General features: G+C 43.5%; 2 protein-coding genes and 1 long non-coding RNA gene across 4 annotated transcripts in view; 1 reads left to right on the forward strand and 2 right to left on the reverse strand.

The window, feature by feature from the left end:
* Nucleotides 1-1,985: 1,985 nt before the first annotated feature.
* On the reverse strand, nucleotides 1,986-120,080 carry nos1apa (nitric oxide synthase 1 (neuronal) adaptor protein a). Of its 2 annotated transcripts, XM_062395498.1 has the most exons (13): nucleotides 119,656-120,080; nucleotides 118,642-118,713; nucleotides 69,473-69,565; nucleotides 66,581-66,639; nucleotides 49,089-49,197; nucleotides 42,899-43,040; nucleotides 38,338-38,507; nucleotides 28,112-28,279; nucleotides 19,776-19,941; nucleotides 18,821-18,994; nucleotides 7,104-7,300; nucleotides 6,645-6,769; nucleotides 1,986-6,007 (listed from the first exon to the last, which is right to left on the reverse strand). In XM_062395498.1, exons 1-13 carry the CDS (start codon nucleotides 119,758-119,760, stop codon nucleotides 5,407-5,409), a joined length of 2,181 nt encoding a protein of 726 aa, XP_062251482.1. In that variant the 5' UTR covers nucleotides 119,761-120,080; the 3' UTR covers nucleotides 1,986-5,406. The 2 variants fall into 2 exon arrangements, with proteins under 2 accessions (XP_062251482.1, XP_062251483.1); XM_062395499.1 differs by lacking the exons at nucleotides 1,986-6,007; nucleotides 6,645-6,769; nucleotides 7,104-7,300 and having other exon boundaries at nucleotides 17,103-18,994.
* Nucleotides 120,081-125,438: 5,358 nt separating this feature from the next.
* Nucleotides 125,439-134,825, reverse strand: fetub (fetuin B). The gene is made up of 14 exons (XM_062395620.1): nucleotides 134,554-134,825; nucleotides 133,783-133,896; nucleotides 133,620-133,707; nucleotides 133,331-133,497; nucleotides 132,946-133,053; nucleotides 132,260-132,346; nucleotides 131,129-132,003; nucleotides 128,819-129,026; nucleotides 128,484-128,594; nucleotides 127,932-128,010; nucleotides 127,662-127,828; nucleotides 126,517-126,630; nucleotides 126,198-126,323; nucleotides 125,439-125,869 (listed from the first exon to the last, which is right to left on the reverse strand). The coding sequence occupies exons 1-14, from the start codon at nucleotides 134,761-134,763 to the stop codon at nucleotides 125,606-125,608; spliced, it is 2,718 nt and encodes a 905-aa protein (XP_062251604.1). The 5' UTR covers nucleotides 134,764-134,825; the 3' UTR covers nucleotides 125,439-125,605.
* An 8,713-nt stretch (nucleotides 134,826-143,538) lies between these two features.
* Nucleotides 143,539-144,179, forward strand: part of LOC133961018 (uncharacterized) — a 2,302-nt gene continuing 1,661 nt past the window's right edge. The window contains exons 1-2 of the long non-coding RNA XR_009921958.1: nucleotides 143,539-143,580; nucleotides 143,718-144,179. The exon at nucleotides 143,718-144,179 is cut by the window's right edge and continues 1,053 nt beyond it. This is a non-coding gene — a long non-coding RNA (uncharacterized LOC133961018). The remainder of the gene's footprint in view (nucleotides 143,581-143,717) is intronic.

The following is a 144,179-nucleotide window of genomic DNA, read 5'->3' on the forward strand; positions in this document are numbered from 1 at the left end:
ATTGGTTGATTGATTGATTGGTTGATTGATTGATTGATTGATTGACCCGGTTCCACAGAATTACGACAGATACAAATAAACTGAATCTTTAGGCCTGTATCTTTCTGGATGGAGCAGCCATGGGTGAGATTTAGTCGGAGGATCTTTCTCCATCAGTGCCTCCATCCATCTCTGCACAACGTGTTGTGTTGCTGTTGTCGTCAGCAGCAGCAGCAGCTTTGATTATTAGTTTTTCTTTGTGTGCATGAAGCTGATTTGAGGCTGATTGCTTCAACACTTTCCTCTCAGGTCGTCTTTCTCTGCCTCTCACACACAAACAGAGTCGTAATCTTTCCCCCATGCAGATCGATAAACCTGATTAGAGCTGCTTCCCTCCAGCTGGCACTGACGGATGCTCCGGCCGAGCCCGGCCTCCTCCTGAGAGAGGAACACAAACCACGCACAGTGTGTGTGTGTGGAGTGCAAATCACCACTTCCCCACCCCCCCCATAATAGTTCATTAATCTCTAGCATGTGAATTACTGAACAACAACAGTGACACACACCTTGAGGAGCCGGTTGAATGTTTCCTTTGAGACTCGATGAGAAAGAAGAAGAAAGAAAGAAGAAAGAAGAAAGAGAGACGTGAGGAGAAGAAGCTTCAGAGTCCGAAGCCGTCAGTCATCAACGTTTCATAAAACCTGCATCAGCACCGTCTGAGGCTCAGGTGACTTCACATCACCAGAGAAACTAATGTAAACTTCACTTTTAACCATTCGTTTTCCTGTTGTGCTGAACTTTGTACTTTATATTATTGTTAAAAACAACACAATCAAATGTTAAATGTACAATTTATAGATATCACATCGTCAGACTCATGGGGTCACAAATAAGATCTTGTTTTTTATTGTGACGCCTCATTGAAAAGCTCCTTTGCAGCAGCTCTGTGTGATCGTGGGCTCATTCCCCTCCCAGATAGAAACACTGGGACGTGAACAACATGCACCAGTCCAACTCCAGAGGAAAACATCTGCTGCTCTGACCTCTGGGTTGAAACCAGCGTCTGTGGAACTATAAATACAAATGAAGCCAAAACATCCTGGACGTCTGTAGCAGTCGGGGGGATGTAATAAATAAAGATTAATAAAGATAAATACAATACTGAACAAGGGGTCGATGACCTATGCTGCAGCCGGCCACCAGGGGGCCATCCAGATGATTTGGCTTCACTTGTCAGAGTCTTGATGTCGTCCATCTTTATTTACACATTCATTTACTTTGGAAACATTTGGTTTTTGAACACCAGTTGCATTATGGGAAACGTAGGATCCCGTTTGTCTCCACTGCTGCTTGATTAAACTTTCAAACGACTCTAATGATGTTTCTAATTCTGCAGGAAACTTATTTCCGCAGATGAGAAGATGCTCTGAAGCCATTTGTTTGTTTGCGTTGGGGCTGAATCAGCGTCCCGCTCGATTCATTATGCACGACGGCCTGATTCCTCTGAGGACGATGAATAAATGCATCACGTCTGAATTATTGAGCAGCGACAGGACCTGTGTGTGTCTGAGCCGACCGGCTGTCTACACCCCCGACAGAGGAGGTCGGTTCAAATCTGTCTCGTGTCTCCCAGCCTCTGATTCTTCCTCTGTTGGTTCCCCGTAGCTTTTCCACTCACGGGGCCGGTGGACACACAGAGACGACGAGAGGACGACCGGGATCCCCCCCCTCCCCCCCGAATTAGGACAAACACATCATGAATTAAACATCATAGAAGAACTCTGGCAAACAGACCATCTACCAGAGGCAGGACAGACAAGGGCCCGTCTGTGCTGACACCGATTCACAGGGAGAACAACTGACATCAGCTCCATCGAAACAGGAAGTTTGCTAAGATGGAGACATAAACACAGGATATGACCAAGAGGGGCTCCCCCCCCCGGAGACACACAAACAAAAAGACACATCAACACACAAGACAAATCAAGAAGCTCACGACTAAAAGGTCTATTTCCAGTTTTTGTTTTTTAAGGATTACAGAAGTGATTCCATCCCCACCTTTAAAAAAAACAAACAGATACATTAAAGAAAATAAAAGTCACAATCATAGATTCATTTTTTGATTTCTGTAGCATATTTTCAATACATGTAAAAAATCTGATATTCCAATTAATGTGCAGCAGTGAAAAGATAGAAAATTGATAATAAAAAAGAAAATCCCAGGTTTGTTTCTTTTCCGTTTGTGCAGCTTCCTTCATTCGTGGTAAAGTAATGACATCACAAAACAAATACAAAACAAAGCTAAACTTGATCTGATTCTGAGATTCTACACTTTTACAACAACTAGATTCTACGACTGAATATTAAAATATCAAAATAAATCACTTTCCTTCATTTGTTAGAGTGAGAAATCAATTTGCATATTCAAAGGTTGACGTAAAAAAAAGGACGACGATATATATTTCTATAAAATGTACAAACGCTTGATTCGTTCATTGAAAAAGAGAAATCTGGTGTAGTGGTTTGTTTGTGAAGCAGAATTAAAAAGCTCCTTGTCGCTCTTGATTGTGCGTCTGTGTTTGGTCTTGTTCAGTCAGGTTAAAACTGACTGGACTCAACACAACCTCAGATATGTCAACAAAATCAAAGTTCAACACAAAAGGTCACAAAACACTTTTTCTCTAAATAAGCTTCTCAAAGTTCTGTCGACTGTTCTCACAGGTTTAAAATGAGCTGACATGTACAAAGTTTGTCGTTTTCTTTTAGGCATCAATCAGAATTCAACACAACACTGCAGGACTGTCAATCCCAGGCTCCGACTCGAGCCTTTGAGCCTTAAACTCTCAATAAAACACACTTTTGATTTATAGAATATATAAACTCATATATGGAGAAACACCGAAAGATGTTTTTGCAGGTCAGTGGTTATTAGGTTGTTAAACATTTGTAGCATCATAAATATCAAAAAGATCTTGTGACTGAAGTTATGGTTTGAACTTTGTGATTTCTCAGGATAATTTGAATATAAAATCCAAATCTTTAATTTTTGGTTTCATTAGCACATTCGTTTTCATTTTAAAGTGAAGTTATGAGAAAAGACAAATTGGGAAACGAACTGACTGATGTCCCAGTTCTTCTTCAGGTTATTTGCAGCTCTATATAAAAGGGGATCTTTCAGACACTCGCAGTGAGAGGGACAAGGCTTCTCTTCTCCCAGAGTCCGGCTCCACATTCCTCTCATTCCTCCGGGCTTGGACCTGAACCGCAGCTGCAGCCGTCCCAGTGTCCGTCCCAGTCTCTACTGGGAACGTCTCTCTGTCTTTGTGCTGTGTTTTTTCCCCGATGTCAGGAAATCCCACTCTTCATTTCTAGAGGACACTGGTCACTTTCAGATCCGGGATCATGATCCCCGTCTCTAAAGTCAACTTGAATCCAGACATCAGCATTATAAAAAAACAGATTCCACTTTGATAGAGCTGGAACATCTGGATCCTGACGCTGAAGAACATCTGGAGATTCAGGAGCAGGTTGTTAAAAAACAAGGATGTGACCTCACGTTAGAACATTAGATGCTCTGACTTTGGTGAAAAGAGGAATAAAGACTCTTCTGTTTGAATTATTGCTTCTTCACGCTCAGAGAAGCTCTTTAAGAAAAAACCAGGCGTCTGAGTGAGCTGATGGTTTGAGGCTTTGGTCCTTCACTAGAAGATCTGCTTGAGTAAACTTCTCTCTCTGACGACAGCTAATTATCCTGTCTCGCTCTTTTTCACTCAAAAACAACTTTTCCTACCTCCCGTCCCCCTGTCCTCTCATCCTCCCGTCCCCTCATCCTCTCATCCTCACGCCCTGTCAGGTTCGGGGGGGTAAAGAAACATCCACTTTCACTTCAGCCAGTTCAAAAGGATTCACCAGATGGACACACTTCATTTGTACTTTGCTGATTGAAGGGTAAAACAAACAAACGTATTAAAAATAAAAAGTTATATAATGAACTGACTTTTTGTCCTTGTGCTTTAAGACTCTGTGTTTCGGTCAAAACACAATATCCAACAGTTTATGGTTCAGAGAAGAGTTTGTTCTTAAAGGTGGTTTCTGTTAAGTTTTGTTTTTAGTTATTTGAATTTATAAAAAATAGGGTGAGACGTCCTGATTGACAGCCGAGTCTCACCAAGGGCTCAAGATGGCCGCCGCACTATTCTGGATATTTTGGCTTCATCTCTACACAGGGGGGGAAGTCGGCCATCTTTGTTTACAGTCGTTGGCTGAAACTGATCCACAGGAGAGAGTTGTGGTTTATTAATAATCATGAGCAAACATAATTAGCTTTCTTAGCAGGATAGAAAACTAAAAAACCATCACACTAGTTTACAGCTGTGTTATTTTATCTCACTCTGTGTCACACGTCTGCTTCAGCTCCGACTGGACCAGAAGGACTATTTAATACAGAACATGAATTTAATATGATGTCGAGGGTCAAAGGTCAACGAGGCTTCCGGACCTGATGTCACTCTGAACTGACTGGACTGAAGTTCTCCCCCGAACCTGCTCCTCCTCCAACACATCCACCATCGTTCAGCTCCTCCCACTCCTCTCCTTCTTCTTCTCCTTCTTCTTCTACTCCAGAGTCTGGTCTCATCTCACCAGTTGCACTTTCTAACTGGTTCCATAGCAGCTTCCGTTTATAAATGAATTTACGACTAACACGTAATGAAATGTCCCTTTAAATTGATACAAAATGATTTACAATGAATCAATATAAAAAAATATATAGAAAACTGTTTTACATTTTCAGTTCATTTTCAATATATATGATATATGAGGCTTTTCATTTAAAATGTTCCATTTAAAGGGACATTTCATGACATTTATTACATTCATCATTATATCATCTGCTTGTTTTAAAGCAGACGTGACATTAACATGTCGTAAGAGATAAAACTTGATAAAAAACACTGAGGACATTTTATTATTTTACAGCTTTGATGTTTTTCTTAGTTTAAATCGGAGCCTTCACTGAATTAAACGTATGAGGAAGGATTAGGGCGACTGCAGCTTGATTCTCCTAATATTATGATTTTCTTCTCAAAACTGAGAAAATATTGAAAACTAATAAAGTTAAACTCTAGTAGCATTTCTCCTGTTATCCCTCGTCCAGTCTTTCAGTCTCAGCCTTGTTTTCATTCGTTAAGAAGACGCTCGTAGTGTTTCTCTGACAGATTCTGATTTCATCACCCGACCTCAGAACTCATCCGCTCGTATAAAAAACTGCTAAAAAGTTGAAAAGCATCCGACCCTTCGTCCTGGATCCTGTAAGAACGTTTAACCTTTTCCCAAAGCGAAGCCGGACACATGTGAAGAGTGGTCATGAGTATTAGATCCAGTCTGTTTGAATTCATGCTTCACACTGAAAACACGTGTCTGTGCTCGTCACTCGAACGACAGCAGGTCTGGATGCGGCTCCGTGTCTTCAGTGCCTTTCCCACAGGGGGCGCCGTTCCCCAGCAGGGCCTCCTCGCCCAGGCTGATGCGGCAGGCGGTTTTCCCCGAGCGGGGGGTGGAGGCGAGCCGGACGTCCGGCCCTGACGCCTTCTGCCAGACGTCGCAGGGCGGGGGGGGGTCTTTGTGGATGAGGTCCGGGACAGAGAGCTGCAGCTGAGGCCGACGTTCCTCCACGTCTCCATCGGCTCTCCGGCCTTCTTCCTCCTCTCCTCCTCCACCCGTCACTCCATCCACCTTGCTGCTGCTCCCTGTCGACTCTGAACGAGACAACACTTTCTTCTCTGCAGCAGCCGGGGGCTCTCCCCCCTCCTCGTCCTCACCGAGCCCCGGCTCCTCCTGGGCGAGGAGCGGCGTCTTACCGGGGGACGAGAGGAACGAAGAGGAGTCTCCAGCGTCTGGAGAGGACACCACGGGGTCAGAGGAGATCATCATGTCCTGGGTGGTCTTCAGCGCTCGAGGGAGGCGCTTCTTCCCCGACGGCGGGGGTGGGTCCAGGCGAGGGAAGGAGTCGAAGGAGGAGGAAATGTGACTGGAAGAGGAAAGAGGAGAGGAGGCAAAAACTTAAAAAAACGAATGCTGCAGAAACCACAGAGACAGAAAAACAACCTTAAAGGTACGAGTCCGAGGATTTAACCAAGTAATTAATACAAAAATAATTTCTCTTCTCACTGTTTAAGAAATAGAAAAGTTCAGTGATCCAGCTCCTCTGATGTGTCATCACTAATTTAAAACCAAGTGACAGAAAAAAACATTCAATTATTCAGTTTTTCTGAGCCGATGTTTAATTTAAACTTCTTCCCACAAAGGTCATTTAATATTTGTGCCAATGATGAAAATAAAGTCCTTCACTGCTTTTATCATAAAATTGAAAAATGGAACCTCAGAAGTCACCGATCCATTTAAAAAAACAGAAATGAAGAAATGGACAAAAAAAGAGACGATTAAAAGAGAATTAATAATTACGTTAGATTCAGGATTACAGTTAAAATTTGGATCAAGCTTCGAGAGGATATTGTTTAACTGAGTTTTTCTATGTGCACACACACACACACACACACACACACCCCCACCCACCCACCCACACACACACACACCCACACACACACACACACACCCACACCCACACACCCACACACACACACACACACACACACACACACACACACCTGTTAGCAGTAGTTGTGTTGAGTTGGTCCATGCGGCCCCACACAGCACCAACGTTTTTGTTGACCTCGGTTACCCCGATATCTCCGATGTGGCTGGACTCCTTCCTCCTCAACAAGTCGTTCACCTGGAAGGAAGCAAGGAAGGAAGGAAGGAAGGAAGGAAGGAAGGAGGAAAGGAATGAGGACAAGTGAAGCTTTACCTGCAGTTGTCACACAAGCAAACACGAGTGAACACAACCCACAAACATTCACCTGATCTCCTCCAAAAAAAAACTGGAACGAGTGAAGCGAATAGAGAAAGAATTCATCAGCTCAACTAACTCAGATTAACATCCTGACACTTGAATCTAGTTCTGTTTTCAAAAGAGGCTTTTCTATAAAAGCCCTGATCAGAGGTGACAGGATTTCAGAATCCACGCTCATCAGGATCTTCTGTTTCTGTGCATGTGTCAAACTGACCTTTGCCCCGACAGCCTTTCCCAGGTTGATGGCGTTCTTCAGCCTCTGCTGGCCTCCGGAGGACGGGGACTCAGCGGGGATGGAGCCCAGGTTGGGGTTAGACGATGCTGGGGTGCGTCGGGCCGAGGGCTGGCCGGGCCTGGAGATCTGGGGACTCTGCTGCTGTGCGGTGGAGTTCTCAAACATGCTCTGATCAACTGGAGGAGAGAAGAAGAGGACACGTGTTAAACACACAGCAGGATTCAACACACGTGATCTGTGGTGGCAAAGCTGCAGATGCTTCAAGGAGCGGACGACATGAATGAGATGTTTGCTCTGGAGTCTGCAGCACGTTCCACAGTTTTCTGTTTTGTCATTTGTTAAATCTCTGAAACTCTGCAGGAAACACTTCATCTGAACATGTGTTAGAACGTCTGGGAGGTGCAGCACACCGAAGGGATTTCTTCTCCTCGTTGTCACTTCATGTTTTAATCTGAATCCAATGCAACAGCTGTGAATTCAGGCGTCTGCTCTCAACTTCCACGAAACTCTTCACCCAAACTCTCCAGCCTAAAGGGGGAGGAGAGTTTCTGCATGGTTGTTTTTTTGGGGGGGGAGAGAAATCCTTTAAGTGACCAACGATAGTGTTGTTGCTTCTGTGATGAATTCATGCATGAATGAACTGAGGCACCTCGGCTCGAGTCCTGCAGCTTTGCACCAAACACACTTGTGTTGCATCAGAGACAAAAAGGGATTTCACCAGAGGACAAACAACATGCAGGGGTCCAGATGGCAGAAGAGGTAACACTGCACATCTCACAATAATACACAAAGCAACTGCAGTGACACATGCACACGAATCACAACAACAAAAATGAGGAAGAGACGGATGAAGACACAAAGTCCGGAGACGGCAGAACAGAAATGGGAACTCGTCAGTCCACGTGAGACGGACGTTTCTTACCTCTTGGAGAGGAAGGTTTCTCGGAAGGCATTTAATGAGACATAGAGGAATCACATTTCAGATCATTTTACGTTCAAAGAAGCAGATTATTGATCCGATTGTAACGTGAGAGCCTGAGACCGGACACGGATCTGAGAGGAAATATCACCTTTTGGAATCTGGTGCCCAGAGAATCTACTTCCTGTACAAAACTGAAGCCGAAATATCTCAAATATTGATCCATATTGCACGAATGCAAAGAAATAATCGCTGCTGCACGTTGTTTGTGTTAAAAATCTTTCCATGAAGGACGATCGAGGCGAAGTCGATAAAAACCTGAGTCTCCTGCAAAGTGTTTTGACTGAGGAGTGAATGAAGATTGGTTCTATTCCCGTTGCAGACGTGAGCAGATGTTTGTGGGTGTAAATGGGTTTTTGAGCAGTAATTTGGTCCGTGTCCCATCTGCTGACATGGAGGAGGCAGGATTTATGATCTAGATGGTTTGGGAAGCTGTCATGTCGTCCATCTTTATACTCCAAATCTATATATATATATATATATATATACAAAAATACTTTATCAAGAGGAGATAAGATTCAATGTTGAGGCACTTCACGGAAAAAGCAACAAGCTCGTAACAGTCATCAAACCTCAGATCAATTACTGCAGCAGACAAGTGAAACCACATCTAGATTCAGAATAAATGTAATTACAGAAGAGAGATCTGTGTGTGTGTGCGTGTGTGTGTGTGTGTGTGTGTGTGTGTGTGTGTGTGTGCAGCTGCAGGTACTGGAGCCACATTGCTCTGTGTTTGAGTGCATATGAGATTATGTTGTGTAATAGATAATTATAATGTAAATGTGCGCAGTGCAGGTTGAGTCCTGGTCGTGCTGCTGCAGCATCTGAACGTGAAACACAGTCCTTACTGCTTTTTACTCTCCTTACACTTTCTAGTATAACTCGTAACTTGCTCATATTAAATCTTATGAAAACAAAAACTTGAGTCATGGTGACCTCCAGTCCAAACCCTTGACCAGTCAGAACTGTGATTAAAGACTGACACACTTAATTTACATGCTTCATGCCTGTAACGCTCCACCAAGGTCAAACACGTGTTATGAGTGAACATCAAGGTCAAACTCAGATCTCAGGATCGATGGAGTTGCATCACACAGACGATCAAATGGAGGATAGAATCGCCTGGAAAGTGCAAATCTCACTGACTCTAAATAAAAACACGTGTATACCGTGTGTGTAGAAGTCGTGACTCTTATCAGGAGCAAAGCACCTGAACTGCTCCTCCGGGCCACCTCACACCGTGGGTTTGATTCCCCTGCACCGTCAGACCCCCTGTCTGAAAACCTCTGGAGCTGGAGTGTAAAGACGGACGGTAAGATTTCAGAACCTCTGATGTGAGTCAATGGAAGCTGGAGATGGTTTAACTGAAGAACTCCTGCAGCAGGTTTGTGTGTTTAATGACGACTGTTCTACTGGCTGATTAGTGTGTGTGTGTTAATTACCAACAAGCCTGGAGGATCTGTAATAATTATTGTTCATTAAAACTGAATTGAGGATTTCTTTCCTTCTTTCTTTCTTTCTTTCTTTCTTCAGGAGCTCGACAGCTTTGGTCAAACAGCAGCTGAATCGCAGAGGCTCTTCTCAGTGTTTAATAAATCATGTAACGGCTGCCCCCCCCCCCCCCCTCCAGACCTGCTGGTGAGTCGTGGTTAAATCTCAATAAGCTCACCACATGTCATCAGTCACTTCCCGAGCAGCGAGACGAGAGACGTAAAAACAGACGTTTATTGGGCTTAAAATAAAATCATCACAACTAAAGCAGATCGTCTCTCTCTCTCTATCTCTCTCTCTCTCTCTCTCTCTCATGCACAGTGTGCAGCGGGCGAGCGGCCCACGGTGAATCAACTGAAATGATAATGCAATCCTCTGCAACATGAACCACATTAGAAAGATCTGCCCTGAGAGGAGGAGCTGGAGTTAGTCCTACAGTGTGATTATAGTTTAGTGTGTGTGTTCAGGTGATGACTGCAGAGAACAACAGAACAGTGAACACAGCAGAATTAGAGAATTAATCACTGAAACACGAATTTAAAGAAAACGTAACAATCCTACAAAGTAAACTTGATAAAACTTTAAATTGAATCTATTTGAATTGGTTGTATTATCCTCGGTTGTTTCGTTCAGAAAGAGCTGACAGCAGATCAGTAAACTCTGAACCCTGCAGACGACTGATGCTTCATCAACAAAGCCGACTTCTCGTCCTCCTTCGTCCCAGCTGACCTTCCCTCCTCTTCTCAAACAGGTCCCGACTAAACGTAAACAGAGAAAACTTTAAATTCCTTCCCCAGGAACATCACTCAGGATCTGTCTTGCAGCGACAGACTTGAGCCTCCTGCCCTGACCCTCAGTCTCCAAGGAAAACAGAAGCCTCATTAACAAACCCGACCTTCCTCCTCCTCCTCCTCCTCCTGCTCCTCCTGCTCCTCCTGCTCCTCCTGCTCCTCCTGCTCCTCCTCCTCCACCCTCTGTAACTTCCTCACAGAGTACGTCCCTGGTTTTCCCTGCAGAATTGTTTTATTGGCAGCGATGGCGTTTACGCTGCACAACAACAAAACTGTCAAGTGAAACCAGCACTAATGACACTTCCAGACAAGCTTCTGATTTGTGCAGAGCTACAACTCTTCATCTCGAGCTACAACTCTTCATCACAACCTACAACTCTTCATCACAAGCCCACAAGCTCCTTCTCTCCAACCCCAGAACCCGGCAATGAATAAATTCCACATAATCTCCACGAATACAAAACTGATTACATTTCTGTAAATAAGGTGGGTGCTCGAGATGGGGTGAGGCAACCTGCTCCGACTGCTTGATAGAAGAGCGATTACTGCAGCACACAGACACACACACACACACACACACACACACACACACACACAGAGGAGCTGCAGGGTAACAAATCATTTTGGTTTCTTCAGTATGTCTTTGTGTTGAAAGTGCCACACAGAGTCGTAAAGGAATAATTAACAGGAGCCACCGTCAGGACGAATACAAAGGTCAAGGAGAAGCTCCACAATCTCTTCTGGGTACTAATGTTAAGCATTTCATTTGCTCTCCATTCAAAAATAAATAATGTTGCTTTAGCTGAACATGCTGTTAGATCAGAGGGGGGGGAACGGTTTGGCAGCCGGCCACAAGGGGGCAATGGCTTCACTTTTGAGAGCCGTCATGTCTTCTTTCTTCTTCATTTGCAGAAACCTCTTTTGATTTTCTCTCTCTCTTCTCCAAAAGCAGCAGCTGATGGACGGATGAACGCAGAACAATATCTGGCCACCAGGGGAAGTAGTCGGATGTTTGTACTGAATCCATCCTGTAGTTGTTTACAAGGAAAACATGAGCCTCGCTGAAATGTATTGAGAAGGTTTTCACTTTCATTTAATTTCACACCAGCTTATCCAGTGTTTTCATTTTCCTGACATGCAGAGTGAAATATTTTAGAAACAATGACGCGCACAGAGGGAAACTCATCCGTCATCTAAGATCCTGAGGCTTTTCACTGACTTCTCTTTGTGCTGCAGCCGCAAAACCACACAGCACATGTTTCTGATCACAGGGAGCAGGATGCTTCCCAGCTGGGGGAACGTCATACCATGTTTACCGTCTCCACATGTACGTACAAAGCTCAGTCGCGGTGCGTTTACTGCCACGTGCTCCTATACTGTACATTCTGGGAAACTACTCTGCAAACCAGACGTAGCAAAGGATGCGAATACAAAACCAAATCTCAACTGTGATTCCTGACGACAGGAAACACTGGGCAGAAACATGTGAGGCTTAAAGCCTCACTCTCCTCTGTATCAAAGACTTCAGATCAATTATTCATTCAGACAGTTGCCACATCACCGTCTGTCTGACCCCGACGGCTCCATGGAGGGAGAGCGTCTGAGCCACCAGCAGCGAGAGAGGAAGAGGAGCTGGAAACAGTCAAAGAGACAAGCAGCGAGAGAGGAAGAGGAGCGGGAACCAGTCAAAGAGACAAGCAGCGAAAGAGGAAGAGGAGAGGGAACCAGTCAAAGACACGAGCAGCGAGAGAGGAAGACGAAGAGGAGCAGGAACCAGTCAAAGACACGAGCAGCGAGAGAGGAAGAGGAGCGGGAACCAGTCAAAGACACAATCAGCTACAGAGGAAGAGGAAGAGGAGCAGGAACCAGTCAAAGACACGAGCAGCTACAGAGGAAGAGGAGCGGGAACCAGTCAAAGACACAATCAGCTACAGAGGAAGAGGAGCAGGAACCAGTCAAAGACACAAGCAGCGAGAGAGGAAGAGGAGCGGGAACCAGTCAAAGACACAATCAGCTACAGAGGAAGAGGAAGAGGAGCAGGAACCAGTCAAAGACACGAGCAGCTACAGAGGAAGAGGAGCGGGAACCAGTCAAAGACACAATCAGCTACAGAGGAAGAGGAAGAGGAGCAGGAACCAGTCAAAGACACGAGCAGCGAGAGAGGAAGAGGAGTGGGAACCAGTCAAAGACAGGAGCAGCTATAGAGGAAGAGGAGCGGGAACCAGTCAAAGAGACAAGCAGGGAGAGAGGAAGAGGAAGAGGAGCAGGAACAGGTCAAAGACACGAGCAGCGAGAGAGGAAGAGGAGCGGGAACCAGTCAAAGAGACAAGCAGGGAGAGAGGAAGAGGAAGAGGAGCAGGAACCAGTCAAAGACACGAGCAGCGAGAGAGAAAGAGGAAGAGGAGCAGGAACCAGTCAAAGACACGAGCAGCGAGAGAGGAAGAGGAAGAGGAGCAGGAACCAGTCAAAGACACGAGCAGCGAGAGAGGAAGAGGAGCGGGAACCATTCAAAGACACAAGCAGCTACAGAGGAAGAGGAGTGGGAACCAGTCAAAGACACAAGCAGCTACAGAGGAAGAGGAGTGGGAACCAGTCAAAGAAACAGGCAGCTACAGAGGAAGAGGAGTGGGAACCAGTCAAAGAAACAGGCAGCTAGAGAGGAAGAGGAGAGGGAACCAGTCAAAGACAGGAGCAGCTATAGAGGAAGAGGAGTGGGAACCAGTCAAAGACACAATCAGCTACAGAGGAAGAGGAAGAGGAGCAGGAACCAGTCAAAGAAACAGGCAGCTAGAGAGGAAGAGGAGCAGGAACCAGTCAAAGACAGGCGCAGCTACAGAGGAAGAGGAGAGGGAACCAGTCAAAGACACAAGCAGCTATAGAGGAAGAGGAGCGGGAACCAGTCAAAGACAGGAGCAGCTACAGAGGAAGAGGAGAGGGAACCAGTCAAAGACACAAGCAGCTGGAGAGGAAGAGGAGCGGGAACCAGTCAAAGAGACAGGAGCAGCAAGAGAGGAAGAGGAGTGGGAACCAGTCAAAGACACGATCAGCTACAGAGGAAGAGGAGCTGGTGGTGACACAGCAGATTTTGGGATTAGAAGCTGGATTTAGTTGAGAAGGAAGTTAAGTTTCTGTTAAGTTCTATTTCAAGGAGGAAGTAAAACACATGGCCAAAAGTATACCCACGCCTGAACATCACACCCATCTGGTCAATTTTATACAAACTTGAGATACAGTATCCTGCCCGAGAGGACCAGAGGATCCGGGGATCGAACCACCGACCTTCTCTACCTCCTGAGCCTATTTGAGATGCAAACCCCAGGAGCAGGACTAAATATCATATCAGACACTCACAGTAAACACTGGAGCTCAACGTGTCTCATTTCAAGTCCTAATGTGACACATCAAACACAACATAGGTTTAAATCTGAGTGAACAAAAGCTACGAATCAATCAAAGCTCTTTTCTCTTCCCTTCAGTCCCTCCTTCCCTCAGCGGGGGCTCTTTCACCTCTGGTTTGAATTCAGCGTGTGAGCGTGTCACATTCGTCAGCTTTCTTCTGTCTGTCAGTACGTGGAGAATCTCAGAGGAAGCTACAGAATGAAAAGGTGGTGGGGGGGGGGGAGAACCTGGCAGGCAGATGTGTCTGAGGCCGCCTCTCAGCTTGTGCTCTTTTAGCCCCTTTTACATCAGGAGCTCCACATGTTCCAGATTAAGGTGATTGACTCCCACTGCCAGTAGAGGATTTCCATCATGTTCAATGTCACAAACACAACGTTCAGGTCTCAGCTTCAGTGCTGATGGGAACCGCGGCCGAGTAAAACAGTTATTAGCAGGTGATTTAAGGCTTTAGTTAGAAAAGTAAACATGTTGAGGGATGAGGTATGAGACAGGGACATTACATTTTTGATCAGGGTAGATATGGATATTTTTTTGGGGGGATGGGATGTTTTTACAGACTGATATTTATGTGTGTGTGAAATTTGGGGCAGTTTGATTATATTTAAGGGACCGTTGGGCAATATGAGCTCTTTGAGTTCCCTTCCAGATTCTATTATAGATTCTTTTGTTGGTAATTTATTAGTTTATAAAACAGCAGAAAAGGAGAAACACCTGCCAGGCTGTCTAAGAGTCCGAGGCGAGGCCATCAAACATCTTTAAAGATTCACACGGACACAAACCAGAGACAATAATCTCCGGTGTTGAGAGCAGATAGGTTTGTAATCCTGTTGTGGTGAATCCCGGTGGAGACCTGCCTGGCTCTGCTCGTTAACGTGGAGGTCGGGAGGATTAATTGCTCGGCTTTTTAAAGTCTTTTTATTCCCTCTGCCCTTCTGGTGCGGATGTGGTCGTTAACTTCAGAGCCGTGAGGGTTCGTCTTGAGTGTTTGTTTGTACGTGACCTGTTAGCTCCACACGTCTCTGTCTTAACAAAACAGCCTCAGCCGATTCCTCACAGGGAAGCAGCTCTTTGTGCGTGTGTGTGTGTGTGTGTGTGTGTGTGAGATGCATCAACAAAGACCCTGAACGTAATAAAAGAACTGACCATGACAAAAAGGTAACACACTTAATATATTCAGGTTTTACAGCCTCGTTCAGCGGGGAAAGCTATTTTATTTTAACTGTATTGCTTCCAATTGCTAGAATGAAATATAAACTTGCAAGGATTTGTGATCACTGTTACTTACATGTAACCTTAGCTCAACCTCCGATGTATAATACAACTACTTTAAACTAAAGAGGCCAAAGTATTTAAATTACTTTAAATTGAGAAATCAGGAAGAGAGTTGACGACCTTGTAACGAGTCCACGAACAGTTTGGAAAAGAACAAAGCTAACGGCCTCTCTCACCAACATATCCACCGTGGGTCAGAAATAATCCTGCTGGAAAACAAAAGGATTTCTTATAATATCCATAAATTATTCACTGGGATATTGATTAAAAATGTCCCCGGTTCTTCTCCTCAAACACTCAACAGTTCACATCAAAGCCAAACAGCAGAACTCCTTCAGAGAGCATAAGAGTGTGAAAGTCTGATCCAGGTCTAGCTGTGTCCCTACACAATGAACCTGTAGATACTGGTATCGATCTGCGCTGCTCCCCCCCCCCCCGTGCTCCCAGTCTCAGTCATTAACTTCACCTTTGAAACTATATGTGCCTGTGACGGGAAATTGATACGAGTCAAATACCACTCAGCTTGTTGGGAAGTGGCCCTCAGGCGTCACCGGGGCCTCAACGAGCAAATAATTGATAGTGACGGGAGGGAGGAAATCAAACTAGACTCAACAGTTCAGGTCATTCGGAGACTGATAAACTGTGGAAACAGTTGTGATCTGAGACACGAGCACCGGATTAGGTTTAAGTCTTCTTTTTAAGACAAGTCGCGCAAACATTAAAAAAGTTATAAATCTCTTATCGACGTTTATGGGACGTTTGATCCATTTTTCCTGCCGTGTTTTCTCACCACTTCCAGTGAGATGATAACTCAAGACAAATGGCCCCGACTTTCTCCCGGACTTATCACATCTGAAGGTTTAGGTCACGAGAGGGAGGACGTTAAGTCGCTAAAAACACAATAAGTTACCAATGCCTGTTCTCCTCTCGGGCCCTTGTCCCCGGGTGCTCAGGGGACCTCGCTCCACACGAGTCAGAAACACGACTGAGCTCGATGCTGAAGTAAGTTTGTCTGGAAACGTATTAAATTGATGATTAATCGTGGATTTATTTTTCTACCTGACACCAAGGGCAGTTTCATTATTCTCTAAACCATCACATTATCTGAAGCTGAATGCATCTACGACTGAAACAAGATTTAGAAAACGGTTCCAGTCCCAGTCAGAGAGGAGCCATGAACTCTTGAAAGAAGTCTTGTGTGTTTTATGTCAGAGGAGGAGAAACAGGAGAAAGAGACAAGAGGACGAGGAGGACGAGGCGTCAGAGAGGACGGCCTTCACTTCCTTCTGTCGTCTTTCTCAAACACTTTGAAAGAAAAGCGTCGCTTCAAGGAAACAGAGAAACATCACAGAGAGAAAAGAAAGTTCAGAGTCTAAATGTCTGTGTGTCCTCAAGGTAATTCTCTGGCCCTTGTTTATTTGAGTTTCAATTCAATTTAATTCCCAGCGAGCAAGTGGGCGATGCTGGTGACGATGAGCTGCAGATCTAAAACAACATGAGATTTTAAAAGTCTTGTCCTGCCTCGTGATTTCAAATCAGGTCAGACTCTCCCCAGGGCTCCTTTCTTCAGACTAGGGCTCTTATTTTGAAAATGGATTTTCTCACCTATGGTTCATGCAGGTTAGTGAAAAAGGTCTCATGTTGATCTGTCTCCTGTCTGAGTGGTATTGATAAATGTCGGCCTGTAAACACACACACACACACACACACACACACACACACACACACACTCTCTCTGGATACACACATGTGAGACTGACTGGGCACCGATGTCCAAGCGAACTTTCAGAGAAGAGAACTCTGCGATGGAATCTCTGATATGGTTTTTGATCCATCAGCTTCAGAAGGTCAGCGGCTGACTGGGAGTTTGTTCTCCGGACTTCTCACTGGATTAGTTCGATCCTATCAGGACAAAGCTCTTTGCAACAGATAGTGAGAATTGGCCCCGATTCCCTTTTAAAAATCTCCGCAGAATCGACTTCAGCCGAACACCGGAGTGCCCGCACTGATCTGACCCGGAGAAAGAAAACTCTGTGGCATCTCCTGGTGAAACAAAATGAACACTTTAATACTGCACTGTGCCCGGAGGCCATACACAGAGCCGGGCTTTAACCAAACAACACCACTCTTGGCCGTCATGAGCCGCTGTTCTGGCACGAGGGGAGGGTTTTTGTTCAGGGGATGAATGAAAGAAACAAACGTGTTCCTCGAGGTCCGACTGATCCCGGCTTTACATAAATTAAAAGGCGAGGAAATGCGCGGACAAGTGAAAAGAGTGCAAACATGCTCCGACTAACAAGTCAACAAACTGCGAGGAGACAGAAGGAGGGTGGACGGCAGAAAGTCAAGGACGGAGCAGTTCCACGTTTCAGTGGGACGACGTAGAAAACAAAGCTTTTACAGTAGAGATACAGATTTTATTCTAAAAATAGTCTTTGATTGGTTGTGAACAGATCGAGAGAAGACGTTTCCCTCTCCAGATGCAGAGACTGGAGCAAAGTTCCTCTCCAGTTCATCTCTCCTCGTCAGAGAAGAGTCACCAAGTCCAAACCCGGTCGTCTTGTTCCTGCCAGCGGGACGGACAGCTGCTCTCCCACGGCCCTGGACTAACCTACGGTTGATTTAGTGTATGTACAGATTCAATTACACCAGAGGAGCTCGTTCATGTTGTGTCCTGACGTCCGATTGATGAAGACGAGCAAACAAACAGACTGAAACAACTTTCAATCTGTTGCAGGGGAGAACGACTCCTCAGGGTTTCAGGTCAACTCCCTGATATCTGTAATACAGCTCCGGAATCCCAATGAGGAATTCAGCAACAGGGAGCTGGTGGTTGTGTGTGTGTGTGTCTGAGTGTGTGTGTGTGTGTGACACATGGACAAAAGAGGGTGAAAGAGAAATAAAGAAAGAAAAGAAAGAAGGAGGATTTACAGAATCGGAGTGAAAGCATGGTTGTGCATTTAGATGAGAGATTAGATTCACACAGTCTGTGGAGACTTGTTCTACAGATGTGAACCACAGAGGTGAGTTAGGACGAGTTCAGGTTGAACATGAAGAGAATCATCGTCTAAGTTTATTCACACGAATCTGACTGAAAATAAATCTGATGCGTTCAAAGCTCACGGCACAAATCTGGTTAAAATTGAGATTATGCTCAAACTGAAAACACCTTAACTCTGATGTCCCCCACATCTAGAAAAATGTGTAAATCAGAGGTGAACTGGTTGTGATCTGATATTCATCTGGTGTTCTGATATGTTGGTTGAAGCCTTCTCTGAATCACTGTGTGTGTGTGTGACGATCTGCTACATGCTTTTTCCTTCAGTTCTGACGCGAGTGAAGAAAACAGCTGTTTGTGTTACACCTCCGTTCTTCAGCGGAGGAGCGTTAAACTGCGATCTCATCCCCCAGACAGTCGGACGTCCCCTGTCTGTTGAGGACATTGAGCAGCCTCAGCGTCTCCTCATCCGTCCCCCAGCCAAAGATCTCCATCCCCCCCTCCTCCCCCTCCCCGTCCTCCCCCTCGTCCTCATTGTCGTCGCTGTCGTCCGTGTTCGACTCGTACTCTGAGGCGATGCCCGACTCGCGAAACCTGGCAAAGTCCAGGCAGTCCAGAGACTTGACCTCCGACCCCACGGGGCTTTTGAGCTCCAGCCGGTTCGGCTTGAGCGGCGGGGGAGGCGAGGGGAGTCGAGGGGGAGGCGGCCCCGGGGGTCCGGGGAGGAAACGGAAACAATCCAGTTTGAGAAGACACTGGTCCCTACCTAGGGGGCTTCCGAGCGTCCCGTTGGAGGACGAGAAGGCGTTGATGGTCCCGTCCCCCGTCAGCGCAGGCAGGTTGACGGCCGACAGCTCGGGTCGAGGAGTCGTGGCGTCGCAGATCACCGGAGGTATCGTCGACCGGAAGGTGATCTCCAACAAACTGTCCTGGGAGCCCACTGGAGAGGGAAGGAGAGGCCAGGCATTAAAGATGGAGAAGAAGGTGACAGGAGATGAATGAGCAGATCAGACGGATCAAATATTTATGTCAAATTCACAAGTTCCACTCTGGCTTAATTTAAATTCCTCCTCCATCACTCACAGCAGAATAATGTGTGTGATGCAGATATCTGGGATTTACGATGAAAAGGAAATTAATCACTCCGCTATGAAATAAATTATTTTTGTATTGAGGATGAAAAAAAAAGGAAAAACATGTTTATAAGCGTTTCATCATCATCAGGACGGCAGAGTCAGATGTTCTGCATCCGTCTTGTGGACACGGGGAAACCGACCTGGAGCTGAACCTCTGACAGAAGCATTAAGAGAACTGTTCATCTTCGTCTGTCTCAAACTCCTCCAGCAGAAATGAGATGTGGAGGAAAAGCAGCAGATTCAAAAATCTCTGACAACTTCTGTTAATAAAGTCACGAAACCGGTCAAACCTGAGTAAAATTAAATCTGATTCTTCTCTTCTCCTCGTCTCACTTTTAACATCTGAGGGAAACTTGCATGTTAACATAAAAGCAAACTATCCAATCAGGGTCGCTTCCAACCATCTGCTGTGTTAATGTCACAGCATTTAACTCCTCGAGATGTGATTAATATTATATCATATTAACTCAACTGTGAGTTTCTACCTCATAAATATGTTATTATATTTATGTAAAAACAGTTATTTCAATACTCCAGCTTGCAGGATGTGAGAGTGACAGTCCCTGGTGCATGTGATCCACTCACTTGAGTTGGGTCCAGACATCTTTATCTCCAGCTCCTGGATCTGTTTCACCAGCAGGGAGATGTGCTGCAGCAGGTCTTTGTTCTGCAGCAGCAGCTGATGGACCCGGGCCTGAGCCTCCAGTCGGGCTGTGGCCTCGGCACTCAGCTGGTCCTTAAGGAGATGGACCTGTGCAGGAGGAGGAAGAGGAGGAGGAGGAGGAGGAGGAGGAGAAAATTGTCTGCATCAGCACCAACACTTTATTCTTTACTCTTCCCTGACAGAACTTCAACACCACAGCTGTTGACGAGTAAAGGAATGAAGTTTTATGTTGAACTCGGTGTCTCTTCTAGATTCGGTACAAACAGCTGGTTGTGTTAACGTGTCTTGAAACAGACTTTGGCCTCGTGCTGCACTAATGTGCTAAAGTGCTGCTGTGCACCATGAAACACCAGATATCTAATGAGAGCTGTTATTATCTAAACCATCTCCTGGTGTCGGAGCTGGTGAGGAGAGGAGAGGCGTCAGGATGAAGCTGACTCAGCTCAGCAGGAGGCAGTGATGGATCCGTCACACTGGATTTTCACTGTGTCATAATTAATCAAAGCAAGAAACAAAAAAACACAACACAGGAAGCGAATAAATCCATCAGTGACACTCGGGTGGAGACGTGTTCAGAAAAACTTTGAAACAAACAGCCGCACTGCTTGTTCCACACGGATCCAACACACGTTTGATAATTAACATCTGGACGAGAGGATTGAACAACTGACTGAACACATGTTGATGCAAACTCAAAGAGCAGTCGTGTCACTTTGTTCTCCGGGTAAATCGTGAGATGAGAATTTAATCAAAAAAGAATCACCACATCCGCCAACTAGTGCAGTTTCAGTCGACTTGCATTTGTTTCCATAATCATATAAGATCATAATAACATTTGACCATTGAAATCTATTCTGCTCTCGACTCGTCCTGGTAAAAAATACACGCCAACATCTGGCTTCTTTCTGAATCAGATTTCTATCGGCTCTGATTGGCACAGATGGAAACGTGACGACTGGGTGAACACGCTAATTTGCCCAGACAGGGAGGAGTGCTATGCGTTTGGCAAAGGGAAAAGAGTCTATTGCTCATATTTCATGCTCATTTTGGTGTAAAATGGATTCAAGAGAAAGTTAGTTCCAAATTGGAAAACATTTTCAGACAGGCAGCTTTGAGGAGTCAAGTTTAAGACCACCTTGGCCTTTGACCACAGAAATCAAATCAGTTCATTCCTGAGTCCAACTGAGCATTTGTGCCTAATTTAAAACGATTTGTGAGGAGCGTTGTTAAAATAACACGTTCACAAGGTAAAGAAAGAGTTTAGTGAAGTCACAACAACTTTCACCTTTCGACACAAATGTAAAGCTCTGAATCCGTGAATTCAAGTGAACGTTCAGACCAAATTTGAAAGGATTCCCTTGAACTGTTCCTGAGATTTTTAAATATTATATCAAATCAAAGTAACCTTTGACCAAATATGAAGAAATTCCCTCAAACGGTTCTTGTGATATCTCTAAGAGAGTTCTGCTCCCTGCCATAATGTCTCTAGAGGTATAAAAATCCAGATAATAATCGATTTTGACTCATTTCATCTTATTTTTCAGATATTTAATCCGACTCCATTGTTTCAAATTAAACACAGAGAGACTGGAGTCACAGAGAAATCATCAGTGATGGATGTCTGGTCTTTGTAATCACTTTTATAACCTCCGGTTACACTTTTATTGCCGGACCCGCTCGGCTCCGGCTGCAGCTCTGATCCTCATGTAGCCTTAATGCCCCAGCCGGCTGTGGTCTGTAAGATTAAAGCACAAACTCCAGCCTCATTTAAAACAGAGAGAATAAAACTTGTATGACACTTTAAATCTTTGATATAAAAGAGGAGGAAAGGGAGAAAAAGACGCTGCACATACATATTCACACACACACACACACACACACACACACACACACACACACACACACACACACACACACACACACACACACACACACACACACACACACACACACACACACACACACACACACACACACACACACACACACACACACACACACACAGTGTAAGTGGCAGCAATGATTCCCCATTTTTACTTCAAAGTACTTCTCCAGATTAAATATTAGCTGCACCACCTCCCACCCTATTTGGTCTCCTCCCATCCGGCTGCTCCTGATGGTGTTCATTGATTTCAACAGGAGGAACAACATGAAGGTTTTGTGTTTGAAAAGGACGACCTGGGCTTTTTTGTGTGTTCCTTACATCCTAACAACGTCCTCTGACCTGCTGCAGTTTAAACGTATAATAACTCCTCTCAGTGTCCATACGCTGACTTGTTCGTGGCCGTGATATCAACACTGAGCACCACATGATGATTTCTATTCTCATAAATAGGTAAATTATGATTAACTAGTGGAGGATTCATTCACGCACACAGAACAGTTGACACTGATTCTTCCAGCCCCTCAATTTGTATCTCGGATCAGTTTACTGATGATTAAAGCCGATTTGTCTCAGATCTGGGATTTTTGTCGGCAAAGTCCAGAATTTGTTGGCGAGTAGAACATTGTGCTGAACATCCTATCGTGTGAAACGGGCTGTGGAGGTGCATCTCGTAGGAAGAATGTTAATACCAGGTGTGAATGGGGCCACGATGTGTTAATGTGAACCCCCCCCCCCCCCCTGTGACCCTTTGGGATAAACAGCCAAACTCTCACGACCATCACCAGTCTGACGGAGATTAAACCTCGGAGAACAGAAGAGTGTGAAACCTGCTTTGATCAGGTGACTCTCCAAACACTGTGATGTGAGAAGAGTGAAGCGCCGCTCGCTGCTGTCAGCCAACCTCTTCACATTCTGCTCTGTTCATATAAATAGTCTAATCAATACTAAAGTGTGTCTGAACATTTGCCCATAAAACCTGCAGGCGGAAGCAGCAGGGTCTGAATTACTGGGCCCTGACGTGGAGGCACAAGTCATTCAAACTCACAACGAGTCCCTGGCTTCTCATTGAGCCTGATGTGGTGTCACACAACTCGTTACTGTGGAGCCACCGAGGCCCCTGACGTCAGAGGGGACACATAAACCCTGATTGGAACCGGAACAACGCACAGGACACCTCAGCAGGAAGGTGCAGGATGTCCTTTAGTTTCACGTTTAGTCTGAAACTTATTAAAAATGGTGAAAGTGTAACATCTGTCCAGGTGCACGGCTTTTACAGCAAAATGCATTAATGTGTGAGGTCTGAAATAAATCGATAAATAAAGTGGAAGGACGTTCAGAGAGGTCGTTCCTCCGTCAAGGCCAACGCCTCGTCTCAGAAAACAAACTCCTGGAGCTGCACGTTTATCCAGATCTGACAAACTGTTTACTACCTCATCGGCGGAGGTTATAAAAAGACAAAAAGTGGAATTATTACTTCAGTCTGACTTCTCGTCTTGATCTCTTGTAGGTCACACTTCAGTTCTAACAGATATGATTTAACTGCCATAACAAACAGCCAGTCCCACAGTGAGTTAGTGTCTCTTCAGCTGATTATAGAGCTTTTCCAGAGCAGCTGTGGGTGAGAACCCAAATGTACGTTTCTTGCTGCGTTATTCATATGTGAAAGTAACTCTGGAAAATGTCCAGACCCAATTTCTACAGACATTTTCCAGAGTTCATGTCTGAAAAAAACTTTAGCAAAACAGACAAACTGTGAATCTACAACACGAGGGGTCCATCTGGTTTAAAATCCCTCCTTCACAACTCTAAACTGCTTCTGCCTGAGACATCTGGGTCTCCAGAGCCGTCCTCCAGCAGCTCACATCACAACTGTAATAAGGAGCCAGTGAAGCAAAGAGAACCAAGATGGGAGTCAGAATTCACAGGCTCTCTCCCAAGGCCTCCACACCTCCTCCTCCTCCTCTTCTATCACATTCCACTCCCCCCGAAGGAGACACGAATGTTGATGAGGTCTGTCATCTCCTCCCATTATCTGTGCACTTAGCGACAAACAGAGGTGAATCCAGATTGTGTTTTTAAAGAGCGACACCCTGATGAAGACTCTGCTGCTGTAATTTACTGCCGACAGGACCCCGTCTTGATCTATGGACGAGTGGAGCTTCAACTCCAACACACGCTGCCCTGCTGACATCTCTAACAGCACAGCGGACACTCCCCCGTGCTTTATGCCCGGGCCTTGGTGGCGAGTGTCACATTTGTCCAGCTGTCTCTCTGAGCTCAGCTGCACAGGCTGGTAGAAGGACACACACAGGGTCGTTTTTGTTCAGACAAAGAAGCAAAACACACAAAACAAGCTGGGATGAAAACAACTTTTCTTTTTAGAAGTCAGACGTCTGGATATCTGATGAAATAACCACAGTCTCGCTTTGACGCAGCCACACAAGGTTAAATTTAGTTTTATTCAACAAACGAGCGGAACTGATATCTGAGGAAACAGAGTCTGGTCCCGCAGATAAAATAAAAACAAAGGAGAGAGAAACCGATAAGACGAGAGATGACAGAGAGTAAATCATTTCACCTGGATCTGGACCGTTTGGCCGAGGATTCTTTGAGTTTGTATCGTCTGGAAACTTGAATAAATCAGACGTGTGTGTTGCTGCTGTTTGTTGGGATTGATTTTTCTTTTTTTCTGTATCTGTGGGAAAACTTGTACCACAGACTGTACCTCAACATTTATAATCAATCTTGGTTTCTGGGGGTTTTCTGGGACAGGTTGAGACGCTTTGGCTTCTGGGAAGTCGTCCATCTACCTACAGTCTCAGGGTCTACACATTACATGATAGTATTTATGAGCCTTTACTCATGAGGAAAACATGCGCATTGATTTATAACACAACAGCGTGAGTGAGTCTGAGAGATAAACAGCGTGACCAGGAAACAGAAGCGTGTCTGGGTTCCAGATATTGCTGCCCTGGTAATCATGTATTCAAACTGTATATCAAACTGCCCCGACTTATTACTGCCTCCCTTATTTCTCACAATTTCTATGGCAATTGTTCATTTGTGTGTGGAAATGTGAAGCTGTTTGTTATTAGAGCTCTCGTTTGTCCTCCACGTGCTTTTCATTTTCTACGTGTGTGTGTGTGTGTGTGTGTGTAGGCTGGTGATGCAACGGACGGGTAACAAGACAAACCTAATTTCATTCCTCTTCATTACTGCAGACCTCAATTCACAATGTAATCAGGCGGTGAAGATTACAGGATGGATAAAGAATTGGATTAATCACGGTGAAACTACAAAAGCTCTCTCTCTCTCTCTCTCTCTCTCTCTCTCAAAAACACATTTAGGAATTACAGTGCGCACAATCGAAGTCTGTCTGTCTGTCTGTATTCCTAAAAACTTAAAGAGTGAGATTTAAAGCCTCTAATTGAAAGTAGAAGTCAGACAAAGACCCAATTAAAAGGTGCTCCTCTGGTGTTGGTCCCTCGATGGTAAACCTGCGGCTGCCCAGCGTTTTCCTCCCTCTTATCGGGCTCGTGAAATTGAAGGAGCTTGAAGTGACTGAAACGGGTCCTTTAAGCTCTAATTGGCAGCAGCAGAATCTCTCTGCCTCTTTTATTCCGTCCTTTGTTCAAAACTGTTCCCCAGAACCAAACAATATTCATCTTTACGAGTCCGTCTCCACCTGCTCTCCTTCCATCTCTGCGTCTGTACAGTGGGAAAACCATCTGTGATCTGAGAGTCTATTTGGAAATAACTGATAACTTCAGATATGTAGAATCACTTACAAGCAGAAATGTTTCCATGCTGTTGAAAGAGTAAATGCATGAGCTTCCATCTGAGAGTGTTGGTTAGGTGTGTAGTTGATGCATTTCATTATTGTACAAGAAGTGAAACCTTTTCCTCTTAACACCATTTCTTATTACTTTTATTCTGACTGACCCTAATAAATATTCTGGAAAGTTTTTTGCTGTCATGCATCACATTTTTTTTTTAAATCTAAGTTTGTTTGTAGAAAGTTCGAGACGCAGGCAGTTAGAACGAGCAGTGAAATTCAACAAGGTCGATGAAATGAGAACTTTGACAGAAAATCCAATAAAACGTTGAAACACTGATGATCTGTCATCGCTGGTAAATAGAAAAACCTCTGCCCCACAGCCGGAGACAAAATAAGATAATTTAGATAAAGCAGAGTCACCACTTGGGAGTTTCAGTAAACAAAGCCCCCGACTCGTCCATTATGACCAGAGAAGTGTTTTGAAAAGAAACATGATGTCACGAATTGAAACCAAACACTCGAACATTCACCAGTGCGATAAAAACTAAAATGACAGAAACCATCTTTGTACTTGTCCCATTCGCTAATATCAAGGAGACAGGGTTTATGAGCTATACTGCCGCTGTCCACCAGGGGGCAATCAAGACACTCTAGCTTCATTCTTCGGGAGCTGTCTTGTTGTTCACTCTTTATGTATTTATTCATGGTGCGAGTTTATTTTGGTGCCAAACTTGAAGGAGGTTCTTCAAGAATCTCACTTTGACCGGAACATTCTAATGACTTCAACCTGGAGTCAGAGGGAAGGTTTATCTTGTATTAATGCCGTTTGAGCCGACACTGACACGCTGTGATTCTCCTCTCCATGCAGAGTGTGTGTGTGTGTGTGTGTGTGTGTGTGTGTGTGTGTGTGTGTGTGTCTGTGTGTGTGTAGCTGGTTTCTGAGGATGTACTCTTCACACAGGATTATCATTAGTGCATTTCCTTCCCACGCCAGGTCCCTTTGATGTGCGAGTGTTGGAACAGCCTCCGACACCGTTTGTCTCGGTTGCCATCTCCGTTTCGGGGGGGGGGGGGGGGGGGGACTGAAGGACAGACAATCATTTTAGCTGGAGCAGTGATAAGGACACGATTACCCTCGTTATGTGTCCAAGACGGCGAGCGAGCGACTTGATGAAGTGAGAGAAAATCAAATGATGTATAGTAACAGAGAGAGGTGGAGGGACGGGGGGTGTGTGGGGGGGGGGAGAGGGGGCCTGATAACTCACTGTAGGAGGGACGGGAGAGTAGTGAGGAAGACAGAGGACAGAAACAAGAGGTAAATAAAGACAGACAATTGTGAGAGGAATGGAAACGAGCAGGTGGTGGAATGAATTAACAAAGGATGTGAGGGAGGTGGGAGGTCCAGCGGTTTCAGCGGAGTGGGTTTCCTCTTGAAACTGAGTCGATGGACTCCTGACTTCATTAAACACCTCCTCTCCCACTCGTCCCTAAGTGAGCTGGGATTAGCGCTGGCCAGTTCGCTCTTTTCCCTCCATTAACTGGGACCTTTGCTCTGGTTCAGCTCCCAGCACAGTTTCCCAGTTGCCTGGTGGGACGACGACCAGCAGAAGTGAAAACAGTCAGGACGTCATAAATATGTGGTGATATAGATACCGACAGGATATGTCTTTGTAACTGTGAGTCTGTGTCTTGGTTAATGTGTAATTCTTTCACTTTTTAAATTCAGGAAGCAGAAACGCAACATCTGTTAAAGCAGCTCAGAAAACTAAAAGACAGAGGTCGGACACAAACACCTTTTTATGATTCATCCCACGAACGGTAAAAATCCTTCGTTCCTGTGCTAAAGAACTTCTGACTAATGTTTTTAAAAACCGACACCAGCCGCATCCTGGCCAGCGGACACTGACCTCTGGCTCCATCTGGGTTTGATTAATGGCGTTCATGTCTGGGCACGATCCCTGTGAGCGTGGAGCCGTCAGCTGGAGCAGCCGTCTGTTCAACATCGCCCGGGTTCGAGACGGAGAAACAGCTCGGCTGAACCACGAGCCCGGCATCGAACCACCAGACTTCCCTGTTTGACTGTCTGAGACACTTCTGGGTCAGACGTGTGTGTGTGTGGGGAACATGCTGACGCTGTGTGTGTGTGTGTTTGTAATAAGTCAACACAAAATTTGTCCCTTTGTTTTAAAAAGTAAAAATGTTGACACAACCTTTGTTTTGTTGTTGTTTCTGACACATGCACATTACACAAAGCAACAATGGGAAAGTAAACTGTGGCGTTCACTCAGAAAAAGGCGTTTCTGAAAACAATCAAATCGGAAGGTGTTTGTCAAGATCTTTGTTTGAGTCAAACACTCAAACACAAAGGGAAAAGTTTGTCGAGCAAAATATTGCAAAATAGTGTGAACAGGGGCTGAGACTGCTTTTTGTGTAACTTTGGCTCACTTGGTATATTTTTCCTAATTCATTGGCCAAAACCTCCTTAATTAAAAGCTTCATGAGATCTTCCTGAGAGAACTGATTCAGATTCTTCATGCAGCTGCCTCACCTACAGTGAGTACAGGTTGTGTCTGTGTGTGTGTGTGGAGACTCACCTGTGCTACAGCCACATGTGTCTGCTGCTGCTGCTGCTGCAGCTGCTGCCCGAGCAGCTGAATCTGGTGGTGGGTCGACAGGGGGGCGGCCGGCGGCAGGGTGGCCGCTGCAGGGAGCAGCATCCTGGGGCTGGACACCAGCAGAGAGACCTCCTCTGAAGCTAGAGGCTGGGGACAGACAGAGACAGAGAGAGAGATTAGTTTAGAGGTTTAGAGTCCTACAACGAGAAAGACATCTTTATTAATTCATTAGATACGAAAGAACCATATATATATAGAAAACATCTGGATCGCCCGCTGGAGGCAGTAGAATAGGTAATAGGCCCCTCCTCCTCCATGTTGGCAAATAGGACATGGACCAAACAAAGAATATTAAAACATGTTTGAGAGAAGGTTTGTTTCATTTTAGGTCATTTTTCTGACACTGATCAGTTATTTGATGCTATAAAAACAAGTTCAAACGTCCACTAGTGGCTCCGTCTGAGTGGGAGACGTGTCGTCCATTCTCATTCACAGCCTCTGTTTCCAAACAGTTACCACCATGAGGCAGAGAGAAAAACAAGAGAAATGGAATCACTGATGAGTAACAGAAAAATAATCAGGACAAGCGATCGCATCAACAGCAAAATGCCCCCGGAGAACGAGCCGTCATCAAAACAAGAATCTGAAGTGCGGAGGTGCTGATTAGTTGCAGCAGCGTGGAACGAGCGGAGCTGAGGAGGCAGATCAGCAGCACTGAAACAATAATGAGACTGAGTTCTCCTTCATCTGACGCCATCAAACATCCTAATTGACCCAAGGCTCCGGCAACCGATGATACTTTCTGCTCTTTACATTACTCTACACTTGAAAATCATCATATTATTTATATATTAGCTTCAACACAGTCGATCCAAACTTTCAAGATGCAGGTCAAACGTCCTCTACTTCCTGTCATTGTTCAGTTTCTCCTCATTTGCACAGGAAATAATATTTGATTCGTCTTCCTGGATTTATTCCACGACATTACGTGCAAACAGAGATTCGGAGTATTAAATAGAAATGTGTGTCTTTGCATTGTTGATGTACTTAAACTTTTTTAGCCCCAATTCTTCTGCTGTAACAACACCAGCAACAACAAAGCTCGTGAAGTGCCCAGAAGGAATCACATGAAGTGAAATAAACAAAACAAAAGATTTGCCTGAAGAGTAAATTGGTTTTTATTCCTCAATCCCTCAAAATGCTAAACGAGGAAATTGGTTCCCAGTAAATCAGCGAGTTGAGTACCAGACAGAAACCAAACCAGTTTGTTTGTTGGAAAAAAACAGATTGTTTTTTTACTTTAATGTTTAATATGATTTAACATTGTTCAGTAGCTTTTCAATAATGCAGAACTGATGTTGACGAGTACACACACTTTGCCAATGAACACCAATTGGTCACACAATTCCAACTTTGCTTCTTTCTGTTGCCGTCTCCTCTACTGGTCTGTTCCCCTCCAGTTTGGACCAGTAACAGCAGAACCACAGGAAACCATCAGTTGGATATCGATCATTTTCACGGCTGCCAAATCTGCACGGACACTTTTCCTAACTGAATCCAAACTGTAGTGTCACATCACTAACGGGAGACGCAAGGTTCTTCAAAGTGACAGAGCTGTGAGGCAGGCGGGGGGGAGCGGGGGGGGGGCAACAAGTTGACACCTGATTAAATTGAACATGAGGCCTTTAAAAGGAGTGGACGCCAAAGCGCTTCACCATCTGTCTCCCTCCAAACGCCTTCTGGAGACACAGAGACAATGAGACACACACCGCACGAGAGGGACGTGTGATGGATGACACGTCTACGCCGGACTCTCAGGTTAATGGGAGGAAATCACATATTAAATGGGGGGGGGCCTCCAAGCCTGTTACTGGTTCGAGGGGGGGGGAATGAGGGGCAAGGGCGAAAGTATTTGGATGAAGTTTCAGCTTTTAAAACGCAGAATTCTGACAGAGGGGATGTTCATGCTTTTCGCTGAGGAGCTGAATCCTCTTTCATTTGTGAGGAACCAGACAAACTGAAACAGACCCAGTGTCAGTTTGTATAGAAGAACCTGGCAGCACTGATCACTGGTATTGAAATGAGAAACACTGAAGGACACCGCTAGAAATGTCCTTGATTCATTCTCTAAACCTGTGAGGAAACAAGAGACACATCTGTCTGACACGAGGGAGAATCACTGTCTCGAACTAACGGAGCTACCTGACGTTGTGTTTCACTTTATTCCTTTGTGTCGCTGAGCAGTTTGGACGAGTGGGTGTTTGTTTCAAACATCTGGGACCAGGCAGGTAAAAAAAACTAGAAAAACATCTGGTCCCTCGCCTCCAGATTCTAGATATTCACATGAAGAATCCGTTTATGGAGGAAGATTTGTTCCCCTGGTGAATAAAAACCAGTTTGCTCACATGTTGACAACCTAATGGTCTTTGAACAAAGTCCATCAAGACTGTATCTCTGTGTCTGTGCCCCCCCCCCCAGGTGATCACATATCCCATCATGCACCTTTCACAGCACATTTCAGTAAAGTGGCCCAAAACATAAAAAGATGAGGTGAGACAAGTCGGCTGTGAAGGTTGTTCTCCTCCAGGGCAAAGCAGAAATCTTCTGTCACCTTCTCCTGAACTGTTGTTACAGTTTCCCCCTCGAGCCAATTACTACAATTTGCAAACAGCACAAACAGCTCCAGAGAAGATTTCCAATCCAATCGTTTTTAACTGACGTCTGGAGTGAGTCTTCGGAAATGGCTGATTGAGCCGGGGGGAGGGGGGGGTACATCAAGTGAGAAAAATGTCATAAAATATCATAAAAGATGTTTAAATGGGCAAGAAAAATGTGGGTTTCGGGAGAGTTTGTATGAAGGACGGACAAAAAGAGTAATTTGTGTGAGCCTTATTGTGTGAAAAAAATCAATTCATGGAAAGAGGGAAGTGAACAGATTAATCAAAGCTTTAATGAGGGATTCATGAATAAATTAATGAACTCAAATGGGACAGATTAATTGCCGGATTGATTGGATGATCCACATTCAATCCGAACTGATCCACACTTTCATATTGAGACACAAACTTTCACACAACTATTTCTACGAACTCACACAAAGCAGTCATCCTGACTCAAGCAAATCCCTCAAAGGCTATTTCAAGGCTAAAACATCTTTATATTTTAAAATGACCTTTTTAACTTAAAACTATTTTTAGTTCTATGTAACAAGAGGAATCAGAGAAGGCTCAGTCCTAGATGATGGTAACTATGAGTAAAACGTTAATGTCTGCATCATAGACTTCACTGGATGATGGACAAGATGACAGCTGCAGTGTCTCCTCCAGGTTAGTGAATGGGACATGGACCAAACTAAAAACGTACAGGTTAAACTATCCTCAAAGATGGTTTCCGTCATTTTAGGTAGTTCTTTATCACACACGTGTTGGTTGAAATGTTCATGTTCCTGAAGAGTTTTGATTGCCACGCCTCCAACCTCCGATCGCTACCGATGCACAAGATGGCTGCGTTCGTATCCGGGATATTTTGGCTAATTTCTGGGTCGTGAAAGTCTTCTATCTTTATAAAGAGTCGATGATCCTGCGTCATCAGCTCCAAAAGTTCTCAGTTTCTGCTCCTCCGGACTAGAACAGAACCCTCAAACTAAAACTCAAAGACTTTACGGGCTTGAAAAGTCTGGAGTGGTGTGTGACGAGTTTTCAAACTAAAATGTTTCGTGAGTGGAAGTCGAGTCGATGCCCAATGAGCGGCTGCATAATCAGACTCTGTTTGATCCTCCCTGTGCCGTGTTTACTGCGCAGGATGGGAAACAACAATCCACCTCTGTCGACAGAATCCTAAACGTGTTTACCAGAGTCAACGCCAATTTCACCAGACAGTGGAGGGGAATACACAAACTGAGAGGGGGGGGGGGGGGGGGTACATCAAGTGAGAAATTTCATAAAATATCATAAAAGATGTTTAAATGGGCAAGAAAATTGTGGGTTTCAGGAGAGTTTGTATGAAGGACGGACAAAAAGAGTAATTTGTGTGAATATTATTGTGTGAAAAAAATCAATTCATGGAAAGAGGGAAGTGAACAGATTAATCAAAGCTTTAATGAGGGATTCATGAATAAATTAATGAACTCAAATGGGGGACAGATTAATTGCCGGATTAATGGATGGAACTGATCCACACTTTCATATTGAGACACAAACCAGTTTCTGCTCCTCCGGACTAGAACAGAAGCCTCAAACTAAAACTCAAAGACTTTAAGGGCTTGAAAAGTCTGGAGTGGTGTGTGACGAGTTTTCAAACTAGAATGTTTCGTGAGTGGAAGTCGAGTCGACGTCAAATGAGCGGCTGCATAATCAGACTCTGTTTGATCCTCCCTGTGCCGTGTTTACTGCGCAGGATGGGAAACAACAATCCACCTCTGTGGACAGAATCCTAAACGTGTTTACCAGAGTCAACGCCAATTTCACCAGACAGTGGAGGGGAATACACAAACTGAGAGGGGGGGGGGGGGAGGAGGAGAAAGGAGAAGAAACAGCGTGCTGCAGAAACTCCTCATGATAACAGCTCAAAGTCTGGCCGGCTAGAGGGAAGCTGAGCTCTTACCATCTGATTCACACACACACACACACACACGCTAATGCAGGTTGTTAGCAGGCAGCTGGAGTCCGTCTTTATCTTTTAGCCTCTTGTTTGACTCAATGAGCGCCTGGGGGGGGGGACCGGGGAGAGAGAGAGGGTCTGAGAACGAGACGGAAAGGAGAGACAGACGAGAAGGGATTCAGGAAGTTTGTATTCCTCTTCCTCCAGATGTGATAACACTAGTTTCTCTCTGTCTATCAAACACTGTACCCTCCCACACTCACACACACAGAGACACACACACATAGAGACACACACAAAGGCCATAAATCACTGAAAGGTTAGCCAGGCTCTGGCTTCGTTCACCACTAACAGCCTCAGCTCCAGATTTACAGCCTCATCCAGGGCTCTTGAGAAAGATCCTGGGAGATCCTCTTCTCTGTGGTTTCGCCTGTGATTTCACGTCACAGCATCAAATCAAATTACAGTTATTACAAAGTAGAGGTTTTACACCGAGGGATTCTGCTAAACGTGTTGTCATTGAGCCGCAAAAGACTGAATTTCCCTTCCACCACGTTTGACTTACTAATAGAAACTAACTCTATATGTATTTAACTTGTATTGCAGCCAAATAACGACCTCAGTCTCTCATCCAGCTGAGTCATTCAGCAGGTGCCACCAGAATAAGTTTAATTATCATCCAAAAGTATTTTCTATGCCGAACATGACCCTGAGCTTTGGGAAACACTGAGATCTTCTACTGCAGGAAAATCTGAAGAGCTGTGCCCTTTAAAACTCTGAACGTCTCGTGGCTGCAATGCATTCTGGTCTCTCTGGGATATTAGTCGCGGTAATCCAGACGTCGGTTTATTGCCTCGCTGTCGCTTCTGCAAATGTCCCGGTGTGATCTGTGGTCTTTTGATCCAAAGTTATTCGGTGGAATAAGGAAAAGAAAAAATCGTTCCCACAACTCCTGCAGACTCACACAGGTTGTTTTTTTTAAAGCTTAGAGGAAAAACCTTAAATTGATAAAATAAATGTTGACAGTAAATATCCTTGGGTTGAAAATCTCATTCTTCTGTAAGATTCTTCACTTTTTCTCCCATTTTCCAGAGAGTTTGACATTTCGTTGAATCTTCAAGGCCGAACATGAGTCACAGCAAACAGCTGAACACACTCAGTGAGTTTAATACTTTCATAACTCTGCGACGCGACCGTCTGAATCGTCTTTGGGCGACTTCGGCGCTAAATGCTCGATCCCCGCTACAAACACGGCGCCGGTTTGAAGAGGGGATTATGAACGTCAGCACAAATTGGAAGTTAATGGAGTGGAAAGTGATAGAGGCACAAAGACAGAGAGAGAGGCAGACGCAGGAGGGAAACGAAGTCCATGAGCAGAAGTGAGTGAGTGAGATCATTCGAGTCGGTGGAACCTGAAGACGACTTCACGTACATGGCTTTAAAGGTCACAGATTCAATCTAACTTAGTGGGAGGATGTGATATTCTAGAGATCCAGGATTTTATTTTTTTGCACGCTGCAGACTAGTTGACATTTTTCTCCAATTTCCAAGGGAATAATTAATTATTTAATAAATTCAGGCACATTTATTGGACTGGTATCTTATGACTCTCTGTAATTTGCCAGTATGTGTTTTAAATGCCAGTGGTATATAAGGTTTAAATTATATAGATACTTGATTATTAAGTCTGATGGGACGTAGGAGAGAGAGCCGACCTCCACCAAGGCCCAACAGCTCTCTAATGAATCCACGAGGTTTCTTCCTTGGCCCATGACCCCTCCTTCTAAGTTTTGTGAAAGTCTGTGGATCAGTTTTTTTGTGACAAACAAACAAAACAACAATTAGAATTTGGCGGAAACATCATCAACAATCAGGACATCCCTACTTTTAACCAGACTCTGTGACTTTCCAACCAACAAACAGTCACCACAAAGAGGCTCTGGACCGGGGGGGGGGGGGGGGCTGTGCCAATTAAACCCCTTCATTAATCCACCCATGTGAGAGTGTGTTAGTAATTTCAGGTCTGGCGGTACGAGAGAGAGGGGGGGGGGGGGGCTGCCTGTAGCGCTACACTCAGAGATCAGAGTGTTTACATCTGCCTCACAGCTTCTGAAAGTGGGCCACACACACACACACAAAGGCAAACGCACACACACACACACTGAGAGATAACAACAGCTCTGACTATTGAACTGATATTTCTCCGAACAGGAACTCATAAACACGAGATTGATGCAACACAGAGACGCTTTGTTTTCAGGCTTTGAAATCATCATGACATTTGGTTTCAGGCAGTTATGCACCACGCTCGCCTTTTATTGGAACCATCGATTACCATCAGTCTCCTGCCACAATGCTGTTATCTCCAAACTGCGACTGTTGTCTTCTCACTTTCTCTCCCTGATCACGGGGGCGAAGCCGTGGATGTGAAAAGACAGAGGTGTGGTTGATATGTGGATCCCTGTGTCCTCTGGGAGGGTTTGGACACTGAGGGACACGTCAGTCTGGGAGCTGACGGCAGGAGGATGAACTTGAACACTCACAGGCTGCTTTCCCCTTCATGAGCTTCCAGAGGAACACTGGAGTGGATCACATCCCGCCGCTCGGGAAAACACAAGCACGGCTCTGTGATGAAAAATCCTCACACATGGAGGCTAACGTCCTAAAGACCAGTAGACACATCACACGTGCTCCTTATACGATGCTGCCCTCCCCCCCACGTGTCCATGCATATTCCCATTTAATCTGTCAAGGGGACAAGAACTAAAGACAGAGGGGGGGGGGGGGGCTTGTCGTACACGTATGCTCAAACACATCTACGCACATTTTTTCCAATGACCTGAGGATAGCGGTCATCGCGGGGAGCTCGTTGTTTCAGTGATTTCACGCCGCGTTGCTTTCAATCAGAGACTGTAATGAAAAGACTCATAACTCTAACGTTTATGGAGCCGAGGACTGGACGTCTGAGTCTCGCCGGGTTTTGTAACTCAGACCCAGAAGACGTCCTCAGTGTCTCTAACTCCTGCTCTTCTTCACGGGTTGGTCTCGGTGAACCCGGAGCTGCTGAAGGGACGTAACGTCGTTGTCTGGCTCTTGATGAAAAGCTTAAATAACTCCAGCCCTGGATTGCTGCCTAACAGCTTGTCCGTTTAATTATTAACAGTTAATTGAAGCAGTCTGAGGAACAACTTAATCACCCGGAGTTTACTTCAGATATGGGCTTTTTCCTGAGATTTAGTCGAAACCTTTTAGCTGAAAGGTGAGACACAGGAACGTTCCTTTGAATTAATATTCATCCACGTTACCACCAGTTTTCATAAATAAATAACGTGACCTGGGAACTGGCTAAGACGTGGAAAGAAAGAGATTTTCAGGACATGGCTCGGACCAAAGGACTGGATCAAACTGCCTCATGGCTCGGTTCGGTTCTTGGTTAATCCAGCTGGAACACGTTCTAAGTGGTGCCTGGTAGATTTGCCCTCTGAGATAATTGTTTAGCTAAAAGGAAAGTTTGGCAAATGCTGCAACTTGGCTCCACAAGCTGGAAACAGCTTCTCTCTCAGAAGTGATGGATGTTGAGGCATTGATTTGTATTCTCCAAGTAAGAAGCAGCCGCTCTGTTGTAGGATATGGTTGATTTAGTTCATTATTGTTGTTGTTAGGTTTAATGGTTAATTAACCTTCACACAAACTGGGTTGTCAAAAATGTTGTAAATGCATAAATAACACCTGTTCCCCTTGAACAGGATAAAATGAAGAGGAGATAAACAGAGAAGCTCAGATCCACCTGACTAACTGTGTGTGTTGTTGTATTTTCTATTCAGGAGGCGGACCCACTCTCCCAGAAGGCTTCTCACACACTGTTAGCACTTTGTCTTAGTAGCTCAAAAGGTCTCAGTGAGCTTTAAACAATCTATTAAGGTTAAAGAAAGACTCTCTAGGTTTGTCTGCCAGAGGAAAGTGGCTCTGTGCTGCACTTTAACGGAGGTGGAGATGGTCAACCGGACGTACAGAGGCCAAACGGACCACAGAGGCCTGAGGCGGCACGAGAAAGTTAAATTAGCTCTTAGTAATCTGTCACTGCATTTAAATAAAAACACGTTAATCGTATCTGCTCTTCCAGGAGGAGCTATAGGTGGAAAACTAATAAAATCCAGATTTGAGCTCCTTGTGCATTCAATCTTTTTCCTGTGACATTTTGAGAAACGAGGTCGACTCTCGAAACCAAAAGCAAATTACTTCTGCTCGTTGTTTTTAGACCAATCAACGCAGAGGAGGTGAAAACATGTTGCAGCACAAGGATCCAGAGCAGCAGCAGCAGACAGAGGGAAGTGATGATACAATCAAAACAGAATAAATTGAATATGAGACAGTTTCCGACTGGCTGCAGAGCCGGTGGTTTCAGGCTGAGGAGTAAAGTCGTAACAACAACCCCCCCCCCCCCTGCCCCTTCTCTGTGCCCTCATCATGTAGCGGCGTCCTCCCACTGCCGCCTCCATCAGAAAAACAATCACCCCCCTGCACACGGCGGCAAATCCCAGCGACCGAGCGGCTCGGCCAGCTGAGTCAGGCTGCCACGCTCTCTGGTTAAACATAGACGGCGGCGGCTGGTGGTGGTGGTGAGTTTCCACAGACCTCAGAGCAGCCGGCCTGACGGAGCCGTGTCAAAGCTGTAACACAAACAAACACGTGGAGGACGAGCGCGGGGATCACGGAGCTCAGCTGCTGCCAGACTCTGCAGGGAAACAGACCTCATGAACACACACACGGCGTGGGCTCCGCTGCGCTGAGGGTTAATACAGACATGAATTATTCAAAATGAAACTGGAAAGAAGTTCTTCATTTGAGGCCTGAAGGGAATCTTGTGTATACGAGAGCCTCAACTGGAAAATGTGCAGGTTTGTGTAAAGTTTGGACGCTGAGGGTCAAACGTGGCCTGGACAGACTGGTTTCACTGCCAGGTTTCCATAGCCCTGACCTGAGCTGACTCCAGCTTCAGCTTTTACCTCCACTTCTTCTCCCCTTTACGCCCAAATCCAACGTTAACAAATAAACTTCTGTTTGCTCTATGGTTTGTTTGGTCTTTGTTAAAAGTCCTGCCAGCTAAGAAATAAATAGGAATAAGAGAAAATGGGGATTGAGTTGCAAAAAAAAGGTCAAAACCTGGATGTGAACCAGATGTTCTCAGTAAAGACGAGCACCATTAACCCATTCAAATACCACGTTGACCCAAAAACTTTAGTTTCCTAGTTTCACAAGTGATTCTGGAAGAAACCAACTCTATAGCTTCCAGTGTGAAGACCCAGCCGTGCAGAATTCTTCTTTGAGAGCTTGAGAGTTTCACTGCTTTAAATTTGATTCTCTTCCATATGAAGTGATTTAATTCAGTCCTCAAGCTTAAAGGAGACGTACAATGCTTTTTAAATTTCAATTTCTTTCCTCTGGTTATTGGATTTTTTGTGAATGTAAAAGTTAAAAAGACAAAAAGCCAAAGGATCATTTTTGCTCTCGTTGTTTTGGTTCCAGGTTCAAGAACTTCTTGACCTTCAGCCACGTTCCATCAGTGCTTATATTAACACCCTGTCCAGAAGTAGTGGGTAATTTACCTCGTTCTCTATGTGGTTCAGATCCGGTGTCTTTGCCGTGGCGTCCAGATCGGTCACTCCTCTGTTGATGTTCGATTCCTCGCCCGCCTGCCCCTGGCTCGCCTCCTCTGCATCGATGTCCGTCTCCTCAGCGACCACCGCCGTCTTCTCGGCGCCTGTGAGCTCCCGAGCTGAGCCGAGGAAAGTACACACACATACAGGTGGATGAGCACGCACGCCTGCACAAACACACATGTGGGCATGAGCATGTACACACGCACACATGAGTGGACACACAAAAACACATTCGGGTAGGAAACACAACAACAGCAAATTAGTTTAGTACAACTGAGTGAGTAATAAACAATTATTTGAGCTGCTCTGTAGACCAACAAATAATCAGTGATGTTAGTTGTTTAGTTTACTTAGTTTGTTTCCTGGGGTTGTGTTTTATTTGTGTTTGATACATTTTTAATGAGACATCGGGTAAAGTTCAGTTTATAGCTTCACTAAAGCAGATATACAGTCACTGACAACTGGAGGAAATGGAAGCAGACTTCAGGTGAACACTAAATCCAATTCTTCTCTTTCCCTCCACTCTTGTTTAACTCCGACCTTGCAGCTGGGTTCCATCTGATTTCAGTCAAACACAAATTGAATTTTCTAACTTTGTTTATTTGCAGAAACTTTTGAGTGACTTCGATTTTTTATAAATGTCTCAGGAAAAGAAAAAGAAAAAATCATCCAGGCAAAACCTGTCACAACACTCAAATAATTTAAAACTTTTAAATAAGGGCAAAACTGAAAAATCACATTTTGTATCAAAAAGCAAAAAGCTGAAATGTTGATTTAACCAAGTGGGTTTTTGGAAACCTTCTTGTAATTCTAACATTTGCCTTCAGCCGTTTTGGATTGTGTTGAATATTTGAACGGTTTCCAGTTCATTTGATGGCTTCACCTGAAGGAACCTCTCCCTCTGTTTGTGTTGGAACATTCCATCCCTCGACTCTGACGCCTGCAGTTGTTGTGTTGACTGAGACTCACAACGTTTAAGTTTTCTTTGCTGTTGTTAAGGTTTCCTGTTGTGTGCTGTGTGTGTTTGTGTTGTGCGTCTGTGAATTGTCTGCCCCGTTCTGTTTCGTTTCACCTTAATTCACCTTGTGTGTCCTTGTGTATTTAATCGGTGTTTGGGGCAAAATGGACAGGCAAGAAGTACAATATGTCCATCATGTCCACAACACTCATAGAACCACTTCCTGTTTGTCAATTTGTCCTCAAATTAGGGGACATTATCAGAGACTAGTATCATGAAATAACTCATTAAAACCAAACTTATCAGGAACACGAACAGTTGAAACATCAGTTTAACAAGAACTACCCTAAATGACAGAAAACATCATTTCAAGGGGTTCTTTGACTTTTCAGTTTGGTCCACGTCCCATCTACTAACGTGGAGGAGGTGCGATTCAGGACCTATACCGCGGCCAGCCACCAGGGGGTGATGGGAAACCTCACTTTTGTGAAAACCACCACGTGTCATTCATCTTTATTTACAGTCTATGAGTTTGATGGCCTCCCTGAGAAACATCATTGTCTTTGTGTTTTTATCGGTAACATAACGTTAAAGAGTCTTAAATGTGTTTAAATGTTACAAACTGCTTGTTTAGAGTTTTTCCTCTGAAAAGAAACAAGTTCATTAAGATATAATTATAATTATGACTCAATAAAATGAAGAAATCTGCCCTACTTTATGTTCCTGGCATTATTTATTAGTAAAGTTGCCTAAACAAGTTGACAAACTTCCAGAGTTTCTTCCACAGAAATAATGAACATGAAGTGAATGTTTCTCACGAGGCAACAGGACGATTCATCAGAGTTACGTCCTGCAGCCTCGAGCTCAGTGTGGAGTGCTGAGCGTTCACTGAGCGGCTGAAGGGTCCGTGTGATATCTCACGTTAATGGGAACTGTTTTCCAGTCAGCGAGCGTTATTAGCTCCAGTGATGAGAGCCATTACTCACACACTTTGTTTGTTTGCTGAAACGTATTGTAATAACGTTGTATTGTTTTAGGTTATATATTTTCTTCCATCGCTCTGAAAAACATTTCTCTGAGGGACAAAAACGTCTTTTCATCACTTCTCCTCCTCCTTCTCCTCCTCTTCCTCCATAATCCACATCTGCCGTTCATCTCTCCCTTCTCCTCTCCGTGATCCATCTCTCCTTCCTCCCCTCCACCATCCACGCTTTCTTCCACACTTCTGCTCCTCTAAGCCCCCCCCCCCACTTCCGTCCCTTCTCCTTTCAACGCTGTGATAATGAGTTCTCCAGATAAGCTCATTGGTTGTGCATGACGGCTCTTGTGTTGTCTAACACACCATGACAGTGTGTGTGTGTATAGGCGACCATTGGCATGCATTTGGGCTCTCTTCAATGTGTGTGTGTGTGTGTCTGTGTGTGTGTGTGTACAGGTATTGTGTGTGGGTGACCTCTGGGCTCATCAGCATGTGAAAGCGAGCTCTTCTCTGGAGGGGCTTGAAGGAGTTTGTTGAGATAACGCATCCCGGCCTGGCGCTCCCTCATCAAGGTCGGGGGGTCGAGGGGTGGGAGCTGAACACTCGTCCAACCCGTCCCCACGTCTGTCCTCTCAGAGCCACGTGTCCCCCGAGCGGCAGTGAAGCACATCCCATCCCGACCGGGCACGAGGCGGCGGTGGATAGAAGCAGCTCAGCTCACCAGTGTGGCTGAGCCTTCTTTTCTCTGGGTTGACTCATCCGTGACATTCACTCCAGCGTCGGCCTCTCGCGCCAACTTGGCCACAAAGCAGGCAGGAATGAGCACGTCTCCGTGTGTGTGTCTGTGTGTGTGCGTGATTGTCGCTCTGCTTCCCGACAACACGCGACTGTGAAGGTGTTAACAGGGAATGCGTTGGCTTCAGATTTCGCATTAGGGCGACCCTGTGTCAGTGTCGGCTGGGATTGGCTCCAGCAGTGAAAAGCTAATGGAAGCATGGATATTCAATTCAGTGATGTTCTTTTCTTTTTATTCTGTGACCTAAAAATAAGGTTTGTTTATCGTGTGGCTGTGAAGGATGAGCTGGAAACCTCGTTCACGCGGGGGTGGAGGGATCTTGGCGGCTTCTCAGTGGAACTCCATCTTCCCTGACCCACTTCCCCTCAGCTCTCCTTCACTTTATAATATACTATATAATAACACATCATACTACAGTGCATTACAGCCCAGGTTGTACTGGCGCAGCTCGGGTATCAGCTCTATTAGTGATGATAACATTACTCAACTACACAGCTGAGGAGAAATGTGATGAAAATGCAACAAAAAAATTTAATTAAGCCGATAAACGATAATTCTGTCAGGCTGCTTATTTATGGATAAATCATATGTATCATGACGTGTATCATACATTTCAATGTGTTTTTTGTGTTCCTACACTGATGATACCAAATATGGGCTTTATGTAAAGATGGATGACTTGACAGCTCTCAAAAGTGAAGCCAAACCATCTGGATCACCCCCTGGTGGCTGGTGGCAGTATAGGTCATAAATCCCACCTTCTCCATGTTCTGTACATCAAATAATTAATTTGAAAAGATATTGTCATACTAAACAACATGTTTTTTTTAAAGTCCACCCTTGAAAAGAGTCAAACAAACATTTATGGACAAGTAAGAGTCTAAATTTATCTTAGGCACAGTGTGCAGTCCGCTGTTTGAGAAATTGGGATTCGAACCAAGAACCTTCGCTGTATCCTAACCACTGCAGCGGCATGTCACACCCCATCATTATATGGTGTAGGTCTATTAAGTAAAAAGCACCCCTCCTCCCCTGATAACATGATTTTGAGATAGGATATAGGAGATTTAAGGATAGAAGATAAGATATTAAATAGAAGATAAAATACATTAATGTGAATTCATGTGGGAGGAGCAGCTGCTGTTCCCACACAGCGTTGAGTTCAAAAGCATTTAGTCACAAAACTCTCCTCAAAAATTACAACGACTGAACCCAGAGTCAATGATCATCCATCAAACAGCATTAAGAGCGATTAGAGTCGTGATGCTCCAGTCGACCTGTTAGTGTAACCGGCTGCAGTTACTGGAGGTTCACACAAACACACTTTCTCTAAAAGCAGTTTGGCTGCAGCTTCGATGTTCTGTGTTATTTACGATTCTTATATATATATATATTTTTAAGAAAGAATCTGCAGCTTCAGCTTCACTTAGTGCTGAAGTTGTTTCCATAGTGACTCACCAATGGCTGTCGATATCAGCCGAGAGAATTAATGTGTGAAGAAAACCATAACCCTGCTGCACAGTGCTGTCATGTCCTGGAAACAATGACTAAGCTCACTGTCAATTATATAAACAACTTTCACTCATCTACACAGAACAAACCTCCTCCATCAGCACCATCATCACTCTGAGCCCTGAACTGTTACATCAGCCCCCCCCCCCCCCCTACACATCTGATTACCCACTCCTCCATCTCCATCGAGCTGTGCAGCCCGAGAGAACATGCTGCTGAATGTGTAGCACGTTGCTGTGTGTGTGTGTGTGTCTGTGTGTACCTGAGAGGGAGGAGTCGTTGCCGTTCTTCTCGCTGTGGCAGTCCTCCTGTCCGTCAGCGTTCTGCTGCGTGTGCAGGAGACTCAGCTTGTGACAAACCTCGAAGGCCTGGCCGACCGTCCGCACGATGCGCATGGCCTGACTCTGGACAGGAAGACAGAGACAGAGACACAGTCAGAAGACAACCTGCAACACTTATAAAGTTTGAGTTTGTGTAGCTGGTGTTCCTTTCTTTTCCTCGATCCTTCAGCAGCCCAGTTTGTATTCAAAACAAACCAGAAAGGTAAAACTCTGTTTGTCCAGGAACATTTTCCCTTTTGCGTTGTTTCAGATGCCCCAGCTGGGCCTCAGAGTTTTGTGTGTCTGTGTGTGTTTGTGTGTTTTGCATCAAAGAGACACAATAGGCGGTTCACACGTGGGTCACTGAGTCGATTCAGCGTCACATGAACTAACTTCTGTCTGTGTTTACCGTCTCACAGGCTCCACACGTCCCGGAGTTTGAGTTTAACCTGAGGTGCATGGACTCGGACGTGACAGATCATCTCTCACAGGCAGGTCAGGTGAAAACCACTCAGATCCGTCCGCCCCCCCCTCGTCTGGCTCGTCGTAGCCGAGAGGTGCGGAGGCAGAACTGATTTCATTTTAAGGCAGCGAGGTCAGGCCTGTGATACACCGCTCATCCTCAGCCGGAGGAGCAGAACAGATGCAGCTCGGCCTGAAAAGCTCAGGAGAGAATCAAAACTCTGCCCAACACACAAAGTCCTTTCTCTTCATCCTGGAGCCGACGGACAGAGTGACAAAGACTCACACGAACAAATATGAATTGTTAGTTGTTGTTTTCTCACAGTTAAAGCTGAATCTAGTTTTGGAATGACGTCCAGACGCTGTTGGTTTTTCTAACTCAAACTCTTTTCATTGTTTTTATTTGATTTATTTTTAAAATCCGCTGCTTCAGCTCCACTTAGTGCTGATGTAGTTTCCATGGTAGCTCGCCCATATCAGCAGAAGAGGATTTATGAACAAACTGCCAAAGTGCTTCAGCCGTCAAGAGCTGACAACAGCCACTAATGAGCCTGTGTGCTATGAAACCTACAGTCACACCTCAAACATGTTAAACCTCCTAATGGCTGCGTCGGCTCCATTCAAGGAAGTCGGGCATGATTATTATGAAAAGACTGAGGCAGTGGATAACAAGCACTAATTTGATAAATGCACATGTGGCTATATGACAGGAACCTTTAACTTTATGGAGACAGGGACAGGGAAGAGTAAATTAAAAATCCACCTTCGGCTCATTTTGCTCATCTGTCCTTCTGACACACGTCTTCTTCTCGTTTTTGAATTTTGAGGAACTGTTAATATCCTGAAACAGATCAGACAGACTCTGACTCTATGGAAACAAGAAGAGATAAGAAACTGATCAACACATCAAACTAACAGCGTCAGTTTGTCTTTAACATCCCATCACTCCTGTTTCAGCCTCTTATCCCTCAACACAAGATCTTACTGTCTTTTCATGCTCCATTTCCGACCCTTTCAAGCCCAGTACTCTGGTTCCTGCCTTCAGATACTGGGGCAGAGTTATCTGTCCATGAAACCAGGGCTGAAATCTTAATGGGAGAAAAGGAGCGTCGGCAGTCGGGACCCGGAGGCTCTGGAACGATCTGCACGAGGAAATCAGGTCAGCTGACTCAGGGCATTCTCTTCTTTGGAAGAACTTTCATCAGGGAGCTGGATTCCACTTGAATCTTTGAACTTTGTATAAGTGTTGTCTTTTAAATATGATGGTTTGACTATAAATAAATTCTATTCCTAAATTGAAAAGAGCTTTTAATCTGGATTTTGAAGTTCACACGCAAGAATGTTTTTTTAAAAAGAGAGAAAATATTCAGATTTTTCAAAAGTCAACACGGATATTTGGGGTTTGTAGGTCATGGTAATAAAAACAGGTTCCAGGTATAAAGAGCTGCAGCAGGAAGCTTCACAGTCGTGTTTGAATCTATTAACGGATATCTAAAAAGGTGAAGCCGATACAGAAGTTGAAGTTGTGTACTTTGCCAGCAGCTGTTTTTTTCAGGCGGTAATTATTGTATGGATTTTTTTAGGGGTGGAAAGTGAAGAGCAGTTGATTAGCAGAGTCGTTAAGACTAATTGGAATAAAAGCAGGAACCGGCTTCTCTGTGTCCCGAGTCAAGAAGGAGGCAGAAACAAGACGTGTGAGTTATGATATAGAGCTATAAATAAAGCATCTTTTTATGCTTCATTCACCTGGAGAGATAAAAGTGGTTGTTCTAAAAGTCAGAGTCTGAAAAGTTTAGGAACCTCGAGGAACTGTTGTTGGACAAAAGCATTTAACGAGCAATTAACCACGATCTTCTTTTTCACAATAACCAGGGAGTTTTATTTACTTAACCAAATCTCAGCTGTGAGAAAATTCAGATATTTACTCTTAGACACCTACATCTTATTCAGCGTATGGTCATTGAATGAGATAATATTGATAATATTGTTATGTATGGTGTTTGATTAATTATATTTTATCAATCAATGAAATAGATTTGTATTATTATATAAATATATAGAATGATATTGTAATGTGTATAAAAGAGAGGATGTTGCTGTATGAACAGATAATGAATGATAATTTCATCCCACTTTTATAATACTGTAATAAATTCTGTATCAAAACCTTATAATCATCACAAAACTACCTTTATCTTATTACAAACATAATTTTGTTTGCAATAGACCTTTACTACATGTTTAAAGTTATGTATATTGTTTAATTTGGTTAAACTTATTTAAGATTTAAGATCAGAAAAAGTCCTTTTTGAAAAAAGTTATGCATCCTTATGAAAGTGCCCTATCGGAGTTGTCAGTGTTATTTACACCTTTAATAAACAGATTCTCACTTGTCAGGATTTCACACTGAGCCGATTCTCCAATAGATCTCAACTCCGGCAGCTGACAAGACTTCTGAGAGATCTGTCACTCTAATGAAAAGGTCTCCTGTAAAGAGACATGTGTCATCTGTGTCTCCCTCTCGCTCTCCCTCCCTCTATCACTTCTCTCCTGTGTCAGCTCAACTCAGTGAGGGCATCTCTCTCTCTTTCTCTACACTCTCCACGTTCCCGTCTCTATCAGCGGCAACGGGATAAGTTCGATGCCGTCTGGACACGAGCAAACAGAAAGGCCGGGAGGGGATATAAAGCAATCTGTGAAGAATCAGGGTAAACAAAGAGAGGAAGACCGGGAGGATTTAATTGTGATTAAAGCCTTTGCCCTGGGCCCGTCTCCCCCGATGATGAGCTCCCTCATTCCTCTTCTACTTCCTGGTGTTTGCACGTTCACCTCGTCCCTCCATAATTCACACATCCATCACTCTGTGTGTTTGTATTTGCTCCGTCTCATAAACTGTCAACTACTGAAGCTTTACCTGCAGCGGTGCAACTTCAGCCTCAAAGACATTAGTGAGACATTCAGGAGGAGCAGCACTGAGTGTGTGAGAACAGCGTGGGCGAATGATGTCAGAGCAAAGAAATAAGCACCAATCAATGGAGAGTTTGTGTGTGTCTTTGTTTGTGTCTTTGTGTGTGTGTCTTTGTTTGTGTGTGGGTTTGTGTGAGGGTATGCATTAAGTGGAGTGGGAGGAAATCGATTGTCGACGCCTCAGTGACTCTTCTGAACCATTAGCTCCATTTCTAGGTTGTGTGCAAACGCAGACGCATCATAAAAACAATGTTTATGTTATTTTTTAAAAGCGTTTTGTGGGAAAATAAGTCAGACACAGTTATTACAGCCGACCAGTAGATGATGCAGAAACACGAGCTGGGTCCAATGTTCATTTGTAGCAGCTGCCGTCGCTGTATCAGAGGAATCGAGGCAACAAAAACAAAAACTAAACACTGGCTGGAAAGTTCTCAAATAACTTTGCCAACTATACAGAATATGACCTTTGACCTTCAACCGCCACAACCCTATCAGTTCATCTTTGAGTTCAAGTGAGGGTTTGAACCAAATTTGAAGAAATTCCCTTTGAGGTATTTTTGAGATATCATGTTCAGGACAATGGGACGGACCAAAGAACCAGCATGCAATTCATAGTCTTGACTTGTAGGCTAAGGGTTTTAACACAATCAAACACACACAATCACACACACTCTCACACACTCTAACACACTGTGACCTCTCAGCTGAGGCGCTGTTCTGTAGCCTGATGACAAAAGATCTGCTCTTATCGTGCCGGTCAAGTTCAAGTCATTCATTAGCTTCTATTCAACTGTCTGCTTGAGGACGAGGAGGTGACGAGCGAGAGAGCACGAGTCAGAATGTGAGAGAGAGTCACACACACCCAGACACACATACACACAAACACACACGCACAGACACACACACAGAGGCCACTAAAGTCTCCGTGATTTAAAGCGCTGTCGTTCTTTCACTGCTGGTGGTTAAGAGGGAAATAAAATCTTCCTGATCTAAATCTCGCCCTCCCAACCCTCCACGAGTCAAAACACACTTCTGTTAAACCACACTCAGCCTCCGATGACACTTTTACTGCAGGTCTGATGTGTTTATCATCGATCTTCCTCCATTGTGGCGTTGTGGCGTTCTCTGTTCGTCTTTCTCATGCTCCTGCAACTTCCCACCTCCATCGTTGAGTCTCTTTTTCTACTCTCTCCTGTGGAAGCTGTGTACAAACTGTAGAATCTCTAATATGAGGCAAACGTTTCCAATCAGGTCCCAAGGTGTTAAAACAAAGAATTAAACTCTAAATACAATAATGTTTCATCAAAGAGTCTAGAAGAGCATCAACTTCGCTTCCCCCCCCCACGTGAGGCGGTGGAAGAGCTGCACAGACGAACAACAATTGTTCAACCATGTCTGTTCACATATATTCCAATGAATTACTTTTTGGAATCAGTGACAGTGTCAGTGTGATGTGAAACACACATGACACATTGTGAGTCAGCCTTGGCTGTCAATCAACAGCTCAGCATGTTTTTATTTCCTAAAATATCCAATTAAAACACTGGAGCACAAATCAGCTTGAAAAACCTCCTAAGACCACAGAACAACAAGAGAAGATTTGGCTTCAGTTCGTCCATAGCCTCTCCACAACCATTAAAAAGACACACACACACACACGCGCAGACACACACACACAGTTTTCAGCTTAATGGCTTCAGGGCCATGGTTGTCCCAGAGGTTTTTGTTATGTGTCACTTTAACTCAAGAATGTATAAGAGTGTGTGTGTGTGTGTGTGTGTGTGTGGGTGTCTGTGTGTTTCTCAGTGTGAGTGTGTGTGTGCTCATGTGTCAGTGTGGGTCTGTCTTCAGGAGATAATGAGGCAGTGTGTTCTTCACCCAGCTAAACCCTGGACCTCGGCATAAAGTCCTACAAATTGGCAGCTAAAGAGACCTGGCAGAAACATTTCTCTAACAAACTGACTCCCCCCCCCCCCCCGCCCAAGCAGCTTTCAACCTGCAGTTCCCCCCCTCCCCCCCAGCAGCTTCCAACCTGTCTCCTAAACGAGGACGAGCCCACACTGTAGGGAGGAATCGCTGCTGCTCCACGGTCCAGTGTCTGTTTCGTGGTCAGGACTCTGACGGCCTCATAATAAACGAGAATAAGGAATAAGACTAAAATACTACAACACTATCACACTGAGGACACAAGGACACACTTAGTTGTTTGTTTTAAAAGCACAAAGTCTGTCTCTGATATAAAGATATAAAAAGCAGGAAAAATACTGAGACAGAATCACTTAAAAACACAAACTAACTGAGAAACTTTTATCTTTAACTTTTACTTCACGGCGACTGAGCAGCTGCACTCAAGCTGCTTTTCACTGAGTGCCTTGCTCAAGGGCACCTGAGCCTCCCTGAAAAGTACAAAGGAATGTTGGCATTCGTATATCTTGACTGACATTGCAAGTGATGTTTCAAACAGAGCGTTTTACCAGGAGTCAAAACTTTAAACCCCGACCACCGGAGTGTTCCTGAGGCTAATTTATAACTCGATGCTTCGGGGGAAATCCATTAAGAGTTTTCTGAGAGTTTCTGGAGTTTGTGCCTGAATCCTCCTGGAGTCAGAGTCGGGTCAGGTTTCTAACTCAATAACTCAAGAGGAGCACTCGAGCTCTCCATCAGGCGCCATGCTCCAGGGGCCAAAAGCTGAGGGCGTCTTACCTTCTTCTTGGACTTGAAGACGTTGCAGCGGAAAACGTTGCTCTGTCCGTCTCGGGCGATGTAGCTGAAGATCTTCAGATCCTGGGAGTCGTGGGAGACGTAGAATATCCTGAAATAGAGAATGAATCAGGTCAGACGTCAGGAGAGGAAACAGATTAGGAAGCTGTTATCTTAAGATGCAAAACAGGCACCAAGCCCGTTTCTCTGGGGTTTGAAAAAATAAAGATTGGGAAGTTGTGATTAAAATAAGGGAAAAAATCAACTTTGTAAATAAACTGGGAAGCGCCAACTTCCTCCTGATCTCACTGTTATTTACATGGGAATTTGGGACGAGTGATACACACACACACACACACACACACACACACCGAGAGCCAGGTAAACAACACCACATAAAAAAGAATTCTTCAATCGACAGATATATTCCAGTGTGAGCAGGAGACAGAGGCGGCAACACAATCATATCACATTCGCTTCCTGTGACACAGAGGACGCCGGGGGGGAGCAAAGTTTGAGATAAAAATAGATTTATCTCCTGGTGCGGAGAGATTAAGTTCAACCAACAGTGGAAAGATGCACAATATCCTGCAGAGCGGGTGAAGAGGAAGAAAGAGGTTCGAGGAGCAAAAAGCAAGAGCAAGAGAGATAATACCCCATAACCTGCAGGAGTGGGGGGGCATTGTGTGGGTTAAGCTCCACGCTGGATCTAATTTGTGGTGACAAACGAACACCGCCCGAGAGTTTAAGCAAGGCAGATAACAATATGGTGACTGAAAGACGGAGAACAAGAAGCTGGAATCTGTCGTGTTCGGAGACAAAGGAGACGCTCGGAGCCGAGCTGCAGCGTCGGCTTTATTCTGAGCTGCTTCATTTCTGCAAGAATCAGATGTTTTCCTCCATTAAAACCTGACTCGTGTCATCACTAGAGTCACAAAACCAGCAGTGACTCCATTAAGAACATGTCTGTCACTGATTGGTGCAAAACATACACATGACATAACTGCACAAAGCGTGTGGCCAGACAGCAGCAGCCCTGAATAGAGCTCTGAACCTCTGGAAGCTCCTGGATCGGTTAACTTCTCCAGATGTTCCTGGAGCTTGGAGGAAGTCGAGCACAGAGGGAATCACGCTGCTGGATTTAAATCTAACCCTGTTTTTCATACACGAGGCCAGATGTGTGTGTGTCCCAGTGTTTACCTCCTCTGTGTTTAAAACACTCGTCTCTTTCTCTTAATCACGTTCTTTAATTCCTTAAACAACAACAAAATCCTTCCATGCATATTTTAGAGCAGTAACAACAGTTTGGAATAAAATAATTTAGCATTTCGATGTTGTACAAGTACGATTAAGCTCTGAAAAGGTTCATATGTAATTTTCATCTCCGCTTCAGAAGCTGAGAAACAAACTTTTCAGTGAAACATTTCCAGAAAACCCTTGTGATGTTAGTTTAAATTCGAGGATGCTCTTCCAGAGGGCGTCTCAATGGGTTAATGTGTGCTGTGAACTGGAAATATCAAGTGGCTGACGGAAGTAAGAGGAACCTCAGGCGGAGCGGATTCCTAATTGAGCAATTAGTGTCACATAAATGGGCTCTGATGGAGATTTGGAGTAATTTATCACAGTGAGCCGAGGCACAACAAGGCCAGAGCCTGGAATTAGGTGAAGATTAAGCTAATGAGCCAGTTGTGTTTGTCCAAATGTGTATTTGCATTTCCGTAGTTAGTTTTGTGTGTGTGTGTGTGTGTGTGTGTGTGTGTGGTGTTTGTGTGTTTTTTAAATACACACACTGACATTTCTGTGGTATTTGTTTTGGCCTTTTTCTCCGGGGAGCCAGACGAGTTGACGTCTTGTGTTATGGAGGATGTGTCTTAGTCAGTTCTGTTGAGTCGACACAGTTATCTGACTCACATGAACACACACACACACAGACACACAACAGGGTTTGCTTCATCCAGGTCTTACTGGTTGTTACTCAGGATTAAAATAGATTTACTGAATCTTAATTAATTTCCCTGAGATGCATAAGTGATGTTGAACTGTCTCACGATTTATTAACAGAAGTTTACCTGGTTTCCAATTACAAAATCTTTCCCTACATGCGTAGGTTTTTAACCCCTAGATACACCTTATTAATTTGATAAAGATTAATGAATCAATGGTAAATGACAAGTAGTGACAATTTGTTAAATTTGAACCAGGAAATATTAAAGTTGTGACAAACAAACAACAACGAGCAGCTGCTGGAAAAGGCTCAGAGAGAAGAAAACATTATGCAGGAGCAATGAGAGTTTAATGAGGGTAGCAGGGACGTCTCTGTACGTGTCAACACACACAGAGGAGGGGGGGGGGGGGGCAGGATCGCTGTTATCAACCCATGTCATCAACTGGTAGAAAACCAACCACTCCCAACCCACTGATCTTTGCAGAAACCCTGTAATTGCCTCCGTCCACGTCCCAGATACAAATCAAAGCCCTGGCAGATTTTCTTGAAGCAGGGGGAAGACGTCCTGTGTTCTGATAAACAGGGAAATGAATCTCACTCTAAAGCTGTGGACAGAGTTCAGAAAGAATAAACCTTGAGACGGTGAGGCTCAGCTGGGGAGCGAGTGAGAGAGAGCGTGGGCGACTGTCTCGACTGACGAACCCCAGAGCAGAAACTCTGAGATACATCTCCATCAGGTGTCTCGGACCGAAACAGCTGCAGGTGAGGGAGGGTCGGTCGATCAGACAGATCAGCCTGGAAGTAAGAGCAGCCGGCTCCATGTGGGAGAAGTCAAAGAAGGTTAAACACAAAATAAATCAGACTGCAAACGCTGCCGGGCAGAAAAACGTCTCATCTTGGGTTTTAAGAGGGAAGCCTTTTTCTGTTTCAAAGTTTAAATCCCCAACGTCCTGCAAACTGAAGGAGGATATTTGACAACAGGAACAACTAGAATTTAACTCAGGAGAACAAATACCTTCACCAGGGACCAACAGAACCCTTTAATCTAATCTAGATCCACCACATTTCTCAAACTCATAGAAATCACACATTTAAATAAAACAGATTTTGTTCAACAGGACCCATGAAATCTTCCCTGTGTAAATCAGTGGGGGAAAAAACCCAATAATCACAGAGTTAAATAAAGTGATAAAGAAACACTTCCCCATCTTTCCACCAAATTCCGCAGAAGCCTGTTGAGGAGTTTTTTCATAATCCTGTTCACAAACCAACAACTACACAATAACTTCCTCGGTGGAGATAATAAAGTTGAAGTTCCTTTGTCCTCATTTCGTCAGTTTGCATTAAAGATTTGTCATCATTCAAAATCCTCAAAGCAGGAGTCCTACTGTTTGATGTGCTGAGATTAGGCAGATGCGTTCCTCCCTGAGGAGAATCACCACATCAGTTTGAAAAATAAAAGTCAAAGATTGATTATTAATTCAGAGCAATTACAGATTAAAACATGACGGCACAAATCTCTGATGCTAGGCAAAAATTAATCAATTTTAACTCTTCGGGATAACATCGTATCTGTGGAGGATAAATCTCTAACTGAGATAAGGAACTATATGAAAATCTGCTCGTGTGTCTCTTTGCAAAAATTATCTGTGAGAGATTTTTATACCAGAATCAAAAAGTCGTTGTTTCAGCAACGAGGCCGAAGAATGTGAGCGAACGCTTCCAGAGGGAAAGAAGGAGCGAGATGGACACCCGAGGAAAAGAGAGCGAGTGTGAGAAGGAGGGAGGAGAAAGAAAAGATTGAGACAGTTGAATGAATAAGAAGCTGAAGAAGAGAAAGGAAATGAGTCATCCAGGAAAATGCTCCCAGGTTTTCACATTTAACATCAGAACCAGGAAAAGAAACACATGCTCAAATTAACACAAGTGAGCTACACACACAATCACAAACACACACTCGTTAATAAGCCTGTCTCGTTAACAACACCCCCCCCCCCCCACACACGAGGCTGTGCGACGTGAGGTTTGAGTAATGAAGTGGGTTCGTCGTAGAAAGTGTATTTTTTTCCCTGTGATGAATCGCCGCCTGTGAAACCCGGCTGCTGTAAATCAAAAGCTAAGAGGCAAAGCACCGCACAAACACACACTGCATCTACCATCGCACACTTACTGGGAATCAATACGGCAACGCACCTGTGCCAGATCAAGCTGTAGGTGTGTGTGTGAGTGTGTGTGTGTGTGTCTGTGTGTGGGCCTGTTTTTAGCAGCAGCCTCATGTCCAGGAATGAAAGCCAACCACATCTGGATTAATGGCATCTCTCAACATTAAACATCCCGCTATTGGAAATCAATAAAAGCTCGGGTATCAGTGTAAGTAACATGAAACACACGTGGGACGCTGCACTGGTGGATCCATTAAAACATCCCGCTGTTAAAGTAAAGTGCTTTTAATCTTAGTTTGATTCTGGCCCAGACGCTTGGTCCTGTGTGTAATCAATTTAACACGACCGTGCGGCTGAATGATGAAATGAAGCAGAAAGGCCTGAAACAGCTGTTTGAACTCTGTCTGTGAGTTATGTTCCACGAGCGCTGCACAATCAGTGACGTCCATCATCTGGAGCTCTGGACAGCGGAGGTGGTGTAACCACTAAAGATGGACGACACGTCGCCACTTCTTTCTACTCTGCAGGAATTGAGCTAAAACAAAGGGGGGGGGGGGGGGGAATACATGTGACCAATCAGGAGTCTGTCTCAGCTGTCACTCATTCACCCCGTTTTTTTAGCATCAAATAATTAAAGATGAACTTATTAGAAACGTGAAAACTTGAACATGCATCAGTGTGATAGGAACTATCTAAAATGCTCTGTGAGAGAAATGTACCCATGGTTTTAGTTTGGGTCATGTCCCATCCACTAACATGGAGGAGTAAACCTATACTGCAGCTATGGATATAACAGTTACAACTATGAGCCATCAGGTGTTAAACTGTGAGGGCAGGTGGATTTAAAGTCGGATCTGTAATTAGACTGATTTAATGAAGCTCTTAAGAATGTCAGGATCGGACTAACAGGGCGAGAATCAATCGGCATTAGAGTGGAGAAACAACAACCTTTAAAAGGTGTAGCAGTGTCTGAATACAGGTTAACTTTAGAGAACAGACTGTTTCCTTCAGCCCCAGTTTTGTCTGATCAACCTCTGAAAGCACTGAGCTCCCATCCACACACTCTCACTCTGACAGTTTGGTTAATCGCTTGCCCATGGACACCGGAGGAGCCCGGGATCAAACCTCCCGATTAGTGGCCGACCGTCTTTTTCCTCCTGAGCCATGTGTCTGCAGTCTAAAGCTTCAGGATGAAGAATCACATGATGTCAGGTTTTCTGATATCGATCCGTCCACTCAGGCTTTCGATTCCTATTCCTCATTAAATATCAACTCTCTGTTTTCCCAGCAATTCAAATATGTATTAGTTATTAAGTGGAATTGATTTGTAGACAACCAGATGCATCCTGAGTGTACTTTATGTAAGTATACAAGTTACTGCAGTTTGTTTGTTTAAATCGTACATATTGTATTTTCTATAGTTCCTTGTAAATATATAGTATTTTTTATTATTTATTACCTTTCCTGTGTGTACCACTATTCCTGTATGTTCCTGTAGGACGGTGAACTTCCCCAAAGTGTGACTCATAAAAGTTTTTCTTATCTTATCTCAAAGTGTTGCTGACATAGTTTTCTTTGGTAGCAGCTGCTTTGCTGTTAAAATATATAGTTTTTAAATCTACAAGCTCACGAGATTAACTATATATTAACAATCTGCGATAAATTCCCTTGTACTTGAATATTCATGTTAATAGAACGTATGTAGATTATTTCTGAAATAGACTAAGATGCATTGGACAGAGATGGTTTCAGTCATGGATCAAATCTGTGTGGACGTAGCCGTAGTATTTCTTTACAGCTTTAAGCTTCAGACATTAAACAGCTGTGGTTTAACTTAACACTTAACCAGTGAATATATATATATATATATATATATATATATAAAGTAATAAAATGCACCACATCAGCAATCTAACGATACAGTGCAGTGGTTCAATATGAATAACCTCAGGGATTAACATACTTAATATGTCAAGTCTGATATTTATTTAAGTTGAGCATCTTTTCCACAGGGTCCCGGGTGAATGTGGAGCTGCTGCCGCCTTCGTCATGATTGTTTATGAAAATGAAAACACTCGGCGTGGAGGGGGGGCATAATTCCTTAACAACCTCAGTCAGGTCTGAGGAGCTTCAAGCTGGGGCAGCACACACACACACACTCATGCATAGACACACACACACACAAAACAGCATGAGTGCAGCATGTGGTCCGACACCAAACCCTCCAGGACACAGCACTGCAGTGTGTTGTTTCACTGCTGCAGAGGAAACCCTCAGCCCCATATGACTGTAGAGTTATGTACCTAGCTAGAGAAGGTGAAACTGGAGGAATGAAGTCAATATTCAAGTGCAAATAAAAATCCTGTGCCGGGAAATAGAGAAACTTTTGCTGCAGGGTTATGAAACTCAATCTGTGAAAAAAAATCAAATCAAACTGACTTGAAACCTTTTTAAAATTCAAGGAGATTTCTTAGTGACAAGCCTTTTCTCTTTTAATGCAGCTGGCTGTGTGTGTGTGTGTGTGTGTGTGTGTGTGTGTGTGTGTGAGAGAGAGAGAGAACAGTGGTGAACAATGGAGACAAACTGAAAGAGGCAGAACTGACCCAGTGTCACAAGAAATAAGTCCTGACTGCAAGACACTAACCACATTTGTCTTGTGTGTGTGAATGTGGGATTCAAATCCAGTGAATGTCCCGTAAAGTGCCAACAGGCAAACATCTGGAAAAACTAGTATTTGAATCTGCATCGAGGAACCAAGAAGAAAACAATGGAGTAAAGATCGAGGACTTGACAACTTCCAAGTAGGGAAGCCAAAGTTTTGTGATCGCCCCCTGGTGGCTGGCTGCAGTACAGGTCATAAACCCCGCCTCCTCTCTCTAGCCCATTGGACATGGATCAAACTAAAAAGTGAATTAACAAACATCTCGATTGACACCTGAGACTGACTGAGAGCGAATATCAATATGTCTTTATTCACGGCCCTGAATCCAAGGGTCTGATCACCTTCGTCTTCTTCTTTGTACTCATAAATGTGTGTGTGTGTCTGTGTGTGTGTAGTCACCACACTCCTATCTATCTGGAGAACGTGGTCGCACAAAACAAGATCACGCTCACATACCTAAACAGGCACTGAAACAGACGCTCACACACACAGAACACAACCAATAAGACTGAATTCCCAGAGGCAGTGGGAAGCAATGAGTCGGCAGAGAGGAGCAAAAACAAGGACTGAATCCTCTTCGTCTTCATTTACATTAAATTTGGAGAGAGTTTTATAGCAGCAGCTGCAGCAGCAGAGCGCCGAAGCCTGGTGGAGAAATAAATAAAATACAAAGCGCACTAACTGAAGCAATTACAGTCACAGGAAAATGCAATCTCTTTAAGCGGCAGCATCAGTGATCACACAGTGTTTTGACCCGGTGAGCTTTAATCCAGACGAGGGCTCAGGTCATCAGTAACACAGAGGACGGCTGCTCTGCATGAGAAAGGGAGGAGAAGTCAAATTGAAACGAGCGTAAAAGAGAAGAGCGGGAGGAAGTGATTAAAAAAGACGAGCGACACCTCTGAGAATATTTCAGTTTCACTTAGATTGGAGAGGACAGTAAATCCAATACCCACAGCAGCTGTGCAGCAGTTTCCTCCAGTCACTGCTGGTTCCACTGCACAGACACAGGTCGGAGGTCAAGGTCATTTCAGACAGGACCACGAGGCTGTAGAACAAATGAGCTGCTGCTGCTTTCACTTACAGAAGGACAAACAGAAGGAGGAAGCAGGATTTATTCACTGCTAAAAACATCTGTATTAAACAACCTGTGAATCTCAGAGCGCGTGCAGAATCCAGGAAGACGATTTGAAACTTTTAAAAATGTCTCGATAGCTTTTGATTTACTTAGTTTATTTCACTGGAACAGAACCAGGGTTCCCTTTTGGTCGAACACTTTCCACACCGGATACTTTGGTTCAGAATAAACTGAAATGTCAGACGGTCCGGACCAATGTGTCTCTGGCTATAAATGGACAACACATCGGAAGAATCAATAATAAGTAAGTTTGACTTCCGCAAAGTAACTCTGAATTAAAGATCGTTAAAACAAAAAGCATCGTTGGAGTTTTCAGACAGATCATAACTGATGAAGGCTCTGTAGCTATGGAAAGGATTCGAACACACAGGAAAGCACTGGTCATGCGTGTGTGCAGACTTTACTGTGGGATCTGGGGCACGTTCTGAATCGAGGCGTCCTGTGGAGGATGGGACTGTAGGACTCGGACCTCCGGAGGGCTTCATTATCATGGAAATGAAAGCAACAGGACTCCACTCGATTAGGCAGCTGACATCTGTTTCCTCAGGACAGAGACGGTGAAACGTGTCCGTGGCATGCGGCCGTTTCTCAGGTTCTGGTAACAAATTAAAAGTGCCGGTCAAAGCTGGAGTCGGATGAGCGAAGCTTCTGCTGCCGGTGTCACGCAGAAGTAGGTCGAGCAGTGAGGGACCCTGTTGCATGTTCAGACTGTCAATGACAACGTTTTTCTTTTACCTCAGATTTGGACGATGCCCTGCAAACTGTGATAACACAGAGAATCTCAGGGACTTTCTGACGAGGGCGTGGGAAGAGTCTCGCCTCGCTGTGCAGAACAGAGGAGGAAATGACGAGGAAGAGCCTCAAGCTCAATTCATGATGCCAGTCAAAGGATTCAGATTACAAGAGATTTTCTGTCAACACAACAAATACTAGATAATCACTATGTTTATGGTGCTTCTATAGGAAATGGTTTCCTTTTCCTTAAGCATAAATACCTGGTTTTCTCAGGCCAGTAGAAGATGATTATTAAAACTGAAAAATACGATACAAGTCTTTTTAAACACATCGGTCTGTGTTTGCCGATATACAATAATGTGAAAACTTCTATTTCTCATGATAACAAGTGCAAAAATTGTGTAAATGAGAATGTATATTTTTTTGTGTAAAAATGTACGTTTTCTTAAAATGGATTTGTGTTCATTATATCGGCTGATTTATCTCTAATTGAAATGTTGGGCTCCGTATTATCAGTTTCACCATAAGCTTCCAAAGATCCATATTGACCTTTACTCTGTTCCCCCCCCCCCCTGTCAAACCTCACATATAGAAAAACTGCAGCTCATTGATTTATCGACATCCTGTTCAAGATTAAATGTTTTATTCATGAGCAATAAAAAGGAGATCTGTCATTTCAGCCTTATCGGTCTGTTGTGACCTGTAACTTCTGGTTAACTACCGTCAGCTAATGTAATTAAACTTTAAATCAACTATCCTCCTCAACCTGTGGAGACTGGGGAGACACGGTGGAGACCAAGAATGAGGCCGGGCCACACCTACAACATCTGGATCCAAGCTCATCCAGGGTTTCAAACCACAGACTGTAAATAGAGATGGACACTGCCTCCTCCATGTTAGTCACTGGGACATGGACCAGACTGATAAGACAAGATTTAACTTTTCAACTTTATGAACTCAGATGCATGTGTGTGTGTGTTTGCTGAAGGTGTGTGTAATGGTTGTGCTGTGTGGATTCAGCACAACATGAGAACTTGTTTGTGTGTTTGCTTCATTTCAGAGATTGTTCTCCCTATCACACAATCAGGGTGTTTCCACAACACACAAACATGGGATTGACTTTAATTGGGGGGGTGTGAACTTCTCACGAACGGGCTTTGAAGTGAGGATGAAGAGACCGGGCTGAACACGTTAAATATTGTTAACTTAACGTTTCTTAATCACGACTAAACTAACGTTGAATGCAGAGATGCCGCCAACACGTCTCAGTATCAGTTCCACCTCTTCATTTCTCCGAGGAAAGAAATCTACCATCATCACATCTTCATTTGTTGTCTGCCAGCAAGCAACAAACTGCAGAACAGACAATCTACTTCCTGTTTACACATGACCAGTATGTGTGATTGATCATGTGATACATCTTTTCAGAATGGATGGAGAGTATTTCTGGCAGATGAGCTAAAACACTCAACTGGATAGAGATTCTATTCCTTTTAAATATTGTATAAAGACGTTTGTATTATTATTACTTTCGGTCTGTGTTTATGAGACGTCCTGGCTTGTTGTGCATTTATAATATCACTTTTTAATTATGTGTAATAGCAGTTGAGTGTTGCTCTGTTCTTCTATTAACTGAATATAATATGTGACGGTGAATGAACAGTATCGTGGAACTGAATTACTAACTGATGTGTGGATGAAGCCAGGATCTCAAGTGGAAGCCAGTTTCATTATGTTATTGTAAATACAATGCTTTCTGAACTTTTTCACTATCTTTCGATATAACCGACTGAAGGACGTTTCAGGGTCGGGGACATTACACTAAGCACTAGATGAGAAATTATAGGGACGGCAGTTTTTGTGGATAACTGATGGTGTAAAGACATCACCTCAGTTATTCAGACGGTGGGTCGCAAGGTGAAAAAAGCTCTTCCTGTGAGTGGTGTTTTTTGTGTTAGACGAGCTTCAGCAGTGCCTTCAAGAAGAAAGGAGTTGGAAAAGGTTGTGTGTGTGTGTGGGGGGGAGACCCTTAGTGATTTTCTCTGCACAGTTCCTGGTTCTCGTGGAGTCCAGGTCCTGGAGGGAGGTCAGGCAAGTCCCAATTATCTTCCCTGCTGACTTTACTTCTATCCTCGCAGACTGTTCCTGCCCCGCTTCCCTGCCGCTCTGGACCATTTCTCTTTTTTTTTAGCGAAATGCGACCATATTATTTTCCACTCTGTGTTTATGTTTCCCTCTCAGCTGACGAGGCAGCTGATGTGGTGTAAAACAAGCTTCAGTCTCAACGCCCTGAGGCTTTTGTGACAGTCTCTGAGGATTGCATTAACCTTCATCACCTGAGAAACATGTTCATAACAGGTATTAGCCCGAGGGAAAACAGGGACTCCTACAGACAGAAGCTGGAGAATAAAGAATAAACTCCAGTGGAGCAACATGAGTGACACTTGGATGAGCATGAGGCAGATTACAGGCTTCAACATCAAAGCTCTTCAGCAGGGTGGCAGCACAGACACCCACAACAAGCTGAATATGTCTTTATCGGTAGGTTGAGCACAGGAAATCTCAGCTGCGCCTTAGAGACACAGACACATCCCCCGTCCTGAGAACCTCTGACCACAACCCTCCAAATCTAACCACGCTCCCCTGGACGACTGGGGTGATGAGCTGGTGATTAGTGGAATCACTAGAATCGGCTCATTTAATATCGGTTAATTTAAAATACTTGAAAAGATGAATTCAGTGGAAAGTTATGTAGTTGACTGGAGCTCTGACTGGAGGAATCAACTCATTGAACTGTGCACTATTGAATGGTTTATATTCCTCATGATCTGAAGCTTCTGGAGGTCACTGTCCCGAGCTGCTTTCAGACAGGTACTGAAGCTTCCTGATATTTTCTAGAGGGGCGGTGTGAACGCACATGTCAATAGCTAAGAAAATAACTTTTCCTGCCAGTCCCCGAGTACAATGTCTGGAACATGGCCGACTGAGCAGATGTGTACAGATGGATATTAGCAAATAGGCGTGTTAGTGACATTTCTAACATGGGACAGACTAGAAACTGGAGGGATCACAGGATGAAAAAGATCTGCAAACTGTGATAATGCAGAGAATCTCAGGGATTTTCTGACGAGGGCTTGGGAAGAGCCTCGCTGTGCAGAACAGAGGAGGAAACGACGAGGAAGAGCCTCAAGCTTAATTCATGACGCCGGTCAAAGGATTCAGATTACAAGAGATTTTCTGTCAAATCAAAATACCAGACAATAAATTTGGTGCTTTTATAGGAAATGGTTTCTTGTTTTTTAACCAAAAGTGGCTTATTTCCTCAGGCCAGTTGAATTCCATTATTAAAACTTAATACAAGTTCAATATGTTTGGGTGGATTTGTGCTTTTAATTTATAGTTATTTACAACAACATTCAGAATAGAAGCTGGAGGGATCACAGGATGAAAAAGATCACACAGATTAAACAAGATATCAAATTAGGTAGACAAGGATATTCGAGAGCTTTTGGTGATATGGCCAGACGCCGATGTCGATGTGCTGCAAACCCAAACACTCCAGGAGAAGTTATAAGTCATGACCTCCAGAAAATGTCTGGACCCCAACTTTGAGGAGTTCATGTCTGAAAGTAGCTCTGGTTGGTGGAGGAGTGTATCTCTGTGGACTGATCAATAACTATCGCTGGCAAATTAACTACGTCTGGAGTCCCTGCTCACGTCTCAGGATCATGAAGTCCTGGTATCTGAGCTTTCTGGTGTCCTGCAGGATAGATTTAACTTGAGTCTGAAGCAGGAGAGGCCCCCCCCGGGCTGTGTTTTGTTTGTGCTCGTCTCCAACTACACTAATGTGGATGAGAGAAGTGCTTTTAAACGTCCATCTGTCCATCGTTAGACTGAGTCTGAAATACCAGGAAGAGTGGAAAAATTTAGCAGATGCATTCAAGTGAAACCACTCACACCTGTCTTTGTATTAATGTGCTCGAACTCATAACCGTGAATCCGGCTTGCTTTGATCGGAAGTGGCCTCTGGGAATTTTAGAAATCAAAGAGCATTATTGTCAATTCCTCTCTCCCTCTGGTGAGTCTGCCAACACTCTGACAGATGATGGAGGGAATTAAGAATATCTGTCTACCGAGATATATCTAAGGCTCCACTATAGACAGTAAGAGCAGCTCTCATGCTGAGTTTGAAATTATTGATCAAACCATCGCTGAGCAAGAAGGACGTGAACATTCCTGAAAGTCACATTCCACAACATTTGGCAAACGGGTGTAAATTGCAGAGCAGAGATCAGACGAGAGCATTTGTGCACATTTGGTTTCCACATGTAAAAAAAAAGAGGCAGACTTCCCAGACTCTTACTCTGAAATCCTCACCCCCCCCCCCCCCCCTTCTTCTTCTCTTCAAAGCAGTAATCATAAGCCCCTTCTTGAACAGCCTGTTCCAGAAGGGAATGTTTTCACCTTTATTCAGCTCAGCCTTTCAGACACCAGCACACATTCGGAGGTGGAGCGCTGCTGTTTGGGCTTTGTACTTCCAGTGGAGGTAATCATGGACTCCGAGCCGACATCGGTTGGGACGGGGGTGCAAAACGCTGATGCCAGAACGCCGCCATGCAACCTAAACACCCCACACTGGTGAGGCAGCATGCCAGCTTGGTAATTCAGTGTACACAAAACAAAAGTGGCATAACGGGGGGGGGGGGTTTTCTTCACAGCCATATGGAAATATTTCTGTATGAATGGGGCTATATACAGCTGCTATGTATCCAATCAACCTCTATGCTAACGTCTAGTTCAATTCTAGACAAACATTGTGATTATGCAGACAAGTCACAAGCTTCAAAATGTCCTTCCTGGTCCCGTCTTCCATTCGGTTTTGTTCTAATCTGTTCAGTCTCTGCAGAACCAGCAAACAAAAGGACAAGGGAGTACGACACTACAACCACAACACACAAGTACACAAAACTGTTTTTAAAAACTGAGTTTATAAATCATTTAGTTATTTATCACTCTGGATCCCTCCAGAGTGATACCTGGCCCTGCAGCACCAGCCCTAAGTTGCCTCTAGTCATTTAAGATGACTCCACCATGTGTGAGTTTGCTTTGGAATCAATGAAAGATTTAGTGTGTGTGTGTTTTTAGTTTCCCTAATTGGATTGTGTGTACTTCGATGTTCGTGCCTGTGTACATGGTTAACAAATAAAGAAAAGATGTCCAGGCTGCCAGTTTGATGCGTGTGGGCGGGTTCATGTGCCTGATCCAGGGGATTGTGATCCCCTCCGGAGAGAGTTGGTCGGGCTGGTGTTTGCCCCGAGGCTGCAGCGGCTCTCTGGCAGGTGGAATGTAAAACACACAACCTGCCTGTGTGTCTTAAGAGAGTGAGCCACAGGGATCTACACGTGTAAAATATCAAGTGACAAGTGTACAAGTCATTTTAAAGTTCTCCTCCTCTTTGGCTACTTCCATCAAGACTCGTGTTTAAACCTCCTGCTGCTTCATGTTCACAGCTTTGAGTCATAGTTTGTTACGTGTTCGGAGAAAAAGATCAAAAACCAACAGACAAGAAGAAGCGTGTTTTTGAAGAGAGTCGTCAACATGTGGTGTAAATGATGATGTCACTATGAAATGACAATGGAAAAGAACCCATGACATTTCTCAATGTTTTCCATAAATGCATCAGGAAGGTTGTAAATGTTCAAAATGAGATTTAACAGTCTGATATTGAAACTTCTGCTCGTGGAAACTCAAACCTCGGTTATAAAACGTATAATTGTCATTCAGTGATTTTTGGGGACAGAGTTGTTATTGTGCAGAAATAAAGAGGTGAGCTGTGTCCTCCAGCTGCCTGACGGCTCCATCGGTCCCTTGAAAATACAGCAAGGTCCTGTTCACCAAGGACGGAGCTGATGAAGATACCGTTGATCCATTGGAAGTTCTTGTGATCAGCGGTCACTAGGGATCAATTAGATGAAATGTGTGTCTCATTAACACAACTGTCCTCCTCACTGTGGTTGTTTCCAGGTTGATTTCTACAAATGACGAGACGCCTCACAAAGCAGCAAAGATCCTTTAACCTTAGTGTTTTATTGTAAACCCTCTCTACAGTTGATATAGCTTTAAAGAGGGATATTCACAACAGTTCAAACAGATCAGTGCATTGTGGTGTAAAGACCAGGGAAGTTTCCAGTGGCTCAAAGAGTTTTTTAGATCTCAGGCTAAAGATGGAGAACAACAGACGGTTGTGTAGTCCCAGACGCCTGAGTCAGGGTTTCACCTGACCATTGGAACAGCACCAGAATCAAACCATGGTCCAAGAGCAGGGGAATTAGAGATGAAACTCTGGCCTCTCTCTGCATGAGAGCTGAGAGAATCCTCTGAGATCCACTCAGCAACGTTATCAGTACAAGAACTGACCCAGATCGTTCCATGTGATCCGGCCTCTAAACCAAGCATCTGCCTTCTATTTGAAGGGCCACACGTGAGTCCCTGATCTTTGGAAAAGGAAAAGAAATCCTAACGGCTGGAGACTTTATGATAATCATGGTTGCAGTGTGTGGGAGCTTAAAGATGCACAAGGCGACATGGTCCTTATTCCCATCGCTGGAGCAGAGCTGAAGAGTTCTGACCATGAGAGACCTCTGCAAAGATAAATCTGAGTGTCACAGAATAAGTAAAGAGATAAATGACGTTCATAAATCCTCAGCCTGGTGCTGAAACAATGTCCAAATATTGTCCAATATTTGCTTCTCTAGAGTGTGTGTGGTTTGTTCAGAAGTGAAATTATTCATGTGTGTGGGCTTGTGATTGTCTGGATGAATATGTATGAGGGTGAAGTTGTGTTTGCATGTTCCTGAGAAGCTCCTCTCATGTTCTGTTGCCCACATGCTAATGTTTGTTCTTCTGTGGTTAGGAGCAACACTTGAACTCAAAGAACCTCGGGGTGAAGACATGTTGTCCTCGGGCCACATCAGAAACGTTTTCTGAAATGACTGTAATCAGTGGAAAACCACCACAAGAGTCCCGAGACATATTTAATTATAGATAAGTGTAAAGTGTGAATGTGACGGAGTGTGATCGCTGTGCCCCTCCACCCCGACCAGCACCTCAGTGGCAGCCAGCCAGTCGCTCCAGTCAGAGAGCAGCTGAAGATGAAAAGGAAAAGCGCAGAAGAAATGCAAAGCGCTCAGCTAAATCCTCCCAAATGATTTAGACACACAGCATCCAGCTTCTGTGCATCTGAAGAAAATAAATAAAACCCACACAGAGCATTTAAAAACAGTCCGGGGTGTTTGATGTGCAGTTTGCTCTGGATTTGAAAAGCTAAATATGGATATAGATCATATTAGCTTTTTGAGCGTGTTGATTCAAACATAAAGACCAAAAAGACGACATGTTTTCTCAGCGGCTGTGGGAAGCCTTCTGAATCTTCCACACATGGATAGGACTAAGTTCTCTTCTACATCCAGACAGCAGCCTGCATGGGTTCACTTTTCAAATAACACTGAGCGTTCAAAGGTTAAATTAAAAGTGTCTGATGGAAGCTTTGTGTCTTTTCTTCCATTGTTTACGTTTGAGCTGGTTAGTTTCAGATTGTGATTTAAAGAGCACTAAATAGTTTTGTATGACATAACAACGTCCTGTCGTCATCACCTATACTTATCACTTATAAATTGGTTTATAGACGTCATCGTGGTGATTCAGCAGGTCTGAGATCAGACTCCTGCTAGCCTTTGCAATTCTGTTTCTAGAGACACTACTAAGTCTTCTGCTCCTTTTTCTTCTTCTATTGTTTAATACCTTGTCTTCCTGCAAATGGTCCGCAAGTACAATATCTCCACAGAGTGTTTTCACCCTGCACACTAACAGAACCCTGGTTCCATTTGATCCACACCAGGACCACCTCATTTGGTCGGACAATTACAATTATGTACAATTATGAAGTACAAACCAAGTATTTGACGACTGTGTGGAGCAGCATGATGTGTTTATTGATCAGAGACAAACAGCCGACAGAGACTGATGGATGAGTCGCACACATCCTACTCTGCTTTAGACTCCTCCCCACATCTGGTCACATGGGGAGCGAAACTCTGTGACCGTCATAATAACAACTGTGCATGAGGCTCGTCTAAGTGGGACAAGCTGAGGCTCCTCGAATACTTACAACTTCTAGAGGTGCTCACACAAGGAGCTGAAGAAAATCCATCTTCCTGACAGAATCATTTCCAAAGACCAAACCCCCCGAACCGGGCTCCTGGACGCAGCTCTGCATCCTGAGCTGCAGTGGGAGCCGGTGAGGAGTCACTCAGTGGAGAATATGAACCGTGTGTGATGGTTCTTTACTAATTGAGTCATGTTCCCTTCACTGGTTTGATCAATCGTCTATTTTCCTGCCTGTGTGTGTGTGTCTTTGAGAAATAGAGATTAGTGCAGCAGACGTCTGAACGTGTTCCTCCGAGGTTCTGACGACCACAGACAGTGACTCGGGTTGAAATCGGAGGATTACACCCCTGCAGCAAAGGGCCTGAATGAACTTGACCTGGAGGATTCAAACCTGTGAGGTGACAGAGCATCGGTGTCGCTCTGTCACACACAAACACACACACACACACACACACACACAAATCCTTTCACCTCTGTTCTCATGCGCCAGTGACGGAGACAAACATATTTTAATTTCCCGAACCAACACAGAGTTCTTCTTTTTAATCAACTTTGGATTCAAATTAATTTGTGAAAAGGCCCAATGAGCCGTGAGGGGAGCTCCTGGTTAGGATTAGAAGAAGAAGAACAAACTAAACCAGCACTTTAACACGGAGCTGAAGAAGTTAAATGTGACGGTGAACTGACCTGTAAATGGGATCCTGCATCACCATCATCTTGCTCTCGTCCCACGTCCACTCCTTCTTCTGTGGACACACAATCAAAAAGGTTCAATACATTGCACCAGAAGTCGTACAGATATAAAACGGTGATCACATACTGACGTCCCTTGAGTCGTTATCCAGTGAACTGCATCACAATGGTGTCGATCTTATTATAACGTCTCCATATCTGAGGCGATTATTTACATTTCCCCCCTTTTTGTCTGTTTCAATTCTATTAAAAATCTCCCTTCCAGCTTAATGTCACAATCAAAATGTCACAGCAGGAGCACACAGGAATTATTCCCATTGATTTCCATTTGCTCAGAGTTGATTCAGTCGTTTGTTGGCTCCGATCTGGGGTCTTTCTTAAAGAATGACGACTGTCACACTTGACATTTCAGATTTCCAGCCGGGGGAGACAGACAAACAAGACAAGAGGAAACAGGCGGAGGCCAAATATCACGTTGTCCTATTGACCAGGCTTCAAAACAGCCACCGATGCATTGATATGGAGCCTTCAGTGATTTATTATTTAACTCATCAGCCAGACAATCAGAATTCAAATCAGTTCTTCATCGACTCCTCTCTCGCTCGGCTTCTTTTCAGATTTGGAAGGGTCTTAAGAAATAGGACCCAGACCTGACGAGCATGAGAATGAAATTATAACCCAATGTGGCCGGAACCTGAAATCGGCCTCTCTCTCTCTTTCCCATTCTTGGATCTGTATCAGAACATCTCTATAAAACAGTCTTCTATTTAAAAAGAAGTTGTGGAAATGTTATTCCACAAACCACAAGATTATCCTCTCCTTGGATCTTAATGTTACTCAACATCTTCTCTACATTCTGTCCACACAGGACAAATGTTACAAAGGAATATCGACGTGCAGTCGAGCTTTCAAGTTCACCGACATTTATATAACCGGAGCATTCCTCCGTGGTGAATAGGATGGATGATCCTCTGAGGACCATTGTGAGAACTCAATTAAGCTTCCTTTTCAAGAGACACTAATGCACATCTGCTTTTCACGTGCGGCTGGGAGAACACGCCAAGGTCGTCCAGCAGCTGCCGTCATTCAGGACGTTAGTGAAGCCAAAGCATTCAAAAGATCTGGGAATCAAGATGGACTCAACTGAACACTACTTATTAGGGCCCGAGCACTGACAGGCACTGACAGACAGTGAGGCCCTATTGATATTGTAAGGATTGTTATTATTATTTTTCGGGCAAATTAATTGGCTTTAACATGCTTGAATTCTTACCAAAATGTGCAGTTAATAAGAAAGGGGTGAAAATATACGGATTCTGGATTCTGGAATTTTCAATGGGCGAGGCAAAATGGCTCAACGGTGTACACATGTGGTGTACACATGTGTATCATGACCAGACAAACAAAAAAGACAATTTCTATTGGTATAGAATTCCATGTGGTGTGAATTGAATATTATCTTGTATACATTTGTCTCTTTAAATAAATCGTTTTTTTTATTTTTTTATATTTTCTGTTTCCAAACCGGGCAGTTTATGCAAAGATGTCTTGAGAAGTCAAAGTCCTGATGAAACCAGCAGATACATTTGCCTGTGAGTGAGGAGTAAACAATCAGCCGAGGCGGTCTGGTCCCAGTGACCTTTCCAGCTGTCAGATCTGCTGATCTTCCACGTCTGTCTCTCTCCGAACATGCAGACTGATAAACTCAACACAAGTTTTAACAGAAGATGAGTGTTGACAGTCACTAGTGTTTAAGGTCCGGATTAATCGAAGAAGATGAAAACTGTATAAAGTGTTGGAAAGGACGTCGGACAGTTCCTCTAAGTGAACGTCACTCTGTTTCCGCCCACTGGGTTTGAAATCCTGTCAGACTCCGTGATTCTCAGCAGGTTAAGTCCACCTCGCGTCGTCTCTGTGGATTTCACCTGTCTCAGCCTCGTTGCACCCCCCCCGTCAACCTCTCCTGCTTTTCTCTTTGCTCGCTTCTCATCTTTGAACTCTCTCCTCTAGTTTCATCACTTTTCTTTACCCTTCAACAGCCTGTCACACTTTTCTTTACTCGTATCTTCCCCCAGACTTTCGAGCCATCTCAGGCTTTCGTCCTTTCTTACAACCTGGGAATGCTCTGTCTGAGGTTTATATCAAAGAGGGATGTTGCTTTGCAGAAAGACGCCTCTTAATTGGGAAGCAGCTAATATCTAAAAAGCAAAAAACAAACATTTTAGAGTCTGTTCCTTCTAATATCCAAACTGCAGGAATCCAGCTGTTTACCCGGACAGACCCAAAACAGTTTACAGCCTCAGAATATATTTGAATCACTTTAAGTCCCCATCCGGCTGGAAATCAAGTTCATGACAAATTTAATATATTTGATTTTGAGGAATTAAAGACGTTTTGAGGTTGTAACAAGCTGTGAAACCAAACTTTGTTATATATATTAATCCATACTTAGCGATATAGATGCTTTACCCAGCGAGAAAACAGACATTTGACTGAATCAAATTTACAAAACAGAAAGAAAGTTGCTCGTTATCGTGAGCGATTTTGATTCTAATGCTAAAAAAAAATTCTGAAGTTGAATAGTTTCTGAATAAACATGAGTGCACTCAATCAAAATCCATTCATACAGAACATAATTACAACAAGAAACTCTCACATGATTTTTTAATGATGAGTGGAAAAGATCAAATCAAAGGAAAAATGAAAGGAAAACAGCCGGAATCTTTGGTTTAAAATTTAAATATTCTGATTTGGCACCAAAATACCAAGTTTCCTGCTGCAAGATGAAAATCTGCCACTCTCCCGTTGTGAGATGACAAATCAAACACAACCAGAAAAGAAGAAGAGAGACACACAAGTTCAGACAAGAGAATAAAGGTCACTCACTTTTTTCTTTTTCCTCAGGGAGACCTTCACGCCGTCCACGGACACCGTGATGTGGACTTTCTTCTTCTTGATGTTTTTCACCTTGAACTCATACTGCAGAAGAGAGAACACAGAGACACAGGCTTGTTAATATTTGGCCGGATTAAAGTGACACTGCAAATGCCAGGATGCGTTTGATCCAGTGCGATGAGTCATGTCTGGAGGCAGGACGGAGATTAAAGAGATGAAGGGGAAGTTTTCTTCATTTACACCTTTTTTTAAACTTTTAAAAAACGCAGATACAAGAGGTGTCACCCTGTGGAACAATGACTCTGCAGCATCCATCTCCACGTGCAGTTAAAGTCAGAACATCTCTCGCTCTATCAGCGGTTTGAAAGACGACCAAGGACGTGGTGATCTTTTCTCTGTGTTCCCGCCGCGAGGGGAAACGTGAAATGCAGAGCTGCTGCAGCCTGAGATTGAAAAACGTGAAAGCGTGGACGACCTTCAACGTCACCAATGGATTCAAATGGTATAACTGGAACATTTGAAAGAACAAAACTGTAAATTCTGCATCGTATTTTCATCCCTGCAGTCGCCACTCGTGTGTGTGGAACCTTGCAGTATTCTAAAAATTCACATTGTGTTGCCAGAGCGTTTCTGCACCAATTAGAGAGGAATTCAGTGGAGTGCATATCTCCACCAAGGCCCGACAAGTCACCTTGAATTCAATCAAGCTTTATACTCTCATAGATCTCAGTCCGTTAAATATGTTTCATACTTTTTATCAAGATTCGTGAATTATTTCCTGGAAAAATGGGTGAAAATTACCCCAAATAAAGTTCAATCTCACGTTTTGTTAGTTTAAAAAAGTTCCTGGATTCCCTTATGTCCAAATCAGCCCTAAATTGTAATGGGTTCTTTCTTGGACCATGTTCCATCCTTCAACCAAGTTTCAAACAAGGCTGGCTTAGTATTAAAGTTAATTTGACAATGGGAATATTGGTGCAATTTGTGTTAAATTGCCACAAACAGGAAACACACTATTGTGTAGCTGGGGCTCGCCCGAAATGTGTGTGTGAGAGTTCAGATTCTAAACTTTCATAAGTAAAGTACATTTTCTTGCACTATTATATAAAAAAAGACTTGACCCTAAACCAGTAACAGGAGGGAATCTGCTCTGTGGCCATTAGTGACTGAGTGCTGCTGTAATTTATGGACTGAATATAAAGATGAATGACATCTCTCCATCAAAAGAAAAAGCCTTCTAAGAAATCCATTTGCTAGAAACCACTCTTTTAAAGCTGTTTGTTGAAACCCTGTCGAAGCCTCGAGCTACAGGCAGAAACCGCAGGTTCTCAGATTATACATCACACAGTTATACGGAGAGAGCTGAAGCCCGTCATTCATTATTATCAGAACTCAAAGTGCAAGAGTTTTGATGTGTTAGCGTTTTTATGGGCGTGCTGTAATCTGTGGACTGTGCCGCACGTGCAGGACTCGAGTGGCGGCGGCGTTGCCCCACGGCTCGTGTGATTGACCTCCACTGAGATGATTACAGCGGGAATCGAACAAGTTTCACTCTGGGTTTGACGGGCTAAGTGTTCGAGGCGTAAGAAGTCAGACGCCACTTATCTCTAATAAACCAGTCTATTCACGTCACTGAGGCCGAGGAATCACACAGAATTTCATTTTACACAACTGACGATCTCTTTAGGGTTTTTTCCTAAAGTGCAGGATTGTAACACAAGGCCTTTATTTAAATCGTACCACACACACACAGACACACACACACACACACACACACACACACACAAACACACACACACACACACAGGCACACACACACAGGTGAAGTTAAGCTAACTGGATTAACAACCATGCTCGTTACCATCAGTAAAGGGCCAATAAAAAAAACTTTATCAAATAGCCTCAAGCCAACAGCCACAGTGCACAGGACAAACAAACAGTGTGTTTTTACGGTGAAGCTAAAACAGTCTGTGGACAAACCAGCTGACCCACTGAGAGGGTCAGAGGTCAAAGGTCAGTGTTAGCACTTTAGATTTATTTACGATTGAAAGTTTATTACAGCTTTGTTGTCGCTGTAGAATCGGAATGTGATTATAAAGTCAGATTCTCTCTTAAAGTAATTGTATAGATTATTATCTATACAAATATCAATGTCGCCTCCTTCATTCACATGGTGCGCTGAAGTTGTCCAGAGGCCTGAGTCATTTGCTCCAGATGTTTTCTGGAACTTTTCCTGCCAGTCCCCCGGAAGAATGTCTGGAAAATGTCCACAGTGAAGCAAGTGGGCGCGTTGCAGATGTTTCTATCAAGCAACAGAAAAAAAATCCAAATATCTCCGGATGGAAAAGAGCCACACACACAAAATACAGATGTCAGCTTGAAAAGTACACAATATACTATTACAATAATTCACTATTTTGTTAGGATCATGTAGAAAAACCTTTATGCAATAATATATAAGCGTGTCATTAAGGAATAATGACATTAGAAAGTAGCAGAGGCACAACATCTAGGTTTTAACAGACATATTTCTTTATTTTTAGTTTAACCTGCTGTAGAGACTTGAACTCTTTTCCATCAGCTGGATCATAACATATTTATAATTTAGATTCTTTATGACGTGAGCTCCCAACATTTCTATTCAGGACATTGTGATGTGGAGCTTTTTTCTTTAATGATGTATTCAAAGTATCAAACTGGGCCTGGATCCAACGTCTGAGACTTTAAGTGCATCAGTTCTTATTTCTCTTATTCATCAGGAGAGACGGTCCAATCAATGTTTGAGGCCCGAAGACTTTGTGTGTCAAAGGAAAAAGATGGTACTGTTGAATATTAAAATACACAAATCAATAATCACTTCGCTAACTCATCAAGTGAGGACACAAATTACTGGTCGTCCCAGGTACAGGACGGGAAGAGGATTTATTCCTGTAACTGGCCGTGCACGGTAAACAGGATTTGCTTACGTGCAGATGTTTGTAAGTGGCAGGACTCGAGTCAACACGTAAACAAAATGAAATGAATTCAATGCTCAAGTCCGAGAAGAGTCTCATCCATCATTAAAATAAGTCCAACATTCGCAGCCACTGTTTCCTGATAAACACGTCACTGTTTCCTAAAGGTCCCTTCTTCCTGTTTCCAGTATAATCCATCATTTTGGCAACAAAGAAGCCAACACACATATACACACCCACACACACACACACACACACACACACACACACACACACACACAATGGTGTCCCCAGCCAGCGCTGCTATTTTCCCCCTCAAAGAAATATCAGCCCGGAGCCAGGAGAGCTCAACAAAGAGGCTGCGCTTCTGTCTGTGACCGCAGTTCATTGAGAGGAGGGGAAATAAAAACGGACACACAAACACACACATGCACACACACACACACACACACACACACAGAACCACTGCGGTTAGCTGCCGGTGAATGCTCAGTGATCTCAGCAGGTCGGGAGATAGTGAAAGACAAGTCTGATGTGAAACCAGCTTCTTTCAGCTCATGTCTGACAGGATTAAGCTTTTTGTTGTCCAACTGCTCGTCCATGTTTTTACACAAGGACGAGTTTCTGCTGGTGTTCAGCCCTTGTGTGTCAGCCAGACATCCTGAGCCTGCACATGCACACAAAATGACACACACACACACTGGTGCCACATGTTAGTCTGATACAAACCACAGACTTATTGCTTTTTTTCAGATATGAAAATGTCCAGAAAATTGGGTTCTAGCGTTTTGGTTTCACATAAAGAACGCAGCAGCCAGGACATCAGGGTTAAAGTGACTCGATCATCATGGATTCATATCTAAATACAAACAGTTGTCCAACAGAGATGGGCACACGTCACACAACACTGATTTCTCACAGTCAGACAGTCAGTTGTTTCTATAGGAAGCTGGAAGGTAAATGTCTGGAGAACTGACTCTCTCACATTCAGCCCCTTCCGGAGAACATCAAGACTTTAGTGCAGGTTTCTGAAAACAGCTCATCACTACACAAGAGAGAGAAACGACTGCAGAGGCCTGTGAGGAACATCAGAGTGATGGAGAGAGAGAGAGAGAGAGAGAGAGAGAGAGAGAGAGAAGCAGTGATACAGGGAGAATAGGATATTTAATTAACAGCTCAGATAAATAAGCACATAATTACACAAACTAAATCTGAGGTTTCTTAAATGGTCAAACTGTGGTGTTGCCATCAGGTGGTGGCTGAACCGAGGAGGAGGTGATCTTAATCTTCTTGAGGCACGAGGAGAAAGTTGAGCCGTGATCGACTCAGACAGCCGAGTTGAAAACAGCTGCTCTGAACACCTCAGTGCTCGCTGGCTCAGCGGCCGCCATGTTGACACAACAAACAGCGGAGGACAAACAACTGCAGGTTCGGACATGTTCGTCCAGCAGGTGGTTGGTTTCTGCTCCGTTTGTTTTCATTGCACTGACGGTAACAAGTGTTGTGCAGCATCATGCACCACAGGCTCACTCCGGGGTCAAACAGGACTTTATATATCTTAAGTGATCAATTCATTCAAAACACAAGGGGTTTAAAGAATAAAGGTCTTTCTCTAATAGAGGATTATTTGCACAATGACAGGAAACAGGTTTTATTGTTTGTTCCCTAAACTGGCTACAGGAGATTTGCATGAGCTTGTTTAAATTAATCTAAAATAAAAAACATAAACATTTTGAAGCAGAAAGCCAAGGCCTCTGTCCACCACCTCAACATGTTGTACGGTCATGTTCAAAAGGTGTTGATAGCATGTAATGGTTCCAGAGAGATGAGCAGAGTAGAAATGGAAAATATCTCAAAAGTGTAAATAAATAAAAAGATAAAAAACATACTTTCCCACAACGACCTGAAATCCCTGTCACCTCGGTTATACAGATTTTAGAGAGAGATGAAGTATTTGAAGATTTGAAATCAAATATCCAGAGACAGATTTTTATACAACTGAAGTAACAGCCAGTGTTATGTACCTTCTCCTCCTCGGATTAGACCACAGCTCCCATGTCGTCTCAAAGACATTCCCCTGTGTCTTCTTCTCAAGCCTCCACATGCGCCTCTATTAACTCGCCCAACACACAAAGCTTTCATCCCCTGTCCTCTGATCCGTCCATCAACCTGCTTGGTTTTTCTATTCCACCCATCTGTCTTAATCTGGTTCCTGTGCTGCTGGTCATTCTAGTGTATCTCTGTGTGCTCACTTCCTCTCTCTTACCACTCTGTCATTTCTTACTCCACTTCCCACATATTGATATGCACCCAGGCGTCTTCTCTGTGCCACTTGTCTCGCTTCATAATAATTATTTTTTTACACTCCTGCTCCTCTCAGCCTTTCTCTTGTATATTTATTTATTTCCACATCACCCCTGCCTCTACCCCCTCCCCCCTATTTTCTCCACAGGCTAGTGGCTGATTCAATCTCAAGCAACGTTGTTTATGAAAATACATTTCACTTTGCAGAACCATTTGTGTTTATGGTGCCCCATGGTCCGTCTCATTTCAGTTATCTTAGCTTTACGAGGCTGTGTCTTTGAATTAAAGGCAAAAATATGGTGAATATGTATAAACGTATACCAACACCTGCACAGAAGTTTATGGCCTGAATATTAAGTGTCAATTTAACTGACGTAAAAAGCTGCCCCGTCTATAAAAGGCAAAGCAGTAACTGAATGGGGGTTCATGATGTGACTCTGATAAAGTGCTTACATCTGACCCATATGGATTTTGATAGAGAAATATTTCCAATCATTATAATTTGGAAATTAATCTTCAATATTTTGGTATCCAGACCCTTTGCGCTATTGTCCATGTACGTTAGAAAACATCTTATATAACACAGTTGGTGCAAAAAGAACAATCATAATAGAAAAAGGCTTAATTTCATGTACTTGTAGACATAATGATTAATGTGCTTTAGGTTTTGTTTGTGCAGCGACTTGCTGGATTCTGCATCGGCACCAGTTCACCAAATTCATGAGCGTAGATTTCCTGAAAAACCTGAAATGATGGTTTCCTCTTTGCCAAGCAGAGAACAGCTTGCCTGCACATGCATTGCTAAAAGCATAAAGGAAAACATTTGAATCCAATTAACAAGAAATTTCCATTTCTGGACTTTCTCCAGTGAGGAAACCTCGACTTCAGAAAGGAAGTTTAGTCGTAACACTTGATTAATGAGTCTTTCCCAAAATGTTGGCACGTGATCCTGTTTTGTCACAGAAGAAACCAGAAGAATCCATTTCTCTGTCATCGTGGCATTAAGGCACAAGTTACAGACTTTCTCCTCCATCACTTTGTCACTGTCTCATGATCCTGGCTCATCGTGTTCAGCTTGTTCTGCCTCCTGTCCGACCGATGTCTTCTCTTTCTTACCATCTGTCCACATCTTGATTCATACAGAAGGAGAGATCAGCTTCAAACACACCAGCTGCTTATCGTGACACCTGGAGAATCAAACATATGGAGAGAGATTCCGCTCGGGCCCTGATCGATGCCCTTAAGATTACTTTATATCCGATTCTTCCATTAGAAAACCTTTTATCTATTTAAATCTGTTTTCTACCGTTGTTATAACTAGTGTTGTTGCTGGATTATTATTATTACTTATTAGCTGAATTGATCTTCCAGAAGATTATCTTTATATGTGAGGGTAGATTCCACTATTAAAGCCGTAGATGAAAGAAAGGTATTTTAAGGTTATAATCAACATTTCCATTCCTCTTTCTCATCAGCTTCAACCTTTACCCTTCAGTTCACCTTCCGAGCAGGAGAAAGGGAGGAGGTGGGTTACAGAGGCTTTATCTTTGCTCTTATTGAACCATTTCAGAGGAGGAATCCCTCTCGTCTCCAAAAAGGATGGAGAGACAAATTCAATTTAGATGCAGTTAATATATCGACAAATCATTCCATCGCACTTTCATTTGCAGGGCCCCTGCCGTACCGTTTGAAAGCCAGAGCGGCTAATGGCCCCTCGTGGGTTAGAGGGACTGCAGCTTTCTTTCATTCATAATAGATTTTATTCGATTATGCACATGTTGAAGGAAAGTGGAAACCACTGATTACGTCAAAATGAGACCATCAGCTTTTATTGTATTCCTCTTGGAAGCGGAGGCATAGGAGGCCGGCAACCCTGCATTTGTTTTATTGGAATACACTTCAAATAGAATTCAACTAGAACTCTAGAGCCAGTTGACTTTAAACAAAAAGGCTCAAATAGTGATTATAGTCCGGGGTAGCATCGCAGATAAGCAGTTCATGATGATGATGCTGGAAGATATACAAGATGAACAAGTAGAGGAAACTGAGCCAAAGATCAACGTGATGAAAACCTCTTTTTCTTTCTGCTCGTCATTTTTCTCAAATGACCAGCAGAAGGCAACGCCACAAGTTTTAAATAAGTCTGAACTTCTTACTTGATTAATAACATCAGTAAATATTGTCCTAAGGAGTTTATGGTTCCAAACTCAACCTTCAACCTTCTTCCATAAATCATAATGCTCATTTAGAAAATAATGGTCATATTTAGAATCAAACGGACATTAAATCCCCTTGTCCACTGGGGGGGTGGCCGACAGCTCAAACCAGGTGAAGAACAAAATGGCGCTGGACAAACTTCAGGCTTCAAAAACAGCAGCTCACAATCCAGTGGTTGACATCACGACGGGTTGACACTTGCAGTTACATTGACTAGAGGTCATGCAGCAGATGTTTTAGTCCTGAAGAAGATAGCCTGTGTCCCCACAAGACGATGTAGTTTGCTCATGTGTCCTTAGCCTTAACACTGGGTTAGAACTATAGACAGCCATACTTTAAATCGTTAACCCAACTTTCTGGTTTGGGAATTAAAGAAAAAAACATCAGTACAAACTAAATACCACTCTAATATTTCAGCAGAATGAACCGATGTGGTTTTCACGGTCACTTCAGAGCCACTGAGCTTTTTAATGGAGGAGGAGGTGCCAATTGAAACATCCACATAAGTATCAGCGCAACCTGCTGGGGAAGCACGGCTGGACGGAAAGCTTGAAGGGTCAGAAAGTAGGTGATGAAAACTATCTCTTTCCCTCCTCTTGTTCGACTCAGGCACAGCACGATATCAAGAGGGATGGAAAAAAGAAATCGTCTGCACATAACAACGATTACAACACTGTGAAGTTTGACGATGCTAAACCCGACTACCAGAAAGTTATGAAAGCCAAGCTGAGCTCCATGTTCCTTCACGTTACTTCTCACAAAGCTGCAACTTGTAATTTTCAAATACCAAAGAAAATCTATAACACCACACAGCTGCATTCAATGTGATATAATAACACAAACTGGGTCACTTGGGGTAAAACGACCGACAGCAGAGTCGTGCTGAGCCAGATGTTTGTGAAGGGCGACTCACATTTGACTGACGGATATGATTTAAATAGTTTTCTTGTAACATACATGTGGTTCGATTCCAGACGCACAGAAAACCGAGGCTGACACATGAGACGCTGCGTTAATGAGCTCAGACGACAGCAGCTTCCCTGTGGGGCGGCTGCTGATCTATTGCCGGGAAATAAAACCAGGAGTAAAACAGTTTTATTCCAGAATGTGACCCTTTTATACCGTAACTCAAACCCTGATGGACTCAAGACACCATGCCAAGCAGCCCGAGTAAATCAGAGCGGCAGACAATGGTAAAAACAAGGGAAAATGCAGCAGTAAAGAGAATTAAAGGTTCTGTTTTGGTTGTAAATGTTTATGAATAGTGATAAATCAATAGGATGTTAAGATGAGGACACTAGTCGAAGATCATGATGAGGTAAAGCAGCATCAATATTGTGTTTTATAGTTTTATCTTAAGCTTTTATTTACTCCAGGCTTCTGTAAAACGCTTTGTTTGTAATGTCTTGTTAAATATCTTGTGTTTTTGATGTTTTTCAATGATTTGAGAAGTACCTGCCTGGTGTGTGAATGATGGAACATAAATAAACTGTCTATTCCTTAGAGAAGACAAACATTGCCTGTTGTGGGAAATGGGACATCGCTAATCAGGAAAACATTGACGTAGGACGTTGTCATGTTTGAGCAACTGGTCAATGTTGTCATCTCCCAGTTGATGGTTGTTGTCCTGCATGGACTTTTGTGAAGGAGCCCGGCTGCACATCCCAGTATTCCTCCATATCACAGCACTGCACCACACACTGGACTGGGAACCTCTCATCTCGTTACCTCAGTGTGAAACACACATCCACAAACAGGAGGGTGAAGAAGAAACACCACACCAGACAACCCATGACAGGGAGGAACCTCCGCTGCTGCTGACAAGCTGGTCTCGGCTGGAATGAAATTACAGCGTGGGCCGAGCCGTTTACGGGCTGCCTGTCACGATAGAGCCCCCTCAGAAAACCAACGAAGGATTATCAGCTTTAATTGGCACTTTAATGAAGTTGTCTCTGACAGGCATTAAGAGGGAGACGTCCTGTTTGTACACATCAAACACACCCCGGGGTGAAAGCGTGGATCGAGAGGCGACGGCAGAGAGTATCATTAGCAGGCAGAGGGCACGTTCATTAAAGGCACTGAGAGTGGATGCTATAAAAACTTGTCATATGAGTTCAATATGATGTAATTAAGTGTGGTAGTCTGTGTTTTACAAGGGCAATTAGCAGTGGATTAGTGGGGTGTGCTCGTCTTTTGAGGAAGAGTCCCCTTTTGCTGACAGAAAAAACTAAATATACACGACACTGCCGAGCACCACGAGACAAGTATGAGTTGGAGAACCTGGAAAGTTCCCAGAGGCTCCGTGACGGCGGCTTAATTTAGAGGGTTACACACGTCTGGAGCAAATATTGCTTTTAGACCTGCGAGAGGATTTCCACACATTCTGGGAACACAACTCTCGTTTTAATAGATAAAGGAATGAAGCACATTTCCAGCGGAGCATGAAGCCGCAGCCTGAGTTTTTAAAAGTAATGAAAACAAGTGAGGAAGTATCGTTGCGTGTTTAGTCTCATGAGTTCAACAGATGTTTCCAGCTCCGGTAAAAAAAGTGTCTGAATCAGTTTGGCACATCTGGATTTGAGGATTTTCACACAGTGCGACTTGAGGGTTTTTTTGGAACAGTGAGTGACTATGAGGTGAAATCTTCTCAACACATTGTCAGAGCGACTGAAGTTACTCAAAGACCAACGCCTTCCTAATGGACTTTAAAGACCAGAGTAGATTAGAGTCATTATCCTGTTGGAACGAACCAATTTACTGCTGCTAGTTGAGTTCATGTAACAAGTACCTGCTGGTGAAATGCCTCCTTGCCTCCTCCATGTTAGCAGATGGGACATGAAAGCTAATCAGTCAAAATGCATGATAAAAGATGATGGTGTCTGTCATTTGAGGTAGTTCTTATAAAACCGACTTTACACAACTCATATCTTTCAGCTGACTAATCGTGACGCACTTATTCAGGACAGTTATGTGCGTCTCTCTCTTTCCAGATATAGAACTTATACAACAAACGTTTTGTGTTTGCACCACTCTTCTTTTTTTCTCTGCTGAGCTGAGGAAACAAGACGGGGAGTAGAAACTGGAGCAGAATCATCCATTGTTCCTCCTGGCAAAGGCTGCTTGCTCATTATCAGCCATTAGGGCTGTTTGACTGTGACACTGGATTTTATTTATCTCCAAATGTGGAAATGCGAAAATGGCTGCTGTGTCACTGGCCATCATTGTTCCTTGCCACTATTGTGTCTTCAGGTTTTGTCTGCAATAATTCACCAGCAGAGCTTTCAGGGTTCATAGTTCCACTCAGACTAATGTGATGCAGTGTGGATGTGAGTTCAGGATCAGACACCAAAGCTTGAAGACCTTGAAACGTCCAGATTTCCTGATTCTTTATGCACATTATTGCAGAATGAGCCCCTTTCCCTTCCAGCTCCAGCTAATAGTAGGTGACCACAGGGGTCAGTATTTCTGCTCCGTCTATAAAAGCGCCCGTTAAAGGCTCGACAGTAATAAAGACCGATGACCGCAGCATTCCTGTTCCCTGCAGAGTCCAGAAAATGGCTTTTTTTATTGTCTTGGACGGTCACTGCTGCCGCAAAGCCAGTTATCAGACAAACACACATAGTCCCCCCCCCCCCCCCCCCATAAAAAGCCTCTGGTTGATTGGCAGATAATCCCGGGTTCTGGCAGGCGTGTGCTTACAGGTGGAGGAAGACAAACACAAACACACAAAGATGATCCAGGTTTCTCTTCCTCTCTGGAGTGATTCCACCAGGAGCCAAACAAATCCTGAAGAACCCATGAGAAGGAAGGAACCTCCGAGTCATATCTGTCAGAAACACAAATCACACACCGGCTGCGTGTACGACTCTGCCTCCTGTGCTCTACTGCTGATAGGCAAGGCACCAGGGGGGCGAGGAGTTCTTCTGCTCTCTTGTGATATCTTATCTGGAGGTGCTGCTGTAACAATAAGCACCACCGGCCTGCACTTGGGTTTCATCTACACAGCAAATAGCCCTGGTTGATTAGGAAGGCTGCTGTGGACAGAGGCTCCATGTTCAACAATCTTATCACCTCCAGCTCTGGTTTCCCAGCAGGCAGACAAGAGGAGAGCGAGCTGCAGAAGATTCCCTCATGTCTGACATGGTGAAACTCTAAAGTATGCAGAACTGAGAATGTGGACATTGTTTTCTTAATAAATTACTTTGCCTGTGCAAATCACTCAAATGACTTTATGCTGCACAAACACGTGTTTTCAAATTAAATCCAATGGTTGAAATGACTTGACTGAAAGAAGTATTTTTTACTTTCCGGGAAATATTCAAGTTATTTATGTGTTTTCTTTGTGAGCGACACATTCCTGTGAAACACCTCCAGTGTGTAACCCAGTAATTCAGAGGTCTGGAACCGTTCAGCCTTTCAACCCTGACTCACTGTCACACTCCAATTCTCTTCTAAGGAAATCTCATTCCAGAAGCTGCTTTTACTTTCCCTGACAGTTTAGGTCTGACAAATAACCAGAACCTTTTTTTTTTAATAAGGCAAAATCAAGCACAGAATTTGTGGCAATTAAATACTTTGTCCTTTTCTTATTGGTTCATTTAGACAATTTCTCTGAGAACCTAATCTGCATTCCACCGCTGCACCTACTCAATCTCCTGATCAGTGAAACAATCCAGGGAATTCTCTGCCTCATTTCCAACGCAACCAATCTTTCCACTGTGCAAGGCTCTGGCCAACATGGGATTTGTGCTACAGTCCTGGTGGTGTTGAATCTAAATGGGTTCGAAGGAGGATTCACTGGAGTAAGAAGAAGGCTTCACAGAATATATTATGACATTAATCAATTGGTTTTTGGTTGTGGGTGCAGTACAGATAGAAAGGTAGAGAGGAATTCAACTGGTTTAAGCAAAGCAACACAACTTTCAAAGACGTGCCGCTGTGCAGTCCCACTAAAGGACTTGCTATTGTGTGAGTTTATACTTGAATATTGGTGACAAGAGGTCACACACACACACACACACACTCTGTCTCATTTTTCTGTTCCGAACCCAACTGAGCGCCACAGAAAACTACCACCCTGAGTGATATTTATATTGTTCACACAGGCAGCGCGTCTCCTACGAAAGGTTTCTGGTATTTCCAACAATATAAGTAGGTGCTCCACTAAATGACAAGACCCTACAGAATAAAGCTGAGCATCTTCTGGTCCTGAAATAACAAGATAATCCTTGTTCAGTCAACAGAAACACCAGCGTGCTCTCCTCTCACCTTGAAATTGTCGCAACTAGAGAAATCGTCTCGTCTGAACTCAGCTTAAATAAATAAAGAGAAGGAGAAAAAAGGAACCAGTAAAAACCTAAACTCAGAAAAATGATTTTAGTGTCTTCAGCACTTTGAGCTCAATGAAGCGTCAGAACGTGAAGAGAGAATCAGCCGAGCTCAGCAGAAAAAGAAGACACACGTCTCTCCTCTCGTCAGACCTGCTTCATGCCACAGACAGGTCATAATAGATATGGATCAGAGAATATTGAATTAGCGTGAGTGATCCTCAGTGATCTCCTCCATTGGAGCAGCAGCCAGACGCTCTAGATAAGACTTTCACAACGATACAGGGAGGTGAAAGTAAAACCCAGGGCAGACCAGGAGAAGACGCTCAGCTTCACTTGACACTTGTACCAATAATAAAAAAGAAAAGGGATCAATCAATGTTGAAAGCGGATTCTGATGTCAGGCTTTCTCTACAGATTATCCCCGATAATCCAATCTGCTTATCATTCCCCTCAAAAGGAAATCCATTAGTAAAGGGCATCATACAATTCCCCCGTCGATCTTTCTACTGATAAAACAGGCCGTGATTAAGGGAGTCATGTCGAAGCGCCTTTTTGCAAATTAAAAATTCCTTTAATGCTGCAACATTATTATTCAGCTGCACCGCAGAGAGGAGAATAATCAGATTTTCAGTTATTCCAAAGGGTTTCAGGGTTTGAATCATCCCTGCTTGTCTCCCTGTTCCATCCGAGGGATTCACACGAGTTCCCTCACGTCTGCTGCTGCCAACGAAACAACAGAAACAACGAGGCGGTGACACTCAGGTTAAATCAGCCTCCGGTTGAACAGCTGGTTTTATGTTTACAGGTCTGAATTTAGACATCTCGATCTGCATGATAATAAACAAACTTCTCTGCCTTGTCTTTCATGCATTTGTGCTTAAAACACACACAACATCCAACAACTAGAATGTCAGTCAGTCGCCTTTAATTCAATCAAACTGCACAAAGTAACACACAGTTCTACAAATTAGTTCCAGAAATATGCCTTGTTTTGAAAAGAGGTGAAATCTCAGTGTTAAAGAAAAAATGTCCCATCCTTCAACCAAGTTTAATGCTAATCTGTTATTGTTATCCATTGTTTCCCATAATCCTGCTGACACAAACCTACCAATAACCTCCTCGGTGGAGGTAATAGAGCCATTTTGTCTGTGGCTGTGAATACTGCCAAAGTCTAACAATGGCCGTTATGGTCAAGCTGGACTGGACACTGGGAAAGCAGCAGAGGGAGGCTGAGGCGGAGGCTGACCGGCAGCTTAATCTGCCCCATGATATTTGTTCGGGCCGAGGTGAAAGAGTCCAGGCGCCTCGGCGAGGAGGAGCGAGGGAACAATACCCTGACAAGGTCTGGCTCACCGCAGGGACACGTGACCTCCTGAAACCACAGCCTGTCCGGTTGTGTCAGTAAGCTGAGCATCACACTGCCGCCCACTGGAAACGTATAAATAAAGTTTGATTCCTCACGGAGCAAAGCTGAGGTCGGAGAGGATCACATCACCGTGCATATTCTCGTTTGTTTGAATATTTTAACTCCGTCCTCACCCAGTAGCTGCACCTTGGTAACACAGATGTGTGTTTGTCTTGCAGAGACAACACAACACAACACTGCCCTCTGAAACCCATTCATTTCTATAGCGTGCACCACACAGGGATGGTTGTTGGTCTGTGGCGAGCTACCATGGGCGCCACAGACAAAAACAAAGAATACTAACTTGTCTAATAGGAAAGGAGGCATCAAGTCAAGCACAAGGACGCACAACGGGGAAGAGTCGCATCATGGAAACACATTCCATGCGACCTGGTGTGTGTGAACAGTCAGGTAGCTTGTTCTTTCAGCATCCTGAAGCCCAGCACACAGTGAGGGGAGAGAAAGACATTTGTCCACAGTGTTCCATGTTTGTGTTTGGTCCTCACAACCCTCCTCTGCATGTCATCCGTCTCCCACTGGCTGCTTAAAGAAGTCGGCAGCTTATTAGACACAATCCCCTCAGAGCACTTCCAACCCGTCAGCAAACACTCCAACACAAACTGGGCCTCGCTCTCCTGACACGCGTTTTCACATTCACGCAGGTAGACGCTCAGACGACTCTCTTGAACCTATGTGGAGTATAAAGGAGGTCGGCCTGACAGGCGTACACACTGATACAGGCGAGGAGGCGAGGTTACTGTAATTGGAGTGCCTTTCAAAGCCGCTGCTTCTCCAGGAACAACAGTATTAAAGCCGACAGCCTTCACTGGAGTTTTCTCTGTGCCGAGCTCTCGAGCCTTTGCTCCGTATTCAAGCAGCTCCGAGCACTGGGAGCTTTTCTTCTGTACCTCCAGCAGTACTTGAAGTTCGTCAGCATGACTCAGTTCCTTAAAGAAATAGACACTTCTAAGCAGAAACAGCTGATGGAACCCAGAGGAACAGGCACGTGTGTTTGACGTGATCAAATATCAGGAATAAGTGTTTGAATTTAAAGCTGATTCAGTCTGATCATCACACTCTGGTACTTGATGTCTTTATGCTTTAAGTCCCGAAGTTCCTCCCCAGACTTGAAGCTTCATTTTTCTCACTTTCATTTGATGAATGAAGACGTGAGTAAAGTGAATGGATTTTAAAGAAGCAGGAGTAAAGTTAAAATATGAATCAGCGTGAGCCCAGCTCTGTCTTAACCTGATCGATTTACAGAGAGGAACATTAATTCACACCTTCACACAAAGAGACAGCTCTTCATAACTCACAAATAACAGTTGCTCATTATCTGAACCAGGGATTCTTAAACTTCCAGGTAGAGACTGACCACGGGGGGGGGGGGGGGGGGTCCCCCAACATGACGGGACTGCTAATATGTCCTAATGAGCCCGGGTCTCAGGACAGGACCGACTTTCTCAGTGGACTCAAGAGCTGTTGAGGAATTCAGATGAACAATATATTCATGCATGAACGACTTCACTTCTTTCACGTCGTCAGATAAATTCCTTTGTCGCTCCAGTGTGTGTGTGTGTGTGTGGGGGGGGGATTCTTCAGGCTCACGTCTACAGGATGTGAGCCTGTTACTGTATCAGAAGCCTCTGTGATGTGTGCTGGTCCAAACTCAGGGATGTGAAACTCAACGTGGAGCTCATGGGTTGAGTTCCATCTTCCGTAAAATTGATTTTCAGTTTTTTCACTTTGAATGAATCAATATTTGGTCAAACTGCTTCCAAACGAGAATTTATCCAACTCATTTTCACAATTAAGTCAGAAACCATGAAACAACAATCATCAAATCCAATGCAGTCCTTCTCCACTTGTGACGATTAACAGAGGAAAATAAGACATTTGTTAAAAAACCCCATTATTAACTCCTGTTTGGAGTTTCTCTGGAACATTCCACCACCTTTTCCTCTGTACGTGTGCAGGCCTTAGTGATCATGACTTGCATTGAAGCTAGTTGATAATAACGACGTGAACACCCGTGGTTAACTGGGCTGCGTGAACAGACTGAGATAAGAACCGGCTGCGAGTGTGTCCTCGCATGAAAACAGTCTCAGATCCTTTTCTCTCCATGTTTAGCCAGATTGCTTTTTAAAACATATTTCCAGAAGCTTTCAGAAAACTGCTTTTCCATGATCACATGCCTTCATCACTCAACACAGATGTGTGCTGGATGTTATTATATTTTGTTCCAATAAACTTTGATAGTTGTGTAGGGGAGTGGGTCCTCATGGTGTCCCTCATCTGTCTCGATCCACACCCCCGCCTCTCGCTCTTAAATCACCGTCTCCCGTCCTCCTGCAGCTCCAGCTGTTACCCTTCACGCTGGCCTTTCCACCGTTATCACCCCCCCCCCCCCCCCAATCATTATTATCATCATCGCCACCGTCGTGGATGGAGAGACTGCGGGACCTTTCCCCATCTTCTGATCCCTGCATGATTTGCATAATGTGAAGAATGGCGTTGAGACGAGCCGGCTGAGGTTTCACGCTCCACCGACGAATGATCAGCAGGTGTGAAGCTCCGTAATTGAAAAAAACATGATCACTGCAAAGGTGGGAATGTGTGTGTGTGTGAGTGAGTCTTGTTTGCTCCAAGGATGATTTCACCTCCTCCTGATGACCAGCGGTGACATATACACACTTTCCTCTCTCTCTCCCTCTCTCTCTCTCCCTCTCCATCTCTCTCTCCTCGGTGTGTGTTTGCCCTGGATGACCTGCAGATCTCTTCCCTCTTCGCCTCCGGCTTCACGCTTCACAGCCCCCCCCCCGGGCGATGTTATTGGCAGCAGGGACCGAAGGGAGCAGTTGAGCTTCTAGGGAACAATGTTCCCTGTCTCCTATGTTTTCAATCTGGAAGCTAGGATTGGAGAGGGTGAGGCGATACGGCCTGAGAGGTGCATGTATTTCCTGATTATCTCCGTCTCAGCCTGGCATCAGTCTTTGTCAACGATATGACTTATGGAGGAAAAAGGCTGGGGACACATTCCCGATGGAGAGCAGGAGAATGTGTGCACGCTAATTGTGGCAAGGAGAGCAGGCGCGCTCTCAAATCTCTCCCGGGGGCTGGCGGGTTATCGCGTGTAATCCATAGTAGAAGACTGGACGACATGAGGAAATGCTCGGCATGCTGGTCTATAAGCGGCGCACAGTGAGGAGACGTGAGCGAAGCCTAAATCTGATCCTACACATACTTTAAATAGATGACATTATAATAAATTAAACGCCAATCAACATTTTCTACATGTTTGTGTCCTTCCTTACAGGGGTGGTTAACGCAGCCCCGAAACCACACACCTCTACTTGGTTCAATCTGCAGATGGATGAGATTGTGTGTGTGTTTTATTATCCTGCTTTTTCTATTTTTTCCCTCATGCTGAGCTCCCGTCTCTATCTGTGCAGAACATGGTAAACACCAAGTCACCCAACACCAAGCAGGTGCTGCCAAGTATTATTGGTGCTGATGGGTAAGAATAGAAAGACGGGAATCGCACACGCGACACTGAGCTGCTGCAGAGGGTTTTGTTTTTGCAGGTATCAGACAGACGCTTAACTAGAAACTAGAAACTTTACGACGACAATAAAAACCAAACACTTCCTGTCAATCATTAGGTGGATTCGACTTTGGTGTTCAGAAGGTTAAAAAGTTACATTTAACTGTCGTCAGATGATGGTGCTAGAAGAGTTAAAAGTCCCCAAAGGTCAATAAGAGTTTAAAGGAGACACATTCTGCTCATATTCAGGTTTATAATATGAGTTAGAAGGTTTTCATCACTTTCCTCAAGCTGTCCATCGCTGCAGCTCCTCAGTTCAGCCTCTGTCTGAAACACTTGGTTTTATGAAACACATTGAAGATAAAGACGCACTGAAAAACATCAAGTTTAAGTAACAAAATGAATGTTAATAGCTTGAATAGCGTCCGGCCAAATGTTCATTGAGTACGTTCACAGTCCACCTGTGGAGAGCAGTCATCTCCACGTGTCCTTGTAAGAAGAGACTCCTCCGGGCAGGGTCCATGACACAGATATGTCCTGCGTCCTGCCTCCTTGGCGTAGGAAACACTGAGCTCTTCATGTCTGTATCGTCTCGGTGCCTCAGTTCCTGCCCAGTTTCAGCTCGGCCATGTGGAAAAGGGACAGAGTGTTTTCCTGAGATACAGGATATCTTGTTTTTGGGGAATGAAACTCCTCCACTGTTGTTTTTTAGAAGCCTTTTCCAGATCTTGCAGGACGATGGGGTCTGTTTCCTCCTGTCCTCTTTGATACACACCACTCTGCCCTCTCATTCCCTTCCTCGTTTCTCCTTGAAGCCTCGTTTGCTTGACACTAAACCTCCTTCCCTGGTCCCTCACCTTGTGCACAAAACAGCACGTTACACATTTTAAGCATCTATAAGGAAACAAACTCTGAAACAACCTGAATTCTAATTAACACCCATGAGGGAAACGAACTCTTTCACTGCAGGTATCTGGACCATTAGCACCAACTTCCCCATCATCATGGAGGTGCTCCTCCTGCAGTGGAAGTGATGTATGAACTCAGTTATTACCCCGACCTGAGGAACGTTAGGGCCGTCCCATTACAAAGAGCACATTATACCTGGTTATGTGTACTGGCCGGCTCTGATGAGGCTTGTTCTGACGGATGGACTCGGGCCCACTGGAAGTTCTTGGCATTGAAATGGGGGAATTACATTAGCTGTGCACAACTTTGTCATTAGGTGCAGTTCAAAGTGTGGTGGAGAACAAATGAGCTCGGAGTGGAGTGGCAGTTAGGAACTCGTTAGTCATAAATGGGTGTTAATAGGAGCCAGAGTGGTTTTCAATCTGTCCCCAGGGTGTTAATTTCTCTCCTGAGGAGAAGAGTGGTGCCAGTTTCTCACAGGAACCGAAATCCACCCGTCAAACCATGTGACATTCTGCTGACATTAATTATTATAAGTAAAAACCATCTTTATTCTACTCATATATTCAAATATCTATGACTAACAGCAGAAGCCGAATCAGAACTGTGCATGACTCAGGCAACTTTTCTTGAACTTGAATAAATTCAAACTGGCCTATAATTGTTTGAACTTGTTTGAACACACTATATTGTTTTTTATACAAAATTTATATTTTATTTGTTTAAAACTGGCCAATATAAAATCGAAATAAGTAGAAAAAAGTACAACTTAGCAACTGAGCTCATAACATGGTTTAAAAATAAAAAAGAAGGAAAAATATATATAAAATAATGGTGTTCACGTGTATTAATGATTTTTGGCTAAGTTTGAATTTGCATTTAAATATTGTGCAGAGTGGTTTTTTTTTTTAATTAACTACATTTGTGGATGAAAGAAATTTTTGCCAGAAATATAAGTGGATTTTTTATTTGCCCTTTAAGAAAATGTCTAATTCCACTGCATTGAAATTCAATAGTTGCCTGTGAATCGTTATCGTGAATCCATCTTTGTTGTTTGTTTATGTTGTTACCTTCCTCTTTTCTTCTGGTCTCTCGCTGTCACCGTGGAAGTGTTTACCACAGCTGTGACGTGGGCGATGATCGGACAGTAAAACCTGTGTCACCATGATTTGTTTTTAACATGCTGTGGTTAATTTGAGAGATGAGCAACAGAGTCCAACACAGTGAAAATTACTTAAAACAAATTAAATTCAAGCGGAAGCGCCCTGGAAGAATAGGGAACAATTGCAATGGCTTGTGGGAGGTGTAGTTCCTTTACTGTTTAAATAATTGGGTGCAAAGTCTTGTATATTTGCCTTTTTTTGGACGTTTTCTGAATCAAATGTTTCGTGGTCGTGATTCCCCTTGTAGCTGCTCCTTTTATATCCTCACTTATTTCTGTTTCCTGTGTGAACCGGGAACAAAGCAAGATTGAAACCACCTCTCTGATCCACCGGCTCCTAATTATCAATACCTTCACGACCAAAACGATAGATCCACTTCCCTTCTCCTTCTGCCCCAAGCCCATGGGGACACTTGACATTTTGTTCTAATATAATTAGCCGTGCAAACAGTGGCACATCTTCAATCTTACCCGCTCTGTGATAAACACAGGGGACGTCACGGATTTTGGGAAAAAGCTTAATTTCAAAACCTCTTAATTCTTTCAGCCTCACTGGTGATATCTACTTTAATTAGCCAGATCAGACGCTGTATGAAGTAATCAGGGAAGCTGGGGAGAGAAAATTAAACATACTGAGACAATTTTCTCATTTCTGCGGCCGCATGACTTCACATGTTCTATCTTGATTTATAAAATAATGACAAAGGAGAACAGTTGGAAGACAAAGTGAAAAAAAGTGTAGCAGAGAATTAGGGGAAAGAAGCAGATAAGAGGTTTGTCCTAATGAAGTGGAAAGAGAGTAAAGAGTCTGATCGGAGTGAGGAGGAGACGAGTTATTATTATTATATCTCACAAAGCGCTTACGAGCCTCTTCACCGAGCTGATCTGTAAATTGAAAACGCCTGTGTCCAGCGGTGGATGTCACAGTCGTGGCCTTGGGGACAAACAGCCTGTGTCCCCGTCAACAGAGCGATGCCGGCTGGACGGAGACGTCCTAATAAACTAGTCGAGTGCTCGAGAGGCTGCAGGCTTCCTGCTCTCAATTCGCTCCATGTGAGGCCGCCCGGGGGGGGGGGAGCAGGCGACCCAGGTGGGACACTTAGTTTCATATCTGCAGAAGGATTTCATTTAGTCTCCTGTTGAGACAACAAAGGAGGATGTTTCCTGTCTGATGCAAGGAATCAAATAAGGAACAGCACAAGATGTGAGACTGGTGCATGGAGAGAGATAAAGAAAACTAAAAACTATGATAAATAGATATCATGCTTTTATTAATAATGACACCATGCACAAGGTTTCTACTTTTTATTATTAAAGCTAATGTGTCATCGTGCATAAGGCAAAATTGTCACTTCTTCAGACTGTCTCTGTATGAATTGATTACAGCAGAGTAAAAGGGTCATATTCAAGAATAATATCTGAGATTTCAAGAAAAAGTTAATTATGTTACTAAAATAAAGCTATAATTTAATAGAAGGAAGTTAGGATATGAGAATGAGTTGTAACTTAATGAGGAAAAAGTTGTAATTTCAATGTTCTTCTACAGAAAAGAGACAATTTCGCTCAAAGTCTGTGAGACACAGTTTTCAAAATCCAGATTCTTTTGATAATCTGGAGCTGATGAGGCAAAAGAGAACAAGCATTTAATATATTTATGAAACTTTTACTGAACCATAACTGAAGAAAACGCTCAACATTGCTCATTTAAAAATAATTATCTGATATTTACCCTCGGAAATTATACATTAACACTTTTTTGGGGGGGAATATTATGTCTTTATTGTCCTTATATTGTGATCTTGTTCTGAATTTAATTTCCATTTAAGTGGAGTACAACTGAATATGTTTCTTTTCTGTCTATTTAAGTGAAAAACAACTTTATAATGTAACATGTCTCTGGAGTGTGACGACAGGACTCCATGCTGGAGGCCGGTGGCAGAAGAAGAGGAAGAAAAAAACACCACAACTTCAACTTCCCTGGCTGCAAAGAGGAACACAACCCTGACAGATTATTATTCTGGAAACACGAGCCCTCTACCTCGGTCCCAGACATGATGGAGACGTGGAAGCAGTTTCATTTGATTAGTTATTTTAGAAAAATATGAAACCGAAGCTTGAGACGATCGGTTTAACTGTGGTAACACGTCTGTTTTCCTCCAGCGTACTCAGGTAGTTGTGGGTGTATAATTACTTTCATATTCAATGCACTTGATATATTTTATGGTTTTTAATAGCATCTGGGTTTCATCCTCGCAGCTCATTGCTAGAAGAGGAGGAGTTGTTGTAGCAGAGCCACTTTCTCTGAAGGTGAATGAAAAGAACCGAACGAGCTGGATCTCAACGGGTCTCTGCCGTTAACTGAACTGAACAGAACGGAGGAGGAGATTAAAACGTTTTCAGCCGAGTGCAGTGAAAGATGAAAGGAACTTAGGTGGGAGGAAAACTGCCACTAATAATGTTTTGAAGTAGTAAAGTAAAAAGACGACTCTTCAAATTTGAGTGAGACTCCGTTCTGATCCCTCTGACGGATCCGGAGAACGGCTGTTTGCTGTCCCGTCCCATTTTCCACCTCATTATCCTCATTACAGAGGTTTTCTAGTTATTCTGATCATCCTGCTGGAAACACCCTGAAGTCTGTTATCACAAGCAAGTTAGAAATGTGCAGTTCTTGTGGTGGGAATCGAACCGATTAGACTCCCTCAAGCAAGTTATTAGCTGTACAACAGTATCTGATTGAATGTACGATTTATAATTATGTTTTATGATATGAGAAAAAAAACCTCTTGTCATCGTGAAGCCTTCGTGCTCAGCGTATCTTTAGAGAGAGATTAAATACAGGATCATTAAATCAATATAACAAGTGCCCTTCAATGGACCCAAGGCTGCTTTACAGAGTAAAGAAAATTAATATAACGTTTAAATATAAGGTCATTATATAAGGTAATTAAAAGCAACACTAAAGCAGAGAATTAGCCCCATTCAGGCAGATCTACAGCCGCATTGAAAGTATTGTTATTTGCCGTAGCCCTTAATTAAGGCGGTCATTACAAGCCCTAACATCTCTCTCTAGATTATACAGCAGCCGTGTAATTACCTGTTTTCATTAAGACTTTATTCTTATTCCTTGTATAGAGGGAAGTTTTTTCTTCTGACCTGATGTCTTTCCTCAAGAAGATGAATAAAAAGAAGAAATATCAGAGAAGGTTCTTTGTCAAAGCAAATGTACGAACTCACATCTTCATGATTTCCATCAACAGCTTGAACCTGCAGCTCTGAGTGTGTTTGCTGTCTCCTCTCATGTCACAGTCGACCTCATCAGTCTTTAAAAAGCAACCCTGATATGATCTTGGATTTATTTCATGCTGACGGTCCAGAGAGTCGCACTTAACAAACAACACAACAACTTAAACCAGAGCTATCGCCCACTCCCACCGGCTCCGGGCCACATCTGTCCAGCTGCACGACCTCGGCTGAAAAATGGAGCATCTGCCGATTTAGGATTTCAGTCCTTGGTCTTCATTAATAAGCAAACGGATGCAGGTGAGCTGGGGTGAATAAAGCAAGCCATCACAGCTGAGTGCGTCGGGCAATTCATCATCATCCAGGGGAGGTGGAAGAGGATGGGGGGGGGGGGGGGGGGGGGGGGGGGGGGCAGTGGACCGCATCCCATCCCCCTTATTAGCACACGATCAATGGTTAATAGCACGGCTGAGGTAACGCAGCAGAACGGCCCCTTCACTGTCGTTAAAGATTAACTCATATACAGTAACACGCAGAGGGAGTCACAAGCATTAAGCCAGGCAGGAACAAGGGGGGGGGGGGGGGGGGGGGACTACTGAAGGATGTGACACGCAGGAGACTCAAAATGACTCCTGTGTTTCTGAGGGTGTGCGTCAGAATCCCACCCATTGTTCCCAGGGTCTGACTCAAACCCTCTTCCTGTTAAGTGGAAGGAATGTGTGTGTGTGTGTGTCTGAGTGTGTGTGTGTGTGTGTGGGGGGGGGGGGGGGGGGTGGGGGGTGAAGTCACCCATGGGTTTGTGAGCTGCTGTTTAGAAGCATCAACTTTGCCTCTAATCCAACTGGTCCTTTTGATAAAACACTCTGACATCATCCAGGGACATGTGTGTTTTCGTGGGGATTGTGTGTGTGTGTTTGTGTGTGTGTGTGTACAGATGTCACTGTTGTGTTTCGAGTGGGATGGGGATGCGCAGCGTCCTCTACACAGCAGCCTGGTTCCTCCAGAGACCAGTCACAGGTGCACCCGTGCACTTCAAAGCTGTACGATAGCAGAACTCATGAATATTTTAGCGGGGGGGGGGGGGTGGGGGGGTTAAGCTCAGAGGCAGAACTTCCCCCCCCCCGAGGAGATCCTAATGAACGCACTGCGGCCAAATGAACAGTGACAGCATGAGGCCGGGAACGCAATTAATTTTGACTAATAAAAACTAAAAATGCCAACTGTGAACTATTAGGGCTTTTCATTTTTTGCATGATTTATACATTCTGCTTCAGAGACACTTTTTTATGAATGGAAAAACTTTCTTAACCTCTTTGATCAAACAAACCCGAAGGAAATAAATGTGTGAGCAGTCGCTTATGATTCACCACGTAAACATTGAATATAAAACTGTGTGTTACTGCTGATGGATGACAGCCATGACTGGAATATGTGATGGTTGTTAATACTGGTGTTTATGATTTTATGATGTGCAAAGGTCAATCACGAATCCATCCATCGTTCCATCCGTTCAGTCAGGACGGAAGTTATCAGTCCACTGTAAAACTGTCGGTGAAATATTAATTTAAACGTTCAGAGATTAGAAAGACGTCACAAGGACAAATGAGGGATAAAGAGAAGCTTCATGTAAACAACATCAATCAGTGGGTTTACCTGCTCCGTTTGAAATAAGAATTCAAACAGGAGACCAAGACTACTTAAAAAAACAAAACAACTTTACCCATCATGCATTTCACCTTCCTTTTCACACGTCGCGTATCTTGAAAATTGTGCCATCATATAAAAAAGCAGACGTCTCATCCGGCTTTAGAGAGAGAACCCTGCAAACACTGCACCGGGTCTTAGAGGAAAAGACGTTTGATAAATAGGTTAAACCCATTGTCTCCACGTGTTTGGAATGTGGGAGGAAACCATCCGCAGGAAACTGAAGACAAGACACTCAGAGGCCCAGACAGGAAAACAGCCGAGATTCAAATTCAGGAGATGAATATTCAAAGAAAAGATAAAGAAAGTAAATTTCTAAATCTGGTGTACGTGTGTATTATTTGTCACACTCACAGTTATTAATGATTCCCAGATCTAAACACTCTGAATAAATATGCAAAGGGGGGGGGGGGGATTTCAAATTTCCAAATGAGTCGATTTATCATGTCACAGGTTTTTCTGCTGATGTTGTTAATGCAGCACCTGAGGAAAACAAGTGCTGTCAGCATAAAGCAAGAACCTTGAGCCATCACTCCCCCCTTCCTTAGCTCACCAATTAATATCCATGATGAATGTGTGCAGAACAATATAAATATGTCAATAACCCTGCTGTGCCAGCTGTTTGCAGAGCAGATCTCGTTAGACGCTAATTTCCACTCGGGAGATGTGCGACCTGTGTGTCGGAGCACGAGCAGACTGAAGATGTTCAAACTGTTTTCAGAGAGTCTAAGGTGTCAGACAGCACTCTCCACATCTCCCCCCCCCCACCACACACAAACACACACCAACAACAACAACAACAAACTAAACACCAGCTCTCTGCATTGTCTGTGACGGTTAACCAATAACGCAGCAGGCAGGCCAATCGGTCCCACCACACAATTAGTTTGTTTTACATTGAACAATTGCCCCCCCCCTCCCCCCAGCAGCCCTGACGCCAAGACCTTTTATCTAAAACACAATTAGGATTCTGCAAGAGTGTAGATCTCCGCGAGGCGGCCGTGGGGTGAGGCTGATTAGATGCTATTGTCAGATGAAGCAGCTCAGACCTCACTGAAGACGGGAGAGCGACAAAGCAGGCGAGTTAAATAATAATGTTTTAAAACAAACATGTTTCCAACCGGGTCAGTGAACAGATCGCTCACGGAACTGGGGTCACGCAGGGTGGCCATTTTGTCCGGCTGATCTGAAATGTGCAGTGGCCGGAAGGCGATCCCTCATTTGGACTAAGTACCCTGACTCCCTGTTGGGATGGAGAATTAGCCCAGGGAGCATTGAGGATCAGACGGGAACTCTAAAGAGATGCTTGAGAAGATTTACAGGGACATGAATCGTCCGAGTGTCACATTCATCCAGGACTCGAAGGTGACCTCACAGTTCTGTTATCTCTGCGGCGGTCAGTGCGCCGATGAAGTATCTCTGGCCTCATCATCGACTTCCTCCACCGCTTCCTGTCTCTCTCTCTTCAAGACGCATCAGTTGTTGTGTCCTGTTCCTTAAATTAGAGCAACCACACTTGAAGCACTGTAACAAAAAAAATGACAAAGCTGTCGAGGAACGTTTGATTTTAATAATACGGGCGATAAACTTGGGTCAAACTTTTTCGTACACTTGCCAGTGTTCTTTTGGAAGGGCTGGCAATTCAAGGACTTCTGCATTTGCTGTTTTTTGTAAAATTGAATTGCCATGTTCTACTCTACACTTCTGTTTGATTTTCTGAAGATGGGGTGTCGGTTCAATTCCCAGCTCCTCCTCTGTAGGGATGGGACCAATGTGACTGAACATCTGAGCAGCTGCAACCACACTCTAACTCTATGCAGGGAACAGAGGAACCTTCTTGGATACAGAGAACTGATTTAGAGGCTATAGAGGCGACCACAGAACATCTCTGTCATTCTGCAGGTTTACAGACCAACTCCTTCCACCTGACACTTTCATATTGTGCGACCGCAGCCTTTGGTGGCAGCTCCGGATTCTATCAATTACAAAAAATCTTGCAGAGTCCAGCTTTCGGGGCCCGGACCCGGACAAGAATGTGTCCTGCCGAGAGGGATATTTTTTTTTTGCAGTGCACTCAGCCTGCTCCCAGCCCCTTAGACGAGATTGTGCTGGTCTGAGGCCAGAGGCATTGTTTTCACATTTCCTGTCCATAAAATCGCCTTCCTGAAACCAGTATATATACACACACAGAGACACACAGACACACACACACACACACAGTAACTGACTGGTCAACTTTCAAAATCTACCCCAGAATTCAACAGAGGAGGGAGGGTTGTTGGAAATGTTGACATTCCACACATCCTGAGCATGATAAAAACAAGTCTACCTGCATTGCCCGACCAACACACACACACACACACACACACAGACACACACACACAGTAGAGTAAACACATTCCCGCTGGATCTTGTTACGTGTACAGTATACTCGGCCTGCTATTTGCTCAGAGTCCCGTGCGACTACGAGTTTCCAACATCGTGTTTTATTAATGCTGCACAAATAACGAGTAACATGAGACTGAAAAGATCTTTGTAGACTTATGAAATTACTCAGACACATTGTTTTGCCATCTTAGCTTCAACGTGCTCTGTTTTCCATCTGTTAATATGGGACTTGACTCGGGGTAAACAAGTGTGTGTGTTTGTGTCTGTTGTGTGTGTGTGTGTTTGTGTGTGTCTGTCAGAATAGAACAATGCACGCTCCGTTTTGCATAAGGAAGGAACTGAGAGAGATTGTTTTTGACACTGATGAGGTTTCTTAAGTAAGGTGACAGCAATCTAACAGAACAAAAGACAATTGTCTGCACTGGAAACATGGTCTAATAAACACACAATAGGGTTGGAGCAGTATAGTCTGGGTTCAGGCACATACTGGTTTGCACACTTGCCCACCGGACCCACCCTCGGTTTCCTTTTTTTAATAGATATGGTCAGACTGTAAATAAATCTGGCTTCTCCCCTTCCCCCCACTAAAAAAGAAATGATGCCAAGTTATAAAAGCTGTCATCTTGAGCCAGAGACGTGATCTGGAGGCAGAGTGTAGTGATCATGTGATGGAGCTGAGATATCAGGGATCCCCTGGCTCGACCAATCACAAGCCAGAACCAGCTGTCAATCATCTTTTTATCACCGAATAAACTCATTTCGAGAGTGAACCCTTGATATGATGAGAACTTGACTTTTTAAGTTGGCCCCTGTCCCATCCACTAACATGGAGGTGGTGGAGTTTATGACCTTTTGTTCCTCCGGCCACTTGAGGTTGACGTCCTTCGTCGATCTTTATAAACAAAACAATTAAACTGCGTCTCTCCGAGCTGGAACTAATTCCAACGACGCTGTTCAATGAGGTTTGAGCTTTAATTAACAACTCGTCTTAATTCATCTTTATTAACAGGCCACGCACCCACCGGCTTTGAAGGCGGCAATTAAACCTCCACTTAAGAAGTCCACTCTCGATCCAGATGTTATGTTATTGCTGTCATTATTACAGCTGTTGTTATTGATGCCATCATTACGTCTATGGCTATTGTTATTATTACCTTTATTATAACAACAACTGGCTCCTCAGCCTCTCCTCTTTCTTTTAATCTCAACCGGTCGGGGACTTCGGACGCCCAACCGGAGTCTGACTATAATATTGTAAAGAGTCAACCTTACTTATACAAATAGCATTCAATTGAAAACTTTAATTAAATCAAACCTTGTTAAACATCTCCACTTCACCAGTGAGATGAGACAAAAGATGCTTTTAAACTTAAAAAAAAAAAGGTGCAAAGAATTAAGATTGTGTCTCTCTGCTAGAAATCCCAGAATTATGACACGTGCCCAGTTGAGAGATGTTCTGCATATGCAGCTTGGGTCTGATGGCATCTGGCAACTGCCCAGAAGAACCGATATTTCATCGGAGCAGCTTCTCTGCAGCAAATGGCCCTAAAACATCCTCCTACAGGACTCATTTAAATATTTATATGCTTTGCCAGTTAAGGTACGGTGACTCCAGAAACTGTTCAGAGCCATTTACTTTATGCACACTTGAATTTCCATGCGATAGAAAATGACAAAAAGAAAAATTGTTTAGATATTTGTGTGGAAATAAGTCAAAAACTGAAATCTCTCTTTTACGAAATATCTTAGACCCTTTTGTAGAGTTCAGTTTTTCTTCAGATGACAGTCATCGAGTCCACATGAGGCGAAGTGAATCCTCTCTGCAAGTAAGGTCCACACAATGGAGGACAGATCTTGGCAAAGGATTTAATCACATTTCAGAGGCTTCTCTGGATGTTCCCAGGAGCTCAGCGGCATCAGCAATTCTGAAATATGAGACATCTGTAGTCACAGAGACGCTTCCTAACGTTTGCTGTCTGACCAAACTGAGTAGACAGGGAGCTCGGACAGGGAGGTGATGGTTAACCTGGCTGTCATTGTAACCCAGCTTTTGGAGAGAGCTGCATTCCGTTGCTACAGTGGAGTCAAAAGACACTCTGAGTAGAAGTGAACACGAAATGTGATTTTTAGGTCTCAGTGAGAAGGACAAGAGGACGAGAAGGTCGAACCCAGCGTCGCCTGGAACTGGGCCGATGGTTCACTTCTCAGCACAGTAACGACCTGAAGTCGAGCCAAGGAAACACTGCAGTGGCATCAGGACTCAGACCGTCCTCCCGACCAAATCCCAGACTTAAACCCTACAGAGCATCACCGGGGGGGGGAGGGACTCGAGGACGGCGGCTCAGAGACACCCCCATCCAATTTGACGGAGCTTGAGATGATCTGCCAGGAAGAATTGGATCAACTGTCCAAATCCAGTGGTGGAGACTTGCCCAATAACACTTAAAGCTGCCAAAAGGGCATCTGGAAATTTGAGGTTTCAGTTTTTGACTCATTTGCGGAAAAGTATTTGAAAAGTCTGCAGAGATTATTTTGTGCATACTGCCGTGAAGGGGTCTGAAAACTTTCTGAATTCACTCGATAGAAGAACATGTGAGAAAACAAGTGATGAGCCAAAAATACATAAATGGGTGTTTTATCGATTGGGGAATATTTTCATATTTCCATTTGGTTCAAGTAAATACAGATAGTTTGAAGTCTGCCCAAAAGTGGATAATTTGCGAATATTCCCAGTGAATCTTGGAGCGAATGAAAAACAATTTAGCAAAATTTGAAATCATCCAATCAATTCAGCATATATCTGCTTCCAGCTTCGAGTTTTAAAACAAACAAACCCAACTTTTTAGGTTTCTGCAGGAATCTGGGGACAAAACTGTTCACAGAATGAATTCCTCCAGTGAACTGTGGGGACTAATTGCTTCTTGAGGCAGAAAAGCTGAAAAACAGTAAAAAGCTGAAAACAACAAAGCTGCTGTGGCGGTAATTGCTCAGACATCATTACTCTGCAGCTTCTGACCCACTGCTATGAGTTTTATGTCAAAACCGGCTGATTCCCAGTCAAATCATCAACAGCAGAAGAACATATGCTGGGGTTTATATCCTCGTTCATTCACAGGTTCTTCTTCCCTCATTTCTTTCTCTCTCCTACTCCTGCTTGGTTTTGTTTTGTCTTCCCTTCTTTCCTTCTCACGTTCAGGCTCATCCTCCTCTCGAGCCTCTCCAGCTAATGAGAAAGTAACCACATCAATCGATCACGCAGACAGTTCAGTAAAACTAGATCCGTCAAACACGGCAGTCATGTTGTTATTATCACGTATGTTCCTTGTGTGAGTCGGTACGTGGAAGTCTCAGCTCTCTGATGCTGCCTTATCAACACAGTATCTGGCCCCTGATGACTCTGGATCTGCAGCACAACGTGATTAACTCATGCTGAGGCCAAGCAAGTGCAGTCCCGGTTTGAATCCCCCCCCGCCCCAGGTCATTCTGACTCGACCACAGAAAAGCAGGGGTTGGGGGGGGCGTCCGGAGAGGAATCCTGACGCAATTTCCTCCCGCTGCTTTGCAAGGGGCAATTTGTGTGACGAGCCCGAGATTGAAAAGTCACAGCAGACACATGCTGCATGTCGAAGAGTCTTCAGGCTGTAGTTTAACAATCCCAGCACATGTTGGTGTCGGGCTTCGATTGTTTAACACCGGTAGAAAAGATCTCTGTGGCAGGAACAGGCTTCAAAAGGGTTTTACTGGGTCTCTAATTTAATTACCGGGGTGTTCTGACATCTCTTATTCCTTTTCACAGTCAGGTGTTTGGCAGAGTCATAATATAGGGTGGATTTCTCAGGTAGAAAAAGAGGATGCTCATCTACAGAGAAATACATCTGCTCATTTTCTCTTAAAATAATGGTAAATATTGTAAATTTGACTCCAGATAATTGACTGTAGCGTCGTTTGGAAGAGTCTGCACAGAAATGTTCACGGACACGCTCGACCAATCAGGAGACAGTCCTCAGCTGTCAATCATGACATTTCACCCAGTAAAATATCCTGTCGTCCATCTTTAGAAAAGGTTTTTGTTGGTCGCCCCCTGCAAGACGTCTGCAAACACCGTCAGTGTCCTGCTTCTTTGTCAGGAAGTGTCTACGCGCCGGCAGACAGAAGTATATTCAACAGGAAATACTGTGGTTCTGACTTCCTGTACTCGTGTAGGAAAAGAAAAATGCAGACATTGTCAAAGGAATATTCAGGAACGTGAGTGGAGACGCAGGAAAATGGGGGACAGGACACCCATTCCAAATTAATTGTTGTTGTGAAAATTTACAACCCTGAATAATCGCCTCAGATTCAGTGGAAATGGTTTAATGGTTTCTCCGCCGCAGAGGTCAGTGCCTTCCAATAACAGGATTTCCTTTTTTTCTACAAGTTTCAATTAAATTATTGCAAAAAAAAAAAAAAAAACTGCAATGCCATCGTGAGCCATGTGTTGTCTCTCCAAGTATATTAACCCAGAATTTTTATTATCGCAGAAACATAATTTCATTCAGCTGCAAAAAAAGCACAGAACTTTGCCAACCACTTTGAGCCGTAATACCGGATAATAAACGCCTTGCCAAGAGAGAGCGTGGAAATAAAACTGTGACCGCCGTGAACTCGACTGAAAGTGCCAAATTGACCCATTTAGAGTAAAACAATATTCAGCAAACTGTGGAGCCACAAAACATATAGTTGATGACACTGATCTTTTTCTCACACACTTAAGTGAAGCTTCGTTTGACAAACTTTCATCGAGAGAGGTTTTTTGGCTTTTCCAGCAAAGTGTCTGTGACACAGAGATATTTGAGAAGCCATTTCAGTTCATTTACCTTAAGAAAGAAACAAATCTGCCATTTCTCCTGAGCTGAAAAGACACGGCATCATATTCACATAATTAGCAACGATAGTTAAACAGCTAATGGGGCTTATTCATGCTTCATTATGCTGAAAATACACCTGTTTTTGGCTAGTGCATCATTTCACACTTAGAGGATTAAGGAATAATCCTTGTATCCTGGTTTCTATGTAGAATTATGCAGCATTTAATGTCACTTCCTCTTTTCGCTTTTATGTATTTAAGAAGCCACCAGAGGATATTTGGCATCACTGCGAAACCATTTTTTTATTTATTTATTTTAACATAACATGGTGTTTTCAGTTCATAAAAACTAGACATACACTTTCTTCACGACTGAGGGAACTTTTCCAGTGACTGTGGATGTTTGAGCCCATCTAATGGAAACATGGCCATTATTATAAGACTCAGAAAGACCAATATAAAAGGCTATTATAGTTAAATAAAGTACTGTTGTAATAAAGGGAAATAAACTACTGTTACAATAGTTAAATAATGTACTGTTATAATGCAATTAGCAAAGCACAGCCGATCAGACAGTGCTTCGCTAAATGTTAACTCGAAAGACTTTTAAATTTCATTCTGACTGGTATTATTGAAGTCATTTAATATCATGAAGAAAAAAGTATTCCAGTACTTCACTTCCACTTCTTGTGCCGACCTCTTGTACCACAGTGGCGTTACATTCAAAAAGGTGTCACCGTGTTGGGGCTGCCAGATTAAAATGTCAAGCCAAAATTCCTGCATCCTCACTTAAAGCAGAGTAACCGACAGCTCCCTGTGATTCACTGAGCAACAAAGACCCATCAATAACTTTACTCCGTGTGGACTGGTGCCCCGTCGCTTCTCTAAATCACATCTGAAGACATAACTCCAGGCTGGCACGAGTCCCTGGCTGCCGCTCCGCGTGTCAGTCGTAATGATGAAGTAAAACCGTGAGCGAGTCCCGGGACACCGAGGTGACAGCGGCAAACGCATTTATTCAAATGATTTAGAGAAGTAGAAGGGAGGAGATCAACACCGGAGCCGAGCTGATGTAAATACCAACATCAGGGACTGAAACATGTCTAATGCCGATTTGTTGACGGATTGAAATGATTCCTCTGATGCGGTTTATGACAAAAACATTTATTGGGTTGTTTTGAGTGATGAGATATAGACATAAAAGTGCATAAAGTTAGATGATATAACTTTAAAAAAATGTGTTAGCATTGACCAAACTAAAAAAGTCAAAGTAGATGTAAAATACTTTAGTGTCAAAGATGTTTTACGTCATTTTAGCTAATTCTTATTAAACTGACCAAGTGTTTATTACCTCCAAGGAAGTTACGTTTTCATAATTGTCCGTTTGTTGGTTTGTCTGTTTGTTCGCGAGCAAGATTACGCAAAAACCATCGGTTACATCTCGATAGCGTGGACAGACTCTGGCTCAAAATACCAGCAACGACATGGCGGATATTCTGGCTTCACTTCTGGCTGGAGCAGGGAGGTGGAAACGTCGCGTCATCCCCTCTTATTTCTGTGTAATGCCGACCAATCCGGGGTTTTAAAGTCTCCTCCACTGTCTCTTCTGAGGACAGGAGAGGACACGGAGAATGAAACTGCGGTGAGTCAGGGAGGAGATGAAAAGACACAAGAGGCGAGACACTGATTTAGTGATTCTAACCTCTTTGCTTTGACAGTGTACTTTTCTTTTTTCCAGTTTTTCTACCTCCAGCGCCGGGAGAGGGGGGGGGGGGATGATGGATGATGGCGACAGTGATGAATGGTGTCCACGCCACCTCTGAAACTAAACTATAATCAATTAACTGCCTTGCACTCCTCTGAACTGTAAATGAGACAATCAGGGAGATACACATCATCCCCGTCCCCCCCCTCCTGTTCCCTGGCCCCCCCACGTACAGCAGTAAGAAATGATGCATGCAGAGGGTGGGGGGGGACCACAGCGATGAGGCAACAACAATAAAACAGCCTAACAAAGATGAGTGGGTGGGCAGATACCACGACTGATACCTCACCGTGCACACAGCGTCTGCCCTCAGGGGACGACCAAGTTAAAAAATTAGTTTGGAAAAATAAAAGTTGAAGAAAGTTTATCCAACACCAAAGTGAGGGACTTCATGAAAACAGAAAATATTCAGATTCTTGAGGCGTTAAGCAGCAAATGTTTTCTGTTTGGTAAAATTAAAATAAGTGATGAGAATTGTTGTCAATGAATTATTCAGCCACTTGTTTGTGGACTGGATGGCCTGGATGCAGCTGGTTTGTTTACCCACAGAATTAATCGCATGATAAATAATACAAACACAAATAAACACAAATGAGAAGAACTTGGAAGATACTGTGAGTTTCTGAATTTATTCCTCTGTAAGGACGCATCATATAATGATATTGTTGGCTTACTTGTTATTATCAATACAAGTCATGATAGAAGTAGTTTTTAAGGATTGTACCTCGGAGACAATTAAGTATTTTGTGATAGTATTTTGCGATAAGCTCTTTTTTGATATACCGGGGACCAGAAACATTTGTATGATGCCAAACCAGCCGACTGCTTAATTTTCAAATATGTTTCAAAACGTGGACAAGAATATTCTGTTCCCTTGGGAGCCAATCAGGGGAAGGAGCTTTGGTACCTAAGTCCTACAGATACAATTGCTCGACCAATCCTGAGTCAGTCTTATCTGTCTATCCTGATAATTGTTTTATATGATCGTATAACAAATAAAAAAAACATGTATTAGACAGATGGTATTAAGATGTTTCATCATCTCAGTAAGTTTAACCTGAAACTGCTGGTTTCAGAACTGATTTAGTTTGAAATGTGAAGTGGGCGCTCACTGAGGGACAGAGAAACAAAGTGAGACATGAAACAAGCAGCAGAGAGAAAGAGAGACGGCCGGAAAAAACAAAGAAAGACAAAAGATAGAAACAGAAAAGGAATAATAACGGAATGAAGAAAGTTTCAGAGGAGGAGTGAATCCACACGGTGGCTGAAGCAGGGCTGACAGCAGCTTTAATGAAAATATCTGAGGAGGGGAAAAGTTTTCATTAAAACCTTATTGGAGGGCAACATCGTTTCATCCATACGGCCCACTCAAACACACACACACACACAGCTAGACACACACACACACATACACACACACTCTGGACAGCCAACCATCTCTGTAACCTCCCTATTCCATTTCCTTGACGCCCTTTCATCTGCACTGATCTAAACAGAAAGAGATTCATCTGAAGCGTTGTTGGGTAGATGAGCTCAGAGATTCTCCTCTGCTTGTCCAGTTCTCTTCTTGGGGGGGAGGGGGGGGGGGGGGGTGTTTCAGCCGGAGGAGGAAACCTTCACAGTAACAGAACAGAACGAGAATTATAAGGCTGCAAAGTTTAATATTTGATTGTGTCCTGGATGTTTACAAGAGAAGATGAATGAATCATCTCTGAATGAAAGCTGCTAACATCTGGTCCAAACCCCCTGTGGGACATTTCCACCCTTTAAACTCTGTAACAGAAATGGTCCATTAGTGTCCCTCTGGTGTTTTATATGTGTGGTGACATTTATTTTCACATCCCCAAAAATCTCACCTAAACCTAAAAGATAAAAGGTTCTGAAAGCCAAATATATTACAAATTATAATGTAATGTGGTTTTTATTTTAGAATACTTTGAACAGGATCATGCAAATAACAATCTCCCACGGCTGATGATTCAAGGAGGTCAGCTGGAGCAGAGGATAGAGGGGGTGGGAGGGGGGGTAAGATCTGGAAGCTCCGAAATGAAGCCGAGGTGAGGAGAACTATTTGGATTGGCTGCTGGCAGCATTAAGATACAGGCGAGGGTAAAAGCAGAGAGGAGGTGGGAGGAGGGATGGTTGCGGTGGAGATAACGCAGAGTCCCGGGGCTGATAGATGAGGGCAGCTCCAAGGTCAGCCTGGAAGAGGCAGATGACTGCATAACATTATCACTCAGCACTGTGCCACTGAGCCTGCGCCTTCATATGCCCACATCTGTGAGTGCATGTATATATATATGAGCAGGTATGGATCTGTAAGGACTGAATGCAAAGTATGCCTTTCAGGGCAAAGTTCCAACGTCGGACCTGGACTCGGAGGTGAATTTAAATCTAAATGTCATTGATTGTCTACAATAAACCAGTTTAAAAACCAGTTTCAATGAGACAGTCGTGTTTTGAGGCCAAACACGTCCACTGTGGGAAGAGGTCAATGCAGTTTTCTCCTTTCTCCGCCCACAATGCTCAGCCCTCAGCGATTTAGAGAAAGAGAGACACTTTGGGAACTTTCAGAACATTTATATTTATCACTTCAACCGCAAAATTAATCATTTGGCTTCATATCATCTGAAACTGGAGTGCTTTAAGAACCACTTCTCAGAACTAGCTGACTTGCTTAATTTAGTGTGTGTCGGCTTAAATGATTTCAACACAATATGAGGATTGTGTTCTCTAGAATCGACAAAGGTCGTACAAGAATATCCGCACACTGCTGACTTTAATGAGCTAAATTTAAACTAGTTTAACCTTTACTGCAGGCATAATCTCTTGATGGGTGTTTGGTCCAGTCGAACAGCAGGAAGACAATAAAATATACTGTTTACATAACTGATCTACATGTTAGAAACTGTTTCAGTTCAGGGTGTTAATTATGAAATAATCTTTACAATCGTTAAGTAGTAAGAGCTCAACAGGATGGACCTTAATTGTGGATCAACCTTTTGGGGGTATCGTAGTTTCATCGTCCACTTTTGCACTTTAACTTTGTGGAAGTTTAATTTGCTGATTCAGCCTCTTTTTCAGAATCAATACATCCTCAAGTATGAACTAGTACATTTGAACAGAGTTGGGATCACAACTTTCCATTTTCACTTTCTCTGTGCACCTTAAATGAATATAGAAAATACAAGTCTGCTCTGTGTGTGTAGAGAAGAGTCCCTCTCACCAAGAGCTATGCTAAGTATGCAGAAGGTATGCAGAGAAGAAAACAATGATTGAAACTATGCAGAAAGGGAGAGGGAGGAGAGGAGGTGGCAGATAATGAAGAGAAAGAGAAGCTAGATATGGAGGTGGGGGTGTGAAGAGGCAGTAAGGACTGAAGGATAATGAAGAGGAGAGGGGAAAATACAATTGGGAGGAGTAAAGGGGGAAGGGGGACGGAGGGGGATGAAGAGAAAGTGGAAAAGAGAGAGGCGGGGGAGGGATGTGGGTGAAAAGGGGAGGTAGAAAAGATAAAGTGAAGGGACTGGAGGAGGAGGAGGATTTGAGGATGCTAAAGAGGAGGTGAAGCAACCAGAGGGAGAAGTTTCCTCCTGCACATCTCTGGAAGTCATAAACAGTCCACTTCAAACTGTAAAGACGATGCTGTGCAGATATTAAAAGAAGCCGGTGATAAGTGTGGCCGGCTGCAGGAGCAACCCTGTGTTTTGGTCTGCCGGTTTCTAATCGGGCAGATCTGTCGTTGCAGGAACCAAAACCTGATCGTTATCTCCATCTGAATCCTTGTCCTCCATCAATCTTTAGCTTTCCTGGCCTGTCGAGAGAAACCGCCGAAGACAAAGGAAGAGTCTGCAGCTTCCAATTCCAGCCAAAGACAGAAGGTCAAGAGGACGAGGTGAAAGTCCCCGAGCAAGAGCGTCCAGACAGCAACAACAATTAAACTGCAGCCACCGAGCGCCTGCACCTTGACGCCTGAGCAGGGACACCTCACCCTCCCACTGATCCACAGACCACCAGGCAAGGGGACAAAACAGCTACTGGAAAAGCTCCACAGTGATGGTGATCATCTGCATTATTCATTCATCCCTCTCTCAGTTAATTGATCAATTAATTAGTAGAAAATACCCTGTGTTGTCTTCAAAAGGCTGAAATACTCTGAGAAATTCAAATGACAGTGACATGAAACCAGAGAACTGAAGCAAATGAACAAACTGGAATGTATTTGGTATTTATGTTTAATGCAGTGTGACATATAGTTAAGCCCCTTTTAGAAATGTGGGAGCAATTAATCTTCAGCCACTCATCTAACTGAGAAAGTGGAGGAAATACACAAAATGCAACTGGGATTATAGTGCCCCCCCCGACTTTCAATTAAAACATGGAGAGGAAATGGTGCTGAGAAACAACCTCTTTCTTCATTGCTTCATTTTGAGATGAACTCGGCTTCCCAGATTTCTCTTGATCAATTTTCTGCACTAACACTTTGCCGCTGGGCTAACATCAAAAAAACAAACCTTACATCACACAGACGCATCAAAAAGCTGGTTTCCAGATAATGTGAACATCGAGAGGTAACTCACTGCTAGAGGAAGGACGTTAAAATGCTGGAGGCAAAAATCTTGTTCCAACAATTCTAAACTCGAAGCATCATTTCATTGAAAGAATAGAATAAAAAGAGTGTTGAGATCAGGAGACTACAACTCTTATACACATGACTTGAATGAAATTATGACCAAAGAAAAATATCACAATAAACTTTAATGTCTTTATTGTGCCCTTAATGACTTTTAGACCCGATTCCAACAAGTCTGTCCAAACCTTCTCTTGACACAGACGTTTGTGCCAAATAACGACCAATATCCAACCTTTAAGTTTTATTAAAGAGTGAACCATCTTATTGGGATAAAGGAAAGACACAACACTTGTTTTAAGTTTGTTAATGTTAACGAGGACTCTCCCATGCACACAAAGTTAGTAATGGAGTTCTACAAGGTTCTGCTGGGGCATGCTTTCATCCTTTAGGAAATTCGGGAAGCAGCACATACATTTGTGTTACTATGCAGATGACGTCCTGGTGTATTTATGTAGGAAACCGGATGAAGCTAATCAGGTAGTTAAAGTTTTAGAGTCAGGAAGTAAAATTTCCAGGGCATTCATAACACGGATGGGCTCATATCTGATAGGAAACATATAGAAACACAATAGAAGCAGAAATCAGCCAGACAATTTCTCCCCAATGTCCTTTTCAGTCTGTGAAACGAGAGATGCGATGAAGTCCCCATCACTCACGGGGGTTATACCCACTGCAGTTTGACAGGGCATCTCTGCTGCATCTCAGAAAAAGTTTCCCTATTGACAGGTTTCGAAACTCAAACTTTTTCCAAAACAACAACCTGGGCAGGAGAGTCGTACTGTGTCATGCAATCAAAGAGGATTTGCCTTTCAATGAAAAGGCATAAATTGATCCTTCAGCAACAACCAATTGTGTATTTTACTTCTGACCGGCGATGGACAGGACGAAGTTGACCTTTCCTCTACTTCTGAGATCTCGTTTTTCTGAAAGAGGAAGCATCTTTTCAACAACACCTTTCCATGTTGACGCTGCAGGACCAAGGTTGCAAAAGACTCAGCCCTCCAATACCTCCCCCCCTTCTCCATCTCCTAGATCACCACTGTCTCGCCTCCTGGCTCAAGGCACCACCTAGACATATTCCCCAATTTATTCCTGACATTTACACGGAGGGGGTGGACAATCCGGGGACGTGCAGGGCGATGCTCGTGCAGTAGCTGTGTGCAGTGGGGGGAAAAGATTTGAAATCAAATGCTGGGAGGGAATCCTGCAGCATTGTTCTCTATTACATTTTCTTGTCAGAGAACAAAGATGAGTAGATGAGGCGGCGGCGGCTTGTGAACAGCAGCATCCAAGTGTTTCAGGGATACAAGCAAAGATGAAAACATGGAGGGAGGGGGGGGGGGACAAAGGAGGTAAAGATGTAATTGGACTGCAGTTAAAATTGCTGACAACTCAATTTGAGGGTGTTTGCGTAGTTTGTCCTCGCCAGCTCGGAGGCTGAAACAGGAGGATGTCTTCATCATGCGTTAAACTCCATAACTCATGGGATCAGTATTAAATCCCCCGACTTTAACAGCAGCAGATATATGGTGTATCTTCTAAAAACAGACACAAGATAGTCTATACAAAAATGTAGTAAAGGGTGAAACATAAATTATCAGATACATAACTTTGATATGTTGAATTCTATGAAATTGCTACATCCCTTATTAATTTATCCCAGTCTGCAGTAGCATTATCTTAAACATAATCCCTCCTTTCTAGACCAGAGGTAAATTGAAGGACATGGATTATTATCTCCAGGGTTATTTAATATTCCTGGGATTAAATTTTTTTTAAATTATATAAGAATTCCTGCAGGGAGAGATAATTCGGCAGCACATCGGACCTTAATTATAAGAAGGGAGGGGATCCAATTAAGTGGCCGTCTCCGTCAGACAAAGACTGACAAAGGTCCTGCTGTTTGGGAGAAAGGAACCAGTGAATCAGCCAAAGTTTCACTCGAGCCGGCGGGGAGAAGGGCAGGTCAATGTGACGGGCTCCGCAGATCACGTAAGGTAAAGGACAGCGTGGGGTGAAGAAGAGGGGGCCTAACCCGAGAGACGACATAAAGGGGGGGTAAATGAAAAGCTAGGAAAAGGGATAAAACAAGGTGGGATTGGTGAGAAGGAGAAAAATGTTAAAGCTCTGGGAGCCAGAGGCAGATCGGGTCAGGAACAGAAACGCATTAATGGCTAATTTACAGTCCTGAGCTTCACTGTGGAAACCAGGAGAGGTGTGTGTGTGTGTGTGGGAACGGCTTAGTGAGAATAAACACACAAATCTTCAACAGAGGACATGAACAGCCTAATAATCAGACTGACCTTTCCCATTGTTAAAACTCGTAATTGTTTCAGTCTGACAACACGGGAAAAATCTATAAATCCTATGTTTATTACTAAGAGGGAACCAGACCTAAAGATGAAGCCTCTAATTAACAAATCTTCACACATGGTGATGAGCTGATGGTAAGTGACACCTTGGCGACAGGATGTAGAGCTCAACACTACATCCATACTAACACGTTACAGCGTTCCACTACGTGAAGGATCTAGAATAATCTCCGTCTGTATGAACAGACCTGAAAACACATGTTCTCAAACACCCGGCAGGCACATGTCAGTGTAAACAGGAAGCAGATTGTCTATACAGCAGCTGGATGCCTAGTTTCAGATAAAAATACATATGAGAAACAGCAACGGGGAATAAGGATGAAGAGGTGGAACGGTTATAGACAGCTGTGTCTGAAATCACTCGTTAACCACTATAAGGTGAGTTCACCATTTAGAGGTGGTGTCCGTATGTTTAGTAAAGTTTTTTACACCCTCATTGTTTCCCACAATGCATCGGGAAACGTAGCGCACAACTGACCGAACTCTTCCATCACCTGTGAGCTGAGTGTGTGTTCCCAAAGTTACGACTTCCTTTAATTTCGGCTTGTTGTCAAATTTTACCTCTCTCTGCTTTTAAGATGTGCTGGCGTGCGAGTTTCCCTCCTCCAGCGTCTACTTGCATAAATCATATTTAATTCAAAATGGAGTTGCTGAACACTTTTAATTAAGCCTTGCATCCTTCCGCCTTTAGCTATAAGAGACTTCCATTTGCATCCTGTAATGTTCGGTCAGAAGTCACGAGTACAGCTGCTGTGTAACAGACACACATTTTCCAGGGTTTAGCAGTTTCTACTTTGGCTCACATCATCTCTCCACAGTCAGCAGCCCATTTACTTTTAAGGGGATAAAAACAAAGTTGAGCAAGAGCCACTTTTTACAAACACTCATGTGGGATTATGTTGAGACTTAGAGCCGGGCCTCGAATGCTTTAATGATCCAGCAGTACAATCACCTCCAGTGCACATGAGGAGAAGCAGAACAAAAGGGAGGGGGGGTAATGAACCATGCATGGCTCATTACTGGCTCACTTTTTGACCCTTCAACTGTGACCTTAAGTTGAAAAAAGTAAAAAAAACAATGTCTCCGAGCTCTGGGCAGGAAAGTGAAAGGGCTCAATGATCACAAAGAGGTGCTTTAGAACACTCCTCAAGGTTATTCTATAAAAAGGGAAGTTAATGCGTTTCTAAACAGCAGGGGGGAGAATGAACATAAAGTATTCAAGAGCATCTTCCTTTCGGACAAACAGCATGATCCCCATTTTCTGAATTTACGATTGAAATTTGTTTTACTTACTGGAAAAGCTAATTTGGCTATTATGCACACATAAGCAGGGCCCTTTATGCACCGATGTACCAGGAACTGCTGTTTCTAATAGGCCCCTGGTGAACGTCCACGTTTGTAAAGAATGTGGCGATAACCTTTATGGCCTCGCAGATGCTCCTGCTCTCGAGTTCCTACTGCGAGATAATTGCACGACTGTCATTCACGCGTTTAAAGTCCTTTAGAAGTGAAATCTCTGAATGAGGCAGCAATGACTCACTAATCGTATGGGAGGACAGTGAAGGCACCACAAAGACAACCCGTGTGGGAGAGAGGAAGTATTCATAAAATATAAAGAAAAGCCCCATGAAAACAAAGAGCTCGTCTACTTTCTGAAATTGTATGAGGCCATTTTCTTTTTTCTTCCATCTATAAACGGTTTTATTTGGTCTGTTCTCCAGTCAAAGTCAAATACGGGAGAATTTATGCCCCTTTATCTATTTTCTTTTATCCCCTCCAACACCAAAATAACCAGTGAGCGTCAGAAACACACCCCAGGCGAGGTGACCCTGTTTCTACATCAACAGCATTTTGTGTTGAGCTCCGTCAGCGCACCAAGCTCTAAAATGATTTTCTAGGTTTCTGGGGTCAGAACTGAAAACAAACTATTGTTTCAATTGATTAAACTGTTGATTATAATCTTTACTCAACTATAAAATGTCAGTAGAAGATGAAAATTGAACGATATAATTAATTATGTCACAATTAGAATGATCGTTTTCCTTTTTATCCAGTAAGTTGAATATCAAAGTGAGAGAGCTACCTCCTGATTGGTCAAATACATTTGAATGCTGATTTTGTGGTAATAAATCAGAGCAGCCAATGTGCACCCATTAATCATTATCCATTCACTTTGTCACCATTTGTTTCAATCGAGTCTGGGGTACCTCTGGGGTCAATCTTGGGACCAATTGCCTTCTGTTAACTCCCACTAGGTGATATAATGTTCTATCACCAGTGTGCTGACACCACACAGCAGTATGAACCCTTTAGGTGTACTTTACACAGTATGTGCCTGGTTGATATGTTTAAAAATGATCTTAAATTGCACTTGACTAAACTTAAAATAAAGTTTTGTCAGTGATCAATGAGTTGACTGATTCAGTATTGGCCTGATACCTGATCAGTGAATCCTGATACAGAACTCAGCTCCAAGGCTTTCAGGTAAACATGTTAAAGCACATTTTTATCCTCCACTGGTTTCACTGTGTTCCATATGTTTTAGAATTTATTATAAGAATCTTTTAATTACTTACAATGCGCTGACTGCCCGGTCCAACTTCCCCAGACGACCCTGCTTGCACTTTGAGATCCTCGAGCAAGAGGCCTTCGTTCTGCTCCCAGCTCTCAGCAGCAGAAGGCTGAGGGCGACGGAGCTTTTGAAAATAACAGCCCAGAGGCCCTGGGACACTCTGCCCGGGGACAGAGGACGGGCTGAGTCAGTGGCTTAAAATGTCCTTTTCACACCATCTTCATCATCAGATTCAAGTCTTTTGTTCTGTTTGTGGGTTTCTCAATTTCTTTTACATTTAATATGGCTAGTTTAGTGCTTTCATTCTTTTATGTGCTTGTTTTACATTCTTTATTATGTTGCATGTGGTTGGTGTCATGTGGGCTTTGTGCTACGCTAAGATATTATCATTGTGATGTTACTGTAAACAATAACCTCGCCAAACCAGTTTTTAAAAGTTGTGGAAAGTTGACGGTCGAGTCACTTCTCAATCGGACAGAGTGTGTGTGTGTGTGGGGGGGGGATCCTCACCTGTGCTGCTGAAACTGAGCTGAACACACTTTGCAGAAAGCAAATATCTGTAAAGCATTCAAGCCTGAGAGCAAACAATTCAACTTTAGTAGCCAAAAGCTCTCCTTCGACATGCTGTGTCAATATTTCACACAATAATTTCTAACCAAAATGACAATGCCTGTTTCTGAATCACGATGGAACCTCAGCCTACAGAGAAAGATTCAATGCAGCCGATGAGTAATGCCACCCGGTGCTGCAGCCAGATGAGGACAGTGAACAGGGTTTAATTCAGGGAGGGAATAACCTCTCTGCTTCCACGTGAAGGGCGCCATCCTTTAAAGCGCCAAACTTTAGAAAGGAAAAAGCTGAGAGCTCCATTAGTCAAGAGCCAGGAAAAACAGATATCAGGCCTCTTTTCTTCTGCACCTGAACACTTCATCTCAGGCTTTCTGGGTGAAACACAAAGTGCACGTGAGGCGGCCGACAGGTACAGAGTGGAAGCAGCATTAGAGGCTCGTGAGTGCGATTCCCTCGGCCTGACATGACGGCGTGTTGCTCCTCGGGCGCCGATTCAGCCTCGTCCGTCACTCAGATGTGTTTAACAGACTGAGCTGCTGCTCCGGTGTTGCTGTGGTGAGCGGGGACTGTACACAAGCATGTATGGAGAGAGAGGCAGCCAAGTTGGCCAAGCTCTTAATAAACTGAGCCTGGCTTTGTTCCTGCTCGGTTGCTGGCCCCAGGATTTGAGGCTCTGGACATATTTCACATGCTGGTTCTGTTAAAAGATGCTTTTCTTGCAGTATCTTCTCCTGAGATGGATGAAACTGCTTTGCAGCGAGTTTTTAAAGTAAATGAAGTGCAGTCCAACTCTCTACATGATACTTGTACACACGAGAAGAGCAAATACCTCAAAACCCGACAGTCTCTTTAAATTCCGTAGTTCCAAAACAACTGAGAATTCACAGAAGCTGAATCTGAAAAAGCTGAATCCCTATGAAACCACATCTATAACTGCTAGAGCCACATTTTACATTTGAATCTGCCCCAATCGCATCGATATTCTAAATACAGAATGTTTTATTATTCCTGTGGCAAACAATTGTTTCCAACTTTCACATCAGAGTTGCAGTACATCGCAGGCTGATGTCTGAAAATAATCTAATAGGAGCGCAGGTGTACATGGATTATGTTTTAAAACTGTACGATTTACACTTTCAAAACTCAATTTTCGAGCAGCATTTCGAAGGTTTCAAACCTGGAGAACAAACTGATGCAGTAGGAGAACAGAACAGTGTTGTGTTGGAGAGATGCTGTAAAAAGAGAGTTATACAAAATACTGTTTGCAGATATTCAAATTTTTAAGGCTTTAAAACTAAGAATCAATAACGCAAAAACGTAGATTTCAAACACTTTTAATTATTCAAAGCCTCCTTTTTTCATCATTTGAGTATATGGCAAAATATTTATCCTTTTTTTCTTAAGTAATCATTTATTCAGAACAGTTGTCATTACATTGGGACATTAATCAGTTATGAAAACCCACATTTTTTATATAAAATGCTATAGATTACAAGAGGATTTGATCCACAGTGCTCACACCTCATAAGAACATGCACTTGATCCTGACAACTTCTCCTGTAATTGTCGTACATGTGTTGTGTGAGCGAGATGAAGTCCTGGGGGCAGATGAGCACACATCACTGGAGCCATAATTACAGACTAAGTATGATACGGCCCTTCAGCACTGCACAGATCCCAGCTACCACCTACCAGAGAGCAGCTACCTTCAAAGTCACCACTCGTGTGATCGCTCTCCACTGATGCATCGTTAAACTGACACGATGCGTCCGGACCTCTGTGCATTTCTTTAGCTCGCTGCGTCGTATGAAACAGGGTCACGGGACAGGAAGTGAACACAAGGAAATCCAGACAAACACTGTTTCCTCATCACTAATTAACTAAACAAATATTGCCTCAGCAGACGTCTCCACAGACATGTCTAATCTCCTCATGCTGCTCGACTGACCCGCCGATTACTGATAAAGCAATCCCTTTAATTCACCGTAAAAGGTCTCCTCTCCTTTTAACCAGATAAGCTGCTCCAGACTCTGTAAGACTATTACAGTAATTAATTGAGGAAGATCTCTGCATCACACTGTACAGCATGTGCACCTTTGTGGGGACAGTAGAGCGACGCCTCCGCCGAAGAACTGACTCCTTACGAAGCCACATTTCAATCCACTAGATCCAGATTGCACTCAATCAATTACAGTTAATAGATTCACTTTGTTTAATCAATCATTTTGTTGACTGAATCACCTCTTAATTGATTCATCAAGCAAAACTGTCAGTCACCATCGATTCCGAATACAAATATTTTCTAACAAGTCAAATAATATTGCGCTGCTCAGATACAAACTAAGTGAAGCTTGAATCGTTCCACTTCTGATAAACTCTGTTTCCTCATTACTTTCTGGAAACGATAACTAACTATTCAGTTGCAGAAGAGAGAAGCTTCAACCACATGCAACATTATCTCTGAGGGACACATGTAAATATGTATGAATACAATCTCTAAATGAATTCATGATAATGTTAACTGTGTACGTGTGTGTATTCCCCTCATAAGCATTCGGCTGGGATCCCATACTGATGGCGTAACAGTGTAGTGTAGCTGTAACAGCATGCACCGCTCACAGTGTGTGTGTGTGTGTGTGTGTGTGTGTGTGTGTCAGTGACAGCGTCCATTTAAGCTGACATACTGCTGCACTTTACTTCACTGCAGGTGGCTACTTCCTGCTTGTCGTGTGATTGTGATCGGCCAGCGGCTTCCAGGTGACTCATGCAAACCAGGAACAATGACACCATGCATCAGCTGTCAGCCGGCACAGCTCTGACTGACTGACTGCAGAAGGATCCAACAGACGTCCTGGAACAGACCAGGCGCCGCGGGGGTGCACGAGGCATCAAAAGTTACATGAAAGCCAGAGAAGCAGAAGCTTGATGAAGCCGCCGCTGCCTCGTTCCTCCTGAGCAGATTTCCAAAGGGAAAAGAGAAAGCGAGCAAACAACAGCAGAGTCGCACATAACTTTATTTTGAAGGGAAGACGTTGTTGTGGTGATTTGAAGCATCTGCCAGAATAATACGATTAAAATAAATAACTTTTTCATACCAGGGGCTGTGAGATGTGGAAAATCTCTTGTGTCTTTCTGTTGACCATCATAAGAGTGTGTAATAACTATTGTGTTAGTTTGTGTAATGTATTCTATGCTTTAATTGTTTTAAATCAGAGGATTTTCCTGTTAAGTCAAAGCCTCTAAAAGCTGCTCGACAGGTAAAAACAAATAACAACATTCACCTCAACCAAGTCCAGACAGTTCCCTTATGAAACCATATTCCAATTCACTACATCCAGATTTTAATTCCGATCTGGACTAAATTGCACATATCATATATATCAAGGTACATGAGTTATTCCCTGGGAAATTGGTGAAACTGTGAAAAAACGAAAGTGAAGAAAAGATCCCCGATCAGCCCCAAATTTAAATGTGTAACCTGCTCACAAATAAAAACTAGTTGTAGTCATGTGACAGAAAAGGGCAGATTTGAGGCGTCTGATTTAATATTAGGCTCATTTTTTATACTCTTTTTCTTTGGGATAAAAGGAATATGCAGAAAATAAAAAGTTGGTTCCAGCTTCAGCGCTTATTCAACAATGGTTTAAAAGGGTTTACACCAGGAGACCTGACCCTGAAAGAACACAATATCCAACTCAAACAGCACCAAGGTTTTATTTGCTCGTCTTTTCTCAATTCAACAGAGTAGATTGCTCCGGCTCGCTTTTCACCCCAAGTAAAACAAATGCCTCCAGGGCAGCTCCAGCGGTCCCTCTGCTTCCCAGTGTGACCTCCCTTCCAGCTTAGATACCTGTGGTTTCCCCTCGATTGTGTTGTCAAGCCAGTGTCAAACCATTTTCACACTGGAGGAGCCAAACCAAAGCCGGTTTCTCCCGCCAGCAACAACAGCAGCTGCCATGGCAGCACACTGGGAGGTCCACTTTATAGGAGCCGGTCAGCCCTCTGCAAAGGGCAATAAGGACAGTTTGCACCTTTTGCTCAACGTGTGCACGGACACAGGATCTGAAAGTGAGTGATCTTTAGCACGTAACAACATCCAGACACAGGCGACACCAGACACAGGCGTCACAAAAGTTAAATAAGTTATGGCAGGTAGTTAAAAGAAAAGTGGATCTATCCCTTAAAAGCTGTATTTTACCCTCTTTGTGTTTGGTTTTACTTTTAAGGGATACCTTGTGCTCCTGGACATGGTTTTCAAAGAGATCTTCGATTAAACACGGCAGCACAACAGCCAGTTCATCATCATGATCCTAAAATACCTCCACACCCCGGCCACAGCCTTTGATAGGTTGCTAAACCAACTGCTGCCGAGCTGGCAGAGGCACTGATGAAGATGAAGTTCACTTCGTGGAGCCGGAGAAAAAGAAGCTCTAAATCGTGGGTTTACATAGCGAGAGACAGAGAGTGAGAGAGAGAGAGAGAGTGAGAGAGAGAGAGTGTGTGTCTGTGTGTGTGTGTGGGGGGGGAGATCACACTCCAATGCTTTACCTCAAAGGAAACTTCAAAACAGTGACGGAGCACATGGGAGAGACCAGAACCTCCCTCTGGAAAAGCTGATTCAGAGACAGAACAAAGTCTGCACACTTTCAGCTCTGGGATTCTTTCATAACCAACAAACCAGCTGTGACTAAATGAAAAACACTGGAGGTTCATCCAGGCTGGTCATTGGTTTACGTCTCATCTCGGTGGGAAAGGTCACCGAACAGGTTTTTAGACCAACACTGAACTCCGGATATTCTCCTGAAGTTATCCAGAGGGGCTGTTTGTGACTGCGCAAATGTCAGAGTTGGTTGCTCTGGACATTCTCCTGAACTTAAATATCTTAAATATCCAGACAATATCCGAGTGAGCCCATGTGATAAATGTGTTATCAAGGTTTTGAAGGTCTGAAACAAACAAGGAACGTGTGACAGCTCCTTCAGACTCAAACAACCAAGCACTTCATTGATATTTCAATCCACAGCTTCAGCTCATATTCCCACAGTTGTCCATCTACATGAGCTTCACCAGGCTGGAAACTCTAAATAGTGGATGTTTTCCAGATACATTTTGCTGTTAGATGAATCACACATGTGCCAGATGTAGCATTTCACTCCAGATAACCCTAAAACATCCCAGGTCCCAGTCGGACAGATGAGGACAAGAAGAGTTTGCAGTATTAAAGTTTAGCCAAGCGTCCACTCACCCGTATTCTCCTCATGGCAGCCACAATCTCCACCCGGCTGCCCGGCCGCGCCACATCCAGACTGCCAATGTACTGTGGTGAGGAGGGCGAAACACCACAATTACACAAAATAAACTTTGCATTATTTCACCACAAGATCTAGATCCTCACCAATCAAGGGAGGATGCAGGGGGGGCAGGTGAAATCTGATTGGCCCCTGTCCTGTCATTTACTAACAGAAATATGACAATGTCTAAAAGATGTTGTGTTTTCCAAGCTTTTCAAAAGAACACAATGTGCTTTTCAAAATATAATGTGCACCTGCCTGAATCCGGAATGGTTTGTGTAAATTGTGGCCCCTGATTCAGAAAAATCCTGGATCCGCCACTGTAATAATCACATGTGATGACCCAAAGTACTGTAGTATATAGTGTATATATATATATATATATATATATATACATGTGTATGTGTGAATTAACATTATATTGGTATTAGAGAGCTAGATATGATACGAGTATATTTCAATTAACCTTAATTTGTTTTAGAAGGTAGGATGTAGTTTTCGTGACTTAAGCATTGGTCACATTACATTTATGGTCTTTGCAATTAACCTAATAAGTATAAAATAAAATGTATATTTTCGTGGCTTTGTTGGAAAACACAATAAACTTGAAGAAGCGATCCTTTTCAGAATAAGACTTCAATGTCCACCTGCCTGAAAGGTTCACAGGTGTTTGACGTAATAATCAGATTAATGAGCACGTGACGACACTACAGCGGTTACAGGTGTTTTGTGAAATATAATATACATGTGAATTTTAACCTTGTATTGGTTTCAGAAGGTAGGCTGTGGTTTCAATGATATACAGATGGGTTACATATAACAATAAAACCATGATATATTCAACCTTTTATTAGTAATTATATAATTTCTACTAGTTTTTAAGGAGACTGTATAACTAGTAGAAGTCTGAGCTCAGGTGGAGAAACGTGTGACGCCAGATTTGAAAAGTTTGCGGGGTGTGAACGCACCTTCGCCTCGAAGTTGATCCCGCACTGGAACGCTTCCTCGTTGTGTAGCGGGATCCGCAGGTCGTGCCCGTCGTCCACCAGGTTGTACTTGGTCTTTCCGGGCATCTTGTTGAGAAGCACGCACCGCTTCAATGTGAGAGTAAATCCAAAGAAGAAGAAGAAGAAGTAGAGGACGAAGAAGAAGAGGCGTAGAAACAACAGGGACGTTCACTTCGTGGTCTCCATCGCGGAGAAGCGTCCCGGCGCCGCGAGCCCTCCACACCCCGGTAACTACCTCCACAGCCCCGGTGCACCGCTGCAGCTTCCCCCGGTAGCGTCTTCACCGTCTCCGCGTTGAACACATGCGGGAGGAGGACGAGGTGGAGGAGGTGGAAGAGGAGGAAGCGGAGGAAGGAGCCAGATGTTTTCCAGACTTTTCCCGAGGAGGACCGTGGACACTGTGGAAGTTCTGCTGCTCCCGGAGGCCCCGCCCCCGGCCCCGCTGCAGCCGCCGCCCCCTGCCCGGAGCCCCGCTGTGATTGGAGGAGCCCACGGGCCCCACCTGCTTCTATTGGAGCAGAGGGGAACCGTGGGCCCGTAGAGGAGGGGCTTCTAGGTGGAGTGCCCGCCCCCTCACACACGTACAGAAACATACACGTTCAGAAACAGAAGCACACACACAAATACACGCTCTCACGCACTCACACAAAAACACAAACACACTCACACAGAAAAACACACAAATAGAAACAGAAACACACACACACACATACAGATTCTCACACACACATATGCAAATACTCACACACAAACTCACACAGACATTCTCAGTCACAGACTCACACACATACTCACACACTTTCTCACGCACACACTAACACACACACACATTTCAACTACAATTCAAAGTGCTATACATAAAATACCAAAGGCATCCTGACAAATTGGAAAAGCAACATGAGACAAAAGAGCATCTAAAAAGAAAGAAAGAGAAAAAAGTTAACTACAAAATTAATGAATAACTAAATAGAATGAGAAATATCAGAGCAGTGTAATAAATGAGTCATTATTTGATTGAATGAACGTCTTCAGCATTAATTAAAAAAGATCTCACCTGCAGGTCTCTATAGCTTGTTCCTCAAATGTTCACAGAAGATGAACGCTGCTCTTCCCTGTTTGGTTCTGACTCTGGGGTCCGACCTGATGACCTGACGACCTGAGGGGCCTGGAAGCAGCAGATCAGGAATATGTTGTGGCCCTGAACCATTCATTGCTTTTAAAACCAACAATAGTCAAGTTAAAGGCAAATATTAGCCTTCAAGCAGTTTTTAGAAATAATAAGGACCAGGCAAAACGTCAAAATGGTCCTCACAAAGATAGAAGTAAACACACACACACACACCCCTGGGAATAACCTGAATGTCAGACTGAGGAGTGGTGCAGCCGACTTCACTGTGTAAACATTTACTTTTTTATCTTCACCAGTGATTAATCAACTCACGAAACATGCACACGCAAAAACTGACATCAATCACTTAAACTTGCCATTATTTCAAGCAACATAAATACACACATCAACATTTTGAAATATGCGTTGAGGGGGTGTTAAGTATAAATATACGGAATCTAACAGAGGTCATTTTCAACAGAGCAATCTATAACTATCTTTTGAAACCTGGACAATGATACAGAGAAATTAAATGAATGTAATTAAACATTATTTGTTTTATAGTTTGTGATTTTAAACTTTTTCTATTCTGTTTTTAATGCTTTGTTAAAGGCTTTTCTTTCTGTAAATCACTTTGCATGGACCATGTGAATAATAATGTAGTATTTAAATAAGTGAGAATCAAAGACACTAGAAGATGAAATGGTCATTTGCTTCCTAGAATCGGATCCTGTTGAGAAAAAACTGAATATTAATGTGGCTTCGCAGGATGTTGTGCATAAATATCCCGAATCTGAATAAAATAAAATAAAAAGGGAAAGACTGCCAACTAGTGGTCGTGACTGCAAGCACCTGCCTGGGCTGAGTGCAACTCCTGCAGCTGAGTTCTTAGTACATGTAAGATTAAGAAATCATGTGATCATGTGTGTTTGTTTTTTTGGTTAATGATCATATAGCTAGAATATCTGAGTTTAATTGCTCATAGTTTCTCTTTCACATCATCAGTGGGCAGATTTATCTATTAAAAAATTATTAGCAGAATTTTATAACCCTTTATTTTTTATGTGAGCAGTTTTTGTCGCTTTCACGTACAGATCATTAACCTATAATCACTTCTGAATACAAAACCAGATAGCAAAATGAGAAAAAAAGGTCATAGAAATATTTTAAAACAACCGTGCATGTAAACAAAAATAATATAGATTCATAGAAAACTGATTTATTTAAGTGTCAGGTGTCAGAACTTTATATTTCTACTGAAAAATGTTGCAAAAGCCTCAAATATCAAAACTTAATCCAGAATAAATCATTACCCTGCAAGGAAACCAACTTGCAGGGTAATGATTTATTGTTGTTGACCCTTTCATTGAGAGCCTCTCCAGTGTGAGTGACCTCCTACGACCCACAGCGATCTGTGGTCAGCCGACACACTGGAGCTGCATCCATGTTTAATGCACTTGTCACATTTGATAATGCACACACCATCTGTGTCACCCTGGGAGTGAGGATGCATCACTCCCCTCAAGGAGGTCCCAGGCATGGAGCACAGGGGGAAGTGGGGCAGCAGTAATTCACATTCTCTGCACCTCTTTGGAAATGTATAAAGTGCTGCTGCTGCTGCTAATGGTGTCTCCGGGGCTTATAACAGGAGGATTCTGCATGTGATTTCCTCTCCCTGGGTTCAAACCTGGCATCTGGCTGCTGGATTCTGTGGCCTGCCGTTCAGCCCCTGCTCTCGATCAACATCTTCGCTGTAACGAGTCCAAGGAAAACATGACACACACAATCACCAGTCATCCAAAATGAACTCCCTCTTTTAGCCAGTGTTTTTGAAAGATGTGTGGCTGAACAGTTTGAGCAGAACAACTCTGGACAGTCTCCGAGCTCGGTGTTGACACTGAGGACCAACACTTCACTCATAGTATTCTGGGCAGAGCATGGTCAAGGATATTTTGTTTGTCTCATGGCAGCCAAACAGCAAAAAGGCAGACGAGACCAGCTGCCGTCTCCGCATGAGGAATTCTTGCAGACTGCAGCCAGTTCTGCTCTCCGGGGCCTGACGTGGCTCCTAAGGCTCTTAGAAAAGGATGGAGAGCAACCTAATCCCGGCCGGCTCCTCAAATACATGTGATCTTTTGATTAGAGCTTTAGCTTTGAAAGCATATGCCCACTACGGGAAGCAGGTCCTGGAGATTAGTGCACAAAAAAAGCGTGCAACATGGAAAGGCACTCAGAGGAGCTCCTGCCCAATGCATGCTGGGAAAGACCTCCAGGGAAACTGAGCAGTTCAAGAAGTTTGGAAAAAGGATGTATGGCTGAGACCTGATATCTGGTAGAATCACCACCTCCTGTTTTCATCATATGTACTTTCCTTTGTCGTGTTTACAGTCGTACGACTTAGTTCATAATTTTGTTACCACAAAAGGGTTGGGGGCTATTTTCACAGTGATCTGATGAAACTCATTTTGCTTTGAGGGGATTCTGGAGATTTCACATCCTAAACTTTGTCTCTTAATCCAAACACAACACTAACACAACCAACAGTTTCTGTTTGGTGCTTTTTGTTTATGAGTGAGGTCGGAGTGTCGACAGGAGCCCTGAACCTCCCTCCCTGTGGCGTCTGTCTCGACAACAGAAATACGACTCCTAACACAGGACTTTGTGTGTGTGTGTGTGTGTGTGTGTGTGTGACTGTCTGCGCACACACACACACACACACACACACAAACACCCAAAGTCTTTCACATCTTGAGGGCCTCTTAATTAATAATGGGGATCTTCACAGAATGTGGGACACAGTGCACGAGAACTAGATGCAGTTCTCCTCAGAGAGCTGAAGAGAAGAAGAATGAAGCAGTGGAACAAATGATGAAAACAATGGGCTTCGTATTTAATATCATATTATATCTAACATCACATCTTATAAAACTGTGTGACAACATGGAACATTAACCTAACAAAGAATCTGGCAGAGGTAGATTAGTGTGAATATAATCTACACAACAGTTGTCGTAGCTTTAATTGAAGTGATGATTGAGCTCTGCAGTTAAACTGTTTGTCATCTGAAAGCACGGTGCTGATTTAAAACCTTTCATTTGCAAATGTAATTAAAGTGAGTGCTTTTGTTTACAGATTTCAAAAGCTTGAAGTACTCAGTATGTGTGGAGAGAATATTGAAAGTTGAAATACATTGCTTTGTGTAATTCTCAAAAATGATATGTGTAGGTCAAATGGATTGTTATTATTATTATATAGTTGTTGTTGTTTTTATTATAACTCCTTTACTTAGAATAAAGTAAACATGCTGCAGCATTGTCTTGTTTTTGAATTATTGCATTATTTACTTCTCACGGGTTCCCAGCGTATTTTTAATTTAGACATGTTAGAAGATTAATTAAAAACTCAGAGTATTTGAAGGAGCTCCGGGGAGTGAAAATGAAGGCTAGGGTGACATCATGTGGACTCATCATGAATTACAGAACCCTATTTATCTTAGGTGCTGTATGCCTGTTTATTTATTCAGAATATGATGCATTTGTTTGTTTGCAGGATTATACAAAACCCATAGAAAAGATAACCATGAGATTTGATAGGAGGACAGTGTATTTTGTTTATTGAAAAGTTAAAAAGAAATTACAACACAACCAGTAAGTTATTTTAAAGGTTGAGGAAATTAAAACACTTTAATAAGCCCTTTAATGTTTTGTCCTGGTGTGAATCAACTCAGCAACAGGTTTGAGTGTTTGCTGTGCTGGAGCTGTTGTGTGTGTGTCTCAATCCATCATTGTGTGTGTGTGTGTGTCTGTGTGGGTGCATGGACAAAACGTCTGCACTTGTAACTTCCTCTGGGCTGTTATATCAGACTGACAATTCATTACACCTCCTGCCTCTCGTGTTGGGCAGCCCACTGAGTCGAGAGGCCCACATGGGAGCCCGCCGTGAAATTGGTAGCCAGTGTTTCACGAGCCCGTTCAGGCCGCCGTGCTCGCCGGACGGAGGGAGAATGACCAGCAGTCTGACCTCAGTCTCTGGAGGAAAGCTGCCTGAACACACTTTCATTTACTCATTTGTGCTAGAGACTCCTCGGGCTGCCAAGGAAGAAACTGAGTCATTCTTCAGCTCCGTAACAGAGAGCGATCCAAGGAGAAGAAATGACGAGATTGATTGTTCAACACGGATGCAGTTGTTTCTGATGCACAAATATTGTTTTCTTGTTTGAGCTATATCTAAATATAGTTGTTTTCGGAAGTGCACGGAACTCTGGTGTTTATTTGCAGTTCTTCCAAAGGTCTTGTCTGAAAACAATTGATTAGATAACTGGATATATGCTGGATCCAGATGCATCTTGGCCTTGATCGACCAATAAAGAGTCAGTTTTTATATCATCAAATAACAAAACAAAACTTATCAGAGACATGAACAACAATGTGTTAAGAACGACCTGAAATGACAGAAACCATCCTCATACGAGTTTCCGTTTTTTTTTTTATCCATGTCCCATCTACTAACAAAGAGGAGGCAGGGTTTATGACCTATACAGCAGCCAGCCACCAGGGGGCAACTTTCTTTATAGATGTTTCAACAGAAAGACCAAACTGACAACAGTTCCCACTTGAGGAGGAAATAATAACCAGACTTCCAGCTTTATGAAGGCTTTAATCAAACAGTAAATGTAATCTGATTATTAACAAGGATTATCGTTGGTAAAACTCAACATTTTCTTTCATTTTACAATCTCGTGTCTCATCTATACAACAAGCAACAACATGCAGGAAGTAGACTCAGCCCTGTGTGTGCAGCCGGTCAGAGTTTGATTCTGAATATGTCCAGATTGTGGCGTCGTGGGCCGGGGCAGGAGCTGGCAGCCGGGGCAGATCTGGGAGCAGCAGCTTCATTCACCACAGTCCCCAGGGAGCCCCGTGGTTTGGGGACAGTGGCGTCAGGGCTGGGTGTGACGGCGTGCTCGTGCTCGTGCTCGTGGGGATGCAGGTGTGTGTGGTTGTGGTGCTGATGCCCGGTGTGTTTACTGTCAGCTCGGGCATGGAGCTGCTCCTCCACAGCAGCGGCCTGCAGAGGAGGAGAGAGAAGAGCAAACACACATGTGTTGAAGAAAATGAACCACATGTGAACCATAAAACCACAAAACAAGGAGCTGAAGACACAGTAAAGCTCCTTGGAGCTGAAGAAGACAAGCTTCTTTAAATATTGTCTCAAAACTTCTAAACTTTATGTTTAAATAAAACACGTTTCAACAGCTAGAAATTTGACAAGATTGTCCCTTCAGAGATGCAGTAAATAGTTTATGCATTTGAAGAATTAGTTTGCTGTTGAAATCCTAAAGATCAGACATGTAAAGTCCTGACGTGTGGAGCGTCACTGCAGACGAGGCACAGACCTGAGGCTCGTAGATCTCACACTTCACTTCCACAGGGTTCCTTGAGTTGATTCCTTTTCCAACGAGAGGCTTGAAGTCAAACTCGTCCTCGATGCTCATGTGTGAACCGGAACAGAAACCTCGGTGCTGAGAGGAAAGAAACGAGACACAACAAGAAGGTCAGAGGCCATGAAGGAGCTTCTGAGGCTTAACGTTCTTATGCAAATATGCACAAGAATAAGACATGTATGGAAATACTCTTAATCTCTGTGAGTGTGTGTGTGTGTGTGTGTGTGTGTGTGTGTGTGTGTGTGTGTGTGTGTGTGTGTGTGTGACTCACAGCAAACTGGCAGTCCATAGGCAAACAGCTGCTCAGCTCACTGGCCTCCGTCTTCTTTGAACACACCGTCTCCACGATGGTGAACTCCACGAAGTACGACGGACCAACCACCCACTGGAAAAGCACACAAACACATAATGTACGCAAAGTATGTGTTTACTTATCAGCCCAGAAACATATGAAGAGTTATAAAACAATTCTTTAATGCTTCGTGGAAGTCAGTATCCCAGAATATGAATCTCCAATTAATGATCATTCATTGATTCAGAGAACACAACTCTATTTCTTTCTTTCTAATTCATGGTCCCTTCCTGTATTGCAATCTGGCCAATGTGAGTCACAGCTGGGGTTGCAAAATTCTGGGAATATTCAAAGTGGGACATTTTCAATATGAATATATGGGAATATGTGGGAATATACAGGAATTAACGGGAATTACCGGGAAAAAACTGGAAATTGTGTGGGTAATTTATGCTAACTGTATTTACTTTGTCATATATAAAGACATATATATACATATTTTGTTTTGTCAGAGGCTGATTTGAGCCCTGAGGAAACTTTGGGCACTTGATTATATGCTTCTGGATCTTTGTGTCATTCTTAACATAGTACTTTGCACAGTATTTTCAAATGTACACAGCCTTTCCTTCTACATTGGCTGGAGTGAAATGTCTCCACACATGACCTTCTGCATGTGGCATTGAACTTGTAGAATAAGATGAGAAAGAAAGCTTGTAAAAAAACACTAATGCAATGCCAGAGATAAAAATAGTTAGGCAAAATATTGGAATCGCCTTTAAAAATATTTACAATTCATGGATAAATGAATAGAAATAGGCTAGATGAACTGATGAACAATCCTCAATCAGCATGTTAATATATTTTCCCCAGTAATATCATCGAAACTTACCTGACTAGTCCTGAATGTACAGTGGAGGGTGTGCTGCATTCCATACATCTTTAAAATAGAGTTTTGAATGATGTTTTTATTGCTTAGTGTTTTATTTTATTTTTTCAAAATTCCCAAAATTCCAGAGCTCAATATTCCCATGGAAAGTTTCCCGAAATTTACCGGAGATTTTCCGCCCCTTTGCAACCCTAGTCACAGCCCTTAATCATTCATGTGTGTTGTTTGTGTTCTCAACCTGGAAACTGGCTTTTGTGATGTTCCCCAGAGCGAAGACGTTGTCCAGGCCACTCTCCTTGTTGAACCTCTGCAGCGAGAGTTTGGCCGTTTCCACCACGATGGGATCGCTCATGTCGTTAGCGGTGGGACAGTCTGGACACGTCATCACCACCAAAAGAGCAGAAACTGAACACATCGAGCAAAAGAGTCCAGGTCAATGGAGAACATGGCTGGAGCAAAGTCGATGTTGACTTAACGATGTGTTCAAAGAGAATAACACGTGAGTTACCTTCATGAAGAACACAGGAGTAGCTCCGAAGTTTGACTTGAGTGTCTAAGGAGGCTGAGACATCACACTCTCCGTAAACCTGAAGGACACAAACACATGGGTTTAGATCCCCTCATCTCAAGGATCACTCATCGTCATTTGTCTGCATTGTGATTCCGTTGTGTTGCGTTGCTCGTGCTGTGTACATCAGAAGCCGAGCAGAACCTGACTTTTCATGCGACAACGGAGGCACCAGCCAATCACATCACGTTATTACAGGAGGCAGAGGTAGTTGGTGAACCGGATGTGATCACCAGCACGAAGAACAGCTGTGTTGTGTGTCGCAGGCATGCATTTGTCAAGCGTTAACACAACACACAAGTTAATGACTGCAACTAACCCACCCACATTGTTAGCTGGTTAGCTTCAGTTATTCTCAGAAGGATCCTCCCTTCGGACCCTTTGTTATGGAATGGAAGGACACATGTCTTCCGAAGTGGGACAGCCTAGCCACACAACTGTGACGTAATCAGTCTAGACTCCTAAATGGATGCAGCCCCTTGTGGTACTTACTAGTACTTCAGAAACATCTCTGACTTCACACTCTTTCCACGGCTTCCTGCTGCTGATGTGGCATTTGGTCTCCAAGACGTCCATGGACACCCTGTAGAGTGTCCCATAGCTCTGCCGGACGCACACAAACACACACAAACACACACACACACACACACACACACACACACACACACACACACACACACACACACACAAACAGACTCTAATGATTCTTATCACGTTCAAATAGACACAAAATGCAAACAGGCTGTTGCTCCATCCGCTGTGAAGCTGTAGCATATCTCAGTGTTTTGCTTCTACATGTGTGTTTGCTGGTGTGTGTCTGCTCTCACCGTGTCCGTGCTGTGAGAGACGTGGTACAGTCGGTTGAGTGACAGGACGTATCCGTGCGTGGCGTCCTGGTTGATCTGCTCCATGGCTTCTTCTGCCACTCGCACGGCCTCGGGGCTGCTGCAGCCTGGAGGCTCTGGCCGGGCTCGTCCCTCCTGCTGCAGCAGGGCCACACATAGGATCAGCAGGAACCCACTCATCCTCTCACATCTACACGCTCACGCACATCCACCAACAAGGCCTGATAGGAACAATCCACCACAGCTGACCTGCTAACTCCTACCCTGGCAGTTTAGCATTAAGGCTAAGTCATGCCCTGCTCTGTAAATATTTCTTTGCAAGACAGGTTCGTTTTTTTTAGTCCAGACAGGGTTTGAACAGGAGAGGCTGACGTTGGACTTTCTCCTCTCTCCTGAAGGATGAGCAAACAACCTCTATCTGCTGCTCTCTAGGCCAATGGCTGGCTCCGGTTACCTGCAGGGTCATAGTACACTGGGGAACAGGGGAAATGAAAGAAATGAAAGAAAGGAAAGCTCATCAAAACAGTTATAAGTCCTCAGTAGTGAGTACTGATCCAATCAGCAGCTTCACTCATTGTATTTAGCATACAAGATGCTGGATGGCAAGACAGAGGCAACGTCTATTGGCCGTGAGAAAGTCAATACCTTGAATTACCTGGCGTCTCTGTCCCAAAACAGTGGAGACAATTGTAAAGTTTCACCTTTCACAATGACTTTAAATAATCATGTTGTGTATTTGCAGCTCAGGAACTCAAGATTTTTCCAGAAGAAACCAAGAGATCTCATCTCATTTGTGCTCTCATTTCCTCTTGTTTGGGTTATTACAGTTCTCTCTTCACCTGCCTGAGCCAACAGAGCCGGCATGAATTACACCTCCTCCAAAACGCAGCAGCCGGAATCTTTCAGATTTGCACCAAAGAGCATTTAGATGTTTTGAGACCTTGGTTGTACCATGAGGTCCTCAGCAAATGGCCTCTAAGACATCTGGCAAACTCCTATTGTCTTTTAAATATCTCTTAAAGACGCACTTTTATAGGAGTAGCTTCTCCTACCTCAGACATCTATTTCTATAGTTTTATTTTATGATGTTTTGACTCCTTTCTATTCTTATATATCTTTTGCTGCTGTGTCTGTGCTCTAATGCCACGTGATCTTCTAAAGGATTTGAATCGTTTCCTGTTTTTTGCATTCAATCTTTAACACCTTGTAACTGTGTTTAGAAAGGTCCTATATAGATAAAGTTTCATAAATAAAGTAATTTTATTTAAAAATGGTACAGCTGGGATATAGACTAAACATCTGCAGAGAAGTAAGACATACTAAGTTACCTATTATTTATTTAATCCAATGTTATATTTGTCATTTAACAGGATCTCATAAAATACCTTCAGAATTTATTTGTAGGTATTAATGTTAAGTTCTCAGAGAATTGATTCAGACAAATTATAAAATTAAACACACATTTCTGTTATGGCTTTTCTGGTTTTAACTTTAAGTAAATCATAGACTGTAAGTTAAGATCCACAACATGGGGAACTCATTGAATGCTAAGTATTATTTTATTCAATATGACCCTAATACTCTATTGTAGGTTTTATATTATGACGTAACAAATTTGGAGGATCTGATGGCCTTTTGAGGTCTTTCTACCTCTTTCTGCACAAACTCACACAGGACAAGTCAGAGATAAAGACGATTGTGTGAAACTTCAGATGTGCAACCCTGCAGACAGTACTCAGTGTGTAAATGTACTTACAAATAAAGAAAATATATCTTTCAGGCTGTTTTAAACACATATTTTGATGCATTTTTTATCTTGTTTAACTCACTAGTGTTGGATTAAAGTTTAACTTCATGGTGTTCACTAGCAGCAGTGAGAGGACAGAGATAATTGGTTGTGGCGAGTGTGCGTTTAGTGAATTTAATCAACACACAATGGATTTCCTTGTTGTGGATCAACACAGAAAACAGCAGATGAGTATTTGTGGTATCATTTATTGTTTTTTCGCCAAACAAATTAGATTATTTTTTAATACCTATGACAACCAATGGTAAAATGTGAGAATAAAACCGGTTGACGTTGTTCATACGATGTTTTCCTTTGTTTTATTAGATGGTGGAAGTGAACAGAGACAACAGCACGTAGATGTTTTGTGCTGACATCAACACAATTTGGAAACGACAGGAAACGGCCGAGACGCGACTCCAGACGTTTCCTGTCGTTGCTTCACTACAGTCTGAGCGTTTGAGTTCTTCCAGATCCATTCAGGTTCCAGTGGAGCTCCTCCTTATGAGGGTCGCTTGAACCGGGGGTCCTCAGTGAAGAGCTTGTCCACCAGGGAGAGCTCCCCCGTCAGGGCGGGGCACAGGGCGGAGAAGGAGGTGGGGAACGCGTGGATGGTGGGCTCCATCGCCCCGGGGATCTGGGGGTCGGGCTTGGCGGGCAGAGTGACCCCGGCCTCAGGGGCTTCTGGGAAGAAAGGCAGGATCATGGGCTGGTCGATGGAGGGCAACATCTTCACCTTGCCCTCTGGGTGGTCGTGGTGTGCCTTCTCGTGCTCGTGCTCGTGGTGATGGTGGTGGTGCTCGTGCACGTGCAGGTGAGCGTGCTTGTGCTCGTGGTCCAGAGCGAGCTCGTGGTCGTGTTCGTGGGTGTGCTCGGCGCCAGTGTGCTCGTAGCCGTGGTGTTGGTGTGGTGAGTCACCGGTGTGGTTGTGCGCTTTGGCGTGATGGGCGTGCACGTGATCGTGGCCGTGGCCGTGGTCGTGGGTGTGGTCGTGGGCGTGCCTGTGGGCGCTGCCTGCGTCGTGGTCGTGGGTGTGGTGGTGGGCGGGCCTGGGGGCGCTGCCTGCGTCGTGGTCGTGGGTGTGGTCGTGGGCGTGGCTGTGGGCGCTGCCTGCGTCGTGGTCGTGGGTGTGGTCGTGGGCGTGGCTGTGGGCGCTGCCTTTGTCGTGGGTGTGGTGGTGGTCGGCGTCGTGGGCGTGGGTGTGGTTATGGGCTTGGTGTTGATGAGTGTGGCTCTCGGTGTGGTCAGACTCGTGGTCGTGTGAGTGTTCGTGGTCGGAGCCGTGGGCGTGGTCATGGGCGGCGTCATGTGCATGTTTGTCACCGTGGCTGTGGTCAGTCTCTCCGCCGAGGAGGTGGAGCTTCTTCTCTCTGTCAGCAGCCTGCAAAACACACAAAGGGTAAAATTAATAAATCGAAATCAACACTTGATTCGGTTCAAATATTGAAATTCAAACCGTGAAGACATAATGTTACTACAACCTGGAGGAACCTTCAACCTTCTTGAAAAATGTTCATGGGACTAATAATAATATTTCATTTCATTGCTATGAATGAATTCTTACACATTTGCTTTCATTATTATTGTATTATAGATTTCCGTTTATTTCCAGGTGACATTCAAAGTAGGAGTCTTACCTCCGGCTCGTAGATGTCACACTCCACAGTGATCTCAGTCTCCCCAGTGGGGGGGGTGACCTCTCCTCCCTTACAGAAGCCCTTGTGCTGAGGAGGGAACCAGAGAAACAAAATAAGATACACAAGAATATAATAAATTATAAATGATCCATAAAGTTGTCTGCTATTTCACTATTATTTATTAAAGTGAAACAATCCAGAGATACGAGCAGAAAACTGAAATAATCTGCTGGTTTATTACTGTTTATAAAGATGGACGACATGACGGCTCCCCTGGTGGCTGGCTGAAGTATTGTCAATAATCATAAACCATGCTTTCTCCATGTTAGCAAATGGGACCAAACTCCAAAAATTCGAAGTGCACGTTGGATAAATATTTGCTCTAGTTCTTATCACACTGATGTTTGTTCATGTTTCTGATAAGTTCTCTGATGCTTCCAAACAAGGCCGGGCGTCATGTTCGACAGTTGAGTCGTTAAAATTAAAACCAGAAAAGTAAATTGTAAAATAAATATAGCTATTTAATCAAATTGGTCAAATTAACCGAATTTGACCTCAGCAGAGACAGAGGCCGGATGTTTGAAGGATTCACCGATGTCTCTTTTTTAACACCTCAACACAAATCCTGGAATTTGAAGTAAACAATTTGACCCAGATGAGACAACAAACAAAGTGTCAGGACTCACAGCGAACTCGCATTCCAGGAGGGGGCACTTATCAGCCAGCGGCACGTCCCTCCTGCAGGTCGTCTCCTGGATGGTGAACTCCACATTGTAGAATGTGGCCATGCCCATCTAGAAATGTGTTAAAAAGAAATACACACATCAACATCACAATTGAAATACTTTGGTCAGGAGCCGGTCGAATATATAACGAGTTACACCGGAGTCGTACGTGTTCCTTAACGTTCGGTGGAACCTGATGCTAGTTCCTAACAACAACAATCACAATCAGGAGGAGTTTCTGTAGTGAAGGTTTCGTGTTGTCCTCCACAGTCACCTTTATTCTCTGCATGTAATATGTGAGGATGCAGCTCGTTAACGTGACCTCTTGGTGTTTTTTAAATCTTACCGAAAGACTGGCGCGGGTGACCTGGAGCAGAGCGAATTGCTTGGTCATGTCGCTCTCATCGTTGAACTTCTTCAGAGCGGCGGACACAACCTTCTGGACCTTAGCGTCCTCCTTGTCCATCAGACTCGGGCAGTCGGGACAGATTTCAGTCACCCTGGCTGCAGGAACTAAGCACAGAGAAAAGCAGGTCGGAGTTAAACTAAATCTCATTTCACCCGAGTTCTCAGTCTCAGAAATGGCATATTTATAAAACTGGAAGTTGTTTGAATTGTTGCTCGTCTTCTCTCACCTGGTCTGAGAGTACAGTCGTACTTGTAGAGACGCAGCACTCTGTTCACCCTGCTGATGAAGATGGCAGCTTTACACTGTCCATACACCTGCAGAGACACACGTGTTAATGTGCTGCACGTACACAATGTGGATGGAGAACGTGGTTCATGCTGTTTTCTCACCGGTGTGTCTTCCACGGAGCGAGCTGCACAGGTCTGCCAGTGGTATGTGCCCAGAACGCTGCAGTTGGTCTCCACCACGTCCATAGTCAGGTAGAAGACAACGCCATGTTCTCCCTGTGACGCACACAAACACAAACAAACAAACACAAACACACACATATCAGTCGTTTACTCAGATGACACATCACTAAATGAATGTTGAAATGCTTCATTCGTCTAAATTCTGATTTCCTGAACCAAACATCTCATTTACTCGCCCGACTTCAAATTGTCTCTTATGAATGATTCTTCCCTTAAGTTTCTTTATTTTGTATTTTGCTTTCTCAGCTTCGGGGAATTTTTTTTTATTTTAGTTTGACCTATTTGTTGCTGTAATTTAATGCAAAACTGAGATTTGCAAGAGCAAAGAGATGACCTACTTTTACAATATTATACTAAAACTCACTAGAAAAGATGCCATCGTGGGTTTCAAAATTATAATTATTGATATTACGATCCAATAAGATTTTGACTTTTACTCTTAAAACTATGACTTTATTCTTGTAATCTCAGAATTCTGAGAATTAAAAATCCTGTGTGTCGAGTAAGAGAGGAGGAAATAATGATAAAGTAAATCTGGATCTTAGTTTGATGACTTTTCTTAACCTTTGACATGATAAAAATATATACAAACATAGGACCTATCGTCAGACACGTCTCTAGATGGGTTGATCCTCCCCTATCAGCCTTCCACTGGGTATTACACAAGTGTGCGTGTGGTCAGGGACTCACATGTTTCTCCAGGTGTGCGTCGGACAGGTGGTGCAGGGCGAACACGTAGCCCTCCTTCCGGTCCTGGTTGATCTTTTTGAGAGCCTCTTTAGCGGCGCTCTTCACGAAGGCGTCGTCACACGACCCCTCCACCGGGCCGACCTGCTCCACCGGAGCGGCCAGGACGTGGGCGAGGCCCAACGCCAGCAGCAGCAGAACACAGTGCTTCATGGTAAATGCCTGAGATGAGTCTGAACACACACAGACACACACAGGGAGGAGAGATGAGCAGAGAGGGACAGGGAGGCCTCTTATATCCTGCTACTGTAAGCACCCCCCATCCCTGTCTCTCTCTCTCTTACACACACACACCCACGCACACGCACACACACTATCACTCCCCTCATGTCACCTCAGGTAAATATGACCATTGACCCCCCCAGCCCCCCCAAAAGCACACGGCCCCTTCAAAGAATGCTGCATGTGATGATCTGTATCTGCCGACCACTCAGCTACTGTACGGACTTGCACAATGGATCTTATCAGTCGGGGGGGAATCAGCCCCGAAGTCAAACTGTCTGTGATCTGTCATCTGTCTGTGAGCCGAGTGGAAAAAGGCCCGAAACCAGTCGACACACTCTTTCCCCCGATTTGACTCAGAATCCAAGACTGGAGGCCTCGATCCTGCAGCTTCGCCAGGATCCACTGATCCAAAAGTTGAGGAATGATGTAAACTAATCAAACTGGTTATCTTGAGTCTATTGGAACAGACTTTTGTCTCGAAGCAGCATGAGGTGACCGCTGCAACAGCTGTGATTGCATCACAGTGAAGCAGAGAGACGGCCAGAGGTCGTGACCCCAGACTTTCTACTGACTCCTGCTTTTCTGAGGGTTTCAGGCTGAATTTTAAAATGATTGAAATGTAAAAATCCTGAAGAAACCACATTTAAATTCACTTGATCCAGATTCTATTCAGATCTCCACGTTACACATGATCATAGATATATTCGCTCTATGATCTTCATCCAGATCCATAAATGATGGGAAGTTAATGAAAATGTTGAAAAATGTCCGATCCAGTCATGTCAGGGAAAGTGAAACTGCACCAAACTTTAATAGTTTCTTTCCTGACTCTTGCTTCATATTTCCGCGGGGGTAAAATAACACAAATACGAGAAGAGTTCACAAACTGAAGGATGTTACACTCCTGCACGTTCCTGAACTTTCACCTGAATCTGAGGTCTTCACCGATCAACATCTGCACCGAAGTCAAAGAGAGGATAACTTGCTGACCTTTGGCTTAACCAGATACACAATCCATGGACACGGCTGAACCGCAGAAAGTCGATATTTTCTCGTGCAGCTGCTGTTTTGCAACCTCTGTCAGGTGCACTTACGTAAGAACTGTTTGAACCCGAGCGCCCTGGTAGATACTGATCTGAATGCAGGGCCTCAAACTGACGGACAGATGGGAGGACAGGTTCTTCAGACCTGCAGGGAGAATCCAGAGAATCACATTAAGTTTCCTTTCACACGTGCAAAACTTAGCAGGAGATTTTCTGCACAGACATGTTCACAAATAGCAACACATTCTCCAGACAGGGACAGGAAGTGATGTATTACCTCTACCTCGCTTGTACCAGGAGGTCAGGAGGAGAAAGTCTGAGTGGGTCAGGAGGACACTTTGCTTTCACACGTGCTCCTCCTCTGCAGAAAGTGTGGAGGAGCTGCAGAGTCCAGTGCACGTCTGAAAGCAGCATGAGAGACAATCCATGAAATACAAATAAGATAAATGTTTTGTTAGTTTAATGCATTTTCTAATGTTAAATGTTATATCTACTCATTCTTCAACAAACTTATTCACAAGGTTTTAATGAGTACACAAAGCGAAGCTGGAGACGACATCCAGCCACAGCTCATATTGTGTCTATGACTTTAAAGTGAAGTAACTCGAACAAAAGTCAAAGTCCAGTTGAAATTAAAAAAAATTTTGTTGAATATTTACATATTTAGTTAAAGAGGTTAAAGCTGACTTACATTATTTGGCCTTTTAAAGTGACTTCATATTCACTTTAAAAAACATGTTTCAGTTTCTCTAAATGTTAAATATATGTTGGGTAAACTTTTTTATTTCATTTACAAATTATGTTGCAGCATAACATAATGTGTAAGTGTGCTATATTTAAATGTTTTCATGACTTTAAGGTTTGTTTGGGTGTGAAATCAGTGATATAATTAAAATAATCCACATTTCTCTGTTTCTTATTAACAGGGCAGAGTTGCTGCTGATAATGGAAACACACAGAACAACCACATCTTCAGGGCAAAGGGGGAAAGGTAACGCGGGGGTGTGTCCCCCCCCCCGCAGGTTAGAGCTACACATAGATCAGTCTGTCGTCTTAACTGAGAAATATATCAACTTCTAATGAAAAAGTACATGTTCCGGACTTTACTCTGGAATAAGAGCAAACAAAGGAAAGAATTGGCTGCAGTTAAAAGCTAAAGAAAAAAAAAATAAAACTTGGTTTTAAGAGAATAAGCGTTGGGGCCTCTGACCTCAGGATCCTGTACAGTAAATAACAGCCCACACATTATGTCATCATGATGATCTCTGACTGGTGGTACATAAAGAGAAGGTTGAAAATTAGCCCAGTGATCGTTTGAGTTCTGAGAAACCCTGAGTCAGCTCCCAGGGACTCAGTGGGACAGGTCTCGTGTCAGACACTAGGTGGTGCTAGAGTCTAATGGAACACCAGTGCACACACAGACTCACTTCAAGGTGCAAGATGGGTTGTTGACAAGTGTGAGGAGGAGAACTTGTGGATTCAGAACAAGATAACAACACGTGAAACTACAGTAATGGGAAATAAAATTACAAATACACATTCACACAGACAAAATTACACATTCACCCTTTAAACCAGTAACCCTGAGTGTTGTATGACCTCACTCGTTCCACAGATCTGAGACTATAACAGTTGATCAACTGACAGGGACCAGAGCAGGAGCAACAGACGCAGTTAAGATTCGGAGGATGAGGAACGACTGTCGCTCGGGGAGAGTCATCAGGACTCAGTGGATCTCGTCTCGTGGGGGGGGGGGGGGGACGTGTCGAACCCACTTCAGGGTGTGTCGGACCTGGATTGTGTGTTTATGGTCTGTGATGTATTACATTTGGATTCTGGAGCAGAACGACTGCACAGGCTGTAGGTTGTGTGTGTGCAAGCAGTCGATCACGACACATTTGTTTTGCTTGGTGGCCTCTAGTGGCGCAGTCGTACTCATGCAGGTGCAGTGTGGGTGATAAACCTGCTCCATGTTAGTAGATGGGACACTAAAAAGTAAAAGCACACATTAGATATAAAGATTGTCTTTCATTTCAGGTAGTCCTGTGTTCTGGTTTCTGATTCCTATGATTTTTGCTAAAGGATTTGCACCTGAAACTGACTCCTGATTGGTCGAGACCTCCACATGATTTCTACATTACGCTAATTACAAAATGTTAATCTACAAATTACGTCACCAGAGTAGGACGGCATCAATCATAACCAGAATATTTGAGCTTCTTTATTTTCTAAATCAAGGCCTCTGCAGACCGCGCTGTCACATTTACTTGATGCATTCAACAAAATAAAGCTGTGAGGTTATATTGAATTTGTGTATGGTCAGTTTAACCTTTGTGTTGTTGCTCTGGTAATGTGCACTTCTATACACCTTGTGCACTGACTCTTAACAGTGTTTGTGAATAGTCACCTGATGCTTTCTTCCTGTCCTCCTCTTCAGTTTCACGTGTTAAATCATATGGATGAGATGTGTTAATGTGGGTTTGTCCTCGAGTTTGTGCTGATCCTCTGAGATGAAGTGTTCTCTGAGCTGGTGAGATAGTTCCCCCCCCCCTCAAGGAAACACAGCACAGGTCAATGAGTGCTTCCTCCGCCGCTCTATGAACCGCACAACCCTCTTATGGCTGTTATGTGCAATGAGTTATGGAGTAAACAATAGCTCTGCAGACAATTTACATATTTGAAGATATACTTATTTTTATTTCATTACATTGACATGAATGTTTTGCATGAAAAACAAATCCGACTTCTGCAGTCAAATAAAGAAAAGATCTTTGTTTTTTCGAATATTGATTTTTATTGTTTGCTTCATTCTGTTGTTTATTCTAAATCAAAGATCCTAAAAAGATGGACGACCCTTCTCCACTCCTCGAGGTCGACTCCTGAGTCAGTCCCAACTGTCAATTATGAGCTTTCACCTCGTTTTTTAAAGCTTCAAATTATCAATTAGAACAAAACTTATCAGAAACACGAACAGTTGAAGATACATCACTGTGATGAAAACTATTTGAAATTCTAAACTGTCTTTGGAGACGTACAATTTACTCTTTAATTTGGTCCATGTCCCATAAATTAACATGGAGGTGGCAGGGTTGAGTTGATAGTAAATTAGAGCATCTGTCAGTTCATTTTCTAACTTCCAAACATTAATTGATTCCGCTTTAAGATGTAATTAACAACTAACTCAGGCAGAAACAGTATTTTATATGTATTTATGTATTATTTTCATGTTTTTTTTAATGTTTAAATACTCATTTTGGAACTCGGGTCTCACATATACCTGACATGGACATCAAGACATTTGTATTCTCGTACTTTTATGACAGGAAAGTGAAACTTCCTGATTCATTGTCTGAAGGATGCTGCTGCTGCTCGGCTCTGATGTTAATGAACCTTGAAGAGACCAGTTCACAGAGAACCTGAATAATTCAGGAGGGATGGTGAGAATGTTCCCTCTTGACTCAGAGCAGAGGAAACACTTTTTCCACACTTCACTCGAGTTGTTTTCTTGGATGTGAGTGTGAGTGTGAATATATTTCATCAAAGGGTTTCTGATTGTTTTTGCTTGGAGGGGCCTCTCTTATACGCTCAAATTATTAGGTAACACAATATAAATGTTAATAAAAAGCTGTTTTATGAAGTGGAGAAACAATTTGTGATTGAATTTGTGTGAAAAACTTTATAGACTTTTTCTTTTACATCTTAAAGTGAAATCCCAATAAGTGTGAAAAAAGGCCGGAAATTGCATTTTCAATAACAAAGATACACAAATCGGATTACACATGACGGGATAATATATGATTGTGCGTGATTGTTTTATTGAATCACACACAAACTCATGTCATAGCATAGCATTGCGTTGACTGAGCATTTCATTAGGAACATCTTTACACATGTAAATTCATGTAATGCATAAAATCCTGCAGATGAAGATCAGTGAATGTGACCACAGCATGTTTTTAATGCACAATGGTGCAAAAAACTAGTTCTGATGTTTCTGACCATGATGAATCTGCAGTGTCTTACTTAACCAATCATAGAATTAAGGGGGTTATCACAATATTACTGTGCTATGAATTAGTCGTTTTCAGGGGCCCCTTGTCCACCTGGGGGCCACTAGATCACCTTTAAGATGTGGTAGAATATATTGGAACCATCCGTCCATTCATTGTTAGGGAGCTAGAGCCGAATCCCAGTTGCTGGTGGACGATATGCAACACTTGAACAAGGACCCCCTCTTGTGTTTGACTGGTTGGGGACAGCCTGCAGTGGGATCCGAGTGCACGCGGTGTGTCCATGTATCATCATCATCATCATCATCCACAGTACCTCACTGTGTTGTTTGCTTTCCCTCAGGAGCCCGGGTGATGGATTGCTCTGGAAAGCAGAAACTCAAGGTGCGTCACTGATATTACAAACAAATTGGCCTCGTAATAAAACATATGTGCGGGGGGGGGGGGGGGGGGTGTTCTCCTTTCCCCTGTCATGTGAAGCCCTGAAGTTACTCATTACACAGACGGTCCCCTGGTGCAGCCGCTGGGGCCTGCGGCTGCAACACGAGCGTCTGCTGGTCACATAACGGAATCACTTCCAGGCCGCCTGCAGACCGGCAATCTGAAAAGTCTCCAGAGGCGCCCGTGGTCAAACTGTCGCTAACAGTGTTTACACAACACAACCACAGATGAAATGATATTTGTAGGAGGATGTGTGTTTTTGTCTACACCTCATTATACAGTGGCTGCTTGAGGAAGCGTGACATTATGAACTTAGCTCAAGTTCGCTGCCGAGCGAGTTCTCACCACCAGAGCTTGACTCGTGCATAATGATAAACACAACAATGACTCAACAACTGCTGAGAAACGTGTGTGTGTGTCTTTAGAGAAGGGGGTCGACAGCCGATCAGGGAGCCCTGTCCTCGATTAAGCCTGATTTCACTGAGCGGTGATTGTGACTCACAGGAGAGTTGAGGTGAATGAACTATTCAGGGACAATGAGGTAAAGTGGACATGAGGAGCGTCACAAAGTAGGAAAGATGGTTGTTTTCAACTTGTAAGTCCCTAAGTGTGTGTGTGTGTGTTTGTGTGTCCTCACAGCAGAATGTTAATTTGCTGCATTTGCAGTGAGTTTTCCAGCCTGTGTCTGATTCCCCCAGTCATGCACATTCACCCACTGATGGAGCAGCGTCAGGAGCAGTCGGTCGTTCAGGGTCTTATTCAAGTATCGAACCCCCTCCGAGGTGAATTAGAGAACTTTGACAGAACATCAGAACCTCAATTCAGGGGCAACATCCCTCATTTCGAAGGCTCCATCTGATGCGTCCCAAAAAATGCATCCTTCCATTCTCAGTCCTTGTAGGATCTGAAGGGTGGAACCTCCTCGTTCCAAACGATCCCAGAATTCACAGCACTCGAGATGAAGCTAACAAGCACAAACAAATGTTTTTCTTGTGTATTTATAAGGTTATAAAGTTAACATTTTGCATAATGTACAACGAGCACGCCTCCTAACATTTCCTAGAGTTAATGGAAGTGGTTGATCGATAAAGACGAGCTTGGTCTCTGAGTCCTGCTCTATTCTTTATTGACGTTTAAACAGGAGGTTGGCAGCATTGCGTCTTATGAAATTTAATAAATCAGAGATAAGTGACAGTTTTATTTGAGATGACGAGGAGATTTAAAATCCAGCATCAGCCCAAAGCGTCCTTGTGTCACCTCGTTTGTCGGTTTCGCTGCGACGGCATTAATCAGTTTATCAACTCATCTAACAAAACACACACAGTCTCTAATCTCTCCACAGCCGTGTAACAACAAATCAATACAACATGTAGCCAACCACCCACACACACACCCACACACACACACACACCCACACACACATTTCAGTGAGTCATCCATCACCTTTGATCAAAGCTGGGCCTGGGGCCTCCAGCAGCAGCAGCAGCCGTGGTCCTGATACTCATCTGAACCTGCTGCTCCTCACGTAGCCTCATCACAGCTCATTATGGAGAACCAGGGCCGGCTCACCGACCAGGACTGTAAACACTCACCTCACCTCCTCCTCCGCCGCAGCACCGGGAGTTCTGGGCTACGGGTCATTTGGAAAACTCTTAGCCCGGCTTTGTTATGCTAATGGCCACGGCTCAGGGGAGGAGATGAAAGCCGTCTTCAACCCTGATCAAGTCTTTATTGTCGGAGCCAAGCCGGCGTTCAAACCGTCACGGCACAAAGAACTCTGCAGAGTTACCATATGGGACCTTTTCATAGAACAGCTGCTCTCGACAGGTCGATGCCGGGAAGTCAGGGTTTGTGTTGATGAGAGAAAGTTTACGTGTTGTCAAATGTAGCTCAGCAGGGAAGATTTTTGTAGTAATTTAGAGATTAGATAAGATAAGACCAGATAAGATAAGACCAGAAAAGATTAGATAAGACCAGAAAAGATAAGACCAGAAAAGATAAGATAAGACAAGATAAGGTAGGATAAGACCAGATAAGAAAAGATAAGACCAGATAAGATAAGACCAGATAAGGTAAGATAAGACCAGATAAGATAAGATAAGATAAGACAAGATAAGGTAAGATAAGACTAGATAAGATAAGATAAGACCAGATAAGATAAGATAAGACCAGATAAGAAAAGATAAGATAAGGTAAGATAAGGTAAGATAAGACTAGATAAGATAAGATAAGACCAGATAAGATAAGATAAGACCAGATAAGAAAAGATAAGATAAGACCAGATAAGGTAAGATAAGATAAGACAAGATAAGGTAAGATAAGACCAGATAAGATAAGATAAGACAAGATAGGGTTAGATAAGACCAGATAAGATAAGACAAGATAAGATAAGATAAGATAAGACAAGATAAGATAAGATAAGACCAGATAAGATAAGATAAGATAAGGTAAGATAAGGTAAGATAAGACTAGATAAGATAAGATAAGACCAGATAAGATAAGATAAGACCAGTTAAGAAAAGATAAGACCAGATAAGATAAGACCAGATAAGGTAAGATAAGACCAGATAAGATAAGATAAGATAAGGTAAGATAAGGTAAGATAAGACTAGATAAGATAAGATAAGACCAGATAAGAAAAGATAAGACCAGATAAGATAAGACCAGATAAGGTAAGATAAGACCAGATAAGATAAGATAAGATAAGACAAGATAAGGTAAGATAAGACCAGATAAGATAAGATAAGACAAGATAGGGTTAGATAAGACCAGATAAGATAAGACAAGATAAGATAAGATAAGATAAGACAAGATAAGATAAGATAAGATAAGACAAGATAAGATAAGATAAGATAAGATATGATTAGACAAGATAAGATAAGATAATACCCTTATGAGATAAGATAAGATAAGATAAGACAAGATAAAGTAAGATAAGACCAGATAAGATAAGATAAGATAGGGTAAGATAAGACCAGATAAGATAAGATAAGACAAGATAAGATAAGATAAGTTAAGATAAGACAAGATAAGATAAGATAAGATAAGATAAGATAAGATAAGATAAGATAAGATAAGACAAGATAAGATAAGATAATACCCTTATGAGATAAGATAAGATAAGATAAAAAAAGTTTAGATCAGATCAGATTAAGATAACGAAATGCTGTGGACCTGTTGTCACACTGAGGCAGAAATGACCCCCCCCCCCCCCGCTGCACCTCCGCTGTGAGACATGAATAACAACTGAGGTAAATGGATCTCACTGTAATATCACTGACCTCAGGTCAGGTTGAGGACGTGTCCTTCATATTGTGAATGTTAAATTGAACAGAAATGTGAATATTTTAAATATATGACTTCCCAGCCTGTTACTGTTTCTCTCCAGAGCTCTTTGTCGAAGCCGCGCTGCAAACAAGCGATAACGATGTCAGAGTTTAATTCCCACATCACGGCTGAGAGATTTAAACCGTCACGCAGAGTGTCCCTCCGGGCGACAGGTGAGGCTCTTGACCACACCAGAAACTCAATTATCCCTCTAACGCTCCTCTGTGGAGCTGGTGAGCTAGTGGTGGGCTCCTCTGTGGAGCTGGTGAGCTAGTGGTGGGCTCCTCTGTGGAGCTGTGGGACCAGTGGGGTTTAAGGAAGGCGTGAGCAGCATAATTTATCCAGGACTGAGTCACACAAGCGTCCACATCCACAGCTCTGACCCCTCTCGACCTGTGGAGCCATGAGTCCACTATTTTGGATATATGATATGAACATATGATGCACCTTGTTCCCTTTAAACACTCAGTTTGTTTTATTTTTCCGTACCGAAATTGCAGTGTGCTCACTTGTTTTGGTGAAA

Source organism: Platichthys flesus, chromosome 9 (genome assembly GCF_949316205.1).
Source record: "Platichthys flesus chromosome 9, fPlaFle2.1, whole genome shotgun sequence".
NCBI classification, from domain to species: domain Eukaryota; kingdom Metazoa; phylum Chordata; class Actinopteri; order Pleuronectiformes; family Pleuronectidae; genus Platichthys; species Platichthys flesus.

Coding starts and splice junctions, on each gene's coding strand:
- nos1apa (XM_062395498.1), bottom strand. CDS start 119,760: ATGCCCGGAAAGACCAAGTACAACCTGGTGGACGACGGGCACGACCTG. Junction 66,640..69,472: donor CCCTGAGGAAAAAGAAAAAA/GTGAGTGACCTT, acceptor GTGTGTCCACAG/AAGAAGGAGTGGACGTGGGA. Junction 18,995..19,775: donor GATGTCTGGACCCAACTCAA/GTGAGTGGATCA, acceptor TTCCCTCTCCAG/TGGGCTCCCAGGACAGTTTG.
- fetub (XM_062395620.1), bottom strand. CDS start 134,763: ATGAAGCACTGTGTTCTGCTGCTGCTGGCGTTGGGCCTCGCCCACGTC. Junction 129,027..131,128: donor CCCCGGTTCAAGCGACCCTC/ATAAGGAGGAGC, acceptor GTGAGCGTGTAG/ATGTGAGAGGATGAGTGGGT. Junction 126,324..126,516: donor CTATGGACTGCCAGTTTGCT/GTGAGTCACACA, acceptor CTTTCCTCTCAG/CACCGAGGTTTCTGTTCCGG.